This window comes from Lytechinus variegatus, chromosome 16 (genome assembly GCF_018143015.1).
Source record: "Lytechinus variegatus isolate NC3 chromosome 16, Lvar_3.0, whole genome shotgun sequence".
Taxonomy (NCBI): Eukaryota; Metazoa; Echinodermata; class Echinoidea; order Temnopleuroida; family Toxopneustidae; genus Lytechinus; species Lytechinus variegatus.
In genome coordinates, this window is record NC_054755.1 from 16,300,706 (window position 1) to 16,424,812 (window position 124,107).

The 124,107-nt window shown below is 36.4% G+C and overlaps 5 protein-coding genes across 6 annotated transcripts; 2 read left to right on the forward strand and 3 right to left on the reverse strand.

Moving 5' to 3' along the window:
• The first annotated feature begins 259 nt into the window (after positions 1-259).
• LOC121429893 (mitochondrial fission 1 protein-like) lies at positions 260-5,045 on the forward strand. Of its 2 annotated transcripts, none has more exons than XM_041627153.1 (4): positions 260-431; positions 1,491-1,700; positions 3,511-3,616; positions 4,483-4,946. In XM_041627153.1, exons 1-4 carry the CDS (start codon positions 327-329, stop codon positions 4,569-4,571), a joined length of 510 nt encoding a protein of 169 aa, XP_041483087.1. In that variant the 5' UTR covers positions 260-326; the 3' UTR covers positions 4,572-4,946. The 2 variants fall into 2 exon arrangements, with proteins under 2 accessions (XP_041483087.1, XP_041483086.1); XM_041627152.1 differs by having other exon boundaries at positions 266-431; positions 4,854-5,045.
• Positions 5,046-11,924: 6,879 nt separating this feature from the next.
• LOC121429614 (integral membrane protein GPR180-like) lies at positions 11,925-33,499 on the reverse strand. Its single transcript, XM_041626734.1, has 10 exons — positions 33,346-33,499; positions 27,327-27,626; positions 26,113-26,250; positions 24,477-24,677; positions 23,939-24,045; positions 19,009-19,132; positions 18,084-18,235; positions 17,528-17,719; positions 16,525-16,602; positions 11,925-15,510 (listed from the first exon to the last, which is right to left on the reverse strand). Exons 2-10 carry the CDS (start codon positions 27,472-27,474, stop codon positions 15,346-15,348), a joined length of 1,305 nt encoding a protein of 434 aa, XP_041482668.1. The 5' UTR covers positions 27,475-27,626; positions 33,346-33,499; the 3' UTR covers positions 11,925-15,345.
• Positions 33,500-38,109: 4,610 nt separating this feature from the next.
• On the reverse strand, positions 38,110-47,652 carry LOC121429621. The gene is made up of 9 exons (XM_041626750.1): positions 47,471-47,652; positions 45,096-45,167; positions 44,509-44,580; positions 44,014-44,108; positions 43,140-43,175; positions 42,329-42,401; positions 41,219-41,384; positions 39,774-39,968; positions 38,110-39,080 (listed from the first exon to the last, which is right to left on the reverse strand). Exons 1-9 carry the CDS (start codon positions 47,480-47,482, stop codon positions 38,839-38,841), a joined length of 963 nt encoding a protein of 320 aa, XP_041482684.1. The 5' UTR covers positions 47,483-47,652; the 3' UTR covers positions 38,110-38,838.
• A 12,490-nt stretch (positions 47,653-60,142) lies between these two features.
• LOC121429733 (transmembrane protein 164-like) lies at positions 60,143-74,863 on the forward strand. The gene is made up of 5 exons (XM_041626933.1): positions 60,143-60,732; positions 61,091-61,207; positions 65,912-65,993; positions 68,823-68,923; positions 69,615-74,863. Exons 1-5 carry the CDS (start codon positions 60,364-60,366, stop codon positions 69,819-69,821), a joined length of 876 nt encoding a protein of 291 aa, XP_041482867.1. The 5' UTR covers positions 60,143-60,363; the 3' UTR covers positions 69,822-74,863.
• A 10,458-nt stretch (positions 74,864-85,321) lies between these two features.
• Positions 85,322-121,548, reverse strand: LOC121429734 (vacuolar segregation protein PEP7-like). The gene is made up of 14 exons (XM_041626934.1): positions 121,242-121,548; positions 116,902-117,155; positions 113,952-114,054; positions 112,669-112,759; positions 111,527-111,645; positions 111,009-111,219; positions 110,434-110,625; positions 109,809-110,009; positions 93,111-93,206; positions 92,637-92,744; positions 90,961-91,077; positions 89,642-89,755; positions 88,455-88,553; positions 85,322-87,219 (listed from the first exon to the last, which is right to left on the reverse strand). Exons 2-14 carry the CDS (start codon positions 117,146-117,148, stop codon positions 86,962-86,964), a joined length of 1,956 nt encoding a protein of 651 aa, XP_041482868.1. The 5' UTR covers positions 117,149-117,155; positions 121,242-121,548; the 3' UTR covers positions 85,322-86,961.
• Between the last annotated feature and the right edge of the window lie 2,559 nt (positions 121,549-124,107).

Below are 124,107 nucleotides of genomic sequence, written 5' to 3' on the forward strand. Positions count from 1 at the left end.
TAGACTTATGACGGTGTTGAGAAACGGGCCCCATGGTTCGCAAATGAGCTGGGACCTGGGGGTCATTCCATGAAGCGAAAATTCAACAATTTTCACTGACTACTTGTTATAAGCTACTGAAATAATTGTATATTCTTGGCTCACCCAAAGAAAGTTTGTCAGTGAAAATTACCGACAAGAAACATCCACCTAATACTGTGCATGCGTATGCGTACATTGACCAGTAAAAGCATCTTGAATCTTTATTAGATTTCTTTCTATCAGTTCATTTTCAAGAGTACCTTACTCAACAATTTCAGAAGTTAAACAGTCCGTTATTTCAGCGCATGAAATCTCGTCTGATTCATCATTTCTACGCGAATTTGCAGCTTAGAATTACCAACGAAATGGAAACGATAGTGGAAGAAATCGTAGCAGTTGAAGACTTAAAGGTATGATAAACGAATATAAACTAAAATCGTACGTTTTTCTCACTTACAACCGAAAATACCTTCTTAAAAGTTCCCTAAAATACAGTACAGTCCCGTTAATGTAATTTGATGTAAGTTGGGCCTAATGTATACCGAATTATTGGACCCCATCTGCGCGCTTAATTAAACTGAAGATGAAAGTTGATTTTCCCTATGATTGCAAACAATTTTCAATGTATATTGTTCTTTATACAAGTGGGTGTCAAAAATCTAGACATTATATGAGCAAATCATAATAAAGAATTAAAAAAAACTTAGTTTTCCTGCAACTGCAATTGCAAAATAAATGAAAAAGTATACGAATTTCAAATTGACTCGGATTTCGAAAATTAATGAGTGAAAACATTGGTGTCCCATATCTTGACACCTATTTATTTTGCACTTCATTCAGGAAATAATTTGACCTCTAAATTGTTGCCTGTGTACGCATATGTGGTTCGGAAATTACATAACATTTTTGGCAAAGTGCACTGTATCGAAAAGTGTTTCATAATTCCTATACCATATAGATCTAGATCTAACCAGGCGTAGCAAATTTGGTCTCAGAAGAATGCATAGCTTGACAGTAAAGAGTCACTGAGCGCCGCAGTCACAAATTTCTTGCGGTCGCGTAGTGACAAAATTCGTCAAGGGGTGTCAAATTGACCCCCTCCCAAATTAAGTGAGGGTTAAATTTTAAGTAGACTCCAAAGATTCCTTGTCCAAAATAACATACATGTTAACAAAAAATCACTGAAATACCTCATGCAGAAGCCAAGATGTAGGCCTACAATTTTGACGAATACCATTGGTGGGGGTCAACGTCACAACGTTTTTGCCCCAAATCATTTTTTGTGCGGCAGCCCCTAAAAATTTGACCTATTTTTCTGAAAAAGGTGTCAAAATACTCAGGAGCACAAACTGCATCTATAAAGCTGGTCCTCTGTGTTTGAAACATTATTTTCACCCTATATAGCCCACCACTAATTCAAATTCCTATTTTATCGGTGAAATGCTTGTTTTTTATCATTTTGCATGCAGAAAAATGAGCAACTGTACAATGCTGAGCTGGCACAGGGGAGGGTGACCGTCGGGACTCAGTTTCAGTATGCTTGGTGTCTGGTGAGAAGTCGTTACAGGGATGACATGAGGAGAGGGGTCGTACTCCTGGAGGAACTACTGCATGGCGGAAGCCCTCAGGTCCAGAGGGATTGCCTTTTCTATCTAGCCATCGGATATTACAGGCTGAAGGTAAGACTTTGGTACACATATCGCCGATGGGTTGATGGAACCTTGCATCTCGAACTGAAAATATGTTTAGCTCAGGTAAAGTGGTATTCTAGAATTATGGCAAAGGTGGCGGGCACTTTTCACAACTACATGAAACTGCATTAACTTACAACACTGGACAAGCTTTAACATTGCAATTAATAGGGATTTTCCAGGGCTCCCTTTTATGTTTCCAGGTCTCTTTTGTCCATTTTTTGAGCCCCCATATATATTTTTTTAATGGATGGCAACTTTTTACTGTCCCCAAAAGGTCTTCTAATTTGTGTAGAGCACTATTTCTGGGTAAATAAATATTACCACATGTACAGTGCGTCCCAGAAAAACGAAACCGAGATTTATTGATGATTTTTATAAGTTAATCATGAATACAATAGACAAGTGACCTACCATTGTAAAGCTTAGAATCTCCTCTTTTCATCTGAAATAACAATTTGAAGAGGAGATACCAAAAAGTCACTTGGCAGGCTGTATAATTTAATATCTGCTCTTGAATTTGATACCTCAATTACAGAATTTGTCTAGAAATAACAAAGTTCTGCTTATTTGAAATAACGCTTGAATTTCAATAATTTCATAAAAGAGGTTTTACAGGCTAGCGTTCCGAGTCACTCAACACTCCGTTTTGTTGACAATCAGCCATGCATTAATCTTTTGTTAACTGTGCGATAGCTTCTGTTGGAAATGGGTGAAAACACGTTTATTTAATGAAATTATGGAAATACAAGCATTGTTTCGAGGGAACATAACTTTTTTACTTCTTGACCATTTTCTGTGATTAAGGTATCAAATAAAAGAGCAGATATTTAGCTTTTTAGGAATGTGATTTTATTTTTGAAATTCAGATGCCCCCCGTCAAATAAGTTTTTTGTATCCGTTCTTCAAATTATTTTTGCTCACATATGCTTGAATGAGGAATAATCTAAGTAATTTCAGATGAAAGAGGAGATTCTAAGCTGTACAATGGTAGGTCACTTGTCTATTGTATTTGTGATTAAAATATGATAAATCATCGATAAATCTCTGTTTCGTTTTTCTGGGACGCAGTATAGAGCATTTTTCTCTGAAAGCTTATCTTAATAGCCGTTTTCAAATTTTAAGACTTTTTTTTTTATAGATACACAGATTTAGTAGCCCACTGACAAGATGATCATTGCTAAAGAATAAGCATTTAATCAGTTGCCAGCTTAGTAAGATGTTTAATTTAGATATTGTCATGGGCAGTGTTTTGTGCAACTTGTTTGCAATCAATTGGAAATTCAAATTTATTTCCTTTATTGTTAAATTTCTTCTACATATACCATAGCAAACTGTTATAGTTTACCTTCTTCATGAAACAGAACAGTAATGAATGTAAAATTTCCTCTCCATTGCCAGACTTGATGTTGATTTTTTACATAAATTTGACTTAAAATTTACAAGTTTCTTGCAGTGGCATCTATGATGAGCATGGTTGTTGAAATCTCAGCGTGTGCAGATTAATGTCAATTGTATGAAAATTTCAAACCCACTGATATCAGCTCTTCAACGATTTCTTGACATCACTCAATGCACTCAATGCATGCAAACTGGTTTCCAAACACTAAACTTCATTGATGATAAAAGTAGAAAAATAGGATTCCATCTTTAAGACATCATGTGTGTATTAGTAATATGTCATTGTATCTAGGATTGTGCATTCAAATTTGAAGTAATAATCTTTAGTCTGCAAAAAAACCTCATACAGGCTTTAAAATCCTTTGTTTTAATACTTTCATTGTGTTTTTTTTTTCAGGAATATACAAATGCCCTGAAGTTTGTCCAAGGCCTTCTTCAAATTGAACCCAACAACAGGCAAGGAGCTGATCTTGAAAAACTCATCAAGAAGAAGATGAATAAAGGTAATGACTATCCCTATCAAGACAAATTCCTGTCAAATAAAGCAAATTGAAATCCAGAAGGTGGCAATATTTACTGGATGATATTACTCGAATTATAACATGTGTGGTTCTTTTCTTTACAGTTTGTTTGTTTCAAATTATATTGTACACTGTTTATACTCATGTTTGTTATTTGTTTGTATTTTTGTTGTAGGGCCTCCAAGGACAACAGTATATCAATTACTGGATCCACCCTACTAAAAAAAGACTTATAAATAAATAAATACCTACGTGCCACACCAAAGTCAGAAATAGGGGGCTCTGGAACCAAACTTTGGTCTCAAAATGGGGGTCTTTGGAAGTACTATAGGATCAACGATTGCTAAAAATGCAATGCTCTGTAACTGATCACATCAGAAAATGGGGGTGTCTGGAACTAATTAGATCTTAGCAGCCTATACATATCTCAATGTAGTGGCTGAGTAGTTCATGATGCGTGTGCACTTGAACAAAATACCACAAATTTTAGGGTCTCTGGATTGGAAAAAAAATTGAATTTCTATGGCTTTATAAATTGTTGATGGAAATTTAGGTTGAAAATGGGGGGTTTCGACAAAGGCACATACGTACCCCCCTCCCCTTGGTGTGGACAACCATGAAGCCATTACACGTTCCTCGTTAAAACTGCATCCATAAAATATGGGTTTGGGTTTGTACATGATACAATGCTTGTAATTCTATTACAGTTTGGTGAATGTTAGCTAAAAAGTCAAGTTCTTTGATTTTAGTATTCGACTCAATAACTGATATTCAAATAAAGATTGCTTAACATTTGCAAGTATGCTGTACATGCAAATTTCCTTCAAAATGTGTAATTTTATTTCCAGATGGACTTCTCGGGATGGCAATCGTAGGTGGAGCAGCTGTAGCCCTTGCTGGTCTAGTTGGAGCAGGAATCGCCCTAGCGAAGAAATAGAACTCCCTTGCACATCATTTCCAAAGAAAAGATATTGATGTTAATAATCTTTTTGCAAATATCAAACTCTAATGTGAATATATCAAACAAAGGAAGGTCAAAGAATTTTCTGATTGATAAGACATGGTTATGCGAATTGTACACGTTAGTGAAACAGGACAACTCTTGGAGGGGGCACCTCTCCTTCAGATAAAATCCCCTGGAACACTTTGTCCAACACTTTCCGTACACCTTCCAAATGCATGCACACTGTTTATTTCATATTAATGGATTTATTTTCAGACGGGCTTCTTGGAATGGCAATAGTTGGTGGTGCAGCCGTAGCGGTGGCAGGACTAGTCGGAGCAGGAATTGCTCTTGCAAAGAAGAAATAGCACTTCCTCAGGTACCATATCATCTTTGATAGTCGGGACATTTTCTAAATCATCTCTCAAAAATGCAAATGTGATGCCAATGTAGAGTTTGTACTATGGAAGTTCGAAGGCCTTTCTGATGGAATAAAATGTGTGACAGTGGGGGATTTAGTCATGTAAACCCGTCGGCCTATATTCTGAAGTCGGGTTTAAGTTAAACTCAGGTTTAAAGTTGTGGTTTAAGTATGGGAAGCCAAAAGTATCAAATTTGTTATTAAGTTGTATGTTTCTTATGTTTACTGTGCTCTTTCCTGATTCATCGATGGTGAAGCCAATAATCTTTTTATACTTCCTAGACAAATATGAATGATTAAGAGCCAAATGAGCTGAAGTATGATGTCTCTACTGTTAGTGATTTATGTAACAATTGGCTCGCAATACTTAAACCACAACTTTAAACCTGAGTTTAAGTTAAACCCGACTTCAGAATACGGGCCGTCGTCTTCTGCATAACTGTCATTACCATAGACTTGTAAAATGGCTATCCAGTTCCATTATGCAATGGATTTTTTTAAGCGAGGTCAGACTGAAAATGTACATCTCGAAATGACTGTCGAAGAAAATGCTCGCCTCCATTCTTCCATTGAACAATTTCTTTGCACAATTACATTTTATCATGTTAGTCATAGGTGGAGCCTGTCAGCTTTCTTTCATAATGTATTTTTTGCATGGTAATTCAACCTGTTGCAGTTTCTCAAGTTATTTGTCACTCATTCCAACTTACATGTTTCTTGGTGAATGGGACTACAGTACCTGCTCTATATGACTTTATAAAAAACATAAATTGTTATTGTAATTCACTGTCCATGGGAATTTTCAAACAATTTTTTATATGCTTATTGGTGAGGATGAAAAGACTCAACGTTGCTCAGATTTTCTGTCACAATATTGATTTTCCACTCAAATGAAAAGCTGCATTTGTTGTTCTGTTTCTTTTAGTTTGATTTTTGGGCCTGATGTTGCCATCATGAAATGATGAAAAGTGGCCCATGTTTGCCCAGTTATAAACCATGATTAAAAAAGGAATAGTAAAAAGTTTTTCATCAAACTGATTAAATATGAATTAACACAATTCTTCAATCTTTCCGTATTGGGAGCTTAAGGGGATTCGTGGACAGGGAGTGAGTTCTACAGCCAATGAGCCAAGTCATCCTTGGTATTGAGATTGAGGGAGAGAAGTGCAAGTTTTCAAGTTTTTTGTCCTATACTATGACTTCTCATATCACTCATAGATGGTGGGCCTTTTCAAAGCCAGCAGAGAATACTAGATAATAAAAAGGCCTTTGTTTAAACTTTTGAACACATGACCCAATCAAAACTTACAAGTAACATGGGCCTGGCTGCATCATTTTATCCCAAAACCATGTACAAAATTGTAGAAATGACCATAGGATTATGATTTTTTTCATGGCCAACCCCCCTCCCCCCACTTTGAAACCGTTCCGCGGCCCCTGTCACAATGTCGTTTCATCTTTGATGTACACATTGTTATTCAATGGGATTTTTCTGAGATGTGTTGAAATGTTGGCTGTTTATTGAATTTGAGTGCTTCCTTCAAAATAAAAAAAGAGCCATGAGATAAATTGTGTAAGTTGTATGTGCTGCTATTATATAAATGTATGTATGCATAATTTTATCACTTTATTACTTGTACTCGTCTCAATTCACTTTATTGCAAATTTTAAAGGACAGTCCAACACTTTAAAATACATTCGTATTATACAATATAATACAAGTATTTATATAGCTTTTTCACAATGATTGTATTACAGTGCTTTACAAGTAAGCAAAAATAAAACTGTGAAAGAAAAAAATACATACATGTACATAAATAACAACCCCCCCCCTCTCAGTTTCAAGCTGGGGGGGGGGTTGGTTTGGTCAGATCACAAAATCTTTGTAAGACTGGACTTTTCTTGAAAAGAGCTTTGTGAATTTTGACCCTAATCATGAGTGATTAAAGCTGAAGAACTTGAATGTTTTACTCATTTAGGGATGTTACTCTTTTTATGAAAATATCAAAGTTGTGTTTTTCTCTGTTCAGAATTCCAATTTATCTACCTATACAAACATGTATGTAATGATCTTTGTAAATTTGATCAGTCCCATGTTGCTTTAGATCTGTTTCTTTTGAAGTTTTTATTTTTGGTTGTCTTCCGTATTGAATCATTGTGTTCTGTTCATGTCACCATTTTTAAAATTCATCATAAATAGTGCAAATATTGCATTTCAAATCCTGTTTGAAATACATCTATACATGCTCCAATACTATGCTTCTATTGGCCATGTTGTTTCTACTTTAGAAATGAAGTATGTTAAAAAAATAATATAATGCTCAAAATATGTGAATCCATGTTTTGTCCTATTTCTTATTATTTCTTACTTGTAGGAGTCCGAGTTTGTGAATTTCAAAATGGTATCATCTTGATGGATATATAATCCTAGTACATGTTTTTGTGCTTTAATATAATGAGAGAACTCTGTAGAATAATAGGCCTACAATGAGTGCAATACGGTAGATTAATCTGCATTTTGACAATTCATGATTACAAAATTCTGATTTGTCACACCTCCTTATCTTGGTTCATTCTTCAGAGAAAAATGTGTTTATGGGTCGTTTTTTGTTGCTGTTTTTGTTTTGTTAGGCCTTCTGTGATTGTTGTAAGACATCACTTGGATGTAATGGATTTGAATGTTCACAGTGTAATACAAGAAGTTATACAGTGTAATGCAAATACAGTGTAATGCAAGAAGTTGCCCATTTCATGTAGCACCTCGGTCACACAGTTTGCTCTACGGCGGCCGTATGGCGAGTTGAAAACGGCCGTTTTATTCATTTCTATTCAAACCACCTATTATTTAGCTGGTACAAAAAATGTTGAAAAGGCTGTTTTTTGACTCGCCATACTGCCGCCATAGAGCAAATGTGACCGAGGTATAAGTGTGACTTCTCTTATTTTATGGACAGTACATTCAAGAATGTAAGTTTCATCCTTCCCGGTTTGTTAAAATTCAAAAGGATGCTGGATTATTTCAACAGCAGAGTGGCAAACCATAAAAACAGAGCTTACTAGTGAAAATCAAATGCAAACAAAAGAAAAGCAAAGAAACAAAAAGTCTATATTATTTTGTTGAGAATGCATGATATTACATGTACCTCACTAATGCAATCAATATTATTTATATTTTTGCAAAGTTGAGTGTACATATATAAGAAACATTTTTATTTTTGTTTTAATTTTAAAGCATACAAATATTGAGTTTGAATATTCACATGCATTTGAAAGTTCATTGTTAAAAAAAGTATGTCTATCGTCGCACATAATGAAATATGAGGTCCGAATGTGACTCCTTTTTGTACTTCGTATAATTGTTGTTTTAAGCTGATTTAAGCTATTATGTATAGGCTGCATATACAGCATATGATATATGAATAAATATTACAGAATTTTGAACAAGGTCTTTGTATTCTTCTCTATTTTTTCTCGGTCTAAATTATTATTAAACAAAATGTTTTTTTAATATGTTTGTATAATAATAATAGAAATTATAATCATGATAATAATAATGATAGTATAATAATGATAATAAAGTAATAATAATGTCTTTGTATTCTTCTGTTTCCTCAGTCTAAATTGTTATTAAACAATTTTTTTTAAAGATGTTTGGATAATAATAAAAGGATGATATTGACGGTGATGATGATGATTATAATGATGATGATGATAATGACGATAATGACAAAGATGATGATGAAGATGATGGAGATGATGATGATAATGATGATTATGATGAAGATGATGATGGAGATGATGGTGATGATGATGATAATGGAGATGATGATGAGGATGATGATGATAATGGAGATTTCGATGATGGAGATTTTGATGATGATGGAGATTATGATGATAGTAGAAGATAGCAATTTATAACGTATCAGATTCACTCTGCAGTGTTCAAGGTGCAATAAAAGACAGAAAGAAAAACAAAGGAATCAATAGGTGGTATTCTGAGAGTGGTTTAGATAAACCTGGGTGAACTTAGACCACACATCTATGGAGTGCCGATTGTCAACGTATTCACCAATAGAGAAAATATTTTTATCCTGCAAAAAGTTGTCAAAAAATTGAGTCATGAAATTGGAAGAAGAAAGTGAATCGGTACTGTATAGTTACCATGAATATGGAAGAATTATGAAGACAGCATTCCATAGAAGTTTAGTTTACAATCCCAGATTAAAACAAGTTTAACTTGGGTATAATAATCAGAATACAATCTAATGAAATTAAGAATATGAAGCAGGGCGCTTCATCAGGTAAACAAAAAATGTGTCAACATTAATATATACTCTGATTATTAGAGGGATACCATTCCAGGAAATGGGGCGAGCATGCCCAAAATCCTGAATGCAAAAATGGTACAGGTTTTCGTAAGGATATAAAAAAGGAAAATGAAACAGCATTCCATAAAATAGCGAGTTCTTATCAGGGGTAGCAGAACGTAATTTTGTTTGGGGGGGGCAAATCCAAAAAAGGGCACTTTGAATATATGTCAAAATGGGCATTTTGTTGTAAAAGGATATTTTCATCATGATATTATCATCTGAGTGAAGAAGCTGGGTGTTTTGTAGTAATTAAGTTGAGCAAAGTTTATTTTTTAAAGTGATTTCTGATTGATAACATATATTTCGGTTTCATGTTTCTTTACTAAATAATTGGTGCAAGTGTGAGGCACCAGCTGAAAAATTTGTGAATTTCTAACATAAAATGTATCACGTTTTGCTAAAAAAGGGGCATTTTCCATATTCGAAAATTTTTTTCCTACAGGGATTTTTTGGAGATGGGGGCAAGTGCCCCAGGGTGACCAGATTTCACAAAATGAAATACGGGACAATCGACAAAAAAGATCAACAAATAAGGCTACACAGTGTTACACCTGTGAACAATTATAAAGAATTGGAAAGGATCGAGGCCGTGAACGAAAGAATGAAGGAGAGAAAGAAAAGACGAAAGAACAGAGATATATTGAGAAGAAGAAAGAAAAAATTAAGGGGAAAATGAAGGAAAAAATAAAAAAAAAGAATATAAAGAAAATTAGAATAAAATGATGAAAGAAAGAATAAAAGAGAGAAAAGTTTCCGTCATTCTTTGAATTGAATAAAGAAAGGAATGGAAGAAAAATACATGTGTTAAAGACAAAATAAGGGAGAGAAAGAAAAAAAAATAAGAAAAAGGAGGAGGAAAGAAAGAATGATGGAAAGAAAATTGTTTCCTTCATTCTTTGAAAGAAAGAAGCAAAAAAAGAAAGAAGGAAAACAGTAAGGGAGGAGGGAAGGAAGGAATTAAGGGAGGGGGGAGAAAGAGTAAGGGAAAGAATGAGAAGGAAAAATAAAATAAAGAATGAAAGAAAGAAAGAAAGGAGGAAAGAGAGGGAGGAAGAGTGAAGTGAGGAGGGAGTGAAAACATAATGGAAGAACAGAAAGAATTAAAAGAAAAAGGAGAGGAAGGGAGGGGAGAAGAAAAAAGTTTAAAGAAAGAAACAATGAAGGAAATAAAAAGGGTCACCGGAATCCGAACCCCCGCTCTATATACCGACTGAGATATCGCAATCGCGCCTCCTAACCATAATATGTTTACACGTGAATATGAAGAACACATTTGTTCTTCACTAAAGATTATCCGAACCATATCAATCCATCATCAGAATGAAACAGACCAATCGTGGAGTTACACTGCAAAAACTCCGGTGTTGATTTAACACCAGCCCGGAATCACACCAGAGAAGCATTGAAACATCACCAGTTTGGAATCAAAGCGATGCTTTTTTAATGCTAATTAGTGTTGACTGTAATTATAAACACATATCTGGTGTTCGACCAAAACGAAACTGGTGTTGTTTAACACTTCCCTGGTATGGACATATATAGATTCCCGGCTGGTGTTAAATCAACACCAGAGTTTTGGCAGTGTAGAGGCAGACTAATGGCAACATCAGGTCAGAATAATCAATATATTTGATTTAATGTATTCTTTTCTTCTGCATTCATACACTGTTAGAAAAAATAAAAGAAGTTCCTGGAGCAGAGTCTCGAGAACACCTGTAATCTTACCGAATTGCGTAATAATCATTCTGTAAATTCATAAAACAAGAATTTTTCTGCAATTTAACAGAACAGGTCTGTTTAAAAAAGGGGAAAAGCGTGTTTTATTCAAGGAAATTTGTAAGATTCCATACATCAAATACCAATTTCCTGTAAGATTACGCAATTCGGTAAGATTACAGGTGTTCTCGAGACTCTGCTGCAGGAACTTCTTCTATTTTTTCTAACAGTGTAGCATTCGCATAATATGTTTTTTCATTACACAACAAATAGCATTTTGATAAATATTTTTTTTGGCATGAATCACTAATCAAATGAAATGTTATTCTAAGCAAATATGACCTACACTCAAATACATTTTGTTGAATATTCTGAAATACGGGACAATTAGGCGTCCCGGGGAGGGTTTGTCGGGACGCCGGGACAAAGAAGCAAAATACGGGACAATCCCGGGAAATACGGGACGTCTGGTCACCCTGAAGTGCCCCCTGCCCCCAGTTCCCTCACCCCTGGTTCTGATTACTGTGTAGTCTTAACTTTAACCTAGGTAAACTGATATCTATGATAGTTGCTACCACCTATCAGCATACACCTTGAAATATAAGAACAATTTTTTTCCTGCAGGATTTTTTTGGGGGAGTAAGTTCCCCCCGCCCCCCCCCCCAGTTCTGTCACCCCTGGTTCTAACTACTGTGTAAGTCTTAGGTTTAATCTAGGTGAAATGGTAATATCCATGATAGCTCCTACCAACTATCAGTATTCAATTTGAAATATAATTCTGAAAACAGAAGCGACAAAAAAAGCTAAAATCCAGGAAATGATCGACACAAAATACTTGAATTTGTATACAAATAGTTGCTTTACTTACAATTCCATAGTTAAATGAAAGTATTTATAAATCTAAATGTAAACATGTACATGTTCTAAAAATTATTTCATAAAAGGCCAGGTCCATCCCAACAGAAAGTTGATTTGGATAAATCTAGTGGATTCAAGCAATCATAATGCTGAAAAATGTCATCAAAATTGGATGTAAAATAAGACAGATTTGACTTTGCATACTTTTCATGAAAAAAGTTAATGCAAGACAAGGATGATATGCAAATGAGACAGCAGTGGATGTCAGACACTATTTCCCTCATATTTCATTATTCAATTAATACAACATTTCAATATTTGCAGATGTGGAAAGCTACCCAATGGCAATTCCACCTATTCAAGGAGCAAACAAGCTCCGTTTCATATTAAGAATGAGAAAACTGAATTATTTCAAATTATAATAAAATACACAATACAAAAATATTATGAGAGGATGACTTCAATAGTTCCCTTATTTGCATATTACTATGTTTTGCATACCGGTTTTGTGAAATCAAAACTAAATCAACTAATCAAAACTAAGTGACATAAATTTTATTTTTTCGTATTTCCCATCTGTTTTTGATGAATTTTTTGGGCAGAATGCTTGTTTGATTCTTTATTAAAATCAACTTTATTTTGGGGTGGACTTGACCCAATAAAGGGCTTGTATTTTAAAGAGCATAAAAAAACCTCACACGAGTTCTTTCCCATGTAAGTAATAAGTATTCATGTGCTGTCGGAGATACATGCACATGTTATTCAAGTAATTTAGAATTAGTAGGTATAAATTAAGTTCATTTCTATCTGAGATTAATCGAAGGTGATGTGTACATTATAAGTGAAACAGAATAACAATAAATCAATAATAATATTAATAATATGCAACATTTATACAGTGCTTGATATAAATGTTTCTAAGTACTGCATTTTGCCCTGATTCGGAAAGTTCCCCATAACTTTATACATAACTGGCATTCTTAGCAAATGGTCCTTTTTTCACACTTGTAACTTGTATCATCTGTAATGAAATCAATCTCAGTGTATTCAAAATCAATTCACATATACCATGGTATAAATCATAGCAACAATGAATTTGGCGCCCTTTGCCAAGAGTATATTTATTATTGAACCTTTATTAGTTGTATGCGTTAAATAAAAGGCATTTATGCACAAAATATGCATAGCCCATGATTTACATAGCTTCCTCCAATTTTAAACCCATTTTTAAAATTCAGGCCTAAGTCACAGTTGTGCCTAGGGCATAATGATATTAATTTAATACCCAATATTTACCAATTAACCTTTTGCATGCTGACGTCGCAATTTTGCATTCGTACAATTAAACTCTTCAATTATAATTTAATTAGTATTCTCTCCTACCTTCAAACTAGATAAGCTAATAAAAGGCAATAGTTCTTGGATAACATCTATATAATAATAATAAGTATCAATGTTGCAATATGGATATCTTGAATTAAAGATAACCTATAAACATGTCATTATTGTCCCCCTAAAATTAATTTAGCGTGCAAAGAGTTAATGAAGGCAAATTTACATACGTGTAATTTCTAAGCAAACATAAAACCTGAGCACAACATTATCAGCAGTCAACACAGTTTCAAAATACAGTTTTCTCTTTCTTGTCCACATAGCAAGATAGAATTCCTCAATCAGAGGCAATACATTTTTAAAAATAGGCACAGATGCAAATAGTGAAGCAGAATCACAATCACGAGATAGAGAAAACTTGGAAATACGCCTCATGCCATTTGATGAATAAAAACATGAACATAATCATAAACAATAAGAAAATATTTATAAGAGTTGTGCTGACAAAACATGGCAAATACGGCACTTACATTAGTACTTTGACAATATTCATTCTTTAACATTGGGATGCCTTGTCATAAATACTTCAAGATTAAAATCTTGTTTTGAGTCATATTACAACTCCAAATTTGAGATTGATTCTAATCAATTGTAAATCATTATGAAACAGAGCTATTTATATGCATCATTGGCTTGTTATTGCATAATAGTGATAAAGAGGAAACAATTATTTGTTGAACAAGTTATTGAAGAATAACATCATGGCATCATATTTATGAACTCATAGAGTCCACATACAATCATTAATTACACAATGTGAATTATCAGGACAAAGTAAGGACAAAGTAAAAGAAACAGATTAAAAGAAATAAATACAAGACAGCAATGTCGGAAATCTAATACTAATGAAATGTATGTAGACACTACACATAATACTGATTTACAAACCAAAGTCCTCAACTCAATTCCCAATGTGAAAAAAAGACACAATCTGAATTTTTCTTAGTCCGAAAAGCCTTCTGCATCTCACAATTCTTGATGAGGAAATAAAGAAAATATATACTACACAAAACATAAATACCTAGCACACATTCAACTATAAAAATGTAAAATCACATAAATACTAAGATTTACAGATAATAATACAAAAAGAACCCAAAATAAAAGTAATCATACACCTGTACATAATCAAGGAAAAAGAACCAAAATTAAAGGAATTAAACAGTGCATCCCAGAAAAAAGGAAACTGGGATTTCCATGCCAATTTTCCTCAAAGGCTAATGAAGTATGATATTTCATTTATATCATCATAGAATTCAATTATTCCTCTATATTTTGATACCTAATATGAGAGGGACACTTCAAGCATTAATGAGTCAGACAAGTTTGAAATTTTAATGTCAAAATTAGGTTGCAGAGAAAAAGTGGACAAGATTGGTTTGTAATCCACGACCATGCTCATTTGATGATTGACTCATTAGCATTTCTTTTGTGTTCTTTGTTAAGATTCTCTCACTGATCCCTAAAATAAGAGTGGATTCAGATTCATATGTGAGTTTCTGTGCAAATCATTTATGACATGCCTCATTATCTATTGTTTGTAATGTGCCATGCATGAATAATTTGTTAAGCTTTTGGTTTCAAATTAAAGACGAGATTCTACTCTTCCATAAGTATCATATTTATAGTAAAAACATTTTATAATTGTGAAATTAAGTTCATCTCTGAAAACAGGTTTTCTTCTTTTTGGGACGCACTGTACATCTTAATATAAGAATAAACCAAACAGGGAGAATTTAGACCATACATCCTGAAATGTGCGTTTTTTTTCAAGGTAGACAATTGATAATTTAACAAATTTTTTTTAATGATATGCAGGAATGAAAGTAAAATAGAATATAAGCAATCACTTAAACCATCCCACTTTTGAATGCAAAAATAAATATGCACATTAAAATAAATGGATATACATGTATAATAAGACATACAAGACAAGAGTATATATAAAGTTTAATGGAGAATTTTCCTATTATCTATCAGATTCTAATCTACTAGAAGTTTTGTTTTTATGTCATGATGAGTAATTCTTTAAACTGAATGTTTTTTCTAGTCTTAGGGGTAATGATGAAGATGAAGATAATGATGAGATTTCCCAGTAGAGGCTTCGAGAGAGGAATAGACGATAAAGGAGCACTACGATGGTTGCTTGCACAGACGTCACTGTCATTATTAAAAACTATTACATGGGATATAAAGAAAGGGAAGAGAAATGAGTATTCAATAGAATTAAAATCATGCTTTGGTCATTCATTCATTCACTTGCTTACTCATCCATCCATTTATTCATTCATTCAATCATCCTTCCATCCATTTGGAAAGAAAATAAGTATTTTCACAGAAATACCATAGGACCAGACATAAACTGAAACTTTAGAAATTAGTAATTTGCATGAAACCACAAGTATTTTTTCTCATTTTTCTGTAATAATCACTGAAAACCAGTACTTCTTGGCAGCTCTGTTTATGCAACACCCATCCAAAAAGGTTTTGAAACATTCATCCTGGCGAGTGTTTCATAAAGCTTGTACGTATAAAGTTACAAATAAATTTGCACATGAATGGTTACCCTTACTTGGGCTGTATGATATATCCCTATGCAACTTACTTTTAAGAACGTGCTCCAGTCTTGCGTAAGTTTACGAACGGCTTATAAAAACTTCCCAGGGGCCTGTTTCATAAAGAGTTACAACTGTTTTAACTTTGTCATTATGGCAGCTACCATGGAAACCTTGATTCTGATTGGCTGCTGAGCCTGTTACCATAGAAGTTGCCATTATGGCTAAATTACAACAGTCGCAAGTCCTTTATGAAATGGGCCCCAAATCAGGTAGACCAGCCTTTGACCCCAATCACTCTAATGAGCTGGACGATGAATGCCCGGCCAGGGTTTCACAATAAGCACAAGGTGGTGGTTTCAATCCCCTCCCCGTGGGTTTGACATTTTCTTTATAAGTTGGTCTATTGAGTAGACAGACAGTTTCCCCCTACCTAATTATGAATATGACAGACAAAGCAGAAACTGTCAAGAAAAAGAAATATTCTTCTTTTTTGAGGAAAGGGGGGGGGGGCACACTTGATGAAAAGAATATGAATTCAACATGGCTTCATGTCATCAAAGTAATAAGGATTAATTTCTCTACATGTATTTTTGTATATTCATTTAAACACACAAGATATCATAGTGTCTTACCCTTTTTCTGATGTAATGAGAGAAGAGCAATGAAACAAATACTAAAACTGGATATGCGAAGAACCATATAAAAGACATCTGAAACGGAAGTAGAAAAGATACATTTTTTAAATAATGATAATAAGCATTTATATAGTGGTATCTAGCTAGGAATAATGTATTTGTTATCATTGTTTTTACTCTGGTTTAAGCTCGAGGTGCCTTCCAGCGCTCAGTGCATTCGAGGAATTAAACCTGCCGGGTACCCATTCACCTCACCTGGATTGAGTGCAGCACAATATTGGTAAATTTCTTGCTGAAGGAAAACATGCCATGTCTGGGATTTGAACCCACGTCCCTCTTATTGAAAGATGAGAGTCGTAACAACTAGACCAGTACGCCCCCACCTACATGTATTGCTTTTACTAGGGGCAACAATCCATATTATAGATTGGGAGGGGGGGCAATAATGAAACAGAAGTTTGCATGAAAACCACACCAAAAAATACGTTTCAAAGTTTTTTCATTACAGATTTAATGGTTTTATGGTGCTGTCTAATACATGAAAAAATTTATTTGTATTGTCAAAATTACTGGGGGCAGCAATCCCCTCTCCCCCCTCCCTGGATCAACACATCTGATTGCAGCCTACTGTGATTCAATGAAGATGCTAAACTTAAATATTCTATATTTTATATACTTGTAACAAAAAATACAAAAGAAATAGTGAGATTGTGATATCATAGGATTCTTTACTGTGTACATAACAAGTGAAAACAAGCAAAATTTTATAATGTCATAACTTTCTTATCCTACATCCAATTTTGAAAATATTTCTCAGCAAAAAGCTCAAGTAATTTCTCTGTATCTAATCAAATTTACTTATTGTTGGGGTTGACTTGTCCTTAAAAAGTTCAATATCGGTCATAATCAGGCCTAACTCATAAGAGATGAAAACAATGATAATGTCACTTGCTTCTTTTGGACAAAAGAGAGCAGTATTGAAAATAATAAGAACACAAACCTTGGCAAAATTACTGTAGAATTCCCTCCTGACTATGCTCTTTTCCTTTGAGACTACCTTATGAAGATTGTGAGCAAAGATGATGGCCAGAGAGACCCTTCCCATGATGGTCACCATGCCTAGGAAACTCTGATGGCTGTGGTAGGCTGAGTGTTGCGTGAAGAGCAACTGCTCCAGTAAGACGGAAAAACACTGCAATAGGATGAAGAATGATATGGAGCGTTAATACTGGATTATGAAAGGGTTATGAGTGGGAATGGATTAAGGGGGAAGGAGTTGTCATCATGCCTAAGAAACTCTGATGACTGAGGCAGAGTGTTGCGTGAAGAGCAACTGCTCCAGTAAGACAGAGAAACGCTGTAATGGGATAAAGAATGATATGGAGTGATAAGACTGGAATTATGACGGTGTTATGAGTGGATGTGGATTAAGTGATGGGAGTGGGGAGAGTTCTTCCTCTGTCACGCCCCAAGGCAATGATAGCAAATCAAACAGCTTATGCTCATCCTTTCATTCACAAGTTACACTGTGATGCAAGTACTATTCCTGAACATACCTGTAGAGCAGTAATAACAGCGGCTATTTTGGCCAAAGGAGATGTCTTCCATACGTGAGCGTTGAGCTGTGTCTTCGTCGAAGTCAACGTCCAGCCCAAGGACAGACTGACCATCATATACAACATCATGAACTGGGCTACGATGTCCACCACTACAAAGCATTCAATAATTAGAAAAATGTTGTAAATAATAATAATAAATAAAGGTCAATTTGCATAATACTCAGAGGATACACAGAGAGTATTAGGATTTGAGGGTTTCAATCTTAGTTTTCTTATGCATGGTCACATCAAGAAAACCAAAAGTGATATCACCATTACCATAGGTGTCATGGTCTAGTGGTCATGACTCTCGTCTTTCAATCCGAGGGACATGGGTTTTATTTCCAGCCATGGAAGGTGAGGTTAATGGGTACCCGGTAGGAAGAAATTTCTCAAATGCCAGAGCACCTGTAGGGGACACAGCTATAGCCGGGGCAATAATGGGTAGTTGAAAATTGTGCAATATAAATGTACAATGATTATTCTTCCTAGTATGAATATTTCCTAATGTATCATCAATAAATTTTCTGAGAAACCAAGACAAAATTGAGCATGCAAAGATCTTCTGTGAACTATGCTCTACAACAATGGTTTTGTGAAATTCCAAACACACATTATTTCTTAAGAAATTAACTATGGAAAGCCAGCAAAGTCAATATATACAATGCATGTTTGTTCAATAAAAATTATAGATATGAATGTATATCCATAAATTCATTGACTTCTTGACAATTTGGTGTGTTCTCCTTTGTATACAAAGGACATTTAGCAAATTTCCTGTAGAAAAAATATGACACTGATGGATTTCAATAGAGTTAAGATTGATGGATCAATAGTAACTCTTTATAGGACACAGCCCTGATCTAAAAAGATATTGACTCACGTTCTGCAAGATTTTCCATGAGAGAAGACCCTAGGCCATCCTGTGAGTACCTGTACAGGTGTAGGAACATGGAGAATGCTCCTAGAGCCTGGAAGCACAGGACAGATGTCAGCATACTCATCACCTACAAGATAAAACAAATGATGTACTGGATGAATAAATGGGCTGTGTGGTCCAGTGGTTTATAGAACATTGGATAGCAAGGTTGTGAGTTGGCATCTCTGCCATTGTCTTCACTTTGATTAACAAGGCAAACGCCAAGCGTTGTCTCGCCTGCATATTGCAGTCATGAAGAGAATGTATGTCAAAACTATGCTATATGACTTCCGAGGCTGTCAGCAGTTTAGGGGGTGAATTGTGGTTCTGACAGTTTACATATGCAATAATGCTATAGGCCTACTTTATCCCTAGGAAATGAGATAACACTAAGAATGCTGTTAATATTGTAGTGTGGCCAGAGCGGTAAAGGGCGTGGTTCTAAGAACTTACAGAGACAACCTCACTCAGTGATTGCCTGTGATGAACTGCCCTGGGCTGAGTTACTTTAAACCTCAGGGGTTTATTAGGCATAAAATATTAACATGCATGATATATATATAACAAAGGAAAATAATGAATATTCAAATATCAAAGATTGCAAATAAAAGAAATACATGAATATACATGGCAGATGAATAGCTGCTAATGAATATTAATGAACTTAAGTCAGAGGGAGAGAACCAATCAGAGAATAAGAACTAATAGCAAGAGTGAAGTATGAGTGAACATGAGCATGAACAAAAGAAATGGATGGAAGAGTGAATCTGGTATGTTGAAAGGCATGTAAAGAAGGTGATGGAAGAAAGGATGGAATTTTGATGACTAACAGAGAAGAGAGGATGATCAAGAATAATGCAGAAGACATCTATTAAAGTAACATAACTATTCCAACTTAAAACCCTGTTCACACAACAGCTCTACAAACAATATCTCCTCTTACAAATAAAATGTCCTCATTTTAAAATTAATCTTCATGTATGAGGAAAAAAAAATATAAAACATAAAAATGCATGTTTTCAACTATGATATTCATGATATCTAAATAAAGTACATATCAAGTTTATATTTCATATCAATCATGGTGACTTCGAAATATAACGTTTGAAGTTTTTAAAAAAATATATATATATGTATTTTTTTTATATGCAAATCAATTCTGCAATGAAAATTTTACATTGATCAAAGAAGTGACGATCAATTAATTAACATGTTAAAATAACTGTTTCATCATAAAAGAGTATCTTTCAAATTTTATGATCAGAGAAAAACAAATTACATCAATTTGTCGAAGTCATAATCAATTTGACCAAAACTTTGAAAACTTTTTTTTTTTTTTAAATATACATTTTTTTTCTTAATACAATAATTCAATAATTATCTAACATTATTAAATTAATATCCAAGCTAAGTATTTTTTGTAGGGAAAGCAAACTTCAAATTTCCTTAAAAATGACATTTTTATCTCAATACTTTTTTTCTGTAAAAGAAATTAAATATCACCTAAATTGAACTTTTCACAATTCAACTGACAAATCTATTACGTCATTCAAAATGTATCGAAGTTTACCTTTGGAGAAAAATATGTATACTGCAAACTTTTCATTTTACTAATAAAATGCAACCTTTTTTGTAAACAAAACTTTCTAAACTCTTCTTTGAATCTTATTTTTTTTTTTTACAAGGTTTAGAACCAAAACTGTCCAACATCAAATTCTTTTATACATAAAAAAAAATATGGATAATTTTCTTTCACATATGACCCAAGAATTAAATGATTTCAAATTTGGCTCATATATATTCTAAAATACAAAAGAAATAACTTTTTTTCTCTTGTTACTTTTTATCTAAGTAAACTTTTTTTTTCAAATTGTGCAAAAAAAAAATATTGTATCTTCTAAAATACTGTTTCCTTCCTTTTTTTTTTTCAAGGACTTCTGTTGCAAGACTTGAAACAATACAAATGTGTCCTTTTTTTAAAATGCTTCTTTGCAAAAAAAAATCAATATACTTGTTTCTTTATAAAAAGAACAAATTCTGAACCTTTTCATTTTCGTTCTGCAAAATTTACACAATTTCCAAATCTTTTTTTTTTTGCAAAATTGAATACACATTTGACAATTTTCAATTTTATGAAGAAAACTGCCAATCAAAATTTAAAAGTTCAAGCAAAACAGCGATTTAAAGGAAATACTACTGCTTCTGGCATAATCATAACGTGAAATCAGAATATTGTATATTCCTGTAATAGATTGGAATATGTGTAAAATGGCGTCAATCCCAGCGCTGCCACCAATTTGTAGTGTGGCCAGAGCGGTAAAGGGCGTGGTTCTAAGAACTTACAGAGACAACCTCACTCAGTGATTGCCTGTGATGAACTGCCCTGGGCTGAGTTACTTTAAACCTCAGGGGTTTATTAGGCATAAAATATTAACATGCATGATATATATATAACAAAGGAAAATAATGAATATTCAAATATCAAAGATTGCAAATAAAAGAAATACATGAATATACATGGCAGATGAATAGCTGCTAATGAATATTAATGAACTTAAGTCAGAGGGAGAGAACCAATCAGAGAATAAGAACTAATAGCAAGAGTGAAGTATGAGTGAACATGAGCATGAACAAAAGAAATGGATGGAAGAGTGAATCTGGTATGTTGAAAGGCATGTAAAGAAGGTGATGGAAGAAAGGATGGAATTTTGATGACTAACAGAGAAGAGAGGATGATCAAGAATAATGCAGAAGACATCTATTAAAGTAACATAACTATTCCAACTTAAAACCCTGTTCACACAACAGCTCTACAATATTATGAAGCTATAATGATTTCCATGGAAGTAAGGAAATGAATGTTAGTGAAAAAGAATGTAATGCATAATAATATGAGTGAAAACTTTGACAGCTTTTCTATTGTACCTTTGGCAAATTTGTGTGAATATTATAAATGGTGCCAAGAACTATAGCTCATTAAATAAATAACAACAGCTTTTAAAGAATAAACAAGTAAAATACAAAATCTGGTTCAAGTACAGAGAGTACTGAGTTCTGAAGTAAAATGTTCATTGACCTTTGACCTTAATCAAATTCAACTCACATTCGAACTTGACCTGCACCTTCAAAAGATGGACCTCTTGTATGAATTTGGCAATCCTACCTCGAAGCTGTAGAAAGTTATTGGGTGTACAACACAGCACAGTGCCAGTCATGGAAAGTTCATTGACCTTTGACCTTATTCAAATTCAACTCATATTCGAACTTGACCTGTGCCTTCAGGAGATGGACCTCTGGTATGAATTTGGTGATCCCACCTCGAAGCTGTAGAAAGTTATTGGGTGTACAACATAGCACAGTGCCAGTCATGGAAAGTTCATTGACCTTTGACCTTATTCAAATTCAACTCATATTCGAACTTGACCTGTGCTTTCACGAGAAGTACCTCTGGTATGAATTTGGTGATCTCACCTCGAAGCTGTAGAAAGTTATTGGGTGTACAACACAATTGTTGACGACGCCGACGCCGGAAATAGTGATACCTATGTCTCGCTCCACTACGCAGGCGAGACAAAAACCTAAGAGTAATTTCTGTAATCTATAATGTCAGTCACTATGCCTGATTAACTTAGACATATACCAGTTTGACATTATACCAGCAAAAAAGCTGTCCTGCCAAGTTCCTATTAGAGTAACCACAAATCCTTTCAGTGGTAAACTCAGATGAAATCATGCTTACAACCTACATCCTTGTATACATCTAATATAGGGTGGGTTCTTAAAATGTTACAAAGTGGCAGCATAAGATATGGCCCATATTATACAGGACAGGACAGAAGGCAGCAAGAAGAAATTATGTACTTGATGAAAAGATACCTTCAGTGGCAAACTCAGATAAAGTCAAGCTTTGCAACACACATCAGCCTTGTATTGGGCGTTTGTGGAATAGTGGTTAAAACTCTCATCTTTCAATCTGAGGGACGTGGGTTCGATTCCCAGCCATGATGTGTTTTCCTTCGGCAAAGAAATTTACCCACATTGTGCTGCACTCAACCCAGGTGAGGTGAATGGGCAACAATAATTGTACATTGTAGTCAATACAATAAATTGTTAGAACAATGTTCAAAGCTGATTGCTATAAAGATTTTTGTCATAGGCCCCAGATTCAGATCCAAACCGGGGGGGGGGGGGGGGGGGGGGTGGTTCCGGGTTCCGTGGTTCCGAAGTTACGAATCGTTATGTAAGTGCATGTCAGACCCAAAATTGCTCAAAAACGTGATTTCGTGTACAAAGTCAATGTAAATAGTGTTTTCAACCAAAAATCATAAATGTAGGATTATTTTTAGTTTTGCTGGCCTAAATTTATGTACTTTATGCTGTTTATGATCTTAGAAGAGTCCCCAACGAATTTCAATGTAAAAACAATGAAAAACAAAAGGTCCAAAACACAAAGAAATACATAAGAAATTGCAAAAAACAATAAAATACATAAGAGATTGATCTCATATCACAATTTTTCATGTACACTTGCTAAGAACATCACAAAGAGTTTCTATGCCAAAAATTAGAACATTTTGAGCATTATTTATGGAGTTAGAGGAAAAAGTATGATTTCGCATACTAATTACGCATAAATTAGCATAATTAGGTAATAAAAATTGGCATGAAAAAAATTACTAAACAATTTTGTATATTATAATCCAAGAGAACATGCATGCCAATTTTTGACGCGATCACGCAGTTGAAGGCTGAGATCCCAAGGGGGGCCTCCCAGGCCCCCCCCCCCCGCCATATGAACTCCCAAAATACCCCGGCCTAGATAGGGTTAAACCCAACTGAGTTCAGGACACAGGCCTGTGACTCAGGAATAAATTGTAAACATACTGTGATTTACCTCATGCATAGGTCCTCCTTTCTTGAGCGTTTCGTAAACTTTAGGAGCACAGATACAACCAAGGACAAAATAAACAAATGTTAACAGCTCATAGTATGTCAGAAGACCTGTGAAATAAAAGGAATAACATAACAATTCACTCTTAAACCATGGATACTGGGTGAACATTTTATGAATCAATATGGATCATTTTCAACAATGTTTGTAAGCTACAGAAATCCTAGCATCTCATGGGCCGAGAGCAAATGCAAACAGCTCTTCTGATAGACCTAGGATTGAGCTAATGGGGAGAAAATGTATATGTGAAGATATGTTTCAAAGACTTTTGTCCAAAATAGTCACATATTTTACAACAAAAATATTGTTATTAAAGGCAATTTTAATCGGCACTGCAAGCAAATTTTGCAATTAAATGGTCTGTTTATAGCCATAGAGAGTATACACTGATTTATACAGCTAAAATTGATCTTATCATTTGCAAATTTTGATCAGTTCAGTGCAACCCAACCCCCCCCCCCCTTCCCCAATGAAATCTCACCTTTATCCTGGCATTCAAAATGGCTGAATGGCTTGCCGAATGAGTCCAAGTTATAGAGACGAATATGAAAGCTGATATAGACTGGATTCTCTTGTGGTAGGACAGGGCTGCATGTAAAGGAGTCTCCATATATCACTCGCCAAGGACCTGTGTGTTTCAGCAGCAGTGTGGTGTGGTTTCCCCCTTTCTGAACCAGATTTACTGAATGAAAGCAAAAAGGAGGGGAAATGAATCACCTTGAATTTAAGATTTAAGAAATACTTAGGCCCGAATTTATAAAGGTGGTTTTAAAAACCCACGGTTGAATCCATGGTTTATGCAGATTTCCTGTATAAATTACGCTTAATTTATATCAGGCGAATGTATGAAAAATTCCAATGCTGATGCGCGCTTTCATCACAGTGCGCCAAATTGACGCCTGTTACCATGGTTAGATATGCTATTTTATTCATGAGTCCACTGTTTGAAGAGTGGACTCATAAATAAAAACAGTGGACTCATGAATAAAATAGCGTAGATAACCATGGCAACAAGCGTCAATTTGGCGCACTGTGACAAAAGCGTGCATTTTTTTTTCACAAAACCGTGATATGCACAATTCGGCGATATGCAAATGAGAGAGTTGATGATGTCCATCACTCACTATTTCTTTTGTTTGTTATTGTTTGAATAAGACAATATTTCAAGTTTTACAAATTTGACGGTAAGGACCAACTTAACTTAACCTTAAACTGTTACAATAATGGTAATTCCACATGTTCAGGGAGAAATAAAACTTTGTTTCACTTGACAAGGAGGAGAAAATTAGAATATTTCATATAATAAAATACAAAAAAATAGTGAGCGAGTGATGTCATCAGTCTGCCAATTTGCATACCGACCAGGATGTGCTTTGTGAAATTAAGCGAAACTTTAAAATGTCATAACTATCTTATTTTACATCCGATTTTGATGAAATTTTCAGTGCTTTGCTTGTTGGATTTTTCTCCTTTTTTTCAAATCAACTTTTTGTTGGGGTGGACTTGTCCTTTAAGCTAAAACAATCAGTTGGGTGTTCCATAAAGCTGTTCCAAAGTATATGAGCAAGGTTATGAACGACTGGTGATCCTTTCTTGATTAAGATGATACATACCAGATTTTCATTGGTGATTTGTTTCATTGATAGGGTCACCAGTCATTTGTAATGTTGCTTATTCAGCCCGTCTCACACTATGCGATTCAAATTTCAAATTAATTTTGATAAAATTTGATATGGATATTCCAACTGATAAAATATTACGGATCAGAGTTCAGAATAGTGGTAGGAATACTGAAATCGAAATTCAGTCTAGTTAGAGCGTCCCTGAATGAATAAGATCAAATTTAATTCCAAATAATGACGTCATCATCGGCTGTGACTTGAAGCCGATTTTACTCCGATCATAGGGCTTGCTGCAAAGTAAAAATATGATTTTAGTTCTCCTAACAATAAGCCAAACTTTAAAAGAAATAATTTTCCTTCTTCGAACTTTCATATTTAATGAAAAATGTGATTTCTTGAAAAATCTTGTCACACCGGATCGCATTGTGTGAGACAGGCTTTAATATTAGGTATGAACAGCTTTATGAAACACCCACCTCTTTCCCTAAGACTTACTACTATATTCAGCCTTCATGAACTTGTGTGTACAATCAGTGCTGATTTCTGCATCAGCCCAGCTCTGTTTGGAGTAGAAATAAAGCTTTCCTCCAGGTGTCGTGGCATTCAAGGTGTAATTCAGTCCCCCAGTAGTATCTGAATTGTAGACAATAAGATTTTTGTTACAACAGTGTGAGTCACTTATAATGCAATAGGCAATCACATATGCAATGGAGAATTTGAAACAAATTTCCAGTTTTAAACTTGAATTGATAAATATTCTTAATTGCAACAATATTTTCAATAGCTACTTTATGTAGTGCAGTGTCTAAATTACACCATAAACCACACATTTTAATAATTCATTTTCTTCAGAAGAGACACTTTGAAATGTTACTACTAGTTCTATCTGTCTCTCTCAATTTTCCCCTTCTCCTCTTGCTGCTGCTCCTCAAGAACTTCTTCTCCCTTCTACTTCTTTCTCATCTCCTCTTCCTACTATTTTTTTACATCCTCCCCTCCTCCTTTTCATTCAACTTTCTTTTCTCCTCTTTCTTTCTTCCTCTACTCCTGTCCCCTGATATTCCTCCCCTTTTTTCTTCCTTGTTTTCCATCACCATTTTCCTGTTAAAAGATATCTTGAAAAACACAATCGATAGTTCGTAGTGTAGGTAACTAACCCTCCTACAGTTGTGCTCAAAAGTTGTGAACCCCTTCACAAAATGCATTTGTTCAGTTCAGTTCAGTTTGGTTTATTTCATTTCAACTCAAATCACTTTTAACAGCAAAAGAAATCATTACAAAGATATAAATGAATATGCAAGTATATACATTTGTTTATGCCGAGTGTTGAAAGTAGACCTGGGCCCTGTCTTACAAAGAGTTGCGATTGATCCGATCAACCACAACTATGGACATACATTCATTCCATCATCGTTCTCTTGAAGATTCAGTGTGATTCTCTTTGTTTACTATAAAGGAGATTGTGCAAATTTCCTGTAGAAAAAAATTATAGTATGGATGGATTTCCATACAGTTGAGATTGTTTACAGCAATCGTAACTCAATCGTAAGACGGGGCCAGATTTCACAACTGAATATCTAAAAAAAGATCTTGAATATTTTAAATATATTCATTTTTTGGTGGGTTCACTTAGTTTTCAGTGCCACTGTAATTACTAAAAAAAAAAGAGGAAATTTTATTTTGAATTTGACCTTGAATAATCAACTAACCAGTGAAGCAGAATTCAGTGATGAAGAGTCCTTTGCTTTTTGCAGCTTGAAGAGAATTCAGAACACCCAGGGTTGACTTGCAATATACTCTTTGTGTAATGACAAACAGAAAAATCCCGACAGCAACATGGTTGCCTGTAGACCTCATAATGTCCAAGGTTACTTAGAACGTTTCGGCTCAGGGTCATTCACATGAAAATCAGAACAAGTTGTACAGATTCTCTCTCTTTATTTTTCATATTGGTCACTCCATACTTTGAGGATTAGAGCATTAGCTAGCCTACCATACTTCTCATTTATCTGAAAAAAAAAACAGAAATCAATAATAAGAAATAACACTCTGAACAAGCTGGCACATCATTATTTATACAACTTCTTTTCTTAGGACTTTGGCAAACATCAGTCTCACTCTTACCTTAGCAAATTTAAGAAGCTAAATTTAAAGGCTAAAGCCCACTCACACTCATCATGTGAGGTTGGCTGAAGCCTACAATCTATATAGCAGATGTTTGTGCGACTCAATTTCGCTGATTGTTGTACCCAAAGTCAAACCACTGCAGTGACCATCCACAGAGTCTGTACCAGAGTCACTGTAGATGAGTCATCATACTAGGTAACCCAGGGAACTCCCGGCCGCTATGCGGGCGGGAGCCCAGGATCTTACGTGCAATTTGGCATACTCACCTGACAAGCGTGAAGTATGGTCAAAATAATTCTCTGAATGAATAGTTAAAACAGAAATCAAGCACTTACCACGATTATATGGATGATGGTCTAACGAGTGGCAGTTTTTCTGACATCTGGGCACAGACACTCTAGGCGACACCGCAATACTTACCCGTGTTAAGAAACTGGGACTCCACTCACGCGCATTTGGGCAGCCCTAGCTTAGAACTAAGCTTTCTTTCCGTAAAAAATCTTTATTCTTATGATTCAATAAACGTTAATGAATATATAATTACTCTTAAATCGGTACTCACCGGTTCTTTACTTGAATTTTCTGCCAAATTCCCACGCTTCTGGCAACAATTCTGCCTACGATTCTGTCGCCATAGACAGCTGTTCATGCAACTCTATTTATAAATGGAGCGCCCCTTACGAGAGTTGTTAATGCCGCGGAGAAATCGTTAGGCATTTTGGCCTGTGATCAAGGCTTAGCTGTTCTATTTTTTTTCATATGTGTGAGATCGAAATCACAGAGAGTAAACACTCTTCCATATGGAAGAGTGTATACTCGCTGTGATATGATCCCGATAGGGAGGCGCAACACCCCCACCCACATGGGCGCGCAAATCCCAGGGCCGGGGGACATGTACCCCTCACCCAAAATAGTAGGGGGCACATTATGAAATATCCCCCTACTATTTTTGGTCATTTCATTCAAAATCGAAATAAAACATTTGGAAGAGACGATCTTACTTTTGGGATGCCCCCCTTTTTTTGCTTGTTTGCTTGTCAAATTTCTTTTGGTTAAGATGACCTTCTTTAGGGGGTGATAAACCTTCTTTTTTTTGTTTGTTTGTTTGTTTGTCAAATTTTCCAGCCCCTGGTCCCCCTACCTTTGGGGAGAGATTTCTGCCCTTGCAAGTAGACATACTCTTGATATTGTTTGCGAATCTGCACGGGCGTCGGAGGCTGGGGGATGAGGAAAAGCGGTGAGACGAGAACAAAAATAGAAGCGGAAAAGAGGACAGAAAAAAGTGAAAGAAAGCAAAATTAATGGAAAATAAAAGGGAAGAGAAAATAGGGAGAAATGTGATGGGTAAAAAAAATTGGGGAAAGAAGACAGAAAAAAGTGAACGAAAGAAAAATTAATGGAAAATAAAAGGGAGGAGAAAATAGGGAGAAATGTGATGAGTTACGTCGAGATTTATGTGCCCGTGCAAAAAGAAATGAGCAGAGGTTGAGATGTTGTCCGTTTGGGCAAATGCCTGTCTGTTTCTCGGACTGGCACCCGTGTTGCAAAAATTATTACCGTAAGCTGATGGAATCACTGCTTCATACCGACAGTGACAGGATTTAGCGGTTGTAGGTATAAATCGCGCTCTAACACTCTAAAACTGTGTTCTTTATCAAAAAGCTGTCCTTCATATTCATTTTCGCAAAAGAATATAAAGTTAATTTAAATCATTGTCTGTAGTTATCCTGTTTATGTTTAAAATACTTAGAAATTGGGTTAGGTTATAAGGTTACCAAATTATCAGGGCAGAAAATATATATTTTTTCTGATTTTGCGCGTCGAGCTGGCATTATTTGATCTGTGAGATTATGTTTTTGATGACATTCATTGTGTTCACAGCAATAATTATTAAACATTGCGCACGCGCCGTGCGCCGCATGAATTATGTAGATCAGTGAATAACTTACCGCTACACACGAGCAGTTGCATAATATATACAGAGCAACTGCCCATGTTTAATGGTCCATAATATACCGACTTTTTTCTTTTTTGGAAAGAGTATGAAGTTATCTACTGATATACTGAATGTACAATAAAAGTCATTATCATGTATTTCTTGACATTTCATTTACTTTTTTTCCCATCCCATAGCTGCTCGCATAGACCTACGCCGTCACAAATAACAAAACAAAATCTCACTTTTTTTCTTTTTTGGTGGGGGATGGATTTTCCACTGGATACGCAACGGTACAATTTTTCAAATTATTTTTTTCTGCTATTTTCATAATAAACTTTAAATGATTTCGCCTGTGCACTATTATTTTTTTTAAGACAACTTAACAAAATTACATCTCGTCATCATCATCATAGCATCGTCACCAACTTCATTCTCATCTTCATCACCACTACCACCATCATTATCATTATCATCATCATCACCGCCACCATCACCACCACTATCATCTTCACCAAGATAATTTTCATCATCATCATCATTGCCATCATCGTCTTTCTTTTTTTCTTATTTTTTCCCCTTCCCTTCTTTTTTTCCTTCCTATTTTCCTCCTTTTTTAGAGGGGCATACCACCACGCCCCCTCACTGGATATCGGCCTCTAAATATGTTTGTTGTTGTATATAAGTTGGCGGATGCCTCATGAAATGAAATAAGAGAAAATAAGGAAAAGGAAACTAAGAAGAAAAAAAAACAAGAAATGAGAAGAAAAAAGAAAGCCAAACAAACAAGAAAAAACAATATCAAAATTTTGTTGTAAAGTCTTCTACGTCAGTTTAATAATTATGTTTTCAGTGAAATGAGAACATAAAAGAATTGAAACAAGTAAGAAGGGCTATACATCGTAGCAAAGAAATAGAGGGAAGCTCCGAGACAATAAAAAGGGTGAGAAAAAGAAGACTTTGAAAACCTCACAACACGTACGAGCATAATAAAAAAAACTGGAATAAGCGAGGACAAGTAGCTGAGGGACCCTCCCCCTCTCTCTCTATTTATTTATCTATCAAACTCGCATATACAAGAACTTCTTACTAATCAAAATATTGCGAGCAAAAAGCACGAGCTGACATTTTTTTTAAATATTCAAAACTTATAGAGAGACGCATTTTAAACATTATTCATGAAACTTATTAATCATTCATTTCCAATCATTCGATTGCGACAAATGATCTGAGAATTTAGTGTTTTTAGGAATTCATTAAAAGCATAAAGTTGTATCTCAACATTAAAATATTGCAGGCGCAACGCATGAGCTAAAGCTTTATACAAAGATTTTAAAAAATGACATTTTAAGTATTTTTGGTAATCACGAAAAAGATTGATATTTCATGAAAGAAAGCTCAAATCCCGAGGAGGAATATTTTTATGAATTGACTTTAAAAGCCGGGGGCCACTTCCATTCACGAGTGGATACCATGCGCGATCATGGGGTCTCAAAAAGCACCCTAAACACGTAATTTCCTGATTTTGAAAATGCACCCCTTAACAAGTATTGACGTGTACCGTACCCTTGACAAGAATTGGAAACAAAACGATACTCTTTAAATATTCCCTGAAATGCACAAGTACAGGAATGTTTATTGTTACGGGTCCTTCGGTCTTCGGCTTTTTTACCTTTAATTGGCTTAGTACGACCCCACCTAGCTTCTACACCTTGCGCAAATTGGACTCTAAACACGAGGTGTTGGGGAAAACAAGGACATCCTTTATAAAACATTTTAATCTTGTTTTATCATCCCCTCAAATTCGACCCTAAACACGTAATTTTCCTAGCGAAATAGATATACCCCTTTTTCATTATTTTTGTGTTTTTGACACCCTTATCACGTTACGTACGTAACGTGCCCTATAGTGAAAAAGATTTTTTTTTTGGTCGCGCATATGGTATCCACTCATGTAAGTGGCCCCCGGGCTTAAAAAACTGTGGAAGCCCCATTTAATATTTGATTATGGGATTATAAGTCGAATAAATAAAAGCTGAAAAATTAAGTATTTTGTGTTCCTCTATCATAATTCTCTTTCTCTTTAACACTAGTTCCCTTTTTTTTGGGGGGGGGGGTATTTTGGTTAAAAAAGCTAGGAGAGAAAAAAAAATCATAATTTCTGGCTATAGTCGTTGAAGTGGTAGGGACACCCCCCCCCCCCCCCCCGTTGTTATGCATTACGCCAATATGGGACCAAATGATCCTTCATGTCCGGCGCGAAACTTATGCAATAAATTAAACTTTATTTTTTGAAAAATTTAAAGCTTGCGCTGTTAACTCCAATCGCTTTCACCTGAATTTGCGATGAATGCTAGCGTTATGAAATATATCATTATCAACGTCTGGCGAAAAGAATAACCAACCGATCACCTGACGAGAAAGCGTATCACGTGATCTGCATAACAGCTTCGATCGCGAGTCAGAAGTGAAGAGCAACTGCCAAGAAAATCAGGAAAAAGTCGTCAAAATGTAAGTTTCCCTTAATATCTTTCATTTTATTTTTGTTGCTTACAATGAATTTACGATCCTTAATTATAATATTGGCCAAAAAAAGAAATAGAGAGCGTACTTGTGAAATAATATCGAAATATCCTGTACTCAAAGATTTCTAACCCCGCAATTCCACTGATGTCGCCTATGAGGTCCATACATGTAATGTTTGGACCTCATTGGTACTAGGAGTGGGCACAGACTGGAACCTCAAAAAACGAAAAGTTCTCTCCTTCTACCCCCGTTTCGATCGGCCATTTTGTAACAATTCATAACAAAAATGGCCGATCGAGACGGGGGTAGAAGGAGAGAACTTTTTGTTTTTTGAGGTTCCAGTCTGGGTTAGATACTAGGCAATTGAAGAGTGAACAAATTGGATGAATGGCAAAGTTTGGACAAAAACTTGCCTAAATTGCTCTTCTAAAACAAGTAGATCTATTCAAGTAAAACGAGGTCTAAGCTAACCCCATTACTTTTCTTCAATTTTTTCTTGCAGAAGGGAAAAGCAAGGCCCTAGGATTGTTGTTTGGTCATTGTTGCATGCATTGTTGTTTACCTTATCTGAAACAGGAACAAGACTTTTGATATGTCTGTGAAAAAAAATCACATTTCAATGCAATCTTTGTTGACTTTGAGCTGAACTTCTGAAGTCAAAGCTAAGTAGCTAACCTCTTCCATTCTCATGATTCTTGACTCAATATTCCACAGAACTTCAAAGTTTAACTTCAAATAAATGTCAAGTTGATCAAGATCAAGTCACAAAGACACAATAACCATGCATGATTAACAGTCATAGCCTACAAAGTACAATAATACAAGACTGAACTGGTGCCATCTCCATGTGGCTCGTGCTATTAGATTTTTCTAGAATGCAATAAAGGCATCAACTTTCCCCCTACAATAAAACGAACATGATTATTAATCATTCATGACCAAAAGATATGGCAAATGAAATCACAGTTTGAGATCAAACGTCCAAGTGTCAAACCAATTAGGCCTACGTCATTATGAACACATGGGACTGAAGTCAACATTAACAGCAAAAAACAATGTTCAAAACAAGCATATCTTATTAAAGATTTCACAGTTTAGCATGAACAATTAATTGTGAAAGTCAATGATGAGCAAGTTACCACGACAATGCATGAATTCATCCCTTCCAAAAGGAGAATAACAAGCCAGTCTTGAACAGCAGACGTCATGCACTGAAATTCGCCGACGTGTGCAAACCTTAAATGAGGGGACGGTTTCTCGAGATCGTTAAAGTTCCGCACATGCAGTGGTCTGCGACTCCAGTGTCAGTGAGAAATATCATATTTTGCACGTGACCATAGATATCCCGACATCGCTGAACTTCAAACTTGCGATGGTCTCGTGAAAGCGGCCCTCTGATCTACTTGTGTCAAAAAAGTTAGTTTCCAATAATCCGATCCAAGGGGGGTGGGGGCACTTATATTGACAAGTGGATATACCTTGCGCGACCAAAAAAAACACATGTTAAAATGCGGGTGAAAAGGATGTCTCCCGGGGCCACGCCCAAACGTTAGACCAAAAGCTTCGGTCTAATGTTAGGTTTTGATCCACTGAGAAAAAAAAAAAAAATGGTTAAAAGCTCCTCGAAACAGACGGCTCCACCAGATTGTCCCCAGAATCAGTGGCGGATCCAGGATTTTCCAAAGGGGGGGAGGCGCACATTTTCCCTAGGAAAAATTTGACGGGCACAGAAAAAGGTCTCTGCTTTCAAAGGGGGGGGGGGGGCACACATAATTCTGTTTTGACAGCGTTTTTACATATTACAAATTCTATTTTTTCAAGGCTGGGGGGGGGGGGCATAGGCCAACTGTGCTGCCCTCCCCCTACATGTAGATCCGTCAGTGCCCATGCAGTAAGCGCTATCAAAGTATTGAATTTGTTTTCGAAATACAGAATCTTGCTTTCTAGCTTTTAACGAACTGAACAACCAATCTGGCCTCCTCTATCACGGTATGCAATGTAGCTAGGCGGCCTATTGTTCTCCATTTTAATTTTCATTTTCCAACTTCAACAAAAATATAAATACTTTATCTCCTATATACATAATAACAATTTGAACCTTCTTTGAATCAAACTCAGTTTGAAACTTTTTAAAAATAACTTTTTTCTTTTAGATAATTAATCTAGTTTTACCAACCAATTAAATGTGCATGCATATTGCAGGACTACATTTTGCTCAATTTTATTGTATTGTACCTTATGAATTGTACCTGTTCAATCAATATTGTGTATCATCACCCTGCCTATTGCCAGTGAAGGGGAGTTTTTCCCATAATCAGAGGACCTGGGTTTATTGTAACTTCTCTATTTGACTATGAAATAAAGATGATTTATATATCTGCATTTTTAAAAATATATATTACTATTAATTCAATATAATTATCTTGATGTATATTACTGAGAAGTTATTATTTTATGGAGGGGGGTGCATCCCATGCAGGCTAGCTTCGGGCAGGCATGCCTAGCTAGCAGAATCTGTCAAAAAAAACAAGCCCCCCAAAAAGTCCTCGCTCACTTTATGGGAAGTGTAATGAAGGCATTGTATCGGTGTAGTGCGCTACTATATTTTCAAATTTTACAGGCCCCCTGATCCTAGCTGCCCTCATAGCTCCACGTCATGTACAGAAATGCCAGGGGAAAAAAGGGTTTCGAGTGTTTCAGCATCTGTTTATTGCATTGCATAATGTATATAGCAGCAAGAAAATTTTTAAGAAATTAGCTTTTTGAAATTGAGAAAAATCAGATACATTTTCCTTTTCACACTTGCAAGCATGGAGGGCTTTACAGAGTGTTCATATAAAAATAGAAATACAGGTCTCAATGCAGCCCCTCCCCCCCCCCCGAAGAATTAAAAGCAAAAAAAATGATCAAAGAAGCAGTTAGGTGAACATTTGAACAAAATAAGATACATACAGGCTTACAGGTAGGCCTAAGCATTTTCTAAAGTTGCAAAAAGTTGTAATCATTATGCATATTAAGGGGGATTTCAAATTCCCTCCACAGATTATATCTTTGTGATCAAGGATGGGGGCAATTTCTCCAGTTGCTCTAATTCACAACATTATTAAAAGGTATAATTTTTCAAATGTTTTACTAAGTCTTTCTGAATTTTCTTGTATGAGGACACAATCGATTTCAGTAACTCTTGTTGGAATGCTACTAAGAGAGCTGTGTGCAGGCAACTGCCGAGCTCAGGATCTGATGACCGGGGTAAAATAAATGTTTTCAAATAGTTGCTTAATTTACCCTGTATAAGCAACTTTCATAAATGTGAGTGGTCCCATAGGTCCTACAAGCAACTTTTCTGTGTACAGTATAGCTCCTTTTAGGGGGGATGTGAGTACACACGGTTCCTCCAAAATTTTCAATAATCTCTTATTTCCCACCAAACAACAACATTCTGGCCTTTCTTCCTTTTCTTATTGTTTTACAACAAATTACTTGTCTTTCTGTCGATGGTCATAATCATAAGAGTTGATTATTATGTCATGCACTTGGCAAAAAGTTTTTACTCTAATTAGAGCTTGATCTAAAACACAAAAAAACATTTATACACACAAAAGACATGTACTGTCTTTCTCTCTTTTAATCACAAAATCAAACAAATAGATTTTTTCCATCGATGGTGTTAATACAAAAGATGATACAAAAAATGAACAGTGACTTACTGTATTGTATTTAAATACAAAACACACAAATATTCTGGTGAAATGTTGCTTGGTCTAATTTCACTCCATCTTCAACCTCATCATCAACCGCTTGGTCTCATGACCACTTATTACCCAATATCCAGTCTTTCCAAATGGGAGACAAAGTATCAAGGATCAAATATAAACTTCTCACATTAACAATCAAATGTATTACATGGTATTGCCCCTGCTTATCTTAAAAAACTTTTCCAAATTCATAAACCCAAGTGTAATCTCCATTCTGGTTCACAAAATCTTCTCTCTAAAATTAGTATCAAGACCAAGTCATATGGGGATTTGGCTTTCTAGAAAGCTGCACCAGCACAATAGTATTCTCTCCCACTGACTTTATGAAATATTACCCAACTTGAGCAATTCAATGTACAATTAAAAACCCACCTCTTTCTGAATGTTTAACTAAGCTAGGTTCAATCTTTGTTATTAGTATTCTTTGATGTTCATAATGTATTTTTCATGTTCGATTTTAAAATCTACAATTCTAACCATATTTCCCGCTTTCCTCACAATCACGCATAGAGACCTGGATGTGTTATGCGTCTATTCAGAACGGTACTATTATTAGTATTATCAGTATCTACAGTGCCGCTCAAAACATAGTGAACCCCAACAGAAAATAAACATATTTAAAGTGTTCAAGTTGTGCCATGTTTTAGATATTTTATTCTGAAGTCAGGTGAAAACTTATTACATTTAATAAAGTTTATTTCTCTGGGATTGCCAAACATTTTAGTGTTGTCTCCATTCAACACTCACTATGAAGAAATGCATTTTGTGGTGAGGTTCACTAGGTTTTGAGGACAACTGGGGCCCGTTGCAGAAATAGTTGCGTTTAAACGCAAGCCAAAAAATCAATCGCAAGTCCCAAATGCGCGCTTTTGATTGGTTGAAAATCAAGTTGCGCTTGATTTTTAGACTTGCGATTGATTGCAACTCTTTCTGCAACGGGTCCCTGGACATTTTATGGTTTTGTTCAATAAATTATCATCCCTGAAATACATAAAACATATGAGTAGCAAGGGCGTGGCAGGAGGGGGGGGGGTGCACCTGCACCCTCCCGCAGAGGCAGAGGAGTTCCAATACTGGCAAGCAAAACCAAATTTGAACCCCTTCTGCGGTAACTCTTCGTAAGACAGGTCCTGATCATGCAAATGAGATGCGCTTGAGCGGCTTGACCGCATGCTAATCAATGATATAACATGTTACATATCATGTAAATGTCAGGAGTTAGCTATGACATGTCAGTCAGATTTAATAAGACCCTATCACATCATTCTGTGCAAGCATTGCGAGTGACTGCTCATAAAATAACTCACCCACAACAAATTCTGCGTGCAAATCAGACTTGCGTGTGCTCCTGCGGGCAGCTACGTGTGAGATGCGTGCGAGATACTGTCAATGTGAGCGCCCTGCTGACGTGTAGCAAAAACAGTTACCCGCAAGCCACCGCAAGACTTGCACAGAATGATGCAACAGAACCTTTACATGAAACTATTTCTGAAACTCCCCCAGATCTTATGTTTATTTTTTAAACAACCCCAAGCCAGGCGATTCTAATCAAATCAGAATCACTATGACCCCTGCGAGAGAATCGTTCATGAAATCTCAGTCAATTCAAGCTTAAACCCAATGTAAATAAACCAGTAAACCTAGTTGCATTCAATGACCAATTGTAGCTTAAATCGTGAAGTTCAGAGGTAATTGAATATGAATTGGTTAACATACAGATAAGACACACAATTGACGCAAGTCCCCAAAATATACGAAACTAACTACCTCACTATGAAAGTGAATATAAAAATGCCATGAGCATCTATAAATCCTTTCTCGATGGATATAATTATAAATCATCAAGCATGTACTCGATATCCATTATCTTCATAATTCCAGACATTAGGCGTTTCCCCGTCTGTTCATAAACCCCACCAAATATAGCTAAACACATCACTGTCAAATAATAATATAAATAATAATAGCTGGATTTATAAAGCGCTCTTTGCCTGAGGATACAAAGTGCTGCTATTATTACCCCAGCTATAGCTCAAACTACCATCACCGGCACTCATTGCATGCAAGGAATTGCTCCTGCCAGGTACCCATTCACCTCACCTGGGTTGAGTGCAGCAGTGTGGATAAATTTCTTGCTGAAGGAAAACACGCCATGGTTAGGATTCGAACTCTCGACCCTCTGTTTCAAATGCGAGAGTCAGAACCACTAGACCACGACGCCCCCACAAATGCATCCCTATGCTGAATACCAAAGAAGGTAAGGCATTTTAATGAAGCAAAATTCTGAGTAAAATACTGAAAATTCAGGCTTTTTGTATCAAATTAAATACTGGCCCATGTCCAGCATGTCCATAAGCCTCGCCCACCGAGTGAATATTGGATATTGCATCTGTAATGTTGTCCAGGCTGTCTTTAGGCCACACCTCCCCATCCAACAAAATCTACTCCATCACGCCTCCATTTGAATATTCAATAATAAATTACTAGGTTTTTTTAGAGGTTCTGCCACCACACGAATATTCAATATTGAATCAGCAGGCTTGTTGGTAAGTCCCTCCTCCACATGAGTATTCAATATTGAATCAGTTGGCTTCTGTGCAAGATCTCTGTATGATTATTGAAATAAGCAGGCTTGCTTAGAAGTCCCTCCTCCATTTGAATATTCAAATATTAAATCAGTAAGCAAGTTCGTAAGTCCTTCCTCCACATAAAATGTTTAATATTGCATCAGTAGTCTTCCAGAAGTCCCACCTAGATACCATAATTAAAACATTGAATCAGAAGGCTTGTTCAGAAGTCCCATCTCCATATGAATATTCAATACTAAACCAGTTGCATGTTGATAAGTCCACCTCCATATAAACATTCACTAAGTAATCAGTAGGCTTGCCCGTAAGTCCCTCCTCCATATTGCCCTTGAGTCTGTTGCCTCTGACTAACAGCTACACCAGGCCCTCGTGGTGTAAGGCCTCCCTGTTTTCTGGGTGACGTTCCTCCGGACCGACTGCCTCCCCGACTAGATAATTTCTTAGCCTCCTGCTGTTTCGAAGCATTTTCTTTGATGACCTCCTGAAATTCTTTCAGGTGAAGGCGGTGGACTTCTCTTAAATTATTGGCAACTACAGACAAAAAAAATTGACAGAAATTGCAAAATTAATTCATCATATCAGGGGATACCTTTCTGGTCAATCTTACCAATTTCTTTATTTCGTTATTCCTTACATAATTATAGAGTCATATTTCTAGTGTTTCCAGAGATTTTTTCTATTTAACTCTTTGGTTGTTATGAAACTGATACACACAATAATATTTTGTTTACCATGCCCGGCTGGGTCAGACTAAAAGACGTTAAAAGATGGGTCTCTCTGCTTCCATGTTTGTCATTCCACAATTCAGTGGCTAAAGCTACGTTGATCTTGCGCTACACAGTGGCTGCTGGGCCCACGATCAATTGGGCAAAACAAATTTTCAGTCATTTCAGATTTCATTTTGAACAATAAAATGGATCTTCAATTCCATTTTCATAAGACAAACCAAACTTCAAATTTTTGCTTTTGGACAATAAGATACATGTTCAAAGGTTTTCTATTATGGAAAAAAAAATGACACAACTACAATTATCATATTATCAAATGAAATATATCAAAAGTGTCAATCAATAATAAATTTGAATGTTAGTAGTCCAAAACAACTGACATTACCAAATATTTTCTAATTGAACAGAACTTTAGACAGACTTGAATTTGAAACAAAATGCCCTTATGACAGAAGATGACGGAGGGAAAGTGGGGGGGGGGGGGGGGTGCTCTTACCTAGACCACTAAATGACCTCTCGCATCCTTCCGTTACTACACTCTGAAGGAAATAAGCCATGGCACCCAAGGCAATGACCCTCTCGCCTTTCTTTAGAGTGTCAAAGTACTCCATGTTGACTTCAAATGGATTCTTCGGGGCCGGCCGTGTACACAGCTTCACTAACTCGGCTATTATCTGCCAAACCTTCACATCTACATGTAGAAGATATAATCATTCAATAAAATGAAAGAGATGGGATGTTACATTCAAATATTAGATTTATAAGAAATCAAGGTCTTGAGTCTCAGTGGATAAGTAGCTGAACTTTGAACCACTAGTTCCATGGTTCAAATCCACCTCAGACCCTACATCTGAGAATCTGAACGATGAAATCAAGATCAAAGCCGAAATAAATGTGTTCCTGATGCTCAATAAGGTTAGAAACTCAGGTTAAGATCGCTACTTGGGAAGCGATTCCAACAAAAATTTAGATTAGTTTGCTGACATCGCAGATACGAAAGTGCACTCGGGACTAGCATGCAACTAGCGAGGCCAAGCTTCTATAGGGGCTGCAGCAGCGGTGTTGTGTGGTGGCTCAGAGTTTCGGGCCAATCAAGGACCCAATTTTTTTTTGGATAAACCTTCCGGTCCAGGTTCAAGACAAGTTTTTCTTTCGAGCCCCAACACTAAATGGTAGGTGTTTCATAAAAGCTGTTCGTAAGTTACAAGCGACTGTTCAAATGACCGGTGATCCTTTCCTGTGAATTTGCGAACCAAATTTTTATTGGTGTGGATTTAGCTCTTAAGATAGGATCACCAGTCTCTCGTACGGCTGTCATGCAATGTTCAACTGTCTTGCCATATCATGTTCTCACTCCCTTGGAACTGGGACATCAGTCAATTGTATTTTATATATTCTTTTGTGGAATAAGGGGTAAACACTATATAGGTATGAATCCTGCAGTTGTTCATGAATATTCAAAAGGTCCTTTGATGATTGCACGTGTCTAGCCTATCAAGCGATTTTTGAGTCTCATGCTAAGGGGAGTGTTCCATCAACAATTTTATAACCAAAAAGTTGTCAGATCGTATTTTGATAGGTTGGGAAGCACAATTACTGTGGTAACTTTCAAGTACAAAGCCCGTCCCTACATCGTCGGCACAGCCTCGCATTAGATTTTATATTGCGCGTACCAAGATACAAATATTCATGAACTCCGGCTGCAGGACTGGTGCCCATTTAGTGCTTACCCAAATAAGGCACCTCATCAAGAGTCAAAGCTGCGTCTTTCCAACAAGAATCCAAGGAGCAGATTTTCATTGAAAGCTATAATGAAGATACACATAGCATCTTTACAGCAGGATTCATGCTAAAAGAGGACTCACAGACTTTTGACAAGTTGCCTAAAATAATAAATATAACTCCACTGGAGCAAGGCATGAATAGATGTTTGTTACTCACCACTCTCACCCCAGTTTGATGTTGATTTGAGTCTAAGTGGACTGTCTTTAGAGAAAGATGGGTTATCAGATATCTTCACCAGTCTATCATGGTTACTCCTCACCCATACATAAGGACAGTTGTACTTCCCATAGCCAGCTATAAGGAATAATGTTGACTCTGTATTCTGAAAGTGACAGCAAAGAGCAAAGAAATAATACTATAAATAATATTCTCCCACTTTTAATATAGCGCTTAATTCATCAGAACGCTGCCACAAAGCACTGTACAAATTAATCATTAAATATGATGTGAAAGAAATGATAAGACATCCAGGTGTTACAAATGTTACAGGTAATAGGTTTTTGAATGGAAGGGTTATTACTTTAGTAACTTTCGGATGAATTTGGCATTGTTTCAAATTCCTACCAAAAATTGTCCTGCTATGTAACAGTTGACATTACTCGAGTAACTTAAATATGTTAAGTAGCACTTAAAGTTTAACAGGATGAGCTAACTTAATTGAAATTAAGAGAGTCAAAAGGGGCCTAAGCTTTCGATCCTAGCAGAATCTTCGTCGGAGGCAAAATGGCAAACATATAAGGTGGAACAACCATAATATAGACCACAGACATTCAACAGCAACACTGGAACAATGAGACAAAAGGGGCATTAGTGAGAAGAGATGACCAATCAGGTTAATGAAGGGGATGAAAGAAAAGGAGTAGGCAGACACAAAGAGAAGTTAGTGTAAGGCCAAAGAAAGACCTCAAGCCAAGAGGGATTAAGATTGAAAATCAAATTAGTCAAATTAGCTTCTGGCAGAATGTGTGGATGATTTTTTTACTCAACTGCAAGCAACCAGAAGACCAAAGGTGGGAATCAAACCTGGATCACATAAATCCCCAAACCCTTGTTCTACTAAGACAATGAATTGTCATGTGATAGATTTCAGCCAATCAATTGATTAGAATCCATATCACCATTAAATAAAATAAGATCAGTCTTTTCAAGGACAAACATGCTGCTAGACGATTGAAACTTGTATAATTTTGTGCACACACAACCGATACAATGACACAATCTCTACAAAATGACTGCTATCGAGCAATTTTCCTGTTTTGTACTTACGATTGGACCAATTTCTCTTTCACTAGGCGAGGCTGGTGGCAAGCCTACATCCATATACCCAAAGCCACTGAGTCTGTGTACATTGAAAAAATAAAATAAACGCACATGTGTGAAACATTGATCTTGAGGAAAGATTAAATGCAATTACTAACTTTTTTTATTTTGCTTCATGTGAATGTTTACGTTCATCTATTTTCCGAAAATGTGTAACAATGTAACAAAGACACAACAACAGATTTTTGTGAGGTTGATGTTTACAAACCAATAAAATAACAAAAGGATATTGTAAGAGTACAATATTCATTCCAACATACCAGTTGATAAAATTCACATGACTTGACCAAATATAAGTTTAGTTAGATTTGATATAACCATACAACCCTTTAACAAAACTTAATTATCTTAATAAAAACACCATCTTAGGGTGGTATAAAATAATCTTAGGGTGGTATAAAAAGAGTAATCTTCTACCATTCATTATTTTGTCTTCTTAACATAATACTATTAATATCTGTTACTTATATATTCCAGACCTGTCCTTTGTTATAGTTCATTTCGGACCTTTCACACGCTCACTTGAAAACTGCGATTGAATTCAAATTCGCGGTATGTGTCCTTGGTGAATTGTCAATCAAAGCACTGACATCGATACAATGAGTGCATGACAACTGTATTATCTACGGAAGGACACATAAGCTCCGCCCCCCAAAAAAGGTTTTGGAGGTCAAGCATTTCACAAGTAAAATTTGTACTGCTTCGTAAGCTTGGGCTCCTACACTTTAAAATAATTCACATATAAAGTTTTACTCACTTCTGTTGAGTATTCTGTGAAAGCATCAACTCTCTCCTAAAGAACAAACATTAAAATAATTTAGGCAAGAATACATACAACTTAGGCAAATTATACTATATGACCCCTCAAAATTTCATAAAGTTTGCAACACAGGAAAATAGATTCATAACCTTTAACAAGGATGCAGTTTAATTTACTGCTATTATCGTTTGCAAAGTTTTGTAATACTGCATTACAGGAATATGACAATTCAAGTGAGTTTCTAAAAACGTATTAAAATTGAAAATGTGTACTTGTATGCTGATTAATATTCTTTAAAGGAAAATGAAACCTTTGGAACAAAATGGTTTGTGTGAAATCAGAAAAATCAAAGAAACAGATCAATGAAAGTTTGAGAAAAATTGAATGGATAATAAGACAGTTATGAGCATAAGTTTCGATCATTATTGTAATGTAGATTTTCCTATTGGCAATGCGACAAACATGTGAGATGTAACTTGTGAACAACTCTCCTCGTTACTTTATTATATATTTCACTTAAATTGCCTCTTTTATCACATCTATCAGTAGATCATGCATTCTTTCTATAGGAGGGCATGTAATACAGATTTTCAAAAAATACATTATGGATACAGAGTTTGCATCACCCTATCAAAGTAAGAACAAAAAGAGACATTTTGGGCGCATTTACAAAATGTTGCATGATTTTGGAACCGCGTACCCGGGCATCTCAAATTTTGTCTCAAAAGATGCACAAGACTTGAAAGTAAAAAGTCAGCGAGCGGTGTGGTAAAAAAAAATTGCGCGACAGCGAAGTGACAAAATTTGTTGGGGGGGGGGTTGGGGTCGAACCCCCCAGTTGAATAAGGGTTAAAACAAGGCCCATACTTACTGTTCAAGGGGTAAATTATCAAAGCTGCCACTGTCAGTTTTGTTAAATGTGAATCGTTCCTTTTCGATCCCAGGAGAAGGCGTTTCATTGTTTGACTGAACAAAACATAAAAAAAGAAAGGGAAAATCGATTATGAAGAGAGAAAAATTTCATGTTAACATTCTAGACAGGCTACTGACCTGCTTATCTCTCAAATTTCATTACCAACAAAAAAGGGGTGCACAAAAACGACATACAAATTATGGTAGTGACTAGTGAATTAGTCATAACTGGAAAAGAAGAGGCACATTTTGTTTACAAGGGCAAAAGATTGATAAAAGTGCGCAAATGAGGTACAATAATGCATAGTGCATATTTTTTGTTTAAAAATGTAGTTTCAACTTGCTTCATTAGAAACAAGCATACTTTTTTCAAAGACATATGTCATGAAATTCTAAATTACTATTCCGCATGTAACTGTATTATTGACTTGTTGGATTTACAACTTGAGCTTACCAAATCTTCATTCATGATTGTGCATATCATTTCCTCACGTCCTCTCATATAAATATCAAAATACTTGAAACCCTGCCACAAAATGAAATAGAAGTAAGAAATTCATTAAAAAAAAAAAAAAAAATTCACATGTTATTTTCACAATATCACTGGTTGACATGACCAAATAATGAGGCGATATTGTGAATATAGCAGAAGAGGCATATATATGGTTTGCCATGCATGTGATCAATCCAGGGGCCCATAACTTGAAAGTTTGCAATAAATTGCAAATATGAAAGAGTCGTACTGATTGGTCACTATTTTAAACCTAATGCACGTGTAACATTGATATTGATTGGTCAGTTCATTTCATATAGCAATTGATCGCTAATCAATCCAGACAGAAGTGCTGGAAAAGCGTTAGCTCTGAGTAGAAAACAAACATGTATGGTAAATCACTATCCTCCTTTAAGTTACCTGTAGCACCATACAAATACATGTACCTTCATAATTAACAAATTTAATTCAATGACAAAATAACATTCAAAATTTTGAACTGTTCAAAATATAGGCCTATAAATGAAAAATAATGATAGGTCTATTACCTTTACACATCCCATCTTCAGCATCTGCATTAGAAAATGCTGCAATTTCTTCTTGGTTGCTCTTTCTCTCTCCTTAAAGATGAAAAAACACAAGAAACATAATTAAAGTTTTACTGAAATCAGACACTGTAATTCATATGCATTGATTCAATTGGTTCACATTCAAATAAATTTGTCCTCCACAGCCCATGCCACAGGTACATTTTGAAAGGAAGCAGCTCCGCATCTGTGTCGAACGAGTTTTTTTTAATAAAACGTGTCATTGTTTTATGTGGAAAACGTCTTATTGATCTCACTGATATTGGACTGTTGGATGGTCAATGTCAATGATGTGCGGTGGCCGATGCCAATATCAACACACTTAATACAAAGACAATACTTTCCACACACTCACACACACAAATGGTAACACTGATTTTGTTGCTGTTATTGGGAATTGGCCACTGTTACTTTAATTTTGCCTCTTAAGCATTTATTTATGTGTTTGCATCAGGGTGACCAGACATCCGGTATTTCCCGGAATCGTCCCGTACTTCGCTCCTTTGTCACGGCGTCCCGACAAACCTTTCCCGGTATGCCTATTTGTCCCGTATTTCAGAATTTTGAACAAAATATAGTTAAAACATTTGTTGAAAAGTGACAAATTTTCATCAAATAACCAACAGATGACGAAGCAGAGACAACAACAAAACTGATAACTGTAAACTTTTTGCAAGTTCTGCGGTGATTTTCTTGCTAACCCAATACATTGCAAACTAATTGGCCTCTTTTCTGTGTGTGGCAGGCTACTAGCTAGGCATGTAGGATCAGAGCAGTTTCTCAATGGTGCAAACAATCTCACATGATAAACAGTTTTCCACCAAAATAATCACAAAATCGGCGGGAAATTTTTACAAAATATTATGGATTCTCAGAATCTTAGAATACTGATTTTGTGATGTAATCAGATGAACAAGTTATTGAGTTTTCATAACTAATGTTAGATCTAGTTGTTTCAGCAAGTTTTGAATCTTGATCGGTGCGAACTTGAAATGGGATGGGAAAGATGCCTGTGTAGGATGCTGCGATGTTTCATCTAATTTTTAAGTTTGACAATGTTTCACTATCAAATTTTATTCATTTCTAAAACGTTCTCAGGTTTTTTTTTTCTTCTAAATATATTTAAAAACACCAAATATCATTGTGATTTTTGTTAGCTGATGGGATTTTTTTGTTTGTTTTAAGCTTGAACTTTTTTGTTTCTTTCTTTCCTATCAATCTTTCTTTATCCTTCCTCTTTGTCCCTTTTTTGTTCCATCTTTCTTTCCTGATCCTTTCTCTCTCCGTTCATTTTTCTTTCTTTCCTTCTTTTTTTAAATTTCCATTTTTATTTCCTCATTTTTTTTCTTTCCCGGAACTTTTCTTCGCTTCCTTCTCCCTCCTCTTTTTCTTTCCGTTCTTTCTCTCCTTCCATTATTTTCTCTTTTTTTCATTCTCTCCTCCCTTCATTCTTAAAGTTATTTGAAAGAATTTCTTTCCTCCCTCTCTTTCATTCTTTATTTTATTTTTTCCTACTAATTCTTTTCCCTTATTCTTTCTTTCTTCCCTCCCTTTCTTCCTTCCTTTCCTCTTTTTCTTTCCTCCTCCTTATTTCTTACTTTCTTTTTTCCTCTCTTGGCCTTCTTTTTCTTTCATACATTTATTCATCTTCCCTTCCTTCTTTACTCTTCCTTTCCTTCTTTATTCATTTCAAAGAATGACAGAAACCCCTTTTCTCTCTTGTTTATTATTTCTTTCATCATTTTATTCTAACATTCTTGAATTTTTTTTCTTTTTCCTTCAAGGCTTCATTTTCCCATTCATCTCTTTTCTTTCACCTTTTAATTCTCTCCTTCATTCTCTCGTTCACCCTCCCTTCCACTTCTGTTTTTTTTCACAAGCCTGTGTAGCCTTCGTATTTGATCTTCTTTTTTCAGTAAGACCTGGCTAGGTCTATCCGCTCATGCAGCGTACTACTTAGTTGGGCCTAGTTCAATAGTAGTTGATTGTCCCGTATTTTCATTTTGTGAAATCTGGTCACCCTGGTTTACATCACATTGTAAAATACATATTTATTCAAAATCAGCATAACTGTGACTAGACCGTATATCATTTCAACTACCATATGATCACCGTCAATATTTTCACTTTTTCAATCTTTTTTAATTCGATGAGTCCGCCGCACTCACACCGAAGCGGCTTTGCCTACACGTATCATGGCAATTCTGGAAAGATCGTACACAGTGATTTCCACGTTCTTTTCTATTTACTCTTCGTCTCAAACACGAAATTAAATTCCTCAGGACCAATTATTCATACAAAAGAAATATGATGTCATATGAAAAGCCCAAACGCACCTCAGCTGCCATGATGAGATGATTGTTTGTGCCTTTATTGGCCCACGATCCTCCAAAAAAATATTTGTTCGATGTTCCCGGTGCTGCGCTACCGACCCCGACCTCGCAGACAAAGACAACGTAGACTGTCTATTGCCAAGACATTTTACTCGTAATGAAATTCGTAGTAAGGCTACAACCACCCGTCGGTGTCGACGAACTATCCGGAGGGAATGAAGAAAACTGGTAAAGCATAGGGCATAGGCTAAATATCACAGAAGAAAGGGGGGGGGGGCTGGGGGGGGGGGGGTAATTGAAGTTATTTCGAAAACAAATTTTTAACTGTTGTCAAAAATAGGCACTAAAACGAACGGAAACAATTTCTGCCCTGACTGAGTCAACTCCACCTTGAGGGGTACTGCGAGGCGAAACTCATGGGGGTTCGTCATCAATGACAACATCGGCGAGCAGCACCTAGGTCGTGATGGGGTCCACCTTAACAAAGGTGGCCAGGGTATCTTCGCAGCAAACATCCGCCGTGTCTTACCAAACCAGAAGCATCGACGTCCAAACTTCTTTGATGGAAGGTCCTATGCTGACGTAGCTACTCCTACGACCAACATACACGGAAATGTTAGAAGGCATGGTGAGACAACCAGATCGAGGACTTCGACAAGAGAGTGGCAGGACTATTTACTGTTAGTGAGATCATTACTAAATGGTTAAAGACATGTATCTCCATAGATACCTATTAGATTGATAGAAGAATATGATACTACGATGGCAAAGATGGAAATGGGAAATTTTTATTTATATAACACATTGATTGACCTGGTGAGTTCTGTGTTTATGCACGACTTTACCCGCAAAACGACTTGTTATGAAAAAATTAACTTCAGAATGATATGTCCCAATTTGTACTTTTATTATTTTCAAAACAAATGGATCCCTTCCATAGAATTAATGAATATGGAAGTGACCAAAATCTTTGTTTTCCTTCTCTTATTATTGTCTGGTGATATTGAATCAAACCCAGGCCCAAAATTTAAGTTTCCATGTGGAAACTGTGAAAAACCAGTAAAATCAAATCAGTGCGGCCTTCTTTGTTCCACTTGTAAAAGATGGTATCATATTCACTGTCAAGAAATAAGCTTGGAAATATATTCAAATCTATATTTGAGCCCAGATGAAGAATGGTTTTGTTCAACCTGTTTTTTACCATCTTTCTGTGAATCTTTATTTGATGACTACAATAATACTATTGTAAACTGTGAGAAAGAAATTCGGGTACCCGAATACTTTCCAGAGCCAAATTTACAACAAAAAAACTCGAAGGATTCAAGTTTACTTTATCAAGATTTTGAAAACATATTTGCTGTAAAAGGTCTTCACTTTGTACATCTAAATGTTAGATCTATTCTACCAAAAATTTCAGAACTTCGAATTCTTTTTAAGAGAAAGAATCTTGCAGTCATTGCTTTCACAGAAACATGGCTAAATGACTCGGTGAACGATGAAGAAATCAGTATAGATGGATACAAAGTAATACGCAATGATAGATTATTAGGCTCTGGGGGTGGTGTATGTTTTTATGTCAGAAATGATATTGCATTCAATATCATAGATGTTTTAAGTACAAGTGATTCTGAATCACTGTGGATTAATTTGCTTCTACCAAGATCAAAACCAATTATTGCTGGCGTCATTTATAGGCCTCCGAAAAGCAATCAATTTATTGAGAAGATGTCAAATATTCTCGATACATTAAAGAAAGATGATGAAATTATACTTTTAGGCGATATGAATGTTTGTCTATTTCAGAAATCTCCACTGGCAAAAAAATATACTGACTTATTGAGTCTTCATGGATTTAGCCAACTCATCAAAGATGCAACCCGTGTCACACACACATGTTCTTCTTTATTGGACCATGTGATTTGTAATAACGAACAAAAAATAAGTCAAAGTGGTGTTATTGATCTTGGTATTAGTGACCATTCTTTTACTTTCTGTACACGAAAGAAAATTAGGCTGGCTATAGGTGTTCACAGAACCACTGATATTAGATCGTTGAAAAAATATAGCGAAGAATCTTTCAATCTTAAATTGTCTGCCGTTGATTGGTCAGATTTAACCCAATGCACTGACGTAAATAAGGCTTGGTCAATTTTTCAAAATACTTTTATTTCAACGTTGAATATGATAGCGCCTCAAAAACGGATTAGAATTAAACAGAGATCAGAAAACTGGATGACTAAAGATATTATTTCTCTTATTCGAGAAAGAAATGTGGCGTATAGCAAAATGAAGAAAAATCTAAGCGATCAGGATTATGACACGCTTTCCAAAAGATACAAGAAATTAAGAAATATGGTTCAAAGAGAGGTGAAAAAGGCCAAATTAGAGTACCTTCAAAATAAAATAGAAGAAAATAAAAATGATTCTAAAAGACTTTGGCAGAATCTAAAAAGTTTGGGATTAAAAAAGAAAAATGGAAAGGACCAAGAATTAGTCGTTTCAATTGATGGAGAATTATGTCATGATAAGATAACTATTTCCAATGAATTCAATTCCTATTTTACAAATGTCGCAGCTACGTTGGTAGATAAACTTCCATCTTGCAAAGACATTTTTAGTGCAGACAGTGAAAAGATTCGTGAATTTTATGAAAAAAAAAATATAAGCCAAGATAAATTTGAATTATTACCTGTTAGTGATCAATTCATTTTTAATGAGTTGCGTAAATTAAATGTATCAAAAAGCACTGGTTTAGATTTGATACCTGCTAAATTTCTAAAAGAAGGAGCAAAGAGTTTGTACAAACCATTAAATTTCTTGATAAATCTATCTATCTTTACTAGCACTTTCCCAGAGGATATGAAAATTGCAAAAGTAACTCCTATTCATAAGAAGAAAGATAAAACTGCTGTTGAAAACTATAGACCTATCAGTGTTTTAAGCATAGTATCCAAAATTCTTGAAAAGGCGGTATGTGTTCAGATCGAAAAATATTTTAAAGAAACTGATATGATTTACGAATATCAGTCAGGTTTTCGACATGACTATTCGACCGAGACATGCCTTATTCACTTGACTGATTATCTGAGAACAAATATTTCTAAGGGACAATTCGTTGGTATGGTACTTCTAGATCTTCAAAAAGCATTTGATACAGTTAATCACGGCATCTTATTAAAAAAATTACAAATATTGGGTTTTAACCAGGCTACTGTAGCATGGTTCAAATCCTACTTGTCGAATCGACATCAAGTAGTGGCTATTCGCGATATTCGTTCCAAAATTATGCCTATAACGTGTGGAGTTCCACAGGGAAGTATTTTAGGCCCAATCCTATTTTCAACTTATATCAATGACATGTCTATTTGTATAAAAGCTGGCTGTAAATTATTATTGTATGCAGATGATAGCGTACTACTTTGTTCAAATTCCAACCCAAAATTTGTTGAGGAAAAACTTAGCGAACAGCTGTCTACATGTGTCGATTGGATGACTGATAATAGATTATCGTTACACTTAGGCAAAACCGAAAGCATTCTGTTTTGTTCTAAAAGTAATCATAAAACTTCATTTGAATTTGAAGTATCATACAATAATAAGATAATTCAGAGGAAAGAATCTGTAAAGTATTTAGGCATTGAGTTGACTAGCTCCCTTTCATTTTCATCTTTAGTAGAATCAATCGTAAAAAAGGCGAATGCCCGTTTGAAATTTTTGTACAGGTATCAAAGTTGTATGGATCAAAAAGCAAGGCGTATTCTCTGTTTTGCACTTATTCAGAGTTTATTTGACTATGCTAACCCTGCTTGGTATAGTGGCATAAGCGAACTCGATAAAAAGAAGTTGAAAATTATACAGAATAAAATTGTTAGATTCATTAACTGTTCTGGTCCCAGAACCCATGTTGGCTATTTCGAACTCACTGGAGCAGGTTTTCTTGAAGTCAACAAAAGATCAAAGCAGCTTATTTTGCACCACGTGCATAAAATCTATCACAATAGATCGAACCATTACATTGGATCAAACTTTAATCTCGTTACCGAAATACATAACTATAATACAAGAAACAGCCATTTCAACTTTTGCTTACCAGAAAGGATAGGGAGTATTGGTAACTCCTTTTATTACAATGCTATAAAACATTGGAATTCCCTTCCCAATTATATAAAGGAAATAGGAAACTTTTTGCATTTTAAGAGGAAATTGAAAGAATATCTTTCACTTGAGAGTCAAAAAGAAGATGCAAATGATATGTTATACGGTTGATTAAGCCTGAATACTGACCTAGGTCTTTTCTCTTCTCTACCAGGTATTATTATGTATTTTACATAGTGTGATTGAAGCTTCGATATGTTCTTTCTTCTATTTCTATTTATTTTATCTCTTCCTATTCTCCTCTTCGTGTTGTTATTGTTGTCAACGTTTTTGCTGTTGTTCTTCTCCTTATTTATTTTCCTTCGTTATCAGTTTCTTAAGTCTCCTTCTACTCCTCGTCCCCATTATTCTTCTGTTGCTCCTCTTCCTTCTCCTCCTTCTTTTCTTCTTCTTCTTCGTTATATTCTTGTATATATCTAATTTATTGTCTATATATATATTATTTATTGGTAATACTAAATTCTGATTTTTTTCCTTCATTTTTAATATGTAAATAGTATAATTGAACCATTTTATTATCTTAATTCAGGACCCCACTGGAAATAAGCTTTCGAGCTTTCGTGGGTCATCCTGTGCAAGCCTGTTGTTTTAATGCTACTGTATATATGTTATGGTGACTTGCCAAATAAAATCAATCAATCAATCAATCAATCGAGTCATAGATCCACCACATACAAGGTGGGTACGGTACGTATATTGTCATGAAAATATTGATTCAACTGACTATTAATCTTCTTGTAATTTTTTTTGTCCATATTTCTTCAATTTAAGGGCACAACATGGCGATGAGGGAAAAAATTCTAAAACGTCAAGAGCGAGTGGAGTGAGCAAGAAAATGTAATTCTTTCGAAAAAAGTGAAGGGGCATATATGCAGTGATGTATAACTACGGGGGAGGGGACATGTGGGCACGTGCCCCCGAATCGGCTAGCAAAAAAAAAAACGGCAGAAAAGAGGAAAAAGTGAGAAAGAAAGATAAAAAAGTAGTGGGGGAATTAGAAATCATTGGATATTTATATTATGTTATATTACATTAGTATTTTTTAATTTGTTCAAAACTTTATGAAACATTATAGGGCCTAAGTGTCCACCATCAATGGTGTTTGCATTGCAGTGGCGTCACTACCAGGGGCCGCGGAAGCGTGGGGGGGGGGGGCTGGGGCGGCTTCAGTCCCCACCCCCACCCCCCGACACTTTTTTCAAAACCGTGTACAAAAACGTAAAAATGACCATAGGATTATATTTTTTGCACGGTCAGCCCCCCCACTTTTGGCTCAGCCCCCCACTTTGAAAACCATTCTGCGGCCCATGACTACGGGGGCATGGGAGCACATGCCTCCCCCCATCCGCTGGCAAAAAGTGGCAGAAAAGAGGGAGAAAGAAAGAGAAAAGTAGTGGGGGAGAAGAAATTATTTGATATTATGTAATATATATTTTGTTATATTACATCAGAATTTTTGTTCAGAACTTTATGAAACATTATTGCTTAGGGCCAGTGGCGTAACTACGGGGGGACATGGGGGGCACGTGCCCCCCCCCCCAATCGGCTGGCCCAAAAAAAGGGGGGGGGGGGAGAAAAAGAGGGAAAAGGGAAGAGAAACGTGGTGGGGAAAGAAGAAATTATTGTTCATTATAATGTTATATTATGTTATGTTACATGTTATGTTACATTAGAAGCATTTTTTCATAACATTATTTGCTTCATTGTGTCTTCATTGTTAATGTTGTTCCTAGCTAGCTGGTGCTCCCATAGACTCTTTAACTATATATATAATCCTGTTGTACTAAAAACCTCCCGTTTTCAAATCAATACAACAAATATATTTCCTCGCAATTCGAGTTATTATTGTTTTATGCAGTGACATATTCTTCTTTTTCATGACTACTTGCGATTGCCCTAATTTAAGGTCTTAATATAAAACATTTCCCGTCCGTGCTTACGTTCGCATAAGTAGATTGGTGAGATTTCTGCTCTACATGAACTTAAATCTTAAAACGTCAATTTTTCTGATCTGAATATAAAAAAATTTCAGCTCGCGCTTCGTGCTCTCATCACTTGGTTAGTGAAATACGTAGGGTCTTAGTGAATGTCTACAAACAAGCCTTAGAATTCACCTCTTCAGGTCTGAATTTCCTACATAATTTTTTCAGCTCACGCTTCGCGCTCGCAGTATTTGATTAGAGAGATGCGTATGATAATCATGATTACAATTACTTCAAAAATACTTCATGTGTTTAGATGTAATTCCAACAAAATTAGCAAAGGATGGCACCAGCATTAGATGACTATGGTGACATATTTATACTCCTAATGGATTCTGAAATATAGTCCTTAAAATTTCCCTGTTTAGGGTCAGAATATACAAAAATTAAAAAATATTTACCGAGACAATACGTATCATGATTAAAACAAAATTGCCTATAATGTCCCTTTTTAGCTCTTTTCAGCTCGCGCTTCGCGCTCGCATTATTTAATCAGTGAGATACATATCCGTTTAATGGCACTGCATGTCCATAAAATATCTCTATTAGGTCAGTATACCTGACAACTGAGCGCGCTTCGTGCGCTCCCTAAGTGACTCAATTTTTTTGCTGGTGCCCCCCCCCCAATGATGTGACCCACGGTAAGCCACTGCTTAGGGCTGTTCAATGAGATATACAATCCTCTTGTACTAACATCCCATTTTCAAGTCTATTTCCTCACATTTCTAGTTATTATTTTATATCGTAACCTCTGATTCTTTTTCATGACTGTATTAGTGATTGCACCTTTTAGGTCTGAATATAAAACTTTTCCAGTCCGCTTACGTTCGCACCAGTGAATTGCATGGTGAGATAAAGGCTGAAATGCCCCCTTTTCTGGTCTGATAAAAATTGTCAGCTTGCGCTTCGCGCTCGCATCATTTGGTTAGTGAAATACGTATGGTCTTAGTGAATTTTCAAAAACAAGTCTGTTCTTCAGATCTGAATTTCAAAAAAATCCAGCTCCCGCTTCGCGCTCGCAATATTTGAGAGATGCATATCGGCATGTTCATGATGACTTCCAAAAGTGCTTTTTGTGTTTCGTTGTAATTAAAAAAAAATCAGCACTTTGGTGAGATATGTGTGCTCTTCATGAATTTCTAATTGAAATAATCCTGTTTGGGGTCAATATATACTTTGTTTATTTAGTAATACAAGTACGATGATACACCAACCTGGTGGACTGTACTTTAACGGATGATGATGAAGATGATGTATCATAATAAAAAAAACTGCTTATCCCTTTCAAAGGTCAGAATATAAAAAAAAAATCAGCACGCGCTTCACGCTCGCATTATTTGATCGGTGAGATACATATCCGTTTAATGGCACAGTTCTTAAAATATGTCTCTATGGCCCGTATTCTGAAGTCGGGATAAACTCAGGGTTAAAGTTATGGTTTAAGTATGGGAAGCCAAAAGTATCAAATTTGTCATTAAGTTGTATGTTTTTTTATGTTTACTGTGCTCTTTCCTGATTCATCGATGGTGAAGCCAATAATCTTTTTATACTTTCTAGACAATTATGAATGATTTGAGAGCCAAAATGAGCTGAAGTATGATATCTATACTGTTAGTGATTTATGTCACAATTGGCTCGCCATAGTTAAACCACAACTTTAAACCTAAGTTTAAGTTAAACCCGACTTCAGAATACGGGCCTATGACTCTATTATGCCAGCATGAGTGCGCTTCACGCGCCCAATAAGTGACACAAAATTTTTGCCGGTGCCCCCAATGCCGTGACCCACGGTACGCCACTAGGCATATATAGTGGCTATACAATGCTTGGATGGTACCTCGAGAAATTCATTATTTGGAATTTTTGTCCTGATTGCGACCGTTAATTAATGTATGAAATTCTGCAATTAAGCGTGAAGATTTCATTCACACATGCCTTCCCATTCTTTCTTCCCGTTGATCCTCAGCAACTGGTCGTGCAATTTTTTTTTTAATTCTCCTCTTTATTTTGATTTACCCTTTTTCTTCATTTTTCAATTCAGCTTTTCCAATAGCATTTTTGCTCATTCCATTCTATCGTTATTTTCTGTTTATTTTTGCCTTTGTTCTTTCATCATCATCATCGTCATCATCATCGCAGGGCGAAGGCCTCCTCAAGTTGGTGCCAAAGGTGCTTGTCTTGTGCTGATGCAATCCAATTTATGCCAATGAATTTTGTGAGCTCGTCACTTTATCTCAATTTTTGTCTACCCCGGTTTCGTGATCCTAGTCATGCATGGTCTCCATTCTGTGATGCGTTTGGTCCACCTATTATCATGTGATCTTGCAAGGTAGCCAGCCCATCTCCATTTCATTGATTTAATTGCTTTGATTATGTCTTTAACTTTAGTTTGGCTCCTAATCCATTGTATGGTTTTCCTGTCACCTTTTTGATATCCGTAGCATTCTACGTTCCATACTGTGATGAGCAGTTGAGTGATTTTTTAATTTCTGTTCCATTTTCTTTGTTACAGGCCAGGTTTCAGAATCATAGGTCATAGCTGGTATAACACATTGATTAAAGACTTTCCTTTTAAGGCAAATTGCATGGCATATTGCAATATTGCTCTTCATAAAATGTCATTGAAATTCCTTAAGGCTATCCATCTTGTCCTCCTTTCTTACACTCCTGCCAAAATGCCCGTTCCATTTTGCCAACTCTTATAATCTATTTCCCCTATCTATAACTCACGGCATTTATTAGTTATTTATTCCTTTTCTTTCTTTCTTTCTTTCTTTCTTTCTTCCTTGCTTCCTTCCTTCCTCTTTTATTTTCCGCCAGGGGTGCACGGGGGCCGGCCCGGGGTGCATAATTGTCCCCCACTATAGCTGTTCCGCCACATAAATGCAGACTGACTATAGTTGTATGAGTCCATTAATTTATGAATGATATGATTCCACTGACTTATGAAAATAGTGTAATTTTGATTATCAACCAATCAAAACATCCTTTCAATACTGGCGGGGGAAGGGTCATATAGGTAGCACGCTTTGTTGAAGCGGGCCTTTTTTTATACAAAATAGGCCTGCCCCATTTTGCCGTTATTTAGGACAGCAATATATCCCATGTATTAACAACTTCATCATTTATAATAATAATACCAACATGCTTACATAGCGCATATCACTGCCAAATGCGTCCCTACGCGCTTCATTGGATATTATTACCCTGGCTTTAGCCTCGCAGCCTTTTACAGCGCGATGGCATTTCAAGGAATAAATTCCTGCCAGGTACCCATTTACCTCACCTGGGTCGAGTGCAGCACAATGTGGATGAATTTCTTGCCGAAGGAAATTACGCCATGGCTGGGATTCGAACCCACGACCCTCTAATCCACTGGGCCACAACGCTCCACAATATTTATTTAACTCATTAAACATATCAAATGTGAATAACTTAATTTGTACAGATTTTTAAACTAAATACTGCATCAGCTCTGATATCCCGCCCGGCAAAATCGATTATACAAAAAGTTATCCGTTGTTCTGTAGTCGATCTTTACTTCTTCGTTTGGCGCGTTGTGCTATTTCTTCTTTTTTAAAATAATATTTTGGTCTGTTCTATAATGGTCTAAAAATTTCATAAGGCACCTTTATTCTCGATAATCATGATCTCATTTTGTTTCCTTCTAACACTATTTTAGTAACCGGTGGTGAAATAATTTTAACTCTTTAATCTTCAATATATTCAATACTTTTAATCTTATTGGCAAAGGTGAAAGTAGATTATAGCATTTTTGAAGCCGATTGTATATAGCCAATCATCTGAGAGCTATTGTATTTTCACGTCTAAATATTGTGCATGAATAATACCTTTTCATTATAATGTCAGAACAATTTTCATTCACGTTACATCTTGATGCAAAAGGCCATCCCGTATCGGTAGTCCTCTCCCGCATTATAATTTATTAAACAAGGGGTGGGGTACAAGATCCATGAGGGCAGGGCCCTGGGAACAATTTTTTTTTTTGGGCGATGCTGTTGTAAATGTGAAAAAAAAACCAAAATAAATAAAAAAGTATATCGGTCGAGGGAAATTTGACTAGCAAAAAAATAAAGGAAAGAAATTAAGAAAAGGGGGGGGGGAGCTGATTAGAATCACCCGCCCAGTCTTATAGGGTTAAGGTTTGATATACTTTGACTACTAACAGTTAAACTAATTTTGGGAGCCAAACAAATATACTGAAGCCACCTCGTCCCCTGATGAAATATAGGGCCTACAGTGCACTGGCGTCGCCCGGCATGACCCCGCCCCATCCCCCGTATGTGGGTGCCAGGCTAAGCGGAGCACCTCTCGTCTTTTGAAGTATCCTATAAAATATCCTACCGGGTTATTTCTCCAGACCTCAATTGGCGCTTTGGCAAGAGCATACTATTTTGAGAAAATCAATATTGATGCCCATTTTCTTTTTTTTTTCAGTTTGAATGGCGTTGTCACAGAACCATTCAGTAGGACCTCTCTGTATATAAAGTCTTTGTATACTGTATGATAATTATTATGTCGGAGAAAGGGAAACAATAGCGGAACCAAACAAGACAAGGAATCTATTGTTTTTCTTCTAAAATCAGTGTAGCATTCAAAATTTTGGTGTAAGGTACATTCTTAGTGAGGTATGTAGGTAATTATCATCAGAAGTAAAGGTTATTTCAATTTGATTCATTATTAATGTTCGATAATTTGATTCAACATGTCCAAAATTTTCAGCCTCGTCTCATACAGGTCTGCAGTCAACCGCGAGCAGCCAAGGCAAGTTCCGCACCGAGACGGTAGCCGGTCAAATCAGTATGGCTGTGGCGTTGGCGGCTGGGAGCGCGAGCAGGATGTACATGGATGATGTAGTTATCGGCTGTCGAATAAGTTGTGGCGGTGGTCTGTGTTGTGGTGGTTGTGTCAGGAACTTGGTCTTGAAAGTCTCATTTTATGTTGATATTATGTAATAAATAACATGAATAAGGACTTTTTAGCATCAGCCACCTTCATGAAGGCTGTAATGTAATGATTTTATTTTTGTGTTTTTTTATCATCAGATCTCAATGAAATTTTCATTTTTTTGACATTTCAAATATTGCCAATCATTGACATTTTCATTGCTAGTAATTATATAAACTGTCTTTCAAATTATCTACGTATTAATTTTGATGTGTGATCACTGGTGGATCCTTGGGGGGGTGGGCACAGCCAGCCCCCTTTTGAGAAGCAAAATTAACATTTGTCTCGTAAAAATGCCTTCTAAACAGAAAAATGTACCCCCCCTTTTGGAAAATCCTGGATCCGCCCATATGTATGGTAATACTGAACATAGTAAAATTATTTTTTTTTAAGCCCAGAAGTGAAATATTAAGAGTTCTAGACATGTTCTGCAAATCAACTCTCATTCAAAGTTATGATACCTTGTACTCTGTGGTTGTGACTTCATGTTAAAGTGGCAATGTTTGGTTTATTTTCTCTTCTTCTTTGGGAAAAATGCTTTATTTTTTTGACACTGTCAGTTTCCATTACAACTCTTCATCATAAAACTTGTCTTTGCTCTGAAGTAAATTGAATTTTACCGTAATTATTTTTCCTAAATTATAAATAGAGATTGTTGAATGACAATTTTCTTGCATTTTTACTTTCCATCAATAGATGGCCTACAGTTACAAAAATATGCTCAAATTTAAAGTTTTTGAGCACTCTGATTCCCCAAGTAACAAATGAAAAATAAATCAAGACTGTACAAGTATCTTTTGCTACAAAAGTGGTATATAAAGAAATTAATTAGTGTGTGTTTAGTACTGCATAGATCTACATTTAGATTCACTGTCAAGTCCACCCAGCACAAAGTTGATTTGAATGGAAAAGGAACAATGGCGCTTGTATAGTCTCTAGATTCAATTTAACTTGGTTTTGAATTATTAATACCCATTTATAGCCCACCTTTGTTATTACTTACAAGATCAATATTTCACATGAAAATTAAATTAAGGGCATTGTTTGTAAGTACGTGTAAGTGTTACATATTTTAAAAAGTGTTCCATGCATCTCGAGGCTCCACCCAAAATAACAAGATTGTTGAGACTTCCGGTTCATCCACTTCAGATTTTTCTATTAATTTTTTTTATTGTTACCTATTGCTACCTACAAATTGATGCAGAGGGTCGAAGTTCGAGCCCTGGTCACGTCTTTCGATTTATTTCGGAGAATAAAATTAATTGTTGCCAAAAAAATATGATTCAAACTGCGTACAATATCTGTTTTCAAACATAACCCTCTAGGCCTCTACTAAAAATTTCATTTATTGTTCAAACTAAACGAAAGTGGGCTTGTGACATCCTCAACCAGTCTTCATTTTGGAAATATTGATGAAAACTTTGAAATGTTGTGAAATTCTCCAGGTGATATTACTCAGTAGTAGAACTTCACTGGTGTTCCTGTTTGATACCGTTTTTTCACTCAAATTTACCCTTTTTTCCAAAAAATTATTTTTTTAAAAAAGACGTCATCATCATGATGTCATGCCCATATTGGTCTGGACTCTGGACTACCACTGAGATTTTTGTTGTCAGGAATGATTTTTAAAAATTAATTTTCTTGGTACACCCTGTATGATTATTTTTTCCATCATCAAAATTTCTCTTCCAAATTGTTTTGTCTCATTGCAGGTCTTGAAATAGTAGAATAAAAAGGAAATTCTACTCAGCTTTGTGAGAGGGATCACCTACCTTTCACTTTACTCACCTAATGAACACAACAGAGGCACCAAGCATGTGGACTATGGACTCATTAGATTGGCTTTACGAAGGAGTTGACCCAAAGTTTGCTGGGAATGGCGGACCAGATTGCAATAACTTCTTGAGCGTGAAGCAGAGGGTCATTGAGACGATCATCTTTGTAATTCTAGGTACCCTGGAGTGCTGGTACACATGGCAAAGGCTTGGTGTGAATGACCCACGGTTTGAGGTGGAAGCGAAAGACAAGCGGGAACGATTTGGAAAGCGTTTTCTCTTGGTTATCCTGTGTTTGACATTTGGAGTTGAGATAGGATTCAAATTTGCTACAAAGACGGTTATATACCTGCTTAATCCTTGTCATATGCTGACAGTAGTACAAGTAAGTATCAACATTTTAATGCTCTGATGCATTCTTCAACATAATGTAAAGAGGGTGGCATATCTAGCGAAAATGGCGGTGAAAAAGCACCCCATTCTACAAGACCCCAATATTATCTTCTGTGTTGTTCATCACATTCAAATCTCTCTTTCTAAAAACTTTTTTTTTCGTTATCCCTCAATAATTTAGCACAGAGTTAGACCATGGTTTAATGTTAAACTTGACTTCAATCTTCAACGGTGCCTAATGTAACTAATGTATATTTTGACTGATTTGAAACAAAGATCCTGCAATCTCTCTTAAGCCAAAGGCCACTCAGATAACTATGCATATGATGCATATCTTTCTTCCCTTGCAGATTTACCTCCTAGCCGCCCCACCAAGCAAGCTTGTACGGGTCATCTTCAGAATGCAGATGGCTTCTTTAAGTTGCCCTTTACTAGCCCTCCTCTTGCCAGTAGTCAATACAAGATTGGTAAGCATTGATTTATCATTTGTGACCAGTCACTCCAAAATCTACAGTTAATTGCCAGGGGAGGGGGTTCTCTGTATTCTGTAATGAGCCAAAATAGTAAGTTTGTCTTCGGAAAGCCAAAAATAGAAAAATAGCTGAACAAATGTGAAAGAATAATTCTTCCTCTTTACACTGTACTGTGCAAGTTTGAAGTTGTACTGTTGAATGAAATACAAGATCTGTAGAAGAGTTTCTTTGACACCATTTGTGTGGGCTGCTTGAAAGTTTTACCCTGAGGACTGCACAGTGTGCGCATCTCATGATGTTTTTGATAGTGAAACACTTTTACTTCAAACCTTGTTTTCTCCTTATTTTTTTGAAGCTCTTGCATAATTTCTTCTACATTCAATCCAGTACAAGTATTTGTGAGGGTTATTGTTGATCAAATTTGATCATTTATGGGGGTCGGGAGGAGTTTAAATTTGACTTGATTTCTGACTTTGATTGATATTTGCTTTTAAAGCAAACCAAGGTTTTTGAAAAAAAAAAGTTATTTCTTTAATAATCTATTATATTTAAAGCAAAATACAAAATTGATAGATTGTTTTCTTGTGTAAAGCTGGTATTAAGATGCAAGTTTCAAGCATTTAGCGCTTATGAAAATAGATTTGTTTTGGATTAAAGTTTTTGATGATGCTCAGTTGGAAAGCAGGGGATTCGGATTTACATGTAGATGACCCCATCACCCAAGTTTGATTCCCACTTGGTGCGCTAGTCCACTTTGGTAAGGTATTTATACTCATTTTACCAGGTCCCTTGGAGAGGGCCTTTAGGCACATAGGTCCTCTGGTGCTTGCTGACAAGAATTTATGCTTTCTTAATAGCTATCTGTTAAAATCACCACTGTTAACCATTTTTATACCCAACACAGGATTCAGATATTTTTTTGTCTCAAGGTCATGTCATTTCTTATCAAAGTTCATATGTGACCTGTCAATATATTCAAGGATATTTATCTGCATTTACACACAATTGGACCTTCAATGGCATGCTTTATCTAAGGTCTATTTGTTTTTAGGGGAGCTGTGTAAATTAGTTATGCAGTGCATGTATACAGTACCATACAATTATATGGATACATCCATGTTTTTAATATTCTTTTATAGAATAAAAAACATGAATGCAATTCAACTTGTACAACACAAATGGATAGAGAGTAGCATTGAAGAAAATGTTTTCATCAAATATGAGTTTTGTGCATTTTATACCCACCCAGTGCCCATTGCCCATGTAGGGAGTTAATAGATCAGTTGTAGGGAGCTTTGCCAATGAGAGGAAAAAATCTTTAGCAACTCAACAAACAGGAACATGTATAACACTGTATTATCAGGAAATTTTATGCTTTGTGTTGTTAAATGAGGAAGAATGCCTTTCATAGAAACATGACTTTAATTGAATTTTCTGTAAAACATTCTTGTTGCAGCATTCCATGTTTTCATTTTAAATGTTATAAGACCGATGGAAAAAAAAAACTGTTTGAAGGTTCAGTGGTTTGAATTAAACATTTGGTACCGGTACTTTCATATTGTGCTTTTCCTTTGCTTGCGAAGCTGATCATAAGAGTAATCAAGTATCACTGAACATCCTGTACGAGTTTCAGGTCACATGACCAAGGTCAAAGGTCAATGAACTTTGGCCATGTTGGGGATATTTGTTGACTAACCATCATAACTCTGAAAGTGTAATGGATCTGATTCATAAAACTTGGACATAAAAGTGATCAAGTATCACTGAACATCCTGTGCCAGTTTCAGGTTTCATGACAAAGGTCAAAGATCATTTAAGGTCAGTGGACTTTGGCCTGGTTGGGGGCATTTGTTGAATTACCATCATAACTCTGTAGGCCTATATTAAGTGTATTGGTCTAGTTCATAAAACTTGGACATAAGAGTATTCAAGTATCACTGAACATCTCATGGGAGTTTCAGACTTTCAGGTCACATGACCAAAGTCAAAGGTCATTTATCGTCGTCAATGAATTTTGGCCATGTTGGAAGTTATTTTTAATTAAATTGCTGTCATAACTTAAAAAGTTTATAGATTGTAAAATGTGTAGGCCTATATATATATATATATATTGGTAATCAAGTATCACTGACAAGTCTTAGGTCGCATAATCAAGGTCAAATGTCATTTATCGTCAATGAACATAGTATTGTATCATTATACTGTATGAATGGTGTTTTTTGTGAATAATGATTTCATAGTAGTTTTCAAAGTCAGCACTGCTGCTACATTTCACTCGCGTGATTCAGGTGAGACTGTCAGAGGTGCTCCACTTGTTTCCTTTGCTGGGGAAGTGACAAGAGGTTCACTGGGGAAAAATGAAGAGGCGAGTTTGAAAGAGGCATAGGAAAACTCTTTTTCTTGGGTTTCAAACAGTGGCAAGGAAATGCAGCGCATAGTATGCATAATATCTTATCATTCTTTTTGGAATCCCAAATGTAATGTAAACAGTCAACATCCTGATCTTTCTGTATTGTATGCATACCGTACTCATACTACATATGTACAATGTACATACATTTAAGACTGTGTTTTCCATCAATGCAGACCTATGGGTAATTATGCACACATTGATGTGATATGTATTCCCAATTTGTTGTTTCCTCATTCACATGAGTTTGAGTGTGCGTACTGCAGTATGTTTCATGAAACTTACATTGTATTGAGGAAGTGGAATACCTTGTACAAGTATGTGTGTACATAATATAGAAGAATACACCTGTTACATGTAATAAACACTACAGTCACTTGTAATCTATCCAGAATAGGTTACCACAAATTTATTTGCAAAATATGAGAGCAAACAAGGTTTATATACTAGACAAAATGAATAGTGGTCGTTGTTGCAGAATTAATATTAGAAGTTTGCTTATTCATTTTTTATGTTTTTCTTGATATTTTTGGGCCACTAAACTTAAATATCGGGCCATCAAAAAATAATGTATATATATTATAGGTTTTGGTGGCTTGAAAGCCTTGAATAGGCCACCAAACAAAAATTAATGTAGAGCCTTGGTTTATGGATCGAAGACTAAAAAAATAATGTTGTTTGAACTTTTTTTACTTAGACTCATAAAAATGCATTTCATTTAAATTGCAAAAAAAGAAAGAAAAATGTATTAAAACCATATGTGCTCTTTGGGCAGAATATCCTTGGGAAAAATATAGCCTACATGAAGACAACGGGACACCTATAGATAGAGTTAAATGGGGTGTTGCAAGAAAATATTTGCAATCAATTGCAGATATTCTGTTGCAATGTTACCAGTCATTAGATCAATTTTAGCTGTAGCAAATCAGGGCCCCTTCTTACAAAGAGTTATGATTGATCCAATAAATCGTAACTATGGAAATCCAGTGTCATTATTTTTTTCTACAAAAAACTTGCACAATGACCTTTGTATGCAAAGAGAAGAACAGTGTTTTTTTCAAGAAAACAATGAATGCATACAATATACATCATAGCTAGAAAATATACATGCATAATAGATGATGACATTGCTGGCCGTCCATTGTTAAGATTGATCGGATCAATCGTAACTCTTTGTAAGACAAGGCCCAGAATACACTTTCTGTTTTAAGAAGCAGATTAGCAATCAATCGTGAATTTGCAATTAATTGCAAGACATATGATTGATTTAGGGACCAAAAATAGACTTGCAATTGATTGCAAGTTTTACCCTATACATTGTAACTCACACTCTACATGTACACTGAAACTGTACACTGTAAATCCACTGTAACTCCTTGTGAGGCAGGTTTAAAGCCTGTGTATAGCTTTGGTAAAGGGTCAATAATGTGATTGATAATCGAATATCATCTAATATGACAGTCTTACTGAAGCGTAGAGACCGTTAGATATTTTTCCAACTGCACTTCTCTGAGAAAATTTCAAATATTCAAATCTTGGATATATAGCGCCCTCTCTCGGCGATGCTTGTTTTAAATTAAAAAAATGGGCATTCAAGCACTTATCTTATAAATTTAGTGATTAGATATCCAAAAGTTACAGACAAAGAACATATCTTGAAAGTTTCAGCCCATTCCATGATTTGGAATAGGATTTAATTGAAAGACAAAACACACAGATATTTTAATTTGATCGGGTGACCCGATCAAGTTAAATTTCCATGTAAAATCGCAAAATTTATCCTGTAAAACACATTTTCATTTCATATCCTCCACATCATAACTGTTATAGGGCATATCCATTCAAATTAGCTAGCAATGAATTGGAATAGTGATAGGTGCATTTTGGTGGATTTACCAAAACTATACACAAGCTTTGATGAGCAAGGTTGAATCTTTTCCTTAAAAAAAAACTATTGACATGTTATATGTACATCGATATAGTTTGTAAATATTCATTGTATGATAAAATTACATGTATCAACAATTGTAGCTCATTCAAACACTGATGCACAATGCCTACAGTATTGCTCTCCCAAAAGGGTTTGAACTTTGAGTTTGCTAATACATGTACATGTATCTTGTTCACCTTAGTGTGTTTTTTTTCCTCTCACGATTTCCAGCTGCTACACTGATACATACAACACACCTCTTGTTCTCATTACATGCATTCGAAAGTTGTTTGAACTTTGAGATTGCCAATATCTTGTTCATCTATTGTGTTTTTTTCCCTCTCTCCTTTGTTTCCAGTTACCCTTTGAAGCAGAAATCTATTGGATACAGCATTTATTGATATACCTCATTATTCCGCCCTACTTACTTAGTTTAGGAGGTAAGTTACGTTCGCTGACTGAACTTTCTAATCTAAAGGGAGGATTGGTTTTCATTGATGATGATGGATCCAGATTTTTTTTTTTTTTTTTTTTTGGGGGGGGGGAGGGGCACTGGTTTCACAGCCTTCATATTTTGAGAACTACCCAAACACAGCTTCATTAAAAAAAAAAATCATCTGCCTTCTGCACCTCTTCTTTTTTCAAATTGGTTTTTGCATCCCCACTCAGGCGAAAACTGAATGAAATTGAAAAACTTTTTGTGGCTACTTGTGCAGTTTACATTAGACCTGTCATTGGAATTTTGAGGGCGTTTTTATAGTTTCCAGCCCTGAGCCCCTGTGTTATTTTTGCCTTGCCATCTTGCCTCCATTATTTTAAATCCTGGATCTTGCCACTGTGTTGTCTTTCATTGCACGAATGATGCACATGATGAATAGGTTTTTTTTTACTGAAGTTATTAACACCCAGCGTCTGTTGCAAGAAAATATTTGTCATTGATCAGAAACTTATATGATAGATCAGTTTTATTGAAGGCAAATAAAAAATGATGCAAGATTTAAAAAAGAACTACCATTGCAAGACTTATTGTTGATCTTGGGTCCAAAATTTAAACTTGTAATTGCAAGTTTCTTGCAAACGCCCCAGTATGGACATCACTCTGATCTATCGAGAGCTACATGTACATGTATGATAGTGGTCCAAGGAGATGGTTCACACCTTAAAGTTATTCTTTTGAATGTGAAAAGGGCCTAACTAGGAAGAGAAAAGGTCATTAGCCCCAGCAAGAGATGATTCTCTTTGTCCTTGAAGCAGTGTAGAAAATATCTTTGTGCTTGATACAAATTTATCATGTACAGCAGATACAAGCTCCCAGTTCACACGTAAAATATATTCCATGAAGTTATACCTTGGGTTTACATGGTAATTAAACCTAGAGACAAGTTGCTCTTTGTCCCTGAAAACAGTAGGAGAAAATCTTTGTGGACTCTTTGACCACTGGAGTAAACAAAAGGGGAAAATTCATCAATAGAAGTGCTATCAAACAATAAGCACCCTTGAAAAACACTTCAAAAGTGTTTATTTACAACTGAGGATTACAGATAATAAAACCTAACAAAGTAGTACAATGTCAGTAGTGTGAGAAAGGTTGGTGTCTCAGGCCTATGAGATCTGACAGGGAATATGCCATTAGCCAATGAAAACCAAGCTTCTTTTAAATCAATGTATTTCCTCCAATGCGGGTGTGCGTTAGATCTGTGAAGTGACTCTGATTGGTCCAACATTGGTTTTATGTTAAAGAGTAGGGACAAAAAGGAGAAACTTTGTGACTTGAGATCAGAAGTATTCCCAAAACTACATGTACATGTATACTAACCAGCAGAATGGGCTCGAGGGAGTATATGTTTCCACATTTGTGTGGTGATTAGGAGTTTTTAAAACTTCATTTTGACATTGATTTGGAGAAATTAGAGGAGATTTGGATGGTGTTCTTCCATGAAGAAAACTTCAGGCCTGTTAACACAGACAAAATCATACATGATGTAAGTCATTGTATTCTTTTGATTAATTCTAGATGTATTATTGCCTAATTTTGTTATGTAGCGTAAATCACTAGTGAATGTAATGGTTTGCAAATGATATTCACCCAAACCAACACCTACTTCTCCAGTCCTATGCTAGGGTGGATCAGATCTACATGTTAAAGATCAAGACCACCCTAGAAAAAAATGATTTTAATCAATAAAGAAAAATGGGAAATAAGAAAGTTATGACATTGTTGGTATTATGATGAAATTTTCAGTGTAATATATACATGCATGTTTGATTTTCTCTTTTTCTTCAAATCTTTTTTTTTCTAAGGTGGACTTTTTCTTTAAGGATCTTTGGTTAATGGAGGGGGGGGGGTAGGCAGGTTCTTTACCGATAGAGCAACTTGTTTTGCGTTGCTTTTGTGGAAGAAGCCTGAAACCCTGTCATTTGTTTTGAGCCAACCCTTCTTTACGATGTATGTACTAATAAACAGTTCTTGTGTTTAACCCACCAATTAAGCAGTAGATTGCTTGGTTTATTTCCATTTCGTCTAATGCCAATCGTCCAATTGCCAATTCGTCTACTATCATTTGGTCTACCATCAATTTGTCCACTCACCATTTCGTCTAATAACCATTTGGTCCAACAGCCATTTACGTGTAGTCCATATACCATTTGGTTTTAAATTAGAGTGTGCAAGATGAATGAAAATTAAAATTTTAAATGGATATTTAGACCAACTGTTATGAGATGAAATGATCATCTATAGACAAAATGGTGACTAGACAAAGTGATGATTAAACCAAATGGTTATTGGACCAAACGGCTGTTAGACAAAATGTTGGATGGAATGGTATAGACTATTAAAACGAAAGTAGACCATGTGGCAAGTGGATGAGTTGACAGTAGAGGAATTGGCAATAACATTACAATATATCTGTAAAAAACTGAAATACATCATTCTGGGTCCCATACACAAAGATTAGAGATTAACCACTTTTATTTGAATGAACAATTCTGAATCTCCTCATTTGCACACGGACCAGGATGTATAACTGTTGTGCATTAAAAGCAAAACTTTAAAATGTCATAACTTTCACCCGATTTTTGACGAAATTTTCAACATTATGCTAGTTTGATTTTTTCTCTATTCATTCAAATCAACATTTTTTCTGGGTCGGACTTGACCTTTAGAAGTTGAATAATATCATTAATTCATTATTTCCCCCAGTACACCTTTACTGTTTGAATGGGATTTGTACGATGATGTTTATTTTTCTGTCTTTTTTTTCTTCTAGGTGTCTATAAGACAGAGGGGATGTGGGACTTTTCTTGGTGTTTTTTCACCGCAGGCTTTCTTCACAATTATCATTTCATCTGTCTACAAGGGTTGGGTCTGGTGAGTAGACTGTACATGACCTTGCAACCAGAGAGTCATAGGTTCAAATCCCAGCAACTGCATTTACTTTCCTTCAGAAGGAAATCCATCCACACTGTGCTACACACTACCAGAGCCTATCAAACTTATTTGGGAGTAGCCATTGGTGTCGGAGCAGAGGATTATCTTTTGTGTTTGGGGGGAACGCAACAATACGCCCCCCTCAAACACAAAAGATGATCCTCTGCTCCGTCGCCAATGGGAGTAGTGCATCACTTGCTTTTTGCTTGCTTTTCCAAAAGAGCTCTCTATTTGCCGTTTGCTGCTCATGCTTTGCCGTAGTATTTAATATTGTTTCTAAACTGTTATATCTATCTTTAATAGCTAGCATTGGGTAGGAATTCAACAAGTTTACATACATGTTATTTCAAATGAAATTAAAAACGTATATTTTATTCCAGTAGTATGTACCGCATCTGGGGAGCTCTTGCAGCGCAGTATATAAATAGTTTTTTGCGCTATATAAATGCATATTGTTATCATTATTATTATTGTTATCATTATTATTATCATTATCATACCATCCGTGTAGCTTGAAATAAATACAATTCAACCTTCATATCTGATGTAGTAACATAATTCAGTTTTATGCACTTCTAATAATCAAGTCGGCTACATTAACCATAATTTTTCCCATTTTTTTTCTCTCCAGTTAACTGAAGTGAACCTCAACGTGATGGTTTGCCCGGCTCCGAACGATCCTTTCTACGGTCCGTACTACCGAGCGTTTGCGTTCACGCACCAGCATATGCTTTTCCCGCTCCACATCAAGACGTACACCTACGTGGCAAAGAGCCTTGTATTACGAGACCAAGAAGATTGCAACGGTCATGTTGGGGACATCAAAAAGATTGATTGAGGATGTAAGTATGGTCAATAGGTTTTCGGTGGTCTAGAAAGCCAAGTTCTTATCTGCGTGTACTTCGGCCAAGTCCTTGCAGTTCCTCTTGACTTGGCGACATATAGTCTTCTCCAGTTCCTCTGCCTCTAGTTCTGTCTTCTCCTCAAGGATATGTTCTTGCTTGCTGTTCTTCCCATGTTTCTTCATGCTTTGGACCGATGTCCACAGCAACAGTTCCAAGTGAACAACCACCTCTGAGGCAGGAGCAAGCCAACTGCATTCTAACTATGTCAGGTAGATTGCTGTTTACAGTATAAAGATAAATACTAGTTGTGGTTACAATCTCAAAATAAATTCAAACAGAATCCAATGAAATTACCACCGAAGTATTTGTATATAAATTCAAAATATGTGCCAAATGGCTCAGGTAAAAAAATGTGTAAATGCTGAAAAATGAGCATAAGCATGGAATTCTTTAAAATGTCAGGTATATTTATGAACAGTATAATAAAAAGTTATTAATACACTGTCCCACATATGCCTTTTTGTGTTTTATAGTGATCATCATGATTATGGATTTCAGCTAAGATTTCACAGTTTCACATATTGCAATGTACCAGAACTAGATCCATGATAATATGGTGGCATTTGACCTTGATTTAAAGATGTTCTCATGAAATAATTGTTTGTTGCAACTACTTTCTTTTACTTTTAAATCAGCAAGCTTGTACTGGGGAACCTGTTTTATGAAGACCACATAAAAGGGCAAGAGGTTTTTATGAACAGGTTCTTGTTATGTTTCAACGGTTGAAGCTATTCCCCAAAATCCTAGTAATGATAATAAATAATAATAATCCGCTTTTATATAGCGCTTGATACATCGGAACGATGTATTAAGCGCTATAAATTCTGACTCGTGATCTTTATACACTAGATCACATTTCCACGTATTGCCATGTTTGGTGAACTGCGTAAGTTTCCACAATACGAATATGCCACATGTACTGCATACTGTACGAAAAAGTATAATATTTATACTTTGTGGTGATCTCATCATCACTTGAGCTTGTTCATAAAATAATGTTAATGTATGTATTAAAAATAAATTATTTGCTGTACTTTAGTAAGAGCTTTAAGGAGACTGTTATGTGCCATCCATATGATTTTTCTCGCTTTAATCTTGCGAAGGAAGATTCTTGTCTTTGCAATCTGTTTACATACTATGTATGTATGTTTCTCTGCTTAAAGTACTATATTTTTAGGCTGAAAATAGCATTGTTTCAAGATAAACAGACTTTGGAGTATTATGTTGTATTATATTGTGGCGAAAATAGAGGAGTATGATGTGCTTCACGGGGGCATTTCCATCCTACCGCTGCCCCCAGTGTGGCGAAAATAGAGGGGGGTTGTGTTTGGTTCACGGGGGCTTTCCAATCCGTTCTCTCTCTCTTTTATATCAGCTGAGCTATAGTTCATGGGGGTTTATGGGTAGTACTGGGAAAATGGGGTACGGGGTGCTTCTCCTTCGATCAATCTCTCTCTTGGTAGCAGGCGGTCCACAAAGCAACAGTGGGGCTGAGATCCACGTATTGTGTAAGACATGGTGCTAAACCAATGATGACACGGAGAGCGTAATCTTGCAGTGCAACTATATTGGGGCTCTATAGCTCCTATTTTATTCTTACTACTTCCAACCAATCATACTGATGTAGTGTATATACGGTGAAGACCAATACCAATGCATTATACATGGCCATAAAAAAGTGAACATGATTAATTGAATAATAGAACAAGCATATGAGAACTTGGTCGGCACGGGCATCAATGTTTTGGACTACATAACCCTTGACCATAACAGAATATTACGGTTGCTAATCTATCTGTATAAACCCCTTTCTCAGGGCACTGTGAGGCTGGCTTCGCAAACATTGCAAGGGAGGGGGTTGGAACAGGTATATGAGTACATCATTAATGTACCATGCATTAAAGTAAGCTGTCCCTTGTTTTCCCAACCTTGCCTGTCAGCCTAACTGCCCACATGCCCAAGTCTTTCCTACCCTCATGATTAAGTCCCAGTGTAAACAGTGGATGGGGGAACCCCAACAAGTTTATGCAACAATTTTCCTTACCCTATTAATCTCTTAGAACTATTAATTGGCTACTATGTAAACCCATGGACCCCAATGTTTTAGTATATGCTGTAATCCCCATACTAACAAAGAATCCCCCTTGTTTTGGTATGGCTATGCAAACAGCCATGGCAATGAGATGGCCATAACATATGTAGGGGAGGCTAGGACGCTGTTCGTGTAATACACATACTAGGCAGCCCCGCTGTAGTTCCTCAACCCATGGAATTATTATGCAATCCCATACCAAGGATGTAGCAAGCCCTAGTCTAACTCTATACATGGCTTGTATGTAAAACCCATTGGGTAAGGGAGGATTGTAGGTCGAGATGCATGCAGGTGCTGTTCAGCGAGCAATAAAGCTCCAGCTCAGTACTAGGCTACCTTGCAATTGCCTTACCTAACTATACCTTATTCCCAACCCGCATAGATCTTACACACCAGCCAACCTATACCCTCACTAACCTAACGTGATGTGGCCTGGTATGTAAACCCCATAGAGCAATTGGGGATGCACAGTCAGTACATGGATGCTGTTCGTGTGAGCAAGCTAGCCTGAGCATTTACTAGGCTACCCATTAGTAACTGTGCACCACTGCCTAGCCATAGGTGTTGTATACCAGCCTTCTGCCCTCCACCCAGCCCAAGGTGGATGTAGATGGTATCCTACATTGATGTTGATGCCTGGCCTCCCAGTCTCTCGACTGATGCGCTGGTGATACGGAAGTTGCCTGCTCGAGCCTGCTCTGGAAGTGCCTGTTTTACCTGAAAAGTCCTCCCAATTTATACCCTTCGAGCAAGCCCTTCTATACCACTCGACCATAGACTCTGGGAGAGTTACATAAGCATTACTTCTGCTCATTAAGCATTGTAAACCCCGGAAGATAGTTTTACCCATAGGGAGCTTTACTTAAAATTCAGCTATTTCTCCCCACTCTAAACACAGGGGCTGGAAATAGCCCGGCCAGGGTAATCATATCTGGCCTCGATCATAGCCTCCCTTGTTCTGTACTCCTAAGAGTTACAATTAATCGCTTTAGTCAATACCTCTCGAAGTTTGTCTTAACTACTGGAGTGAGCTTGAGGTAGGGCTGTGCGGTATTGGAAGGGTTAGTGCTAGGTTTTCACAAGCTTCCATTGTCTGGAGATTTTGGTCATATAAAAAGGTTGTTTAAGCCTATTTCACTCCTGGGTGACGGTCAATCAGTGCTACTGCGTGTAGGTGTTGGTCGTCTGGAAGTGAAACGGTTAAACTTGAGAGAATTTTGCCTGTCCCTCTCTTTCCGCGAGAGGGCTCTTTACCTTAAAGCTGCATTGGGGGTTTTCACCTAGCTTAAAGTGACATTTCGTCACAATATCATTTACATGTAGGGAGAGTAATAACAATAGCATGTAGGCCAAATAATGGGCTCTTTAAATCAGGAATTTGAGGTTATTCTACTGAACAACTTTTGTTCCGGCAGTACTCGATATACAGTATAGCATGTTGTTTAGAGGTCCATAGAATGGGAGAGGGGATCTCATTCGAAGTAAATATTTTGAATAAGATGTATTTTTGTGCTATATTTAGTTTATGGGGGAGCTGTCTTCACCTTACATCACAATATTACTTTGGCGGAAAAGGGGATGTGGGGGGGTTGAAATAATTCTCTACATTTCTATTTAGTTCAAGGTAGTTTCCTTGGCTGGGGGCCGCTCCACAGGTTTGCCTGCAATAAGCTCTGTCTCCGCCATGTGCTCTGGATGCCTTAGATATTAGTGGGCCTCCAGCTCGCTTCGTTGTCCCCTTGTACCGCAGGCACTTAAGTTCAAAGTTGTGTATGATGTGCCTCTCATTCACATGCTGCTGGAGGGCATCTTTAGTCACAAATATCCTCCCGCATGTTCTGTGCTTGAAACTGGCTTGGTCTGACACTGCCAACATCTTAGTGGTGTAATTGACTGCTGTGTATATTTTAACAAGCTTTAATGTCAGACTTTTCTTGGCAAGGAGGTATATATACATCAGAATCAGTCCGGGTGCCACTGTTGTTTTAGAGCCAGTTTATAAGGGGCTCCTTATTACGATCGTTTACTTTTCCAAACGGGTACTCGGGAACAACGTTCTAAATGCCGTCCTTTTTTTTCTCCCCATCCTGTCCATCACTTGGAGACACAAGTCATTTGGGGTGATTTCGCTCATCATATCTGCGCCAGAGGGACTATGTTTGTTCAAGTTTTTAGAGGAGTGCTAGGATAGTGGAATGATTAGTCAGTTGCAGGTAGCCGTTCCCTGTCAGATGCGGTCGTGTACATAACTGTCCTGAAATCCCCTTATCAAACAGCCTTTTCCATAGTCACTGGGTTGACTCCTGGTCGTGACAGATCGTACCTGGGTTCTTTGGGCTATGCATAGGGATATATCCACTGCCTGAAGAAGGAGGGTACTCCTCCGCCGGCTCCTCAGCTATCGGACTGAGAGGGGGGTTGGTTGGAGTACCAGGGGCTGAATCGTCTGAACTAAGTGACAGGGGTGGTTTGTTTCTTGCTGCCCTTACACCCATTTCATTCAAGTTCTCAAAAATCCACAGACCGCCCCATATATCTTCAAATGCTCTGAGAAGAAAGCCTCCCCTTTATGACATTGTTATAGTGCCAGTCCTAGTCCAAGGACACACAGCAGCACCATGATTGATCCCGATGTCGCCAAGAGTATGTCGTTGTCAGTTATAGGAGCCATTTTCCTGGTTCTGCAGTGAAATGTTTACAGGTAAAGTCTCAGTCAATCAACCCTAATCATTATGTTTTATTAGATTTTTTCCATTTCTTCAAATTGTGCTATAAGAGTCTACCAGTCATTCATAGTCGTTTATGATCAATAATCATTGATATCATCCTTTTGTTTTCCTTTTTTCCTTTATTTTTAGTACTGAGTTTCCTCTTTCTTTCCAACTCGTCAAAAAGCTTTCCCAGCTGCACTGCCCATTTAGTTAGGGGTAAAGTTTTCTTTTTACTCCTTCCAGTGTCACCTTGTGGGTGAATTTAGTCGCTGAGTTCCTTACACCCTTGCGTTGCTTCTCTGCCGTAAGGTTTGCCTCAGTCTCCGTATCCGCTGTAATAACCTCGTCCAGGGTTTTCGGGTTCGCATGGAAGATTCCTGCCCAGATTTCTTGATCTGCAATTGCATCCAAGAAATGCCCCTTGGCCAGCCTCTTATCTCTCTCCAGGACAGCGTGTATGCTTTCTGGGAGAGTACTTCTTCAAGGTTCATTTCAGTTTTACCTCTTTGATAGGCCAATGCAGTCAAATATCGCACCTCCTTTCCCAATTCCTGTAATTTCTCTTTAGTTTTCTGGAAGCGCGCTCTTAAAGGATGGTCTCGGCCTGCTCCCCTGATCCAAACCTCTGCTCCAGTTTCTGTCCCAGTAAACCACAATTCTGCATATTTGTCATATGGCTCCAGATCTGGTAATATTTCCTGAGCAGGGCCTTCTAAGCTTGCTGTCAAGTTCTGAGCTTTCTGCTTACTATCCCGGCCTTTTATCATAGATTGCTTTTGGGTCGAAGTGAGCCCTGTAGTCCCTCCTTGGAATGCACCCATCATACCTATCCGAATGAAATCCAGCCTTCCGAACAATCACCCGCTCAGAATTTATTGCTTGCAGTAGTTTACTCCTCTTGAGCATCCATGGACCTTCCAATTCCATGCTATTCATTTCCAATCCAATCGCCTCCATTTTTTCTTGGCGACTTGTCTTTCCCGCCTGCTTCTGGCACTGGTTCTTCCTGCCTCTGATGTCACGTCATTATTATTCTCAACTTCTGGTTCTCCTTCCTACCGGGCATGACCCATTTGTGTTGAATACAAGCCTGAACCCAACCCAAGGTGGATGTAGATCATGTGTAACCTACATTTAACAAAGATGCCTGGCCTTCCAGTCTCAGAATGAAATTTGGATGCTTGGTTGTATAAGAGTTGCCCTGCTTCAGTCTGCATGATTACTTTAAAAAAACTCTCCTCATGGCCTGAAAATAGTGTGTTACATGTAAGTGTGTTTCCATACCTTTTTTTACCTCTATACCAGTCAAGCATTTACCATAAATTCTAATTCCATTTTTATTTTATTTCCACATAACATAATTTGAGTATGATACACATTAATTATTATCTACATACAAGGATTTAAATGACATTTAACACATCAAGCTCACATAACAGACTTTTTGCATAGCACCTCGTAGAAGTAAAGTATCTGTGGATTCTGGTAGAATAATAATTAATTTCAGTCATGAATTGTTAAAACAATGAATGAAGAATGCTTTACTCATGGGAGCTGTACTGGGCAAATTCAACCTATTTCTCCACTTTAAGCACTTGGGGTGAAATTATCCCTTCATGGGTAATCACAGTCTCTTCCGTTCTTAACCTCTATTAATAAAGACGTATAATTTTGTGCTTTAAATCAACCTCACTTGAACTCTACGGTAACTATGACTGTCAAACAAGGATATTGGGTACAGGTATTGATTTGGTTAAGCCGATTTCGTAATTAATATATATTTGAGAAAGAAAGAATGGTTGTGTCCTGACTGTCCTCCCTAAATTCTTGCTTGCCAGAAGAGAAATTTAAGTGATCAAGCCATTCAAATATTGCTAAAATTCCGCTAATGTAATACACATTACAATTTCAAATAGGATAGAAAAGGAATAGATGTCATAAATGTCTCGCGAATAATGAGATCACTACTGCTGAGCATGTAAAGCTTTGAAGGAGTTAAAGTGAACAAGAAGAACGATTAGAAAATGCAGAGAATAAGTTGCGAAATGAAGTGATCCTCCACAGGATTTAGGCCCTCAGCACCAGGATGAGATGGTCAGCATAGGAGTGGACAGAGCAAAAGCAAAGAACAGTTTATAAACCAAGTATAATTTTGTCTGTCCCTATCTGTTCCTGTAAGATGGCCCTTCCTTTGAAGTGGCATTTTGTCACTTGAACATTGAAATGCTGAAAGATTATTAAAGGGCATCCTTAATAATAAAATCTTGGAATATTTCTGGAATTCCATTCTGAGCCATCCAATATAATATAAATGTCTCACTTTATTTTGAAAAAAAAGAGCTCATTTTACAACCTGGGTCCTGTAAACACAGAGCTTTTTTTAAAAAGTGATTTAATGTACAAATGGTTCATTCTAAAGGTTGATTTTACAGTGTAGTCAACACAACAATCACAATCCGTTTCTATTATTAATGGCTATAAGCTTTCTGTTATTTGGCCAGGTTTACACCAAAACTGAATTCTCAAGAATAAATTTGGACTAATTCTGCCTTTGTCCGGATTCGGTGGATTCAGAACCTATTTGTCTCTGATTCGGGAGGCTCCTCGAGTCAGAGGCGAGTAGGTCTGAAATAGGTCCTTTCAGAGCAGAATCATCAAGAATCGACTGCCCAGAATACCACGAATGCCTCCCAGAATCCAACTGAATTCCATCCGAATACATGTACATCCCGAATTTGGCCTCTAATGAAATTTTTCATGCCCACATTCGAGAGTATTTGGGGGGTAATCGGCTGGTTTTGAAATTTCAAAATGGGTAAAATCCGTCCCAAATTTTCTCGCATTTGAGGAGGGAGAAGTCTCGGAGAACAGAATAGTCCTGAATATTCGGATGGATTTGTAGCTGATTCGGTTCTGGTTTAACCAGGCTTTCAGGAGCCCACATGCAGAATCTGTTAATGTGGAAGTTACAGAAATGTGTGGTCTGAAGTGTGTTAATGTACAAGTGTACTTTTTTTGCATTCCATTCCTCGCTGTTTTTCCAGACAATTATAAATGTACACCATACACTATGTACCTTTACAGTTTACAATGTGATTATGTAAATATGTACGTACATATGTATGTAGATTGTGCGTCGTACTAGTAAGTTGCCAAGATATGAATTTTGCATCAAAATTCTTAATGTAAACATGCACATAATGTACACTGTACACATATACAGTATATAGTTAGGTTAGTAATTTATTTTTATCCAACAAAGTAATATATTATGTGACAAAAATATGTGTTGAAAACTGTGTGGGAATATGCATAAATTTTATGTAAAATTAATGTTTCTAATTAAAGTTACAAATAGTATTTTAGGTTGTTCTTATTGGTTTCTGACAAACATCGTATAATCCAGAAATAGATCCCTTTAGATTTAATCTGAGCTTTTACCAATCTGAATTTGTGTGGATATTATTTTGGAGAGTTTAGTCATGTACCGGTAAGTAGATTTACAAGGTACATGAACTAGCTTGCTCATGAAACTACAACCATCGTAGGCCAGTTACAAGGCCTAAATTCCAATGAAAGTGTACATTGTGTTCAGTCACATGATTTGTACTTTTCTTTATATAATGAACATGGACAATGTACTTGTATGGATTTCTTATGTAAGAAGGAACAACTATCAATTAACTAGAAAATTTGCCTGATAATCAATGCTTTGTTTGCTGCTTATGTATATTACAGTTCATATACCGTGTTGTTTCGATTTGTTCTTAAGAATTGGTTTTTTGTTGATTTGTTATAGAAATATTCATGTCATTTTGATAAGAATGAGAAGCCTGTTTGGAAAAAAAGTGTATTTCAAATGCATGTACATGTAAAGGTACAAAGAGCTAAATACAGATATTTAAAAATTAATTCATTATACATGTACTGTGAGTGGGACATGAGCATTACTATATGAAACAAATTAACAAATATGTGAGAACCAAAATTTTCATCAACAAAATACTTTTTTTTCCAGTTGCAATGTTAGCATTTCCCATTGTATTTTCTGTAAATTATAGTGTGAAAAGCTAACAAGATATTATATTTTACTGTATTTCCTAAATATGCCATATTCATCATTTTATAGCTCAGGTACTGTGTTGGAGATGCATTTGTTGCATTCTCACTCATCATAAAGCAGATTAAAGTGTGAATGTCTTGAATTCCTAAGATTGGACTGCTAGTAAAATCTATATGCCAAGTTAAATCAGTAAAAAGTGTTTGCCAATAGAAATTGTATTTGCTGCAGTAGTGATTGATTCAAAATATGTTATGATAATATCTGAAAAGATGCAGTCTTAATTTGTAAGCAATTTTAGACATTAATCATGAAAACGATTGCCAAGACACAGTTCAAAGTACATACATGAGAACAGATGCCTGTAGAAGTGTTTGCCTTTAACAATCTGTGATGTCATGAAAATACCAACCAGTTTGAATGTTTTAGGTTCTTGTGTAAATATTTCTTTGCTTACATAGAATATAAACAGTATATAGAATTTTAGATTATATTTTTGCAGTTGTACATAGCCTTTATAAGCTCTGTTAGAATTCCTTCAGTGATTTTGGGTTTCTCATGAAACCTGAACACAAGATTACAATTGTATGTGTTTACTAGCATGAACATATATTCATGCAGGTACAGTATTTCTAGTATTTCACAATTTCAGGAAGGAGGCACAGAAAATTGCTCCACATGTATGTATACAGGTAACTTTGCCTAAAATAAAGTCAAAGCTCATGAGATCACAGGCATTTGATCAATTTTAATACATGAATTCAACTTTATAGAAGAGGTATATACCGTACATAACTTAATTCAACTTGAGGAAATATTGGCTTTTGAAGGTCAACTGGCAACGAGTTTACCTTTAATTTTTGACAAGCAAAAGGTCATCCCCAAATAGTTTATAATCCCTCAAAAATAAAAGCAGAACTTGTTACCAATACTATCCTGATCAACAAATGGGGGGGGGGGTAATAGTGCTCAAGAAATGGGCTCTTATCATCACAGATCACTGTATTGTGTACAATTTTTTTTTTTTGGGGGGGGACAATTGCCCATTTAAGTCTGGGTTTAAGCATTGGTTAAACAAACCAAAAAAAAACCCACCAAAATTAGTAATTCCATCCATTATACTTCTCTTACAGTTGTACACGTATATTTTAAATTCCAATATACATATATCATGTGATCAATATGTTACTTAATACTATATATCAACAATATATTGTTTATATTCTCTTTAGAAGTTATAATTGTTTGTTAAAGACCAAATGCATATGATACATTTATAACTAGAATGTTCTGTTCGTGTTTAATTGCCTCTGTAGTTTTATAATGTATTCCGAGCCCAGGACAAACCAAAGATCCCGCAAGTAGAGCCTGTAAAAATAGCAATTGATGGTAGTTTTATTTGAATAGATTGCTAATAATGACTAAGAAGTAGAATCAAAACCCCACAAAGAATCGGTGGCTATTGAGGTTTGTGAGAGAGGTCTGGCCCATTGATATCAATAGATGGATAGGTCTTTCACACTCTTGATACCTCCGAAAGCAATAAAAGTACTCCATAAGGTCAAGCGCGCACAAAGTTTCACACTTTTTTCTTTTGCGTACATGGAGTACTTCATGCGTTGGTATGGCCACATGTACTGTTATGGTGTCATGGACTACTTTCCCTGGCCTCAAAGGTTGTGCTTGCGAGCGTGTGTCATGGAATTGCATGCATGCAAGGTCCATCCAGCTATGGATATCGATGGTCTGACCTTTGTAATATTCTGATGATGGAATTTGTGATTGCACTTGTTGTATTCCAAGGTATAAAGCTTTAATGATTGAATACCTGAATCCTCAATTCTTGCAAATCAATTTAACTTTAATGTATGAACTCTAAAACAGTAATATATATATATTTTTTTCCTTTAAGAACCTACATGTACCTTTCATAGGTGACGATTGTGATTATTTAGTGTCCTGAATGAAAAAAAAAAGTTTTTTATAAAGGAATGTGCAATTGTATTTCAGTTTATAAAAGTAATATATACCTGTTGTTTGAACAAGATTTGAAGAATTTACTGTAATACTTCACTTAGAAATCATAAATTTGTTCATGCCTTTTTGTGTATCAATACCCAAATGAGGTTATTTTTGTGTGTGCGAAGTTACATGTAGTCGTAATACAATATGTACATGTATATTGTCATAGAAATGTACACTGAAGTTTTGTATATATTTCTTGTGTGCATTAAAACAAGTAACTTGACTTGTACAAGACTAATATTTGGTTTTAAGAGTGAAATGATCTGTGTCAATATTTGAGAGAGTGACTTTGTTATTTTTTTCTGAGGGTTGAATGACTAACATATATACATTAAACTCACTTTCTGGTTATTTTGACATTCTGGTACAAAAATTCATAACTAGGAACACATGTTCACTTGATTTTGAAAAACCAAACAATTTATTGGACTTCCTACATGCATTGCCCATAATGTAATAATAATAATGATATTAGGCATTTATATAGCGCCATCTATCTAGAAATATTCTATTCCGAGGCGCGCTATTATTATTATTACCCCGGCTTTAGCTTGAGTTGCCTACCAGTGCTCATGCATTCAAGGAATTAATCCTGCTGGGTACCCATTCACCTCACCTGGGTCGAGTGCAGCACAATGTGGATAAATTTCTTGCTGAAGGAAATTACACCATGGCTGGGATTCGAACCCCAAACCCTCGTTTCAAAGTCAGAAGACTTATCCACTGGGCCACAACGCTCTATGTAAATACATGTATTGTTGTTATCATATCATATAAATAAATTTTGGTCACTAGTAGAAGATAATGGACTTTTCTAAAATCAAGTGAGTTAATTACACGGTTTACCTTCATTTAGTCTAATGCCATTTCATCTAACACCCATTTGGTACAATCACCACTTTGTCTAATCACCAGTTTGTCTATGACCATTTGTCTTATAACCAGTTGGTCTAATACCCATTAAAAAAATGCCCAATTAACACTTTGTCTCTATAAGACCAAATGGTATATGGACTAAATGGCGGTTGGACCAACTGGTTATTAGACGGAATGGCAATTACAGTCGGTAGATCATGTGGATAGTGGATGAACTGATGGTACTGTAGACAAAATGATAGTAAACAAGTTGGCATAATAGTAGACGAATTGGCATTAGACCAATTGGAAATTCATGTAAACTTAGATAAATACAGGAAATACATGATAGATAAGTAAGCCAGGCTGACACTTGCACGACTTTTGGCCACGATTTTGTCGTGGCAAGTCGTGCCATTTTGGGGGCACGAACTGGGAGGCTCCCGCAATGTTTACGACTTGTTCACGACAAGTTCACGAGTTCACGAATAGGTCACGAATGCGTGCCCGTCAGTGTCCACATTGACACGAGTTCACGCATAGTTTACACACTTCCCGCATTGGCACGAGTTTGAGCAAATCGGACGGTGTCGTGCTGAACTATTCGTGAACACGACGTGAGCTGTTTGTGAACTATTCGTGACAGTCGTGGCATGGCGTGCACTGGCACGCATCCTCCCGCATCGTCCCCACGAGTTCACGAACAGTTCGTGCATAGTTCACGACCCTGTCGCTAAATTTTGTCGTGACCAAAATTTTGAACTTTTCAAAATTTTCTTCCCGACATGGCACGCAGTCACGACGTGTTTACGCACATTTCAAGCCAGTTCACGACTAGTTTGCGCACTGGCACGACTTGAGTCGTGCCAATGCGTGACACAAAATCGTGCAAGTGTCAGGCTGGCTTTACCGACTCCTAATGATGAGGGGGAACACTGATGATGATGGTATGGTGGTGATGAAGATGGTGGTGGTGGAGGTGGTGATGGTGAAGAAGATATGATGATGGTGATGATGATAATGATGGTGGTGATGATGATAATGATGATGGTGGTGATGATAATGATGGTGGTGATGATGGTGGTGATGATGATGGTGGTGGTGATGATGATGGTGATGATGATGGTGGTGATGATGATGATGGTGATGATGATGGTGGTGATGGTGGTGATGATGGTGGTGATGATGATGGTGGTGATGATGATGGTGATGATGATGATGGTGGTGATGATGATGGTGATGGTGGTGATGATGATGGTGATGGTGATGATGATGATGGTGATGGTGGTGATGATGATGGTGGTGATGATGGTGGTGATGATGGTGGTGATGATGATGGTGATGATGATAGTGGTGGTGATGATGATGGTGGTGATGGTAGTGATGATAATGATGGTGATTATGATGATGGTGATCATGGTGGTGGTGATGATGGTGGTGATAATGATGGTGGTGATGAGATGGTGGTGATGATGATGGTGGTGATAATGATGGTGGTGATGATGATGGTGGTGATGATAATGGTGGTGATGATGGTGCTGATGATGATGGTGATGATGATGATGGTTATGATGACAATGATGATGGTGATGATGATAATGATGATGGTGGTGATGATAATGATGGTGGTGATGATGGTGGTGATGATGATGGTGGTGGTGATGATGATGGTGATGTTGATGGTGGTGATGATAATGATGGTGATGATGATGGTGGTGATGGTGATGGTGGTGATGATGGTGGTGATGATGATGGTGGTGATGATGATGGTGATGATGATGATGGTGGTGATGATGATGGTGATGGTGGTGATGATGATGGTGATGATGATGATGGTGATGGTGGTGATGATGATGGTGGTGATGATGGTGGTGATGATGGTGGTGATGATGATGGTGATGATGATAGTGGTGGTGATGATGATGGTGGTGATGGTAGTGATGATAATGATGGTGATTATGATGATGGTGATGATGGTGGTGGTGATGATGGTGGTGATAATGATGGTGGTGATGAGATGGTGGTGATGATGATGGTGGTGATAATGATGGTGGTGATGATGATGGTGGTGATGATAATGGTGGTGATGATGGTGCTGATGATGATGGTGATGATGGTTATGATGACAATGATGATGGTGATAATATTCAATCATTGTTATGATGATGATGGGGGCATTGTGATAATACTCATGACAGAAAATAATGAGATGATCAAGTTTACGTGGACGCTTTATGCAAGCAATGGACGGTCGTTATTAAAATGAATTATTGAACTGAAAGAAACAAAAAGAATTGGTAGGGGAATAGATGGGTTGTAGTGTAAAAATCAACATTAATATTCTTACTTTTGTAATAAAAAAGTAAAAAATAATCGGAATTCTAAAATACACAACATAAATTCTCTATTAGATATGGCAGAAAAGAGGCACGATTCTCAATTTTCTTTTTAAAAAAATGCTGTATTTTCCTCAACATTGCAAATTGCAAAACTGATTAATATTTACTTTTTACTCTACTTTACAAAAAGAATCACATGGATATCAAAAAATAAGACATTAAAAGGATTTGTCTTTTAAACCACATGCATTACTCACACGTTGTATCAGGTTATTTTAGAGGTCAAGTCCACCTCAGAAAAATCAGAAAAGCACAATGCTGAAAGTTTCATCAAAATCGGATGTAAAAAAAGAAAGTTATGACATTTCAAAGTTTCGCTTATTTTTAACAAAATAGTTTTATGAACGAGCCAGTTACATCCAAATGAGAGAGTCGATGATGTCACTCACTCACTATTTCTTTTGTTTTTTATTGTTTGAATTATACAATATTTCAATTTTTACGAATTTGACGATTAGGACCTCCTTGCCTGAAGCACAAAATGTTAAAATAATGAAATTCCATGTGTTCAGGGAGGAATGAAACTTCATTTCACATGACAATGACGAGAAAATAAAAATATTTCATATTTCATATAATAAAATACAAAAGAAATAGTGAGTGATGTCATCAGTTCCTCATTTGCATACCGACCGAGATGTGCATATAACTGTTTTGTGAAATGAAGCGAAACTCTAAAATGCCATAACTTTCTTATTTTACATCCGATTTTGATGAAATTTTCAGTGTTATGCTTGTTGAATTTTTCTCTTTTTATTCAAATCAAGTTTTTGTTGGGGTGGACTTGTCCTTTAAATTGACAAATTCAATTCTTCGAGTCAACAGCCAAACAAAATCACAGTTTCCATATTCATGGAAGTTGCCATTTGATTGCAATTTAGCATAATGGTCAAGTATGATAAAGTTTATACAAGCTCAGATTTTTCACAATTAAACAATCCTTGCTGCGGGTATTGAAGCAAACAACTTAGATTTGTAATTTTAAATCTAAAAATATTGGCAAATCACTGAAATGTCGACTTGAATTTTGCCTATGAGTATTATTCTCCCATGATTAAACACAAATACATCAATCATCTGAACACAGTTGAAAACAAATGGAATGTAACCAGATTAATCATATAAAAGGGGAATATATTTGATAAAAAAACTTAAGTACATTCATTCACGGAAAAAAATTAGTACTGATTCATAATTGCAGGTCCAATATTTATTTAAGTACATAAATTCATTGTTCTTTTTATTCTCTACATGTACTTTCATGTCGTACATATAATATGTGATTATTGACTAGCCGTTAGGAAGATACCACTTACCAACACATGTACATAAACTATGGGACTTTGTTTGTAAATCATATACATGTTACAATCGCTATTTAACAATTATATGTCATTTAATACAAATAGCCCTTTTCATTATTCATACACAATGGTTTCATAATAAATACAGCACTTATAATGCCCCATCCATGTCCTGAACTAGATAGATGAATATTACAATATTCATTAATTAAAAAGAATGGTTGCACAATATTCATTATCTATTTACATTACTTATAAATAATGTTTTCACAACATTTAGTGCATATAATTAACAAATTCTGCATTTGCATTATTTTGACATTACAGGAGTTAAGAATACCCGGTAGACCTTTTTACTCACATACTCAAATTTGATGCACATCTTTTAAAGATTTTTCTTATCAACATGAGAGCTTGCCAAAGGCTCAACTGACAGCAAATACTTATTTCTACAGTATAGATTCCCAGGAAAGCAAAATGCAAGGAGCTTATTTCATTCATGATATTTTGCGTAGATTAATAAATTTCAGGCATAGGTATACTACACATATTCCTTGTTATAAATTAGAAATCCTAGATTGTACAAAATTGCATTCATGATTTGTGTAAATAAGTACACTTAATAAATAGTACATATAGTGCATCAGATATATAAGTACACTGCTATTTGAAAGTGGATTGGCATAAAGTATTTCAAGTCAGTCATATTATTACATTTGTGCTACATGCATAACCTTAAGCAATAAATATTATATACAGGTGATATCTATCAACCCATTTTGTGATGTCTTGCAAGCTGCTTTCCCATATATCAAGAGTTGCAATTTAGTTTCCAGAAATTAATTTTACATATATTTTACCAGTAAATTTAAAATCAAACACATAATTTCATGGATTCTTCTACATACAATGGAAAAACAATCGGTCATTATGATCCACAACACTTTTGCAATTTACAAAATACATTGCATATTTATTGCATGTTATTATTGATTATCAGATTTTGATGAAATTTTCAGCATTTGGCTCAGTGAATTTTACTCTATTTTTAATAGATAAAATAATTTCCAGCCTGGAGTACTTCTTTAAGATGCTAACAAATAGTTATCATTTCCATTAAACCAATCAGACCCACCAGGGAATGTATAAAGGTCACGGCACACCTTACGACCCAACTGCTCTACAAATATTTGAAGGAAAATGTGACGTCACAGCCGTCAGCTTGAGAGTCGCAGACCAGTCAGAGACAAATTGCAAGGAAAATTGTAAGGATTTGACATGTCGAATCCTTAAAGCTAGATCATAAGCTTAATCCAACTTCCAGCCAGTCAGCAGAGTCGCACTGAAATGCTGAATCATACATGATATGCAACGCACATACGCAGTAGTAAGGGATATTTTCTCAGAGTGCTATGGCAAAAAGCACATGCGTGAATCGCTGATAGCAGGCTAGGCCAGGTTGTCGGATTGCAAGGTGTTCGCTGTTGAGGCTTATGACTACCTTGAGATTCATCTCTCCTCTTTTGGTAGCGGACCAGTCATAGACTAGTGGAGTCGTAAGGTGTGCGGTGGCTTTCAGGTATTTTAAACCTCTGCAGCATTACGTACCACTGAAGAATATTGAGTACTAAAGAAGTGTCCAACCATTCTTGTCATCATTTTTGTCTTCATCAATGAAGCTTGATCTGAGCTCTTCTAAGGATGACTTCGTTCGTTTAAAGCTTCGATCGGCAGTCCTGCTCACCAACTGAGCATGGATCTTCTCCGCGACTTCAGACGTTCTCTGGTTGACAAACCACTCCACGTAGAGCACGCCCTCTCTCTTCGTTCTGCGACGAGACGGACGAATGTAAAGGCGCGGCTTGAAATGATTTTCTTCATCTCCCTGTGGGTGGATAGAAAAGGAGATCAAGGAGAAAAAAGTAGTTAAAAAATTGTTAATGACTTCTTGGACAAATATAGGTGCAAGCCTAAACTTTTAGACAGACTTCATCATTTTTCATATTCAGGAGCATTTTCATTACATTATTAGTACTAAATAACATACATGTAGTAACATTAAAGCCATACTGCAGCGCAATTACAGATTCAAAATTGTAAAGCATACCTATCATAACCATCATTATTCTGAATCAAAGATGTTATCATAAAATGGTGTTATGGATCCTAATTAAAGGATTGGTTGAAATATATCATGTGACGCATCACTTACAGTACTCATGGTTGTAGTTCTATTGACCGGTCATCGTTTTGAGATGAGGATGGTGAATCAAATAACAAGGATCCACGTTAATAAAACAAATTAGTGCACATCTATCTTCATTCTAATGTTTTGTGGTTTGATCTTAATGTATTGCAACTATTCACTCTATTTTGTACCTTTTTACCGTTTGACCTTATGCACTGACAATGACATATTTTTTGCTAATGGTTTATTGGTTCAATCTCATGGATCAATACTGATGATATAAACGTATCGTTTTTGTGTTTTGTTTATTCAATAGAGAGAACCCTGTGGAAGGGCCATAACATATATTTAACCCCCGCCCCCCCAAAAAAATATGATACACATCATTTGACTTACATGAAGGTATAGAGTATCGAAGTGTGATTTCATCAATTTACACTTTTTGCAATTCAGTGCTTTTGATACCATAATCTTGTAGAGCATGATGAAAACCCCCCACAACCCAAATTTGGTGGGAATCGGTCCATTGGGGCCTTAGATACGAACTCATTAATACATAATTAGCCCCACTGAAGTCAATGCATTATTGGCCAGTTGCCTCACATTTGGAATCAGGCCAATAATACATTGACTTCAGTAGGGCTAATTATGTATTCATGAGGTCATATCTTAGGCCCCCATTGATCGATTCCCACCAAATTTGGGTTGTGGTTTTTTTTTATCATGCTCCACCTAAATATGGTATCAAAAACGCTGAAATGCAAAAAAAGTTTTTTGTGACATCATCACTTCAGTGCTCTATTAGAATAATTACCCACATTTTGTTACCTTTAGAAAAACCAAAATGTGTTAGAACTGTTCTCAAGGTAGTGCATATAATTCTTACTAATTCATATGACGATGTGCATTAGTAGTTACTACACTGTATTCACCTTGATTTGTATTTTGACAAAAGCATTGATCTGATTTTTATGCTCCTCCCAATCCTCTCCTGATGATTCCATCTTTTTCTTCAGGTCCGATTCACAAACCTACCGAACAAATGAACAAATACTACATTTAATACATGAAGAAAACATGTTATATTAACAATCACAAAATTTTACCAGTTTTGATAAGAGTAATAATAAAATATAGCATTTATGAGGCGCGGACTGTCTAGTTGCCTATAAACCAATCGGGCACTTTACTGTTTTGCTCGAAAGTAAGCGATGGCACATAATAAATGCTGTGTATTATTATTATTACCTGAGCTGTTTGTTTGATAGTGAGTGGTAACGTCTGCTCTGGATCACGTTGATACAGAGAGGTGAGTCTGCAGGGGCCCGTTTCATAAAACTTGTAATAACAGTTAAAAGCTACTGAAATCCTTCAATTTGATTGGCTGAAAGTAAATTTGTTATACATTAGAAATTATGCATTTCTTATGAATCTGGACTCTGGTTTGGCTGAACCCATAGATGCAGCTTTTATGATAGGTATTTTTCCATTGCTTTTCATAATGTTTGGAATCAGCAAATTACAATTCACTCCAAATGAAAGCAAAAGAAATGCTACAGTCATACCAATGAAACCGATTTCAAACTGATCAATGACATGCCAATGGAAATAATGTAAGACACTGTTCTCACTAACTTTCTAAAACTAGTTTACTGGAAACTAGCTTAACATGTAATGAGAACGTTCAAAGCGATCTTCCAAACTGGTTCAGAAAACCACCTCATGATGTAGTTTTGAAGATTGCTTTGCCTCTTTCAACTGCTTTGGCGTAAGTGATGACACAACCATTCTTCGGGAAGCGATCTTCACACATTTCGAGCGCGCTACTCCACACACTGTATGTGGAATGCCTATGCTGCGGTTTCAATTTTGCGCGAAGCATGTCACCCCAACGAGAGTGTTCCCATAGCAACAATACTGCTTTACGTGAAGTGGTTTTGAAAACCACTTTCGGGTAATCAAATGGGTATGCAAGCAAAGCGATCTTCCAATTGTTTCCTGAACCGGTTTCCAGTAAGCCAGTTTTAGAAAGTACAATGAGAACGGTGTCTCATAGATTTGGTCTGTCCGAAGTTATTTTTGGTAATGTGACTGGGGGCATAACGTTGTATACATGTACCTCAGCTGCTTGTTTGATAGTGAGTGGTAAGCTCTGCTCTAGATTGTGTTTGAGACACAGATGAAGGACCTCAAAGGCAAGCTGATTCAAGGATAAACAAGCAGAGTTGATGGCCTAAAAGAAAGGGAAAGAAAAGGTAAACGCTTGTGAAAATATCTTACTGCTTACTAAACCTGGTTGGTCCCTGTAAACATGTACATATCCTATTGAAAAACAGAACTCAGCATTTAAATAAGTTAACTGATTTCTCCATAGTATAATGGCTATACATAAATACTTTTGAATTATGATATCTATTTGGCAATAATGTGCATGTAATTATGATAACTTCACAGATTACTTACATGAAGCATGGACAAGACAGAAACTAGCAATATTTGGAATGAAATACATTATATACACTAAAAGATGATTTTAGAATATAAAATATTCTCTCAAGTATTGAAATTATAATCTTAGCTTAGAATTTCATGATTAATAATGTTTCACAAAGACCTTACAATTTTATACTTCTCATAAACATTGATATGAATAAAAATACTAGTACACCTTGAAATAGATTATTTCTAGATAGATCCTGCTATAAAAATTATTGTTATTTTTTTACCACTACAATGTAAGCCTTCAGATTGATATCTTATCAATAATCCTATACATGTACCTATACAATTATCAAGATATAAAATATGTTTTCAAAAATATGAAATCCAATAAATGTGACTTTCAGTGATACCAAATTAAATTTCTGTGGTATTTGGTTAACAGCTCCTAAAGCCAGTGCAAACTACTAAAGCAGTTTGCCATCGGATTTCAGGCTGATGTGTAATAGCATATGATACACACATACGCTCTGAAGCTTAATTTGCAATTTTAAAGATCGAAGTTCTTAATAGTGATATGAATACTATCCTCAAAATTGCAGTTTTGCAAGCTTTCTTGTAGGACTAAAAGTGAACTCAATTCCAAAATTTAGTGATATCATAGCAACAGATTTGAACTTGAGTTTCAAATTAATTATTTCTAACATCATTCCAAGCTTTAAATATTAAAAAGATGATTCAACTTGTTTGATCTTTCATATATACGTTTAAAACTTGGGTCACATAAGATACATCAGGGGTGTGAGTGGTCACAAATAAAAAGATCTGAAAAAAAGCTGAAGAGTATTGAAAAAATCTGAAACAGAAAGAGCTCCCACACTTTATGTACAGAAGAAAGCCAAAAATAGGCTGAAATTAAGCTGAAAAAAAAAAAAAAAATCTGAAATCAGATAAAAATCTGAACTCTCACACCCCTGGATCATGAGTTTTAACCATTACCTTTTCATCTACAATGGTCTGTATTTCTTGAAGAACCTCTTGAGGGGTGATTTCACCAAGCTGTTTCTTGAGTTGTCTATAAAGACTGTTTGTTTCTTGGTAGAAGCTGAGTTTACACTGATGAAACCAAAATAAAGCGAGCAAATGCTTTAAATAATAAGAAAACTTAAAATATAAAAGGCATAGAAAATGTATGGAGTATGAAAATCTGGTGATAAAAAATGAAAGAAGCGATAGTGAGATTGGTTAAGTGGAAGTTTTTGGTGGAAGTACATTGAGATGGACGGGTCATACGTGGGAGAGTTTATAAAAAGGTTTTTCAGTGATTTCAACTGACAAATGTTATAAGCTACAAAAACTACAAATACTTGCATCTGGTTGGCTGAGAGTAAATTAGTCAATAAACACTCTCTAGATGTCAGTTCTGTCTCTCTTTCTCTTTTTTTCATTATGTTTATCTCTCTCTCTCCTTTCTTCTCTTTCTTCTATACAATAAAAAAGGAAAATGAGCAAGTGGAATGAGAATGGGTTCTGGAAGAACTACATGCATGAAAGAAAATTGTGATCAAAGATTTTATTGAAGGACAAAAACCAAACTGATCAAGGGATGTGAAAAAGAAATGAAAGCACTAAATAGCAGATTGTAGTGTATGATACAGGGTGTATTTGTTTCTAGAAAAAATATTGAAAATCATATTGAATAGATGCAAATGAATGATTAGATGCCTTTGTGTTGTGTTATTTCTGTGCATTGCCTCTTTAACTGCAAAAGCAAAGTGTTTATCTCAGTGTAGTAGCTAAATTTGCTCTTGAATACGGTACATGCGTTTGGGATAAAAAAAAGAGAGAACGTACAGGACTTTAGAGAAAATAATGAACAGACAAATTTTTAGAGGATATTTGTTTGGTACATGTATATAATGGATGTAAAACCTCATTAAACAGCACAAGAGACATTTTTTTTAACATGCAAAAAAAAAGATATTTTAACAGAATTGAAAATGAAAGGAAAGGTGGGGAAAAGAACTGGGACATTTCTAAAGAAAATGTACATTTCTGAAACCAATTTATGCGGCCTCCATTTATCAGGAGTAAGGGAAATACTCAGTCATTCAATTAGGTTTAATTCAATAGGCCAATCAGATGACTTGATTACAAAAAGTCTAAAGAACCAAAGGGTTCTTTAATATTAGTAGTGAGGGAATACTCTCCGTTGTTAGATTCTTGACTAGTTTCACCAGAGTCATTGTCGAGGCCATGACTCAACTTTCGACCAATCATGTGACTGGAATATTCAACGCTCTAAATAATCATTTTGATAGCAATGGGAATACCCACAAACATAAGATTCTTGACTAGTTTCATATGAGTCATGCTTAATTCCATGTATTAACTTTCAACCAATCAGATGAATGGAATATTCAACACTCTACATGTAAAAAATCCTTATTTTATAGTAATGGGAATACTTAATACCCATTGGAGTATTGACTAGTTTCACTTGAGTCATTTTTAATACCATGACTAAAATTTGACCAATGTATTTGGGAAGGCTCAGAGCCATCAGATTCTTGACTAATTTCACTTGAGTATATTAATTCTTCAGACCACTCAGATGACTAGATTATTTAACAGTCTAAATAACAATTCTCATAAGAAGTAATAGGAATACTCACAGACATAAGGTTCTTGACTAGTTTCACTTGCAGCCTGCTCTGTGGTTCTAGTCTTTTCAATCGACCAACGGTGATAACAAACAAAGAAAGGTGATCCGATAAATCTCCCTGAGGCAAAATCAAGAAGAAAGACTTGCCATCAAATTTAACATTTAAACTGAAGGATTTAGAATTTATAATGAAATTCATTTTCCTCATAATGTTTGTATGTATCTAACGGTATCATGCTACTGTAGTATATTCTGTCATCTAATATGAAATGCAATGTGTTGGAGAATTCTTGTAAAAAATTTCAGCCACTTGGCTGCCACGTATGCAATTACATTTGTGAAATAAAACACAATTATAGAAAAAAATTGGAAATCTCACCCCACATCTTATAAAAAAATTAAGCCTGGATCAATTGTCGCAGGAATTTTTTTGATACCTCAGTTTAGTAACATCACTCAATATGAATGGAATTAGAGTATCTACCTGATGTTTAGCTAGTAGCTGCATGTTGTTCCTGTTTGGTGGTAGGCTAGTAGGTGCTCCTGCCTGAATCTCAAGACCATCAATCAGTTTCTGAAACTAAGAATAATATACAAAAACTTCCTATATCACTCACAATTAGTGAAAATAAGAACCATGAACAAAGACATAGTATATCACTCACAAATATATGTGAAACTAACAATGCTAAACAAAGATATCCTTTACACATGCAATTATGAGTGAAACTAAGAATTTAATAAACCAATATCCTTTATCACTTGCAATTATGATTGTGTTAAAAATTCTTCGCTATTTTATTTCATTTTATTTGTCTTCTTCATCAAGGGTAGCCCGTTCAGTGATTAAAACACTGTTCTCAATCAGGGCCCTGTAAAATACATAGGCCCGTATTCTGAAGTCGGGTTTAACTTAGACTCAGGTTTAAAGTTGTGGTTTAAGTATGGACAGCCAATTGTTACATAAATCACTAACAGTAGAGATATCATATATCAGCTGATTTTGCTCTCAAATCATTCATAATTGTCTAGGAAGTATAAATAGATGATTGTCTTCACCATCGATGAATCAGAAAAGAGCACAGTAAACATAAGAAACATACAACTTAATAAAAATTTTGACACTTTTGGCTTCCCATAATTTTAGCAGAGTTAAACCATTGTCTAAGTTAAAACCGACTTCAGAATACGGGCCATAGTGTAGTACAAACATGAGAAACATAATATAGAAAACATAAGAAATAGACATATAATTACAATAGAGTGATATGATATATTATGAGTAAATCGAAAAAAGAAGCAGTATTTAGTAGAAATTCAGAAGGAAAACTAAGACAATGTTTTTAGATATGCAAATCACTACTAGCACACTTACGTTATAATATTTATAATTGTGGGGTGAAAGTACAAGAGGAATTTAGAAATTGAGTTATTAAACAAAATAACTTCCACTGAAAGAACCTATATGTAAATTTCTATGATCCCTAATACCCTATCTGCTTCTACTTGAAAACAAGATATACAATTAAACTAGAGCTTAGCAATGATCGTAGAAAATTTTTCTATGATTGATTCCATTGGCTACAATGTACAATCAATCGTAAAAATCAATCGTACGATTAACGGCTAACCTTTGTGTTGCGGGACCCAGAACATCCTTTAAGTTGATTCACCGATATATTTTGTCATTTTTAGAGCAATCAAACATTACATCTTTTTGTCTCATGTAGCAACAAATAATGTACATGTACAAATCCTTTTCTGACATTTCAGCTATTATGCAAATGAAATCAGTAAACAATTTTTATGAATTTACATGTAGATAAATAAACTTAATTTAAAGTTTCAAACTATTTAAAGTTCCAAATTAAACTTTCTGAGTAGAAAATTACACTTGAATCTATTTTTACTTTATGTTTCTGAATAGCACTTAAAAGTTGACTTTGTGTGAAAATACATACAGAACTTCACATTTGTGTTATCACATTTATGTACATTACAAGGGAAAAATATTCTGCCAGTATAACTGTTATTAAACATAAATTCTGTATGGATATCTGAAAGAACAGAAATCAAAACAATATTCATGCACTTACAAAAGTGAATTTTCAATCTTTTGGAAATCTAAATCTCCAACAGGAGAATCTCTGTTTCAACTTTTTAATATCGTTTTCCTGTGTCTCACATAATTTAAGTTATAGTTGATTTTGTGTGAAATAAAAAATTATCAGAAAATAAATATTTTACCAGCATAAAATAAATTGACAGCTAAAGTGTGCCTGAAAAAAATTCAATTTGACTGGCTGTTGGTGACTTGTTATACAAATTGTGCATTTGTTATTAGGTCTTTATAAAACACTAGTCTCAGATCAGTTACTTATTGTTAATTACATTCCTCCTTGTTTACAGCTTCAGAAAGAAATCAACTTCAGTTATGTCTTGTACATTTCCTACCTCCTGTAATCTACAATACTGTCATTGTTTAACATACCAGCCAGGGTATATTTCACAGGTGCTGGTGTATATCATGTACTTGTCAATGTACATTTCAGGAAAGCATGTCCTGTGTTATGTACAACCTGTCAATCAAAGTACTTATCTGACCTACTTCTCTCTCAAAATGAGAAAGAGGTCATTGGCATTGCGGGTTGATATACTAATAATAATTATAATACATCACTCACATAGCACATAATAAACAGAAAGTTTTTCTATGCACTTTACAATAGAGGAAACAAAAATACATATAATACATACAAAGAAATATACCTATACATTACAGCATTACTCAATATTTTGAACTTACAATTGTTACCAATAAAATAATTACCTAGTTATAAATTACAAAAAAAGATGGATATTAATGTAAGAAATTGAAAGTTAAAAATTAACTCTTAATGTGCCATTAATTGTAATCAGCAAGTGCCATTTTTATTTTCCGAGTCTATATTTGTTTTATTCATAAAAAGGAAATCACTCCTGAGAGAATAATGTTAAACCTCTTGACCATAAGCTTAACTGAACAATGGAATCACTCATGCATACAATGCACTCCTCAAAATGCAATAGGCATAACAATAGCTGTGTGACCATTGCACAAAAATGTGTTTGTGGCAGTCCAGTGGATGCACATATATGTGTTCATGGCACGTTAAGTGGATGCCTGTCTGATATGTAGGGGTAATTTGCTCCAAAGGGTTGGTCCAGCTACAGCAAATGATCTACCACCATAAAAGCATGTGTGGGTTGATACACTGTAGTATCACGCATACATTCGTAATTCCGAAGCTTCGTAATTCCGAAGGTTCGGTTATTCCGAAGGTTCGTATTTCCGAAGGTTCGTATTTCCGAAGGTTCGTAATTCCGAAGGTTCGTCAATCCGAAAACGAAATAAGGTTCGTAATTCCGAAGGTTCGTCAATCCGAAAACGAAATAAGGTTCGTAATTCCGAAGGTTCGTTAATCCGAAAACGAAATAAGGTTCGTAATTCCGAAGGTTCGTTAATCCGAAAACAAAATAAGGTTCGTAATTCCGAAGGTTCGTTAATCCGAAAACGAAATAAGGTTCGTTAATCCGAAAATTAAATAAGGTTCGTATTTCCGAAAATGAAAAATTATTCATTTTGGTAACAAAAACGGTGTTGTCATTACAAGATTACACGATATTATGCAATGACGATCGATGATGCATGCATGTGTTGTGGCCAAAAGCACGTATTTCATTAGAATAGGCGCCCTGATCAAGCATAGGCTAATTTCGATTTTATCTGAGCAATTGCTGCCTAAGCAAATGGTTTAAAGATGCAGGGGATCAAGTGTGTTGGTCGTGTGCGAGTAACCTCTAGATAATAGGATTTGTATTGGAGATGATGTCATTTTTAATAACAGCTTCTGCTGGTAATAAAAATAATACTATAATAATGATCCTTGTGAGATGTTGAAAGCGCGAATCGCAAGCTCAAACTTGTAGACATTTCATGTAACAAGACGTGAACTTAAACATTCTGAGCAGTTTTTTTAATCGTGAGAAAGATGTGTATCTTTCTAAAGAATTAACTCGAGGGCGAGCTGTAATTTGTTTATATACTGACCTGGGGCCCGTTGCATAAAACCTTTTACCTGAGAAAACTCAGGTTGTTTTTACCGGAGTTTTTGCCCTGTGCTAAAGTCAATGGCGGAAATCAGACTAACCTTAGTTTTCAGTTTTTACCAGAGTTTTCTCAGGTAAAAAGTTTTATGCAACAGGCTTCTAAGTAATCTTTTTAAGGACTGCATTTAGTGACTCATGAATAGAATATATGTCTCACGAACTAAATAATGAGAGCGCGAACCGCAAGCTTAAAATTTGTGATATTCCACCTGAAAACTGGACATTTTTTTTGTAACCAGGAATAGAATGAGTTCCTCAATAAATAATACTTGATGCGAGCAAGAAACGTGAGCCAAAATTTTCCGATTTTCCAACCTGAAAACTGGACATTCTAAGCATTCTTGTAAAAAAAAAATGATAGCTGGGAGAACAGTTTTCAGAACTGAAGTGGCTTATGGTGTAATTGGTATGGGTTGGTATGTGAACAATGATGGGGAACAATTCAATCACATACAATGGGCAATTGATCAGGCTCAGTGAGCTGCAATGCAAGACACAGACCATGCACACAGACAGTACCATCAGACCATGGAGCTAACAGAGAAGGAGAACCATCTTCCAATTCCTCTGTTAATCCTTTGTTATTGCTTCCTTCGGGCGAAGGAACGATATCTAACATCAATCGGCGAGCCGCCAGGCCAAAGTTAGAGCACGCTTACATAACGCGATAAGCCCCCTCGTAAAATCTGAGGTCAGAGATTTTTTGAAGGACCCTGCGAGGCACCGCCGTAAACAACGTTCTCCCACATAACTTCCCCGAGCTCAGTTTTTTTTTCAAAATTGAAACACGACTTGCTGTTCTTCTAACATCCATATCTCTTCGTACGGATTCCTGATGTACGTCTTTTATGTATGGTTGAACTTCTGAGATGATCCCCTTTGCATACATACCAAATACGTTGCAATCTGAATTGACTCAACAAAATTACAAACGGAGGAAGTTGGAGATTGGTAATTTTCAGTATGTCTGTTTTTCTTCCATGGTTAAATCTTTTCCTACCCGTACCTGTTTTAGAAATTATAAGAGTATGAAAGAGCATATTTTGAGCTAAATTTTCATGCCAAGATCATTTGCAAGAGTACAATAGAATCGATAATATAACGACGAATCTGCGGGGCATTTCTCTGGCGATTGTCGCATCGTGGAGTACCCTCCGGTTCCCCACGCATTCCTATTTGTGTAAGTTGAAAGTGAGTGTAATGAATGACGGGAGCCGTGCTCGCTCAGCTCTTGTCTCTGTATCGTTTTTGGAAAATAGCAGGGGCCGCGGAGCGAACAGATTTAATTTACAAACCAGTAAAAAGGAGAACAAAGTATAAAAATTGTTATTCTACATAATAAAGAAATTAAAAACAACATGTTTGGGACCACAAAGAAGTATACCCAGTTCTATGTCAGGACGATTCATTTTAAGTTACAAAGTCATTTGGAAAAAATTACAAGCGAAGTTTTACAATTTTTAGGACCAAAAATAATCATGATTTAAAATTATTTTAGAGAACAAAATAAAAAATGATTACAATTATTGAATTCATATCTTTAGTTTAATCTAAAGAAAAAAAGGCTTCCAAAATATAAAGTGTCCGGACACCTGACCCCCCCCCCCCTCATTTCTAAAACATTCTATTTCTGTTCTAGATATATTAAGAAACACCGAATATCATTATGATTTTTGTTAGATTAGGAGATTTTTTGTATGTTTAAGATTGTACTTTTTTCTTTCTTTCTTTCATATCCTTTTTCTGGCATCATTCTATCCTTCCTCTTTGCCCTTTTTTATTCCATCCTATCTTTCTTTCCTGATCTTCTCTCTCTGTTCATTTTTCTTTCCTTGTTTGTCTTACTCTCCGTCCTATTTTAAATTTCCTTTTTTCCTTCATTTTTTCTTTCCACTTTTCTTTGCTTCCTTCTCCCTTTTCTTTTCATTCTTTCTCGATCCTTCCATTATTTTCTTTTTTTAAATTCTCTCCTTAATTTTTTCCTCCCTCTCTTTCATCCTTTTTCTTTATTTCCCTCCCTCCCAGGGTGACCAGACGTTCCGCATTTCCCGGGATTGTCCCGTATTTTTCTCCTTTGTCCCGGCGTCCCGACAAACCCTTCCCGGGACGCCTTTTTGTCCCGTATTTAAGAATATTGAACAAAATGTAGTTAATGCATTTAAAAGTGGTGATTTTTTTCATCAAATAACCAACAGATGACGAGCAGAGATAACAATGAAACTAATTTGGAGATGTAATCGGTGGAACAAATTATTTAGTTTTCATAACTAGATCTTGTTGTTTCAGCTTTCGTTTTGAGTCTTGTTGTGTATGATGCCGCTGTTTCATCTAATTTTTAAGTTTGACAATGTTTCACTTTAAAATTTTACTCATTTCTAAATAATGTTAGTTTTTCAAAATTCTGAAAATATATTAAAAAACACCAAACTTCATTATGATTTTTGTTAGATGACTTGATTTTTTTGTTTGCTTGAAGTTTGAACTTTTTTCCTTTTTCTTTTGTATCATTCTTTGTTCATCCTTATATCCTTCCTGCTTGCCCTTTTTTGTTCCATCTATCTTTATTTCCGATCTTTTTTTCCTGAACCTTTCTCTCTCTCTGTTCATTTGTCTTTCTTTCCTTCTTTCTGTTACTTTTCTTTATCAAATTTCCATTCCTTATTTCCTGAATTCATTCATTCTTTCTTTCCTTAAACTTTTCTTTGCTTCCTTCTCACTTCCTCTCCCCCTTTTTCGTTCTCTCCTTCCATTATTTTCTTTTTTGTCATTCTCTCATCTCTTCATTCTTTCCTCCCTCTCTTTCCTCCTTTCTTTCATTCTTTATTTTATTTTTCCCTCCAATTCTTTTCCCTTATAATATTTATTTTCTTTCCCTTCCTTCCTCCCTTCCTATTTTCTTCTTTCTTTGTTTGTTTCTTTCTTCCAAAGAATGAAGGAAAATATTTCTTTCCTTCATTCTTTCTTTCCTCCCCTTTTTCTTTCTCACTTTCTTTTTTCCTTTCTCTTCTTTATTTTGTCTTCCACACATCTATTCATCTTCCCTTCCTTTCTTTTTTGTCTTTCTATATTCATTTCAAAGAATGACGGAAACCTTTTTTCTCTCTTTCATCCTTCTTTTATTCTAATTTTCTTTAATGTTTTTCTTTTCATTTTCCCCTTCAGTTCATTTTTCCTTTCCTTTTTCCTTTTCTTTTGTCTTTTCTTTCTCTCCTTCATTTACCCTCCCTTTCAATTCTTTATATTTTTCACATGTCTAACCCGTCTTTCGTTCTTTCAAAGAATAAAGGAAGCATTTTTCTTTTATTCGTTCTTTCTTTCCTCATCCTTTTTCTTGTTTCTTTTATTTCTCTCCCTTATGATTCTTTCACACATCTTCCCTTCCTTCTTTTCTTTTTCTTTCCTTCTAAATTCATTTCAAATAATGACGGAAACGTTTTTTCTTTTATTCTATCTTTCATCATTTTATTCTAACATTCCTTTTTTTCTTTATTTTTTCCTTCATTTTCCCCTTCATTTTTTTCTTTCTATCCGTTCTCAATTCAACTCTTTTCTTTCGCCTTTTCATTCCCTCCTTCATTCTTTCGTTCACCCCCCCCCCCCCCCACCTTCCAATTCTGTACATTTTTCCCCAAGTCGAACACCGTGTAGCCTCCTTTGTTGATCTTTTTTTTAAGACCTGGCTCGGTCGATCCGCTCATGCAGCGTACTTTGTCGATTGTCCCGTATTTCTTTTTGTGAAATCTGGTCAGGCCTGCATTCAGCTGGTTCCAAAACCAGATTTTCGTCTTCGAAATCACGACGTTCGAAATCGTGAGCCGCCATGTTTGCATAAAATTCGTGAAGCCGATGTGAAATGCATTATAGGTGAAAACACTACTGCGCAAGCGCAAACCCGAGCTGTTGATCGCGTCGATCAACTTTCCTTATCTGATTTACGAGCGGCCTCTGTAATGCGCCGTGAGGGACCCTGCTGAGAGGGGATTAGCGGTGCCGCGCATGGGGCAAAGCGTTTGAGAGAGTCAGATCTCCTTCTGTTAATAGCTCTATGATCAGACCACTACCAGCTACAGAGAGTTCTACACACACACTTGAGGTTGAGATGAGGTTGAACTTGGAGCTGCTGCTGCTGCAGGGAATGACAAGACTGGGACTCGAGGTAAGGTAGGATAGTATTGTATGTGTGTGCGTGTCTCAGTTTATCTATGTATATACCTTTAATTGTTTCGGCCCCTCCACAATATTGGCGACGAGGATAAAAGTGATTTTTAAATTTATTTTCGGCAAAACATTTTCTTTACTTCGCCATAGCCGGCGCTGATAGCAGAATCTGCGCTGGCTGTGGCCGAATATAAAAAAGCCGCCGCCATCTTGAAATTTTTTAGGTTTTTGATTAATTTCAGCTGTTTGACTCTGTTTCGTCCAAAATATTAAATTACACAACAAGTAACATATTATTTCAGTTTGAGATTTTATTTTTTGGTGGAAAAAGTTTGATATTTAGTTCCGTAAATTTACTTTATTTTTTTGCCGATCGGCACTGCCGTGCAAGCCCTGAAGGAATTCAGCGGCCAGCTTGACAGGAGCCAATCGGATTATTTTTGGGACAAACAATATTCGTGTACTATTTAGGGTAAATATCCATTCATTTTGTTTAACCATATATTTAAATCTTCCCTCGTTAGGATATTTTTTTCCGGGCCACCGAGAGGGATTAAATTTGATGAAATTTTGATTGAGTTTGAGTGTGTACTAATTCTGTGGGTTGTGAATTTGCGACGTGAGTGAACTGAGCTGTGTACCGTATGTGGTGTGAATATTATTGATGTTGTGAGTTGATTATTTTATTACAAGCCTGAATTTGCTTTTCTCCTTTGACTGCTGCGCTGCTGCTGCTGTTAGTATTATTTTTTTTGTAATTATATTTCTGGGTGTTTTTGGAGAAAACACCAGAAAATTGCTGCTGCTGCTGCTGCTGTTGAATTGTTAGGAATTTATTATTTTTTGGTCACGTCTCAGGAGATCAGGAAATTCAGTCTTGTAATAATTATTTTCTTGTTGCTGCTGCTGTTGTGTTAAAGAGTTGTTGTTAATTGCTGCTGCCGTTGTATTAATTATTTTGTTGCTGCTGTTGCTGTGCTGTTGGATTGTTGCCGCTGCTGCTGTTGAGTGAATGCTGTGAGCTGTGCTGCTGACATTCAAATTAATAAATTGTAAATTGTTAAATTAAATAAATTGTATATAGAACTATTCATTATTCCAATTGTACTTGTAAATATTAATTTTTGTTCAAAAAAAAAAAAATATATTAAAAATATACTTACATAATTGAATAAGAAATTATTTGAAATTATTTCTATACTTTACATATCCTTCTTTGAACAAGTGAGCGTTCAATTGTTTGAATTTTTTTCTTTCCTCTCTTAAAGAATTAAATCATACAGGAATTTTATTTTTGAGGCAAGGTAGCCTCTGGACTTTAATTTGATTACATTTTCAGGATATTTTGAGGTTAGTTCTGTTAATTTCTCTTTCATATTTTTATATAAAAAGTTAATTTTGTCCCAGATTTATTTTGATTTTATCCGCAAGACAAACTAGTCTGCAGGATAATTTTTGGTCAATTAAAGTTCAATTTGGGAATTTAATTTGTCCCAAATTCATTTTCAATTGACTATTGGGATTCTTTTTTGTCACTGATTAATATTATTTCCTTACAACAAGATGGCGAGCAACATTTCAAGAATCAAAATCAACTTTTGTTCGTCTGAGGAATTGATGAGTTTGCCTGGAGTGGGTATGGCCACCGCCAACCGCATTCTACACGCGAGGGAGGCGGCCGACCTTACTCCAGAGACATTCTTGTCGATACCTCATATACCGAAGGCAGAACTGTTAGTTTACGCCTTTGATTATGAGCCAACAACAACGGCGCGTAATGTGGACCGCAGAGAAGTGCGCTCCGAAGGAGATGAGCCTTCTACGAGTGTTCCACTTATACCATCTAAGGAGCCCCCCATAAGCCAGGCATTTGAGGCTCGGCCACAGCACACCCGTGCACATAGCACACAGGGTGCTGTAGGCCAGTCTTCTCAGACACAGGCCGGGGAGGCCTCCTCATTTTTCACAGGGGGGAGGCCAGGTGGCGCTTATACTCAGCAGCCGTCGGCCTCTCCAGAAGATAGGGCTAAGTCCCTCTGGGCTAATCAATTTGGGTATTCAGGATGGAACGGTGGCCTGTTCCCACCACAGGGTCCCCAACAAGTTACCCCACCAGGACCCCAGTTCCAGTGTGGTCCTCATGCCCAAGTAGATTTGCATGGTCAGGCTCCCAGTACTCAGGGTGGCCGACCAGCAATGTTAAACCAAACTACCCAGACACCTCCACATAACTACCCACAGGCCGTTCCACACTTTACTCAAGCGCAGTACGAGGAAATGTATGGTGTGATGTTTAGGATGATGCATATGATGCCATTCGGAGGAATTGGACAACCAGCTCCTCCATACTGCAACCCTGCTGCCGCCTACGGTGGGTATTGCCCGCCATGGGCTGGAGGCAGATATCCGCCACACTATCCTAACACTGTGGCCCCGCAAACCTCTCCCCAAGGACCATGTGACTTGCAACATGGGGGTAGCAACCCTGTGTATCAAGGCGCTGGACCCCAAGGAGATGGACATGGAGGCTCAGTGTTCAATGAACATGGAAACACCACAAGGCCATCAGTAAGTCCGGGATACTTGGGGCTGCCAACAAGAAATCAGCCGCCCCGCGTCACCAGACTTACTTCGGCATCAAGACCTGTGGTACCGGAGTATGATGACAGAAGGCCCCCTTCTAGACCAACCTCTTTGCCGAAGACTATTTCGTTTGACGGCAAGGGAAGTTGGGCGGCCTTCTATTCAAAGTTTCAACTTTATTCCGAAAGACATGGCATGTCTGATGCAGACAAGAAATATCAGCTGTGTCTGGCGTTGGAGGCCGAAGCCAGTAAGTTCATGGCCCTGATCCAGGAGAGCAATCCAAATATCGCCTTCCCTGACTTGGTTACCAAGTTGGAGAAGCGGTTTTCTCTCCAGGAGGAGCCGGAAGTTATTCGCATGAAATTCCAATCAGCTTTTCAACGCTCGGATGAAGATATCATCAAGTGGGCAGATAGGCTTATGACCCTTGCAGGTCAGGCCTTCGTAGGCCTACCTGACAAGTTCGTCCAAGAACTTGTCGTGGCAAGGTTCTGCCAAGGTGCCCAAGACAAAGATGCAGGGCATCATGTCCTGACTTCTCGGCCTGGGACATTAGATGAAGCCATGACCAAGTACAAATGGTTTCAGTTTACCCAGAAGACCATGCATAAGCATGGCCCTAGGCTGAGGAACGAGGTAAGGCAGCTCTCTGTAGAAGATATGGATGACCTCAGGGTACAGGAGTCGTCTCCTCCGGAAGCTGCCACCAAAGGAACTTCTAGCCTTGAGGCTAGAATCAGTGCTCTGGAGGCTCAGAATGTAATGTGGGCCTCCAAGATGGATTCGATGGTTGTTGCAATCACTGATCTGTCTAGGAGTACTAAAGAACTTTTGTCGGTGTCAAGAGGCCAGCCGAGTTACTCCTCCGGCCGTGCCCCTGTCACACCTGACAGACCAAAGTATACCTCTGGTTGGGCTCTGGGTACATCAGACAGGCCGAGGTATACCTCTAGTAGAACGCCGGATCGGACAGAGGGAGGCAGAAGGTCATCTTCGGTCCTTCCACCAACCGATCGGCAGCGAAACTTCACAGGCTGCTTCAACTGTGGGGAAGAAGGCCATTTTAGTAGGGCCTGCCCCAGAGGGAGATCGCCTGCTCAGAACAGACAACATAGGGCTGTCACCTTCGAGGAGGAGGGAAATGGACAGGGATCGGAGGAGATGGGGAATCCCCGATCCGATCACAGATCCCCACCTCCACCATCCCCATTCCATTAAAGGACAGCCTAATGCCACAAGACCATGGTAGCACACGGGCACCGGACGCGCAAGCAAGTCCAGGGAGCCCGAAATTCTCTGAGGTATTAGATGTCCCTTGGAGGAATCCACCATGGCCACCAGACATTTCTGGTGAGGTTAAAGATCAAAAGGTTGAAGTAGTCATTTGTAGAATTGTGTCTACTTCAGCATTGAGTGTTGAGTTGACAGTTGGCAAAGAGCCCATTACATCTGTTTTGGATACTGCGGCAGCTGTCACCATTATATCAGATAGGCTATTCAAACGCCTCCAGCCTCGGCCGCCCATCCTTAAGCGTGTAATCCTTAAAGGGGCTGGCCGAGACATGACAATGGACGGCATGGTGGTAGGGCCTATCAATATCAAGCTGGGTACCCAAATACTCAGCGAGAAGATTTATGTAGCTCCGATAGCAGATGAGATGTTGTTTGGCGTTGACTTGTTACGAAAACACAATGCCAGTATCAGCATCCCAAATGCTATCTTAACTATGAATGGTGAAGACCTACCAATCATAGAACGAGAAGATTATTAAAACGGTGATATGATTGGGTAGGCTTATTAGACTTAATTGTAGGACCTGACGTATCGATCAGAATGTGTCCCATTGTGGATACTCATGAATCGGATCTACTCTTCACCTTCTGGATCTCTGGAGCCGCTTTATAGAGGGGCTGGCCCCAGGGGAACAGGAGTTGAGACGGTTCCTACTTCAAAAGAAATAGATTGGTACACTTTGTCGATTGAGTAGACAAGGATGTGCCATATTAAAATCAAACAAGTGGTTAACATACAAGGAATGGTCGGCTGAAGAGACTCTGTTCTTCTCCCGTCAGAGGGAAAGTTTTTGTGGAAGAACAGGAAACTCTTCTACCTTTATAGAGAAGGAGTCATCTTGATGGAGAAGGATGAGCGTGATGTCATGATTCCTGAATCACTAAGACATTACATCATCCAGCTTAGTCATGATCCTCCTCCAGCAAGGCATGCTGGGATCTGTAGCTCTCAGTACTACCGATACGGCATGTCGAAAGACCATCACATCTGCATATAGCCAGGTGTGAAATTTGTGAAACAAGGAAGCGACCGTTCCTGGAGGCATCCCATGAAATGTTTTCATGGGAGCGCCTCGGAATGTGTCCATCTTGAATTCACTATCAATCCTGGTTATGACAGATTAAAGCAAAGGAGCTCTATTGCCTCGAATAACGGGGCAATGCTACTCCCTTGCACCTGTCTCTGCCTGCCACAGTGCAAATCAACTTATTTTATAGGATATGTATTTCAATGCAATATATACCATAAATATAAAATTAATGCCTATAATATCATGCATAATTTATTACCCAATTAATTTGTATGCATCCCTTATTGTTTCTATATTAATAGAAATAGATAAGTTAGTTGATCACGCCCTATATGCCTGTATATATTTGATTTACATATTTGTTTCTTTTACAAAGGTACATACATAAGCGTAATGAGCTTATTTAATTTATATCAAGGCAGAGACAAGGTAAGAATATTTTGTATGATTTGGTAGTGATGTATTTGGTAACGATGTATATGGTAATGATGTATTGATGTGTATATATTTGTGTTATATTTACGTTCATGATCAAATAAAGAATAAGAAAAAAAAAGAGAAAAGAACAAACAAAGAAGAAGAGAAGAACAATAGAAAAGAACATACAAAGAAGAACAATAAAAGAAAAAAAAAGATCAAAGAAAAAGAACAGAAAGAAAAAAAAAGATCAAAGAGAAGAGCAAAAAGAAGAACAACAAAAAAGAAAAAAAAGAAAGAAAAGAAAAAGATCAAAGAAAAACAGAAAGAAAAAAACAAATTAAAGCTAAATGATTGTCATGTTTGTTTATTGTAATTAGCCATATATTGATTTGAATAAGACTTTTGTATAAAGGATGTAGAGATTTGAATGTAAGTTTTGAGATACCCAATTTTTTTAGGGTGGGGGGATGTATGGTGTAATTGGTATGGGTTGGTATGTGAACAATGATGGGGAACAATTCAATCACATACAATGGGCAATTGATCAGGCTCAGTGAGCTGCAATGCAAGACACAGACCATGCACACAGACAGTACCATCAGACCACTACCAGCTACAGAGAGTTCAACACACACACTTGAGGTTGAAATGAGGTTGAACTTGGAGCTGCTGCTGCTGCAGGGAATGACAAGACTGGGACTCGAGGTAAGGTAGGATAGTATTGTATGTGTGTGCGTGTCTCAGTTTATCTATGTATATACCTTTAATTGTTTCGGCCCCTCCACAATAGGCTTCCCTGGGTAAATAATATCTATATCATTATTATTCTAGGCCTACATGAAATTTCCAAAAGTTTGAGCACGTGATTCGCTCGCAACATCTCACAAGGATGCCCTTTTAACAGTAATTGACCAAAAAGGCGAATTTTACATCTTCAGATTTGATTTCTTTCCCCCAAAACCGCTTGCTCGCTACGCTCGCAGAAATGAAACGTAAATATATAATTTATCAATCAGTGATCACTTAAATTTTTTGCTCAATTCAATTACTACAAAACACACAACCTCTTTACACAGATGATAATCTCAAGGTGAAAATATACGTTTGCACCAAATTGCCCCTATTGGCCCCTTTTTTTGGCTTTGCCCCCCCCCCCCAGGAAAATATATTCCGCCGCCACTGGTTGAAACACGCATCGTCTTCATGGCTAACTGCAAAAAATTCTTTAAATGTCCCCTTTATATCAGGTCAGAGCTTATATATTTAAAATTTCTGTTTGCGATCTTGCTCGCAGTTATTATCTAAATTTAGTTACATAGGCATCTCGTTTTGAAGATCACAAACATATTGCCCATCATATTAAAAAAAATATATAGCTCGCGCTCGCATTATTTAAAAAGGGTTTATCATGCTATTACATATTTACTTTATTTGATAAGTATAAAGCTAATTATTGACTGTTAGGACTACCCTTTCAAAGAAACAAACAAAAATCAACTTTAAGCTGCCGATCGAGGAAAATGTGGCTGAAAAAAATATTCCCCCCCCCTACTTGACGAAAGTTGGATCCGCCGGGAGGGAGGCAGGGGGGACTTGCACCCCAAAAATGAAATAAAAAACAGGGAAATGAATATTTTCCAAAATGGGAAAGTTCCTTTTTCAAAAATAAATATGCCGTTTTTCGAAATATAATGATAAAATATTCTTTTTAAAGTATACAAGTTAAGTTTTCAGGCTGGAATATTGCAAATTTTCAGCTTGCGCTTCGCACTCTCATTCGATTGGTGAAATATGCATCCTAAAGAGGTCACTAAATGCTTTCTTTAACAGGTTCCTTTTCTGGTCAGTATGTTTAAGCTGCGTTTTGCGCTCGTGTTAATTTTTTAGTTAGATGCACATCTTTTTAATGACAGCAGAAATCTGCTCGGATTTTTAAAAACTTATTTTCATTTTTTATTGAAATACCCTAAAGTTTTAGCTTGTGATTCACGCTCGCAACACCTCGCAATTATGCCATTTTAAGAATAATTGACCCCCCAAAAAAGTTTTACAACTTCACCTTTGAATTTGTTTTACCCAGCCGCTCGGTCATTACACTCTACGTTTTGCCATAATAAGAAATCACTTCAAATAAGGTTTTTCTCTACTTAATCACTATCAAACACACAATGACTTCAAGCAGATGATAATCTTAAGGGGAAATATCACCAAAGTGTCCATTTTGACGTATGAGTTTCATTTTTTGGCTTTACCCCCCAAACGAAAATTCGTTCGGCCGCCCTTGCCTTCCCATCCTCAAAACAATTGAACGGCAACAGTGTCCCCCGCCCCCTCCCCCTTGCCTCTGCTTTCACGGTTTTCATTTTTCGGATTAACGAACCTTATTTTGTTTTCGGATTAACGAACCTTTTTTCGTTTTCGGATTAACGAACCTTCGGAAAAACGAACCTTATTTCGTTTTCGGATTAACGAACCTTCGGAACAACGAACCTTATTTCGTTTTCGGATTAACGAACCTTCGGAACAACGAACCTTATTTCGTTTTCGGATTATCGAACCTTCGGAACAACGAACCTTATTTCGTTTTCGGATTATCGAACCTTCGGAATAACGAACCGTCGGAATAACGCCACAAATGTACGGATTAACGAACCCTTTTTCGTTTTCGGATTAACGAACATCGAGGTATAGGCAATTTACGTGTTTCGGAAAAAAGAACCTTCGGAATTACGAAGTGTAACCGTAGTATCAATATGTTTTATAGAGTCAAGAAGGCTTTAATTGTTCTATGATTCTTTATTGTCACAGGGGCCACACAATCATGGGGAAGAGAGTGACTTCAATCTTTCCAGTAGTCATATACAAAAAAGTGAAATTGATCATCTACATGTAATTGTGAGTTAATACATGTTCAGCCCCCCCCAACACACACACACTTTTCGACTCAATCCACACCGCCACATGTATTAACCTCAGGGCCCCGTCTTACAAAGAGTTACGATTGACCCAATCAATCTCAACTGCATGGCAATCCATCAATGTCATAACCTTCCTACAGGAAATTTGCACAATCTCCTTAGTAAACAAAGAGAATCCCACTGAATTTTCAAGAGAACGATGAATGTGTATACATAACACATACATCACATCTACAAAATATTTTGAACAAAATTACATTATACATGTATATGTTGATGTTGCTGACCGTCCATAGTTGTGGTTGATCGGATCAATTGCAAATATTTGTAAGATGGGGCCCTTCATAAAATCTATGATGAGAATACACGTGACTTTGCCATGTCAATCATCAAAACACTAATTTACTTTAGGTAAACTGGCATCAATCTTTGTTTGGACCATGCCAATAACTGAATAGATCTCTGCAAACTGTTGCAGAGAGATATACATCATACCCCTCCTCTGTCACTCTCTGGTAATCTTCTAGTAGGGTACCCCAAGGATTGGTTTGGGCCCTTACCTGATCCATTTTTACTAAATCTATGATGAGAATGCCTACTATTTCAACGATCAAAACACTCATTTACCTCAGGTAAACTGGCATCAATCTTCGTCTGAACTTTGATGATATCTGAGTAGATCTCGGCAAGCTGTTGCAGACAAATATATGTCATACCCCCTTCCTCTGTCACTCTTTGGTAATCCTCAACCTGAATCGCTGTAAGCTGTTCTTTACATGAATGGCATACTCGTATATACAGACAGTCATCGGGTTCAACTTCTGGGCTCTAGGTGCAAGGAAGGTACACTGACGATTATCAAATCAAGGATTGAATATTTTAGTGTGACAATCTCAAGATCTCTCCAAAAATTTTGAGGAGGCAAGACATGGGGTATCAGGGCAAAATTTCAATAAACACTGCGAATGAGGTGAGTGAGCAAAATTTTCATCTTATTTTAATGAAACAAATATAATTTTGTAAAAGATTTTGATGTACTTTTCAGAAAATGATATATTTCATCCTTTTCCCTTTTCATTTCTTTCTTTTTCACCTTTTTTCTTTGTCATGAAAGTTTTTTTTTTGAGGGGGGGGGGCCCTGGCCCTGCTCATCTGTACACCAGTACCTTTGATCCACAATGTAACCAAATGAACTGAATGAAGACACAATAAGCGAACGTCAGTTTCTTCGACGCCCCACTCGATGCCTTACCCCAATGACTCTGATGATAGCCCAGCGAGGGTCTGAACCAAGTTCAGCCCGGTCTGATTTGTCCGGTGTATACAGCAGAAGGTCCCTAGAAGACTGTGGCTTGCAGACTAGCCTTCCACAGATCCTACAGTTGGGCTTCCCTTCCAGCTTACCATACGGACGATTGCAGCATTGGCAACTAGTTCCTTCAGCCTGTGATACATGAGAAAAAAACCTCTCATAATTATGCACATGCATGTATTCTTATATTTTTCATATTTCTTTATACGTTTCCGTCATTTTGGTTGGTAATGAATACAAAACTACAGCAATTAACAAGATTACACTAAAAACCATCCTGCCTGGTGGTTTCTGCCATTCAGGTACACTGTGACTATGCTGCATTAATAGACTGAATGGATAAATACAGAATCTCTTGCAATTAACAAGATTACAGTTACCACCCAACCTGGTGGTTTCAGCTAATTGGATACACCATGACTAACAACCTTTGACATGCTGCATTTTGTATACTAACTGGATCCATCTTAAGTAGTAAATATAGAAGCTCTTGCGATCAACAAGATTACACTTACCACCCAACCTGGTGGTTTCTGCCAATCGGGCACACCGTGACTAACGACCTTTGACACGCTGCGCTTGAAAAAGCTGAATGGATTTTTTGTCGGTGATCCTCCTCCATTGGTCTCTGGTGATGGACCAGCCGTCTGGGGTGTGGAGATGTTGGACGAATGATGTGTATGGAATCCTTCCACAAGGTTCCTACATACTCTTTCTATGACAGACCTGCATGAAGCAACAACAAAAAAATATATATAAATAAAACTGACTGTTTATCATGTTTCTTGTCCAATGATTTTCTACAATAATTATATTTAATTGATAGGCTCAGAACAGAATACCAGAAATAAATGGATTATTTATAAAATATTATCAACATAAATGATTATAATTATTAGACCATACAATACAGCTGGAAATTGGACAGCAAGTTTAAAAAAAAATTTAACCTTAAGTGAAAAAAAAATCATTAATACTATCAATATCATATCAAAATATATCATGATTATACCGAAAATTGGAAAGTACGAACCTGGTAAGTTTAGAACTGTCCCGTTTCTGACGAGCAGCACGGAAGAGCTGAAGGTCATAGGTCCACCTTCGTGAATGGCCAATCTCTTGTTCTTTTGCATCATAACATTTCTCACAAACCTGGAACAAATTAAAATGATAATTATTTTCAAATTGGAAAGTGATGCACAAAGTATCTCAAAGGCCCATATTCTAAACCCTAAAGTCAAAAGTTGAGGTTTAATTCTGAGTAGCCAAATATGAAGCAACTATTCATTACTATATCTATTAATACTAAAAGTTCAATTTATCATCACATCTGGCACTCAAAGAATTACAAACCAACATGAAATTATACATAAACTAGTTTTCTTTGCCATGAAACTATTGGAAAGATCCCAATACTCAAAAGAAGCACGGAGTGTAAACAAATGTTTGACTGGACTTCGACAAATTTTCCATAATTTCAGTCGAGATATTTATCATGATTTAAGGTAAACTTGAGCTTTGAATATTCATGCTTTGAAGTTTAAGATATGAGCAACATGAAGCATAACTCTTTTACTGTAAAAATAATGTGATGATATGATGATAATTCAAATGAATTATGTCTTTGAGAGCAAGGAGTTCTTGGAAAGAGACAAGTACTGCTTCTCTTCTACTTAGTATTTGATTAGAAGTTAAAAATCATTTATAGTGCTACTCTGTAGCTTATTCTTCATTGAGATTTCACTGACATCTTTCTCTCATTTTTTTCTCTTTTTCACAATTTACCAATTAAAGCAAAAGAGTGGAATCTCCTTCAAATTTAATATAATTAGTGACTTTCTCACTTTGCAAACTTATCTGTTGTGATCACACTCCACATTGAGTAGGACTCACAAAAATCAACAGGGGGGGGGGGGCTGGAGACCTAGTTACTGTCAAAAGTTTTATGAGTTTCTTAATTTGCACATCCATCAGTTCGGATCTTACAAAGCAATGAATTAGACTGATCACTAAAATCAGGAGGGGGAAGACCTTGTTATGCTTAGATTTGTTTAATGATTCTCTTAGTTTTCGCATCCATCCAATTGAATCAAACTCCACATTGAGTGGGACGTATCATAAAATTCAATTGAGGGGGAGGTCTAGTTATGGTTATAATATTTATGATTATCTTACTTTGCACATCCATCCGTTTGGATCATACTCTGCATTGGATGATAGTCTTCTCTTGAACTGCAGACATTTTGCACAGAAGATAAGGCCACATCTGTAGAAAATTATGATGCAATACAGTTAATGTATATGATGAAGTGGAACAACACAGAAAGAAACCACTTTTTGTGAGAGTGATCACGAATTTCCTTGTTGACCATAGTAGATTGCGAGACAAATGAATACCCTCTAGCGATTATTTCAATCCGCAATAATGAACCTATTTAGAAACCATTCATGTTCCATATTGATGATTTCTAATCCACTACAAAATACCAGCTAATACACAAATACCAGTTGTGGTAATGATCTCAAAATGAGTTTGAACAGATTCAAATAAAATGATCACCCAAGTGTTTGGTTGTAAAAATAACAAAAATAAGTGCCAAATGACTCTGGAAGAAAATGTGTAATTGGTTGGAAATAAGCGAAATAAGTACGGAATTCCATCAAATATTTTTCAAAGCAATATGAATACACTGTCCCAGATATGGCTTTTTGTGTTAGTGATCATCAGAATTATACGTCCAAGAACAGCCCTTCTTTGCAATTAAGAACCCTAGATTTGTTCTTATAACTATAAGACATCATATTCATTCCAAAATGATTATTCTTCATTTATGAATCTTTCACATTCCCAATTTCCTTCATCATTAATCATTTATTCAATAATCTATATGCTACTAATCAAAAGTCAATCATTGACTTCTTAATGTGTGACAAAAGGGGAATCCCACCTAAATGGAATTCCCCTTTTCCGAAAAGCAGAAAATTCCACAAGCAGATACATGTACATGTAGATGAGAATTTTTTTTTTTTTAATTGTAAACATTTGCATCCATTATCCAATTTGTACAGACACCTCCATTTTCCCCTGAGACTCAAATAACAATGTTATTTATTTAATGAGTTTTAATCAGAATATGTTTCTGTTAAAAAAACAAACAAAACAATCAACTAAAACAATATACAATTTAAAGTCCCATTTCAAACACAACAGCAAAGGTACTAAAGGAGAAAAACCAAAATTTGATAAGCCACCTGTCAAAATCTACATGATTGTATTTGATTGCCCTTTCCACTGTTCATATAGTCAAAGAGAGATTTTATTTTTCAAAAACCCAGAACTAGCTTATTCCTGGTATGACTTTTCCAACTTTCACTACTCTGTTCTCTTGTTTTCCCTCTTTCACAGAAACCATTTAATTTTCAAGGTTGGGGAATCCCCTTCAGAGAAAGCAACTTACTTCCTGCAGTGGTGTTTTGACATCGCCCAGAGAGGGCGCTTACATGATTTGTTGCTGCAATTACTGCACTCTGCATTTGGCACCCAATGACTTCTTGTCACAGCTTTATCAAAGAAATACAAAACATAAAGGAAAAACAATATCACAATTAGTATTAAGTAGCACATTAGATTTAATGGGAAAAACATGTGTATTGAACTGGATTAAATACTTTGGAATGTGTGTGTACATTATATACTGGTGTCGTTTGCAGGGGGGTGGAAGGATGGCCTTTGACCCCCTAGAACAATTTTCTCATTTTTGAAATTTTTCCCTCTTTTCTTTTGCTAGAAGGAAACCGTACACAACTTGACTTACCCCCCCCCCCATGGTTAATTCTGTATCTGCCATTATTCTTATAAAGTAAAGTGTGTTTTAGAAATGAATATGTTAATATGACAATTTTTTAAAACGTGATATAATTTTCTTTTCTCTGTATTTGTAGTATTATCAGTAAATTGCCAATTCGTCTACTGCCATCTCATCCACTCATCACATGGCCTACGGATCATTTTGAAGTCTAATGCCATTCCATCCATCAACATTTCATCTAACAACCATTTGGTCCAATCATCATTTCATCTAATCACCAGTTCGTCCATGACCATTTTGTCTCATATCCAAGTTAGCCAAATACCTGTTTTATTTAAATCAATTTTTCCCGATTAACACTTTGTCTAATTAGACCAAACGGTAGACTGAATGGCTATTGGGCAAATTGGTTACTAAACAAAATAGTGAGTGGACCAAATGGCAATCAGACCATGTGGACATTGGGCAAACTGATGGTAGACCAAATGATAGTAGACGATTTGGAAATTGGACCAAATAAAAATAAACCTATCGTTCTATCTGCTTACAATGGGTGATATAACAAACCAAGGAGAAGACAGAGAGGCTATTCTCACTACGTTCCTAAAACTACTTAACTGGAAACCGATTCAGGAAGCCACTTTGGAAGATCGCTTTGCTAGCGTTCTCAATTGATCACACGAAAGTGGTTTTCAAAACCACTTCACGTAAATCGCTCTTGTTGCTATGGAAACGCTCTCAGTGGGGTGACACGTTTCGCGCGAAATTCGAAACCGCAGCATAGGCATTCTACACCTGTCGTGTGGAGTAGCGCGCTCAAAATGTGCGAAGATCGCTTCCCGAAGAACGGTTGTGTCCTCACTTACGCTAAAACCAGTTTAACGAGGCAAAGCGATCTTGAAAACTACATCGCGAGGTGGTTTTCCAAACTGGTTTGGAAGATCGCTTCCAAGACCGCTTTGACTGTTCTCACTATGCGTTAAACTAGTTTCCACTAAACTAGTTTTAGGAACGTAGTGAGAACAGCCTCAGAGTCTGGGGTTAGGGTGGTTGTAGACGAGGAGAAGGGGGAATATTTGATAGTTCATTTTCTTTTCAATTTCAATTTCTTTTCTCTACCAGCATTGCCCACAGACATTTTTGTTAACCATTCTACAAATGGATGTCATTTAACCCTTCAAAATTTTATTCGAATTCCCAGATGAAACCTATTATCTTCAGGAACTTTCCAATGTTTATACACTTTCTTTCGATATTTCCCCTTTTTTGTCAAGTACTTCCTTTTGGGAATCCCCATTTTTAATATTCCTCCGTATGGGATACCCTACACTGAAAACTAAAAAAAAAAAAATTAAAGGGCCTATTGTTATATAGCAAGAATATTTACATAAATTATGTATATGTGCCAAATTTTCTCTTCAATTGCAAAGATTGTTTTTGAAAAAGATGTATATCATCATTTGCATGCATATACTAAGTTTCAGCGGTTAAAATGGTGAGACAAGCTATAGCTTTTCTAAAAGTTATTCTCAATTTACATAATGGTATGCACTATACTTTTCAAGAGATGTTGAATAAATGAATTTGAAATACTCCTGTATTAGTCAGTAGAAATTACACATGAATGGACTCATGAATGGCTTCCCAGGTCCATGTTCCATAATCTACATGTATATTATTATAGTAATTTTGTCATAAAATAGTATTACTGAAAGTGCTCAATTTGATCAATTATAATTTACACCATTGGATGGCACCGTTATCATAGTGTTAACTTTTATGCATTGGTCCATTGGTTTGTCTTGAAGAGTTGCAATTGACCTGACTGATCACAACTATGGAAAGCCAATGGTGTCAACATCTAGAGTGTGTGTACACATTCTTTCTCTCAAAATATTTTCTAAACATGATGCATAATAGGCATGCACCATTTTCCTGACAATTATAAAGTGTTCTGCTTAGTTTCCAAAGTAATGTAATGTTGTATTATTTGTGTACATTAAACATTGTTTTTATAGTACAGGTACTTTTAGTAATTCGTTGAAATTTATTATGTATCCATTTTTTACATTTATAATTCAGTTTGGCTCATAAATACATGACACACTATTTTTCACACTTTTATGTAAATTATACCACTTTTTTATTTCTATTTCATATTAGTATTTAACTACATTTATATTATCCTGATTTTTATTGATTTTTATACAGTTCTTTAACCATTACATGTACTTCATATACTTCGTCTCCGAATTGTGTACTTCCATTCGTTCATGATTACATAAATTTAAATACATTTACTTTATTTCTTTATATAACATATTGTTAATTTTCTTGCATTGCATTGTATCACTTTAAGCACAAATTTTCAAATATTGTTTTGATTTTATTTCATGTATTTATGTTTTTAACCTCAGGACCATTATGTAAAACAGTTTTTTAACTGATCTTGTCATCCCATATTTGAATAAATAAAAAAAGAATAAATTAAGAATGGTCATTTATGGATTTCCATAGTTGAGAGTGACCGGACCAGTTACAACTCTTTGCAAGATGGGGACCCTGGTCTGGTCTTGTTATAAAACTAGATATCACTGACCTGACTTAGCATCCGTCTGTTCTTCCAAATTCTGCACCCCTGCATCAAAACTCTGCTGAAACCTTTTCAAGTCATCCTGGACCCTATCCCATTCTTGCTTGACCTCTGGTCCAAGGTTTGATGACCTCTTCTGACCCCTAGTCACTCTTCCAAGTTGCCATCTCCTCCTTCCATCACCCGATGCTGTACATGTTGGAGGAGCTTGAGACAAAGATCGTGGGTTGCTAGTTTTGTTGTTGTTGAACATCTTTGATCTGTGAATAAGATTTCAGAATGAATCATGTACACATAAATATGCAGACAAAGTTCTGACTGAAGACTATTATTCTACAAAGCAGATTTCTAAATTAGCCTAAGATACCTGAGTAAATTGGGTAGGAAATACATGTTTAATGATGCCATAAGTAGACTGAATAGAAGGTTTACGCTACTCGCTAAAATGGGAATCAGCGTGTACAACTCTATGGGGAGTTTTCCATAGTTTTACGCGCTGGTTTCCATTTCAGAGAGTAGAGTAAACTTGGTTACTGTACTTGCTAAAATGGGAACCAGCGTGTACAACTCTATGGGGAGTTTTACACGATGGTTCCCATTTTAGCGAGTAGAGAAAAGACAGCGACGAAATCAATCTTTCTGATTTAAGCTCTTTGAAGGATTCAATTTATTTAGAATCAGCACGCCAGCTGCGGTGAAGCAGCGAGCAAGCTCGAAGTGTCCTGTGGAAATTAGGAACTGGTTCCCAATTTCATGATAATGCCGGGAAATCTATCTTTGTTTACAATCGTCTCTTACATGTTTATGGGAGGGGGTTCAAGGGCAAGGCTTCGTAATCAAATAACCTTAATATCAATATCATAAAAAACACTATGATCACGGAGTCCTACCTTACTGCGGCAGCCCGAACACAGACACAGTACTGTCCGAAGACATGTCAAGGTCCCCGGCCGGGGCAAAAACTTAATAAACTAACAACAACGTTAAAGGCTAGACAGGAATAACCGTCATTTCTGGGAATTTAATTAACTATTTCTGACATTTCATGTATTGGTAAGTGGAGCCAACGCAGTTCAGCGGAACAACCAAAATACAGTCTAAACTAGTTACAGACTAACGTTAGGCACAAAGCTTTGTTGGTCTACCTACATGACCGAAAATTAAAAAAGCAAGGCTAGGCGTAAGCTACTGGGCTCCCGCCCGCATAGCGGGCGCTCAGGAGCTTACCGTGTAATTGACCATACTCACGGGACAAGGGTAGATTATGGTCAAAATATCTAGCAAGATAAATTATGAAAACAGAAATTATGCACTTGCTACGATTATATGGTTGATGGTTTAATGAGTGGCAGTTTTTCTGACATCTGGGCACAGACTGGAACCTCAAAAAAACGAAAAGTTCTCCCCTTCTACCAGCTACCCCCGTCTCGATCGGCCATTTTTGTTATGAATTGTAACAACATGGCCGATCGAAACGGGGGTAGAAGGAGAGAACTTTTCGTTTTTTTGAGGTTCCAGTCTGTGCCCAGATGTCAGGAAAACTGCCACTCGTTAGACCTTCATCCATATAATGGTGGTAAGTGCATAATTTCTGTTTTCATCATTTATCTTGCTAGATATTTTGACCATAATCTACCCTTGTTCCGTGGGTATGGGTAAATACACGGTGAGCTCCTGGGCGCTCCCTGGGTTAGGCTAGGCCTTAGACCAAAAGCTTCGGTCTCTGTTATGTTGGTTTTTCAGCTGAACTCTGTTGGCTTCACTCACCAAATACAGAGACTGAAGTTCTAGCGCGATCTGTACAGGGGACTCAATGTCCATAGGTTTATGTACTTAAGATCGGATAAAACGGGGAAGTAATTTGCGCGACAGCCGAGGTAAGTCACTGTTTTTGTTCCTTTTAACTTGATTTTTCTCTGTGTTTTGGCAATTAATGCCAAGAGGGAATATTAATTTGCATTTATTAAAGACAAAAATTGAAGAGCCCCGATGAGGGGATTTTGCATTGCAAGTCCCCTATGCGTAATGGTGGCTGCACGATAGCGAGCCGTCTGTGTACGAGGAGAAATAAAAAAAAATGTTAAAAAACTCCTCGAAACAGACGGCTGCCAGCTGTCTAGCTAGGTCGTGTCGTAATTCAATTTACTACACGACGTAAATAATTACGTAGTGTAGCAATTCGAATTACTACACGATGTAAATAATTACGTAGTGTAGTAATTCGAATTACTACACAACATAATTCCGAATTACTGCCCAACGATTTAATGTCATGACGTTAAATGAATTAGTGTCGCTACATCAAATAATTAAGGTCGTGTAGTAATTCGAATTACTACACGACGTAAATAATTACGTAGTGTAGTAATTCCAATTACTACACTACCTAAATAATTACGTCGTGTAGTAAATAATTACTACACGACGTAATTCCGAATTACTGCTCAACGATTTAACGTCATGACGTTAAATGAATTAGTGTAGTGACGTTAAATCAACCAATGAGACCGTTCGTTATATGAGCGCAATGCGAAGAGCTGAGACTACAGAGTATTGTACAGGAACGTACCGGCAGGAAGTTAGTTGGATGTTCGACATTTGATATTCAAACTGTGAAGTTGGTTTGATATTCAGGTTCGATATTCAAACGCCTGTGAAGCAGGACCAACATTCGATATTCAAATATATTCAGGGGTTTTGAAAGCTAAGGGGTTTTACAGGTGCAGCACGTCTCGGGCAACCATAACAACACTGGCGTGCCCAAGTACGAGGACATTTAGGGGACAAACGTCAGTGAATAAAAGGGCAAGAAATTTTATTTGTTTAATTTTTTTTTCGAGGGGCCCCCAGGGATACCCCGACGGCCTAGCCGGTGTAACACGTATCTTAACTTGTAGAAATCGACTCGGGCAACCATATAAACACTAGTTTGACCCGGTGCATGCACATTTAGGGGGCTCAAATTAACAAAATTAAAGGAATAAAGGGCTATTTATCGCATTTTGTTTATTTTTTTCCAAGGGGCCCCCAGGAATATCCCGACGGTCTATCCGGGGTAACCACCTACCCTAACTTGTAGAACTTGACTCGGTTACCCGGCGCATGCACATTAACGGGGGGCTAAAATTAACAAAACGGAATATTTCAAGCATGGGGAACCACAATCCTGACTAATCTAAGCCAGTGGATAGAGTAAAAAAAAAACAAGGAAAGAGAGAATACATAATAGGAGAGAGAGAAGCGAAAGGGGGAGATTGGAAAGAACAGGAGGGGGAACGGGAGAGAAAGAGAAGGGAGAACGGAGGGGTCATATCATTGTATGAACAGGATGTTTTATGATTGTGCCCCGAGCATTAGGGCGAAGCTCAATGCGTGATAAGAACAAAAAGAGGGGGCACACAATGGCGCATGCAGCAAAAATTTGCTTCGTAATAAGTCTCGAGCCAGCGAGAAAAAAAAAACACCTTTAACTTTGAGATTGATTTTGACATGGTATACATAAAATAACGTATCTTTCATCTTTCTTTCCTTTTTTCATTTCCTATTGTTCTCGGTTGTAGAACATTTTTTTGGGGGGGGGGCAGTACTATGCGGATCGGGTCCCTGGCAATATTGGTCCAGCTTCACAGGCGTTTGAATATCGAACCTGAATATCAAACCAACTTCACAGTTTGAATATCAAATGTCGAACATCCAACTAACTTCCTGCCGGTACGTTCCTGTACAATACTCTGTAGTCTCAGCTCTTCGCATTGCGCTCATATAACGAACGGTCTCATTGGTTGATTTAACGTCACTACACTAATTCATTTAACGTCATGACGTTAAATCGTTGAGCAGTAATTCGGAATTACGTCGTGTAGTAATTATTTACTACACGACGTAATTATTTAGGTAGTGTAGTAATTGGAATTACTACACTACGTAATTATTTACGTCGTGTAGTAATTCGAATTACTACACGACCTTAATTATTTGATGTAGCGACACCAATTCATTTAACGTCATGACATTAAATCGTTGGGCAGTAATTCGGAATTACGTCGTGTAGTAATTCGAATTACTACACTATGTAATTATTTACGTTGTGTAGTAATTCGAATTGCTACACTACGTAATTATTTACGTCGTGTAGTAAATTGAATTACGACACGACGTATATCCGTGTTTTTGACGGTCTCCTGCTTCTATAGAAGTCTACCAGGTAGTCCTCTTGCCTCCTGTCATGCCCGTCAGTGTAACTTTGAGCTGAGCCCGAGTGCGACGACTCGAGACTAAAAAAGTGCACCATCACAGTCACACAATCAAGGCAAAAAAAGAAACAGAGCTCAACTCACGTAGCTCACCACCTCAAAACCAAGTCGAGCTGAGCCAGAGTTTCGGCGGGGAGAGTTGAGGAAGTTCCGTATGTAATCGAGCAAGCAGCCACGGCGTTTGGAAATTTTTGATTCACAAAAATTGAAATCCAGTTGTTACTAAAATCCAGTGTCCTTAGCTTTGCTGAAGTGAGGAATGATGGAGTAGAATGAAGAAGCATGCCGAAAAACAAGAAACAATTTAATGCCCAACTAAGACTAAGTAATATTCTAAATACGACAGACTCGTCATTTCTTGTTTATTTTTTCTTGCACGCATGCCCTGCTAACTTAGTCTGTTTCCACACACATACGAATATTTTATTTCCATGAGTGGCAAGTACCCCGGCAAGCACATGTAATTAGTGGTTATGTGCGACACCCCACACATCATCACACATATAGTAAAAAAATAAACATATAAATGAATGACTGAATGAGTGAATTAAATGAATGAAAAAATAAATGAATCAATCTATTAATAATAACAGGTTGAACATTTCTGCTTCCTAAAATAACCTATACCCTCCCCTTTTTATTCTCTAACCATTAAATAAAAAAAATCGCTGTATATAATTAAATTTGCTACTACATGAATACATTTGCCACCCTCTCAGACAGTGCATGATGAAAACACACACTTGGGCATGCATGCAAATGAATTCCTGTTTTTTTTTTTAAAATCATTCCCTTGTAACACTGAGATGAAAATTTGGCTTCCCCTAACCGTTAATTGGATATCAAAACGTGTAATAAATTACTACTAATACATCTCCTTCACTGTACTTGTGGTGGTAGGCTAGTGAAATGACCAGTTTGTTTTTGTGTGTAAATAGACTGCATAATGTTATGTTAGATTGATATGAAGTTATACCTCCTTGCATACAATGTACGCATAGGTTTGTGTTATGTGTTGTACTCTTATACCGCAAGATAGAGTGAATAAGATCCTATCTATGCACCCGGTCTATGCAGTGAATTTTCCTTAAAAAACCTATGCAGCCCCTGATCCATGAGATCTTTCCCTCTCTTACTCGAATTATCCATTTAATGTTCTATTTCTTTCATTCTTATTCTTTTCATTTCTTTCTCCCTTTATCTGAAGTGCACATATCAAGTACAAGTAATTCCTTTTCCTCCTCCTTCCTCTTCTCCCCCTTTCTTTTTTTCTTCTTCTCCATCTCCTCATCCTCTATCTTTGCACCCATTTCCTTTGTTTGCAAACTTTACCATTAAAAAAAACCAAGCAAAGAAATCAATTATTTATCTTATTCTTTTCATTTCTTTCTCCCTTTATCTGAAGTGCACATATAAAGTACAAGTAATTCCTTTTCCTCCTCCTTCCTATTCTCCCCCTTTCTCCTTCTCTTCTTCTTCTCCATCTCCTCCTCCTTCTTCATCCACTTCTCTCCTCCTTTGCACCCATTTCCTTTCATTACCATTAAAAAAAAGAGCAAAGAGATCAATGACAGAATCAATACTGCAATAATTTATTTCATCCAATTAGTCCCAATTTTATTACAAAATAATATAAATATTAGAATTTGATATAAATATATCTCCTCTAACTAATTATGATACATGAGGATATATTAACATATTAGAACATATGAGGCATTACAAAGGTTGTAGCACAAATACAAAGTGCCCCTAAAATAGTAATTATCTTGGCGCAAGTCACATCAATTAATACCAATTGTACATTTACTCTCTTTTATGAGGTGTGACTTATTCTCAGTAGAATCTGTTAATTCACAAATATCAAATATGAGGTACAGTGAATCACTGGCGTAAATCATTGCATCATACCTATTTTTTTTTTTTTTGGGGGGGTGACCTATTGTTCCATCCCCCTGCACAATAGATGTGATGCAAGGATTTACGCCAGTGCAGTGAATATAGCTTAACTTCATGTTAGGAATACAAATGTGTAAAAGATTTCCCAGCTTTTTCACTTTGCAGTACTTCTTTCCCAGCCTGTTACTGTCAACCTTTTCATTTTATTAAAGAACATTAAAAATATTGCAATCTAATTTTTCAAGCATGACATCTGAGCTTTTATCATTTTTCATACAAGATAGATATGGCTAGTGACTGGAAGATTTTTGTGTAAAGATGAATCCAACCAACTTGGAGAATTGTTTTTACAGAGAAGCATACAGGTGAAAGTTTGAAAGAATATTTTGATCTATTTTTTTTCTTTGGGGGGGGGGCACTGGTTTTTAGATATATAGATATATAAATATAATGCCACACTCTCGCACATTGCATGGGCGAAAAAATGCCATTAGCAACGTGCATAAGTTAATTGGGAAAAGATTTTTCTGCACCAATGCGGCGCGCGAAAATTTGTGATTCTTGCACAGACACAATATCTAGACATTGAACCACTGAGCCGGCTGTTTTATACTTGGAATGTTCAAATTTAATGTTGTGGCCTTCTAACACTGTCAAATTAAAATGTTTTATAGACAGAGAAAGACAATCGATATCTGTACACATGAGGGTCTTTAAAAAAAACTGTGTCTGATTTATACATTCAGTCTTCAATTTTGGTCAACAAATATAAAAATTCACAATATAAAATAGAGATTTCAACGAAGCGACAGATAAAAGTTATCATATACATATTCAAATTAAAGTTAAATAGAAAACTATGATAATATTACTTCACATCATGATGAATCCACATTGAGTTTATACACTATTTCAGTAATATAGAATAAACACTGTGTACACAATTATAATTCAGGATCACTCTACACATAATTAGTGCGATAACTTTCACAGCTTTTTACAGCTGAGGAATTGCACTTGATATTATAACAGTTATCAGTAGAAATCAAACACAACAAAT

Excerpts from the sequence above, each read along its gene's own strand:
- LOC121429893 (XM_041627152.1), top strand. The coding sequence starts at position 327 with ATGAAATCTCGTCTGATTCATCATTTCTACGCGAATTTGCAGCTTAGA. Across the intron at positions 432-1,490 it reads TAGCAGTTGAAGACTTAAAG|AAAAATGAGCAACTGTACAA; the intron begins GTATGATAAACG and ends TTTTGCATGCAG. Across the intron at positions 1,701-3,510 it reads TCGGATATTACAGGCTGAAG|GAATATACAAATGCCCTGAA; the intron begins GTAAGACTTTGG and ends TTTTTTTTTCAG.
- LOC121429614 (XM_041626734.1), bottom strand. The coding sequence starts at position 27,474 with ATGAGGTCTACAGGCAACCATGTTGCTGTCGGGATTTTTCTGTTTGTC. Across the intron at positions 19,133-23,938 it reads AAGGAGGACCTATGCATGAG|GTGATGAGTATGCTGACATC; the intron begins GTAAATCACAGT and ends TTTATCTTGTAG. Across the intron at positions 15,511-16,524 it reads CTCATTACATCAGAAAAAGG|TTTTTAATAATGACAGTGAC; the intron begins GTAAGACACTAT and ends CCCATGTAATAG.
- LOC121429621 (XM_041626750.1), bottom strand. Across the intron at positions 41,385-42,328 it reads AAAGAGAAATTGGTCCAATC|AATACAGAGTCAACATTATT; the intron begins GTAAGTACAAAA and ends TGTCACTTTCAG. Across the intron at positions 39,081-39,773 it reads GAGGTCATTTAGTGGTCTAG|TTGCCAATAATTTAAGAGAA; the intron begins GTAAGAGCACCC and ends TTTTGTCTGTAG.
- LOC121429733 (XM_041626933.1), top strand. The coding sequence starts at position 60,364 with ATGAACACAACAGAGGCACCAAGCATGTGGACTATGGACTCATTAGAT. Across the intron at positions 60,733-61,090 it reads ATATGCTGACAGTAGTACAA|ATTTACCTCCTAGCCGCCCC; the intron begins GTAAGTATCAAC and ends CTTCCCTTGCAG. Across the intron at positions 65,994-68,822 it reads CTACTTACTTAGTTTAGGAG|GTGTCTATAAGACAGAGGGG; the intron begins GTAAGTTACGTT and ends TTTTTCTTCTAG.
- LOC121429734 (XM_041626934.1), bottom strand. The coding sequence starts at position 117,148 with ATGTTCAACAACAACAAAACTAGCAACCCACGATCTTTGTCTCAAGCT. Across the intron at positions 92,745-93,110 it reads AGCTACTAGCTAAACATCAG|GGAGATTTATCGGATCACCT; the intron begins GTAGATACTCTA and ends ATTTTGCCTCAG. Across the intron at positions 87,220-88,454 it reads TTGTCAAAATACAAATCAAG|GGAGATGAAGAAAATCATTT; the intron begins GTGAATACAGTG and ends ATCCACCCACAG.